At 37.8% G+C, this 117,094-nt stretch overlaps 4 protein-coding genes, 2 long non-coding RNA genes and 4 pseudogenes across 6 annotated transcripts; 3 read left to right on the forward strand and 7 right to left on the reverse strand.

Annotated features, from left to right (window-relative positions):
- Window positions 1-2,608: 2,608 nt before the first annotated feature.
- LOC137712356 (disease resistance protein RPM1-like) lies at window positions 2,609-4,490 on the forward strand. Its single transcript, XM_088683773.1, has one exon. The coding sequence runs from the start codon at window positions 2,751-2,753 to the stop codon at window positions 4,374-4,376; it is 1,626 nt and encodes a 541-aa protein (XP_088539899.1). The 5' UTR covers window positions 2,609-2,750; the 3' UTR covers window positions 4,377-4,490.
- Window positions 4,491-4,896: 406 nt separating this feature from the next.
- Window positions 4,897-5,721, forward strand: LOC137714628 (uncharacterized). The gene has a single exon (XM_068453791.2). The coding sequence runs from the start codon at window positions 4,897-4,899 to the stop codon at window positions 5,719-5,721; it is 825 nt and encodes a 274-aa protein (XP_068309892.2).
- A 13,837-nt stretch (window positions 5,722-19,558) lies between these two features.
- On the reverse strand, window positions 19,559-20,556 carry LOC148691102 (uncharacterized; annotated as a pseudogene).
- An 817-nt stretch (window positions 20,557-21,373) lies between these two features.
- Window positions 21,374-30,272, reverse strand: LOC137712354 (putative pentatricopeptide repeat-containing protein At1g64310; annotated as a pseudogene).
- Window positions 30,273-47,721: 17,449 nt separating this feature from the next.
- LOC148691103 (uncharacterized) lies at window positions 47,722-49,133 on the forward strand. Its single transcript, XM_088683656.1, has 2 exons — window positions 47,722-47,924; window positions 48,379-49,133. Exons 1-2 carry the CDS (start codon window positions 47,742-47,744, stop codon window positions 49,060-49,062), a joined length of 867 nt encoding a protein of 288 aa, XP_088539782.1. The 5' UTR covers window positions 47,722-47,741; the 3' UTR covers window positions 49,063-49,133.
- Window positions 49,134-62,927: 13,794 nt separating this feature from the next.
- On the reverse strand, window positions 62,928-63,359 carry LOC148691104 (uncharacterized). The gene has a single exon (XM_088684616.1). The coding sequence runs from the start codon at window positions 63,357-63,359 to the stop codon at window positions 62,928-62,930; it is 432 nt and encodes a 143-aa protein (XP_088540742.1).
- Window positions 63,360-67,936: 4,577 nt separating this feature from the next.
- LOC148691105 (uncharacterized) lies at window positions 67,937-68,708 on the reverse strand. Its single transcript, XR_015955545.1, has 2 exons — window positions 68,584-68,708; window positions 67,937-68,457 (listed from the first exon to the last, which is right to left on the reverse strand). It is a non-coding gene; the product is annotated as an uncharacterized LOC148691105 (long non-coding RNA).
- A 2,889-nt stretch (window positions 68,709-71,597) lies between these two features.
- LOC148691106 (uncharacterized) lies at window positions 71,598-72,460 on the reverse strand. Its single transcript, XR_015955920.1, has 2 exons — window positions 72,307-72,460; window positions 71,598-72,186 (listed from the first exon to the last, which is right to left on the reverse strand). It is a non-coding gene; the product is annotated as an uncharacterized LOC148691106 (long non-coding RNA).
- Window positions 72,461-95,900: 23,440 nt separating this feature from the next.
- On the reverse strand, window positions 95,901-96,787 carry LOC137712353 (class V chitinase CHIT5a pseudogene; annotated as a pseudogene).
- Window positions 96,788-97,811: 1,024 nt separating this feature from the next.
- LOC148691107 (uncharacterized) lies at window positions 97,812-100,300 on the reverse strand (annotated as a pseudogene).
- Window positions 100,301-117,094: the final 16,794 nt, after the last annotated feature.

Raw genomic sequence — 117,094 nt, forward strand, 5'->3', positions numbered from 1 at the left:
CCAAGTTTTAGTTTACACCGTAATGGGAACAAACATTTGTTTAGTTTTCTAAGAACACCCTTGTATGAATTAGATTGTATGTTAATTACAAAAAATTGTAAATTAGTCAACAGGCAATGCATTAAGTGGTATCCTTTGGAGGGGAATACTAATTTCTCAAAGGGGAGCCAAGGGTATGAAATTCCTTCCTATGTGGGAAGTTCGTACTGATGTAGCAGATTCTTGTGATAGTGTGTGTGCTTGTAGTAGCTAATTAGAGAATTATTATTATTGTTTGTTTGTGCAAATTACCTTTAGATAAAATATTTGGTTACTAGAGATTGGACTCATATAGCAACCCCTGTAACTGTTATGATTTAGTAATGAAAAATTGCTATCGTTTTTTGTTAAAAAAAAACAAAAAATGTAGCATATTTTTAAGAATGTGCTTACCAAACATGCATGGGTATTCAATTTGATTACTATTCTCATACTTCTAAACATTGAACGAACGGGCTCCTTGTTGTCCTACTCCATCCTTGTCCCAAATTAATTAATCATGTTTTAACTTATATTGTATAGAAAATTTTATATTAAATCTAAGTTTACAAAGCTCAACCATCACAAATTTGCATCCGTTACATCATGGCATCTCCGAAAGTTTCATCAAAACAGTTTGGATCGATGTATATGCTCTGTAGTATCCGTCAACTTGTTTGCTCTCCTTGAAGCTTTCTGAGAAATTAGTAAGAAATTAGCACGCTTTGCATCTATCACCTATATATATTGCTATCTTTGTCTTCTGTATATGCAAATACAATTTGCAGAGCTCTATGGCTACTTCAAATACCACTGAATGAGAAACTGAAAAAAAAAAAACTGTAACTGCGAAGAAGTTGAGACACGCGTCTGCTTCTTCCTCTCTTCCATTGCAAACATGTTACGGAGGCTTACCAGATTTCTTCAACACTGCATAATGTATTGCTCCATCCTCTCCGTCCACTATGGGATTCCGAAAGGCAAACTTATTCGATTACTTGTGGCCCAAGGACTGGTACAAGAAAAATTAGGGCGGTTTATGGAGGATGTGGCAGAAGAAAATTTATATGAATTGATCAGCCAGGGAATGCTTCAAATCAAGGAATTCCAAAGTTAGATGCTTCGGCGGGAACTTTTCCTCGGTTAACTTACAAGCAGAATGAAGTCACCATAACGACATAAAATCTAATGATTCTAGTAAAGCAAATGGACAGGAAGAACATTTCGCTTTTGCTTGGTTCTTGATAAAGATTGGTAACCTTGGAACATAAATTTGACAAAAGGGTTCCGATGTTTTTGTCAAAAAAATGGGAGTTCGCCCTGCCTAGCGACTTTCGGGGTCTCCAGCAGATGATTGCTCAGTTGCAATCTTTAGAATATTCTCTTCAAAAATCTGAGGAACAACACAAGGCAAGGTATGAAGCTGTCCCCCCGACGGTCATATCTTTGAGGATAAAGGCAATTTGGCGGAGGCATTATTAGAATAAAATTTAGGATGCTATTTTGTTTTTTTAAACAAACGATATTATTTATACTAAATGAGAAGGAAATGGGCTTAGCCACTATTATTGGAGCTTAAAAAAAACTCATTTTACAGATTTTATAAGAGTATTTTTTATTTCTTTCTAAATATAGAAAGTTTGCTCAGGAAACTTGATACGGACTTTTTAGTTCCATGTGAAAATTGCAGAGGTAAATGGGCTATATAATAGTAGCCTTGTACGACTGCAAAGCCAAATGGAATTGGCACTCAGTTACAGAGTAAATACATATATTTTGCCATTAATATAATGGTCCATGTGACATTACTCAAGGGGAGTAGCAGTATGCTTGAACGGTGGCGGAGGTGGTGATTTGGGAAGGTAATTAACTGTCATGGTTGTGGTCGAGAGGTTTTTCAATTTAGTCGAAACATAGGCACATACGTCATATGTTATTATACAAGTGGAGGGATATTAGAAATTTTTTTTTCTTTCCAATAACATATGGCATATCGCCCTCATGTCATTGCAATGTCATTTTAAAACTACTCCGTCGCCGCTCCCTTGTCTGCTCTAAAAATTCACGACCATATTAATTCATCAAACATGGGTATGCAATTTCATAACCATTCCCAAACTTCTACACATTGAACCGAACGGGCCCTCACTGTTTCCAGTCAAACCAAATGTAATTTATGGATGTGAGTCATCAATTCTAGTTTGAAAATGGTCTAATGTGAAGAAAATGGTGTTCACATTATATTTCCATATGAACCAAGCACAAAGTAACAAGAGTAGTTAATAATACTATAAAAAAACAAGAGTAATTAATAAAAAATAAATAAATAGCAAGAGCATTTTTGGCAGTACATACTATCATTATCCTCTCCATCCTTGTCCCAAATTCATTATAATCATGTTTAATTTTATATTATTCATACACTTTATATTTAAACCTAATTTTACAAAGCTCAACCATCACAAATTTGCATCTGTTACTATCTCAAAGTCACATCAAGTAACATGGCTGAAAGTTTCTTCAAACTAGTTGGTTTGAAACGCTGTCTATGCTTTGTGGTATCCGTCATGCTGCATATGCCTTGTGGTATCCGTATATGCTTTGTCCCTCACCTTGTTTGCTCTCCTCGAAGCTTTCTGAGATATTAGTAAGAAATTAGGATGCTTTGCATCTGTCACCTATATATTGCTATCTTTCTCTTCTGAATATGCAAACACAGTTTGTAGAACTCAATGGCTAGTTCAAACACCACTGAAGGAGAGATGGAGGAAAATAGAAACTCCGAAGAGAGTGAAGAAGTTGCGATATCTTGTTCTTCTTCATCTCTTCCATTGGAAACTTGCTATGGAACCTTACCGGATTATCTTCAGCAGTGCTTAATGTATTGCTCCATCCTCCCTGACTACCATGGGATTCCAAAAGGAAAACTTATTCGGTTACTTGTGGCCCAAGGACTGGTACAAGAAAAAGCAGGGCGGATTATGGAGGATGTGGCAGAAGAAAATTTATATGAATTGATCAGTCTAGGAATGCTTCAACTCAAGGAGCATCACTCTGACTCAAGAGGGACAAGATTTCAGGTCTCCTCCCCTGTACGAGAATTCTGTGTTTGTCAAATGGAGGAAGGTAAATTTAAAGTCTTTCGGGTTTTCATTTGTTCAGACATCACACAACTCATATCCCACTTGAACAATCATCAAGTTTCTTCTTTGTTCCTTCTTGGGCAAAATCTTTCTCAACATGAAGGTAACTGGTTACAGTATAATGGTGCAAACTCTTTAAGAGTGCTGGATCTGGAGCGTACCAAAATCAAAACGTTACCAGATGAAGTGGGAGACATGATAAACCTCCTGTATCTTGGCTTGAACCACACTGATATAGAAGAGCTTCCAGAGGGGCTAGGTAGATTAAAAGCTCTACAAACTTTTGATATCAGATGGTCTAGACATTTAACCGCCTTGCCAAATGATGTACTCAGTCTTGTTAGGCTGAGGCACCTCAAAATGCTCAAGAGCATGTCCCAAGATGTTCATGGGATGAAGCTACCTGCCGGAATAGGAAGCTTGAATGATCTTCTGACCCTTACAGGTATACATGCTGGTGGTGGAATTGCAGAAGAACTAGGTAATCTAATACGGCTCAGAAAACTTGGAGTGATGGATGTTGCTGAAGAGAATATCAGTGAGCTACTTGCCTCTATAACGAAGATGTCAGACCTCCTTTCCTTGTCTCTAGAAGGAAAAGACACCTTCAGCTGGGGAAATCTTATGACCTTCTGCGGGGGAAATCTTATCCTCCCGGATTCATTCTCTCCCCCACCATTTCTCCAAAAGCTTCGCCTGGAAGGCGTTGGAGGAAAGCTACCTACTTGGTTCGGTTCCTTGGAAAGGCTTACAAATCTAAGATTAGGAAACTCTCATATATCTGAGGACTCATTATTGGTGCTTCAACTGCTACCCAACTTGGAAAATCTTAGCCTTTGGAATGCTTATGATGCTAAGAAAATAGGGAAAGAATTCTGTTGCATTGGTGGGTTTCCAAAGCTACAGGTTCTAACCATTGCTTCGCGTGTTCTTGAGGAGTGGATAGAAATTGAAAAGGGAGCACTACTGAGCTTAAAATATCTCCATGTGCGCAATTGTTTGCGTCTGCGGATGCTTCCTGAAGGTCTGCAGTTTCTCACCAACCTTGAGCTGTTGGATTTGTTGCCTTTGCCGGATGATCTTGCAGAACGGCTGAAACCTGATGGCGGAGAGGAAAACTACAAAATTAGGCACATTCAAGAGGTAACAATTATGACTAACTCGATGGTGAAAGAATATGCTCAAGCCAAGACAGAGGGGAGCCAATGTGAGTGAAAGAAATAAAGTTACAAGGATTCGAATAAACTGTGTTTCTGCACACATTTCGCTGTTTATCAAGCTATGAAAGGAGTTTATGTTTTCTATTATATGCAACGACTACTTGATGAATGCCTTGAACCCTTTCTAAGTTTTATGATTGTTAAACCTGTTAAAATGCTTGAAATAAACATGTTGGAATAATGGTAGGCTAGTCAATTTTCTTGTTCAAAGTTAGGCAAGTTAGGTTAGTCAAGCAAGTTAGGTAAGTTAGGCAAAATTAGGCTTATGTTCTTTTTCTTCCCTATATATATGTTTCATCTTGTAATTGTTTACATCAAGCAAATATACATCAAAATTTCAATATGGTATCAGAGCCAAGTCGGTCAGGGATCGTTCTTGGTAAAGCATTGGTTGTAAAGTCTCTTGAAATTTCGAGTATGCTCTGTGGTTGCAGTTTTGACTGATCTTCCACATCAGAAAAGATTTCTTGAGATTATTGCTGGTGCAATCTTCCACGAGGTCAACCATTCTAGGCATGGCCTCTCATTCAAAATGGGAAAGTCCCAACCACCCGCTCTATCTCCACCACTCGGATCAACCTGGTGCAATCCTCGTACCACAACCATTGGTGGAAGACAACTACAACACATGGGTTCAATCAATGAGTATGCCCTTAACGGTCAAGAACAAACTTGGTTTTGTTGATGGGACGATCAACAAACCAAGTGAGGATAATTTTGAGGAGCTGCAGCAATGGAATCGCTGCAACAACTTGGTCAAGACATGGCTACTAGGCTCCATGTTAAAGGAGATTTCAGGGAGTGTCATCAACTACAAGGATGCTCGACAAATGTGGACCGATCTGCAGGAGAGGTTCTCACATGTGAATATAGTTCAGCTGTTCCATGTTGAGAACGAGATTCATGATTGCGTCCAAAGCAATATGAGTGTAAGTTCTTACTTCACTAAACTTAAAAGTTTATGGGATGAACGTGATACTTTGTGTTCCATTCCAGCATGCAGTTGTGGAACAAAGAATGAGATGAACTCATATGTTGAAACTCAGAAAACCATGAAGTTTCTTATGGGACTGAACGAATCGTATACTACGGTTCGAAGCAATACTCTTCTTCTCGAACCACTGCCTACGGTGAACAAGGCATATGCATTGGTCATTCGACATGAACGCCAGGCAGAGGTTTCCAATGGAAAAAGCACACAACTAGAAACTGCTGTCTTTGCAGTGAAGAATCTGTCGCGAGAACCTACACCTGAAGATAAGGAGATGCGATGTGGAAAGTGCAATAAAACCAATCACATCACCAAAAATTGTCGTGCACATCTCAAGTGCACTTTTTGAGGATGGAAAGGCCACACCTTCGATTTCTGTCGAAAACGGAAAGCAGCCACAGAGACCGAATCCAATCGTCTCTTTTCTTCAAAGGGCAATCAAGTTTCACAAAGTAACAAGCAAGAGACAGTGCCTAATTTCCCGTTCTCTCAGGAGGACTGCAAGCAAATCCTTCAGATGTTGAACAAGAACAAATCATCATTTGCCAATCAAGTCAGTAATCCTCCTAGTCATGAAGAACTTTCAGGTAAAGCCTTCTCTTTTCCATGTAAAGGAACCAGAAGTATTTGGATCCTGGACAGTGGTGCCACGGATCACATAGTTTGCAGTCCTAGTCTCCTTACACACTCACGAGCTGTTGAAAATCATACAGTTGAACTGCCAGATGGTTCCGTTGCCAAAGTCACTCACATTGGACAAGTTGTTTTCTCTCATAATCTTATCCTTGAAAATGTCCTATGTGTGCCGTTCTTTAGGTTGAATTTAATATCTATCAGTAAACTAGCCTATGATTCCTTATATGTCACCATTTTCTTCACCCAATTTTGTGTCATTCAGGACCTTCACTCGGGGAAGATGATTGGGACAGGAACTGAAAGGGATGGACTTTACTACCTCGACCCATCAAAGAAAGGAACATGCAACAATATTCAAACCGTCTCACCAAAGCTTTGGCACCAACGCCTAGGACACCCATCTCATAAAGCCACTTCGTTATTACCTTTATTTAACAATAAGGCTTGTGATTTGGAAAAATGTTTAATTTGCCCATTGGCCAAACAAACAAGATCACCCTTTCCTTTGAGCTCTATTTCTACCAAATCATGTTTTGAATTATTGCATATTGATATTTGGGGTGGTTATCAAGTTGCTTCTATTTCAGGTGCCAAGTATTTCCTTACCATCGTAGATGACTACACTAGAAGCACTTGGGTTTATTTGATGAAACATAAATCTGACACAAAAGACATTTTAGTGGGATTCATTCAAATGATTGAGACTCAATTCAATACCAGAGTTCAAATCATACGAAGTGACAATGGCCCTGAGTTTAAGCTTGAGCAATTTTATGCTCTCAAAGGCATCATACATCAATCTAGTTGTGTCAACACACCACAACAAAATGGTGTTGCCGAACGTAAACACCGACATTTGCTCAATGTTGCTCGGGCTTTGCTCTTTCAAGCTTGTTTGCCAAAACGTTTTTGGGGGGATGCAATCTTAACCTCAGCTTACCTCATCAATAGAACACCCACTCCACTTCTCCAAGGTAAAACACCTTACGAAAAACTGTTTCACAAAGCACCTAACTATTCACATTTAAAGGTTTTTGGTAGTTTATGTTTTGCTTCTACACACGCCCAAAGGCCCTCTAAATTCGACCCCCGTGCAATCCAATGCATTTTTCTTGGGTATCCTTATGGTCAAAAGGGTTATAAATTGTTTGATATAAAACACAATAAGACTTTTGTTTCTAGGGATGTTGTTTTTTTTTGAAAATCATTTTCCATTCCAAAATCATACCACTTCCGCTGCCCCGTCTCCATCAAACATTACACCCTCATCCATCACATTTGACTTGACCTCTCCCATTGAGTCGCACTCAAGCCTTGCACCCGAAGACATAAACACCACCTCTCCCACACTTACCGACATCACACCACCCTCATCTCCTTTACCTACTACAACTCCACCACCAGATACCTTATCAACACCTTCACCACTCTTCCCCACCTCCACATACCCTACACATACTCTACATTCTTCACCACCTCCAACCACTCCATCACCAGACCAACCACCTCCACTTCGTCGTAGCACTCGACCAACCAAAACTTCCACATTTTTGCAGGACTTTCATGTTGAGGTGGCCCTCCCTTCCCGTGTTGCTCCCACATCTTCCACAAGCATGGTCCAGTCATCAGGTACATCTCACCCCATATCTCATTATTTATCTTATGACCATGTATCCCCCACTCACAAAACCTTTCTCGCCACCCTCACCATTATCAAAGAACCCACCAGTTTTTCGCAGGCTATTCAGGATCCAAAATGGCGTGACGCCATGCAAAAAGAGATTGTTGCCCTTCATGACAATCGCACTTGGACTCTTGTACCCTTACCACCTCACAAACATCCCATCGGTTGCAAATGGATCTATAAGGTGAAGCTTAAACCTGACGGCAGTGTTGAACGCTACAAAGCTCGTCTCGTTGCTAAAGGCTACAGTCAAATTGAGGGGCTTGATTATCGGGAAACTTTTGCTCCAGTTGCCAAGCTCACCACCGTCCGCGTCCTCCTGAGTATTGCCTCCATACGAGGCTGGCATCTTCATCAACTTGATGTGAACAACGCATTCTTGCATGGTGACTTATACGAGGAGGTTTATATGTCCCTGCCTCCTGGGTTCGGACGAAAGGGGGAGACACGAGTATGCAAATTACACAAATCCATTTATGGTTTAAAACAGGCCTCGAGACAATGGTTTATCAAGCTGTCTATTGCTCTCATGACTGCTGGCTTTCATCAATCATGGTCAGATTACTCATTGTTCGTCCGAAACCGTCAAGGCAGTTTCATGGCATTACTTGTGTATGTTGATGACGTGATACTTGCAGGTAACAATTTGAGAGAAATTGAAGAGACTAAACTCTTCCTTTCCCAACATTTTAAACTAAAGGATTTGGGAAAACTCAAATACTTTTTGGGGATAGAAGTTGCAAGATCTAAACAAGGGATTGCCTTGTGCCAACGCAAATATGCGTTGGAAATACTAGAAGATGCTGGGTTCCTTGGTGCGAAGCCCTCACGATTACCAATGGAACCAAACCTGTCCCTTACACAAACTGATGGGACGCTCCTACATGATCATTCTTCATACAGGCGACTCGTAGTGAGGCTGATTTACTTAACCATCACGCGACCTGACCTGACTTATGTGGTTAATATGTTGAGCCAATTCATGGACAAGCCACGACAACCACACCTTGAAGCGGTGCATAAGGTTCTCAGGTACATCAAACAATCTCCTGGACAGGGAATTCTTTTGCCTTCTACAGGTTCACTACAACTACAAGCCTTTTGTGATGCTGATTGGGCTCGATGTAAAGACACTAGAAGGTCAATAACCGGTTATTGTATCTTCCTTGGACAAACACCGATATCTTGGAAAACGAAGAAACAAAACACAATATCTCGTTCCAGTGCAGAGGCAGAATACCGTTCTATGACTACTACTTGTTATGAAGTTATATGGCTAAGAAACATTTTGAAGGACTTGCAAGTAAATCATGCACAACCAGTCACAATGTTTTGTGATAATCAAGATGCCATGCACATTGCTTCGAACCCAGTGTTTCATGAACGAACGAAGCATATAGAGATAAACTGTCACTTAATACGTGAGAAGATTCAAATGGGAATGGTGCAAACAGCTTACATACGGACCTCGAATCAACCTGCAGACTTGTTCACCAAACCACTAAGCTCGGCACAATTTGAGGTCTTAATTAGCAAGTTGGGTGTCATCGACATTCACACTCCAACTTGAGGGGGAGTGTTAAAATGCTTGAAATAAACATGTTGGAATAATGGTAGGCTAGTCAATTTTCTTGTTCAAAGTTAGGCAAGTTAGGTTAGTCAAGCAAGTTAGGTAAGTTAGGCAAAATTAGGCTTATGTTCTTTTTCTTCCCTATATATATGTTTCATCTTGTAATTGTTTACATCAAGCAAATATACATCAAAATTTCAATAAAACCCTTCTCCACTTCTTCCTAATTGCACAGAGAGTAACAATAGAAATACAACAACTTTTTCATTAACTTTCCATCCTCTACAAATCTGTTATTTATTCTACTAACAAGCAACTAACTACTAACAACCTTATACACATGTAACAATACCTCCCCTTAAAACTATTCTTGCAAAAATTTACAATTGAACAAGATTCCAGTAAAATCAACAAGGGAAACCAGTAAAACCAGTAACCATCACAATCAACACAACTCATCAAAGATTCACAATTTCTGGAAATTTAAGCTCCAATTCATGGTAAGGTTCCCATGTAGCATCATCTTTGGAGTGGTTCTGCCATTGGACTAGGACTTCTGTAGCTGCTGTATTGCCCTTCTTGTTTAGTCTTCCATCCAAGATTGCAACTGGTGCATCTTGCAAAATTCCTGCATCTGTAATGACTGGCAAGGGCACTGGGGTCTGAGTTTGTGGTCCCAAATGCTTTTTCAAGCAAGAAACATGGAACACAGGATGCAGTTTAGTGTTTGGTGGAAGTTGGAGCTTATAAACTACAGCTCCAAGCTTAGAGATGATTTGAAAAGGACCGTAGAACCTGGGTTGTAGTTTATGGAAGGAATGTGAAGCCAAGGATTTGGGTTGGTACGAAATCAACCTCAAATAAACCCAATCACCTACTACAAATTCCCTCTCGGTTCTATGTTTGTCAGCTTGGACCTTCATCCTACATTGAACAGCTTCCAGATTAGATTTCAACAAGGATAAAATTCTATTTCTTTCTCTTAGAGCTTGATCCAAAGAGTCCACCTTAGTAGTACCACTCTCATATGCAATAATGGCTGGTGGGGCTTGACCATATAATATCTCATAAATCTTAGTGGAAGTATGAAAGCTTGTATTATAGCTATACTCAGCCCAAGGAAGCCATAATGCCCATTTCTTAGGTTGTAAGCTACAGAAACACCTGAGGTAGGTCTCGAGACATCAATTAAGGACTTCAGTTTGGCCATCTGTTTGAGGATGATAGCCTGAATTGAAACATAATGCAGAGCCTTGATGTTGAAAAAATTCCTTCCAGAATTTGCTCAGGAAAACTGGATCCCTGTCACTAATTATCGATCGTGGCATACCATGCAGTTTAAAGATGTGATCAATGACGTATTGAGCCACAATTGATGCAAAGTATGGATGTGATAATGCCACAAAATGAGCATATTTTGCAAAACCTGTCAACAACTACCCATATTATTGACTTTCCCTTGTAAGCAGGCAATCCAACAATAAAGTCCATAGAGATGTCCAAGGTTCTAAAAATGCTAGGCACTAGTCGGGCGGCGGCTGACGTCTAGCGCCTAGGCAGCTAGGCAGGATCTAGGCGAGTGCCTAAGCGGCCTAGGCAGATTTAGGTAATTTTCTTGTATATCTTGTAAATAAGTGCATATTAATACTTACAAAAAATTATACTTGTATGAAATCCATAGATAAGATTTAGTCTCTCTAACAAAATTAACATTACCCATATACAACATATTTACTAATGGAGAGGGTAACTATTTTTATTTTATTTTATTATAATTATAAGTTGGTAGTGAGTAATTAATTGGAGACTAAAGGTGGATAATTAATAGTGGAAAGTAGTGGACACCGGTCAAAGAGAGGGGACGGGTTATTGAGGCCTTGGAAAATGTGAAAGCCCTTATCTTTTCCGTTTCCTCTTCCTTGTTTTCGATTGCTCTGCCCATCTTCTTCTTCCTTTGTAAAATTTCCCTGCTCCACCCACCTTCTTTTTCATTTGTAAAATTTCCCAAAACCTCAAGCGCATCGAAGAAAATTGCATGCTTGATCAAAGAAATCCTAACTGTCCAGGTCAATTTCTTGTTTATCCCTGCAATTGCAGATCTGTTATTCTAATTCAACATCGCTCTCTCTTACCTCTTGCTCTCTCACTTTCTTTCTTCAATATTATGTGAACGCCTGCTCTTTTAGGTGATGTTGTGAAACAACGATATGTATATACATTTTTTTAACAAAACCGCCTAGTTGGCCGTCGAGGCCGCCTAACCTGCCCAGTCGGCCGCCTAATACCATTGCCGATTTGTTGAACGCTTTTGGAATAATTGCGGCGGCAGCCCGACGCCTAGCCTATTTTTTAGAACATTGGAGATATCTGCCCATGCCTTAGATGGAATTGGTAAGGGTTGTAATAAACCTGAAGGCGATAATGTCTCATATTTGTTCCTTTGGCAAACTGAGCAAGTTGCAACTCTCTCCTTGATATCCTTCTTCATTCCCTCCCAATAAAATGACCTAGTGATCCTTTTATATGTCTTTAAAAACCCTTCATGGCCTGCAGTTGGGCTTGAGTGATGCACATTGAAGATTATTTCCTTTTAAGAAGCTAATGGGACTTAGCACAATTCTGCCTTTATACTTCAAAAAACCATTATCAAATTGAAATTTATAATTTGCAGTAGGAACTGCATCATTGTCCATTGAACAAATCAATTGCCTTTTAGTAATCACCCAAGGATCCACCTCATTATGCTTGCGAAGATCATTTATCCATGCAGAGTATGGATATAAAATTGCATTCAACTGAACTTCTTCCAACAATTGTAGAGATGAAGAACTAGTGTTGAGAAGAGACCTAAATAGAGCATCAGTAGCTTGGTTGTCCTTTCCCTGTTTGAACTGGATTTCATAATTAAATCCTAATAGCTTAGTTACCTACTTCTGCTGAAACAGTGTATGTGCTCTGCCTTGAAGGAAGTACTTCAAACTATGGTGGTCTGTTTGTATGATAAAATGATTCCCTACTAAATATGATTGCCATTTGTGAATAGCATGGATAATGGCAAGCATTTCTTTTTCATAGGCATACAATGATTGATTTCTTGGGCACAAAGCCTTGCTAGTAAAAGCAACTGGTCTCCCTTCTTTATTGCAGCACTACACCAATACCTGTACTAGATGCATCATTTTCAATAATGAAAGGCTTAGTGAAATTTGGTAATGCAAGCACTTGAGGAGTGAGCATGGCTTGTTTCAAAGTGTGAAAGGCATCAATAGCATCTTGGGTCCAAAAAAAAGTTGTCTTTCTTGGTTAATGCAGTCAAAGGCTCAGTGATCTTACCAAAATCAGGAATAAACTTCATGTAGTAACCAGTTAACCCAAGGAACCATCTCAAAGCTTTAACAGATGTTGGAATAAGCCACTTAGCAATGGCTTCTAATTTGCTAGGATCTGCAGCAACACCTTCCTTGGAAACAATATGTCCCAAATATTCTACCTGAGACTTGCCAAATACACACTTTGATTGTTTGACATATAAGCTTCTTCAATGTATCAAATACTGTTTTCAAATGAGACAAATGGAGAGACTAAGAAGAACTATATAGCAAAATGTCATCAAAGAAAACTAGGATGAACTTCCTGAGATATGGTCTAAAAAGCTCATTCATAAAGCACTGAAATGTGGCCAGGGCATTGGTTAAGCCAAATGGCATCACCAAGAATTCATAGTGCCCGTCCTGTGTTCGAAAAGCTGTTTTTTCAACATCATTAGGGTGCATTCGGATTTGATGATAACCAGCTCTCATATCTAATTTGGAAAAAAAATGTGCACCAAACAATTCATCTAATAATTCATCCATAAGAGGAATTGGAAATTTGTCTTTAATAGTGATGTCATTGAGGCCTCTATAATCCATGCACATGCGCCATGTTCCTTCTTTCTTCCGTAAGAATATAACTAGAAAAGAATAGGGGCTATTGCTTACTCTAATAAACCTAGCTTGTAGCAACTCCTTAACCCATTTCTCTATCTCACTTTTCTACACTGGACCATATCCATAGGGCCTACTATTAAGTGGCTTACTACCTTCAATTAATGGGATCCTGTGATCTTGAATTCTGTGAAGGGGTGAACTACTTAGAGTGGCAAAGATAGCTTCATATTCCTTCAAAATTTGATGTAATTGCTGAAGTTGATCCATGTACAAATTATCCGAGTTAACAGTCACCATTGTAGGATTCATTTGTTGGGTATTGACTTTTTCTGCTGCAATATGAAATAAAACTGCTCTTATAGTGGTTTCTTGCTGCAACAGTTTACTCATTTGCAAGGCTGATATATTTTCCAGTTGCTTGGATGGTGCCTCTGGACTAGCAATGCAATAAGTCTCTTGTCACGCCCTGATCCCGAGAAACGCTTGGAATCGACGCGCGACAGAAGGACTGTAATGGTACACTATAAAATACATAGAGTCGCTAAGACTCATACATATAATATACATCAGAACATCATCAGAATAACTTACAACAAAGGATGGAAATACCTACTCTCAAGTGCACTGCCCTCATAGCTACACCACGTGAAATCTCTTCTCTAATCGCTACACCTATTACTCTGCAAAATAACCCTACGCCGTGGGAATGGCGCACCGGGTAAATCAAAACCCGGATAAGCCACGAAGCTCATGTGAGTGACAATAATACAACATATGTAAATATAAATAAAAACAAATGATTAAATGTCAAAGTAGTGCTATGTCCACACAGGATATTTCTTCTGTATATCGTATCCACTGCCAATATCATCACCGTCAATATCATTCCATCATTCTCTTCGAATTGTGACTCACCACTTGCCTTTCATCATTTTCCGAATATTCACAAGGGTCCAATTGCCGCATATTTCATAATATAACCACTATACGCCTCATTATTACGTATAAGAATGGTTATTCAATTCTCAATCTCACCACACGTCTTCCAATAACATTCTTAATCATCACATAACCCGAAGTTATGTAGGAATGACACAACATCAATAATACAATCACGTGTAGGAATGAGATTGGTATCTTTTCCTCCTTGCATCTCTTCATTACGAGTAGGAATGAGTCACATTTGAATCCGTTATCTTTTAGGCAAAACCATCATGTAAATTATTTCATTCAATCATCACTTTCTAGATTGAGCCACACAAGGGCTATAGAGAGACCTAGTTCGGCCAAAGCCTACATTAGGAAAACAGAGTCACTCCTACGAATACTATAGGTAGTGATCACCCATCATGGATTAACCAAGCATGATCAACCCTAAATATGTATGTATGGCCATACTTAAGTAACAAGGATCACCCATCGCAGATTAACCAAGCATCATCCTAAAGTATGGTCCCCCATTACTGATTAACCAAGCAGGACCATCCATGTACCATTGCTACATGGGGCAGATTCTGATTTTATCCCACATTACCCCATGGACTGGGTTGGTGGTCCTCTATTAGCCCTCACAATCATTTCAAGCATAACATATACATACATTTCCAATAGCACCATCAAGCAAACATAGCATAGTAGCACACAATTCTATATAATCATTTGGAAATCCATGTCATATCCACATAGTATATAATAAGGAATTTCATGGGTAATAACCATATCACATAATATTAGTGTCACTCACCTGGGTTATTTGCACTTCTAGATTCACTAACTTCACCTCAAGGGACCTAATACAACACACAAATCCCACTTAGGAAACTTAACAAAACCGACACGTAAAATGAGGCAAGTGCCACTTGCACGTAAGTTGAGACACACGTCATCAAGATGAGTCAACTAAGCTCCATCAAGCCTCAATAACATTCTAAAAATAAACGACACTCTAGAATAGAGAACGTTGACTAGAGCATTAACCGTTGATAAGGTAGGTCGACTAAAGGTTAACAAACCTAGGTTATTCAATTTGCAAGATCCGCACATAGGATTTCTGATCTGTAGGTTCTCAAAGGTCCAAAAACTAATAACTATGGTGCTCACATAATGGCATGACGATCCAACGGTTAGATTGTCGTCAATTACGAAAATCGTACGGTGGTACAATTATCCGAAAAATTGAATAATCGAACCATTGTATCAAATTTCAATGAACGGACTTTGGATATGGGCTCAGGACATTGAGAACGTCTCGCTGTCCAAAATCCATAAATTTTGATTATTCCCACGTGCCACCGCGAGTGGTGGTTTCTGGCGACCAGAAACCCACTTTTTTGACTAACTCCAAATTCTACCAAAATTTACAGGAAGATAGAACTCAACAAGAGGAACAACTTTTATACCTGCCATGAAGTCCAAAAGTGGACGAAAGAGGGTCAATTTTGCCAATAAAGCTGGAGTGTGCCTAAAGCTTCCCGGCGTTGATTTGTCGCCTACGGTGGTCCAACAGGGTCAAGGATGGTTGGGATTTACTCTTGGGATGATGGGCTACAAGTTTCAAGTGATGGAGTAGGCCATCACTTTGCCGATTTGCCAGAAAAATGAAAAGGCTGGCTGGAGCACTGTTGATTTTCGTAGGTTTTTTTGGCCTTGCACGGCCACATTCGGTGGTTAATCAAGGTGGTTCTTAGTTGGATTTTGTAGAGAGGAGTGAGAATTTCAAGATGGTGATGGTGGCGTCGAAAAATACCACCGGAGTTGGTCGAAATCGGCGTCGAAAAATGGGAGGTCGTGGGGGTCAATTTGGATGGGTTTCTGGGCTTTGGATCAGGGTTCCTGAAATGGAAACCTGCTAATTTGGGCAGATTAGGTTTGGAAACTTACTACTAATAGTAAGTACACATGTCTAAAAGGTCTCACTACTTCCGAGGTTCGTAACTTCTCCGTTCTAACTCGGAATTAAGATCCATTTGCGCCTTCGTGCTCATAGAATTAAACTCTACCTAAACAACTCAAGAGTTGACCGAAAAGGTCGAGAAAATGTAAAATGACTAAAGTAACCCTCACTTTGCTTTTCTCAAAATCGGAGAATTAACGAACTAACTTTAATTAAATCTTCGTAATACATCAAAAATAAAATAAATAATAATTTTGGGGACATGATATCACATCATTGCCCTTTTTTGGAACTTCATATACAGTTTTTCGAAGTCCTAGAGAATTGGACCCAAGGTTCTCAACCACTGTACTCCAAGCACAACATCACAACCTCCCAAGTGAATGGCATACAAGTCTGCGATACAAGTATAGTTTTGAATCTTCATTGAAATCTGAGTCAATGTACCATGAGTCGAAACCTTACCCCAATCAGCTATTTTCACATTAAAAGTATGCCCTGTGTCCCTTCACCCTTTTGAGCAAACCAAAATCTACAAAGTGATGGGAAGTTCCAGAATCAATAAGAATGGTAATAGGACAATTCTTGATAAACCCATTGACCTTCATAGTTTTAATGGTTGGTGGTGCAGGTATTCCAAATAATGCACAAGTTGTGATTTCTAACTCTTCATTATCCAAATCTTCACTAACACAAGAATCAAAATCTTGGATATCAATCAAAAGCAGCTGTTTCTTATCACAAGTATGCCCCTTAAAGTATTTCTCCTTGCAGTGAAAACATAAACCATTTTTCCTATAGAAATCTACCTCTTCAGGAGTTAATCTTCTCACACTAGGAACTCTAGGTTTATTCTCAGGCATAGCATTGGAATTCAACGTTTGTAAAGGTGAAGAAAAGTGGATTGAATTGCAGAATTCTTAGAGAAAGATTTCACCTTTAAGTTTGATCATTTGGCATCCAACTATTGCGCAATGGCTGAAGCTTCCAATACATCTTTAGGCTTCAAGATCTTAACATCGTGTCTGAATTCTGGTTTCAAACCCCCAATAAAGCAAGATTTGAGAAGAGTTGGACTGATTTCTCTCGTTCGATTAGCTAATCGCCTGAATTCGATCACATAGTCGCGTAAAGTTCCAATTTGTCTTAGTTTCACTAAGCTTTCAGCTGTGTCTTCCCATTCCGATGGTCCAAATTATTAACATAAAATTTTCGAGAATTGTTCCCACCAAGGATAATTCTCCAAACACATTGCCCACTAAAAACATTAATGCTATGCCTTCCATGTGGAATGATGCCAGTTTCACTTTCCTCGAATCGTTAGTGTTGAAAAATTCAAAGTAGTGTTCTGCCTTGTAAATCCATCCCAATGGATCATCACCCTCCATGAATCTTGGAAATTCCATCTTCAAGAATGGTTGTCTTGGCTGCTGGTTGTAATTTTTCCCCAAATCTTGGTGATTGACATTCGCATTCATTTTGTCATGAAATTGATTGTCGCCGAGAGTCGCTTCGGAAGATTCTTCTATCGAACAGCCATTGCAGTGCACCATAAGGGATTGAAGCTAATGAAGAATCAATTATTATGTTGACTTAAGTTCCTCTTGTGAAACGCTGAATTTTTCCTGCGTCGCTTGGAATTCATCGATCTTGGATTCGAGATTAGAAACCCTAGACTCCATGGTTCTTCAAAAATTAAAATAAAAAAAATTCTAATTCCCACCACCAAACTTAAATTACACACTGTCCTCAAGGTGTGGAAAATAGAAGAAAAACGAAAAAAATAAACTAACGCAACAAAATAAAAATAAATAATCTCCTTAAATAACTAGAAATAGAAAAACGAAAAAGAAATTAGAAAATAAAACAAAAGACAAGCAAAACAAACAATAAAATGATAGACTTAGCATCTTGGGTTGGAATTTGAAACCATTGTGCAGGACAAGCGTTGGGCAGAGGAAAGATGACACAAGGGCCCATTGAAAAACGTTTGGGTTTGAACCCAATCCTCAAACTCAAAGGTCCAAGAAGAAAACAAAAGAAATGGAGACACACGGAATGCATCCGTACACCTCACACGCGCACGGGCTTGTGAAAAACTTTGGATTCCCTTCCGATGTCTGCACCTGTCACCTCGAGCCCAGAACCGAACGCTCCTCCACCCATTTTCTTTCATTGCTCTTCCTTGCATAAAAACCTTGGTTGCTGCAGTCAAAACCAAAGCTTTCTCTCTAGAACTCCCAGATCCGAGCCACAACGCCCAAACTTAATATCGACTCCTCCCCAGCCCCTGTTCTCTTATCTTCGTTCATCTTCTCAGCAGATTTCCTGTACCATTCCGACGCCATTTCTTCTCAATATCTTCTTGTGACTTAGAATCAGAGTAAAATCGATACTAATCTCTTGCATGTTTGTGTCATGTGGTAGGAACCTCGTTTGGTAAATGAAGAGAACGTGAAAAATGTAGGAATGACGGAAAATCATAGATTCAACGGTCAAAATTGGGAGCGGAGATATGAAAGACCTGCGGATCCGAGATTATAAGGTGTATGTATGCCCCTTTTTTGTTTTACATTCGAGCGCGAACCAGCTTGATCTGTGAATGTGCTATATGCGTATGTTGGTTTCAAATTGCTGAACATAATGAACTGTATGATTTGGGCCTGTCTATCCGTGTATGAATATGATCTCTGCATGCTCGTAATTTTCCTTTGTGTTTGTGCATGTTTCCTGATGATGAATGTTGAGCAAAATTTTGCATGAAATTTGATCTGCGATATGCGGACCCTTCTGCACACTTGGATCGCCGATTGTAGAACCTTGTTCATGGGAGAGACTGTGAAGTAAGTGGATCCAAGTAATGTAGAAGCTTCCAAGCAAACCCCACTGTACGCATTGCTGAATCTCAACTCAATTTTTTATTTTTTCCCGTATCGGCACTGCCTAATCCCATGAATGTAGAAGAATGGATGATGAATGTGCTGGGGTGAATGGATGATGAATGTGCTGGGGTGAATGAATGCAACCTGCAAAGATCACACATTAAAAATCTAATTAGAATAAAACCCAAAATAAAAATACTGATTAACTAAAAACAATTGCTGTTTTTGTGTTTTTCAATTGTCTGATTTTTTTTGTTCTTTTGTTTTTTTTGTTTTGTTTTGTTTTGTTTTTTTTTTTTTGTTTTGATTTTGTTTTGTGATAAAGACTAGAAGGAAGAAAATAAAAAGAAAAGAGTTTAGAAAAATTGGGTTGCCTGCCAATTAGCACTTTCGTTAACGTCTATAGCTAGACGTATTTGAATGAGGTTGGTGATCACGTCGCTTGCTCCTTTATAGTCAACCATGCCTTTACAGCATCATAGAGCAATAGTAGGTGGGGATTGACTTGAACTGTGCATTTGAATTCATTGGTTGAATCTTTCTTGTCCACCCTTTTGTGTGAATTAGTCTTTGAAACCAAATAAAGTCCCCTCTAGCGAGTCTTCTGTCTCCCTTGAACTGACTTCAATCTAGTATTTAACACCCACAACTTTTGCATTGGCCGAATTTCGTGATGAAGAATTGGGCTGCCACTAAGCTTTTTCTTCCTTCCCTTGTAGATCTTAGCTTGCTCGTAGGACTCGCCTAGATTTTCTTTAAATTTGAATGCTTGTACTGCTGGACCGTCCAATTCAGCAACATAAATTGTATCAGTAGTCATCTGCCCTGTATCCAAATCGATCAATGTGTTTGAGAGCTGATCATGCGACATATTGGATGTTAAATTTGTGTGAACCTCCCCTAACATGTTAACACTCATGTCTTCCTGCAGGCTGTGTGGGAAAGGTTTTGGTGGCACATAAACATGGGTAGGACTCGGTTCTGGTGGGATTATAGGATCAACATGTGATGCTCTCTCCCCTGGACGTGAATAACAGGTAGATGGCTCCTCAGTTCCTACACCAACCTCTTGATCATCATAGATTGTCCCACAGTTTAATGCTTGAATCAGAAATCCTTGATTGGTTATTTCAATGTACAATTCAGATAATTCCAACAATTTAGAGAGCTTGTCCTCTACCGGAAGCTCCTGTGACACATTAAACTGCCCAAAATAGTGTTCAAGATGCTTTTGCAAACTTCGGGGTGTAGAACTCTGAATATGGATTGTTCCAATTTCTTTTTGAGTTGTTTCTCATATTGATATGCTCCTGGACCTAATCTGGAAAATATTCCTTCTGAGGACATTGTAAAATATTATGGGTCTTCAAACAGCAAAGTGCTCAAATTGTAGGTTTAAATCCATAAAAACCCCATTCTGCAGAGTTGACCCATAAGGGCAGTCTTCCTGGTTGTATATTGAATCCAGGAGGAGGAACAAATTCCATTGTTGCACAAATTGTAACTTAAAAAAAAAAAAAAAAAAAAGAAGTTTTAACGAAAAACTCACAGTATTATTTATTTTAACGAAAAATCATATTTTTACATTAAAAGGTCAATCCTAGTATTATTCACTTTACCCTTTATTTTGTCTTTATCATTAAAACTTAAAGTTTTCAAATCATTTTTATTAGTTTTTCAAAAAAAAAAAAAAAAAAAAAAATCAAGTAAATGAAAAGATATATACAAAAATAATTAACGAGTTGATAAACACAAATTATTTAAAACAATCCCTGGCGACGACACTAATTTCTTGATAGAGGTTTTACCACTTGCAAAAGTAGGGATAAAAACACTTAAAAATTACTTGCAAGAGAACAAGGTAGTTGTAGTATAAACGGCTCAAGTAAGATCGTTTTTCGCAGGGATTGAATGAATAATTTATGCAAAACCAAATTCTTAGTTAATTATTTAAAAATAAGTATTGTAAAAAGTTGATTAAAAACGAATTTAATTAAAAAGGTTAAAGAAATTAGCAAAGTAAAGAAAACAAAAGAAAACGTTTTGAAAACCAAATTGTAAAAGTTTAGCTAAATTCTTCAGGTACGTTCCCCCAATGTTGCGTAGAGAATCCTAATGGCTAACAAGCCTTATTTATACTACTACAAAATGAAACCCAACTTTGAAAAGGTTTTAGAATAAAACTAGGAAACATAATTAAATGATAAAATAGAAAATAAAATGTTTCCTATTTGAACTAGAATTCAGAGTTCTCAGAAAATCACACTTTTGACCAACCAAATCAACTCCGATTTGGTCCCAAAAGGTCTCTTTTGAAAGTTGAAGACGTCTCCTACAAATCTTCAGAATGAATCTTCCTTAAAATATGCCTTCTTGACCTCCAAAAGACCCAAAACGTCTAGAAACGTCAATCTGGGAAAGTTGCGCGCTGGGCCTTTATTTCATCGTCACGGTCAAATGGCTTGGTAGAAAAATCTGGAATTTTGATACAATCATCTTGAAAGGCACACGAACATCTTTCAATTGGAATCACTCCAAAATTCATCTATTTGAATACTTTTTTCTCCAGAGGAAGTCGAATGTCCTATGTTGAAAATATAAAGCAAAATATCAAAATTCTACCAAAATAACTAATAAATTAATACTAAAATATATGATATAATATGGATTCATCACACAATAGCTTTGTAAATTTTCCTATTGTTTTGGTATTACAACTAATTAAGAAAATAATAATTTGGGTCGTCCCATTCTCGTTGATTGTACAATATAGCTATCTTTTTCTTCTATGCAAAACACATTTGTAGAGCACTATATGGCTAGTTCAAAAACCATCGAAGGAGAGAAGGAAGAAAACAAAACTTCGAAGCGAACGAAGAAGTTGATTGTACAAGCAAAACCGATCCGAGATTTTATAGCGTTCGATTTTTATTTTTGTGATGAATTATAGCGTTCGATTAACACAGAAAGTAATAGCCTTTTGACATTTCCATAATTTTATAAAAAAAAATTAAAAAAAAAAAATCTTCGGTTCATAGTACAGATAGCTTGTTTTGTCACTGATTTTTAAATCCTACTACAAGGATTATTTTGATCAAACAAAAATTCACTACCTTTAATCCAGCTGAGCCCGGGCACTTTCTTCATTTTGCCTTCTGTTATATAAATATAATCCCTCAACTTCTTTGCATCATCCCTAGAGAGAGAATTTAAATTCTTAATGTCCACTTAATTATTTTTTCTCCTTGTGCTCCAAATACATAAAATTCTGGAATCCACTCATTCCGTTGTGTTGTTCACATGTTAAGCTTGAAAATTCGTCATACGAGATGATACGTGTTGAAAATGAGTCATGCATTGATGGAAGGAGGGACATGGTGAACCTCAACTTTCTTTGCAGGGCAGCTTCTGTCCAATCAGCTTTTAAAACCTTTTATGATCCGAGGAATTTTCTTGTTGAATTTGTAATTCCAATCAGAGCTTCCAATTCCATCAATGAAGATTTTTTAGTTCAAAAAAAAAAAAATCAGAGAGAGAGAGAGAGAGAGAGTAGGGTCTTGGTTTTTTGGGTGGGCGTCAAATGTTTGGTTTTTAAATACTAATAGGATTATATTATTTTCTGGATCCGCTAAGATTTGATGAAATGACGATATGCATGCTATTTATGATAAAAAAATTTATTAATATTATTTCCTGGATCTCTCACTGTATCAAATGCTTGATTTTCTTTTTCATTAAACTTGGGCAAGCCGCTTCTGTACTTGGATTTGCTGAGATATTATATCCACTTTATGTAGATTCTTCATCAAGATGAAACTCCTTTAATGTACACCCTAGTCCTTGGGGAAGGAGTGTTGATTGATGCGACATCAGTTGTCTTGTTCAATGCAGTTCAAAAGATTGACGGTAGTAAGCTTAAGGGCACGACTGAACTTCGTGTCGTTGGAGATTTCCTACACTTATTCTTTACAATCACTGCTCTCGGAATTGCAGTAAGTTTACCATGGGACCGATAATGGTGATATAATATCGCTCAAGTATTATTCAGAATACTAAGCTCACTTATCTGTGGCCTCAAATTGGTTTCGTGTTTTATTTTCAGTTTGGACTTGTGGCAGCATATGCCCTTAAAACCTTATGCTTCGGAAGGTTAGTAGCATATTCACAGATCCCTCAGGGCAAAGACATTTGTGATAGATGTCGTAGGAAATGAAATCTCAGATGGTACCTGTACAAATCTTATTTTATTTCAAGCATCCGCGAGATTTCCGTAGTGATTCTAATGGCTTATCTGTCTTACAAGGTGGCTGAGGTGAAAAAGTGTACTTTTAACACTCAAAATTTCATTGAACTTATGTTCCATCATTTATTCCAAGCTCAATAATTCATTTGCACGGGTGGGATTCTTCTCTTATCTGTTCTTGTGTATTTTGGAAAAGATAAACTTGGAAGCTTGTTTGTCATTTCGCCGTGTAGTTGAAAACAAAAATTCACCAGCAGATATATTAGAGAGCATGACTCTGTAAGCACTTTTCCCAGAGCTACTTTCAAAGAGCCTTTGGGCTACAATTTCTGCCAGCTCAGAATTTCCAGAGACATCACAGCACAATAAAAGGGCTCCCCATATGCCACTGTCCACTGGTTCAGATAAGGACAAGATTAGATAGTAAGCCTCTTCCAACGTTCCTTCCATCCCAATAAGTTTCACCATATGAACATAATGCTCCGTTCTAGCTTGAATGCCAAACTCATCTTTCATTCTTCTGAAAACTTTGTGGCCATCTTCGACAAGGCCATCATGGCAGCATGCACAAAGGAGAGCAGAAAATGTAGATACATCAGGTTTCAATTTGTTTCTGAGTATCTCATCAAACATTCTAAATATTGAGGTAATCCAGATAACTGAAAACCAATATCAGTAAACAATTGACATATCCAAGTGATTTCAGCAGCTGTATGAGCTAAAGACCTATATTCAGCTTTTGTGGATGAACGGTCAACAATGTGTTGCTTCTTTACACTCCAGCTAATGAGTGAAGGGCCAAGAAAGATACAGAAACCCCCAGTTAATCGTCTATCCCAAGAGCAATCAGCCTAGTTAGCATCAGAAAAGGCTTTGAGTGTAAGAGAGGATGAAACCTTTGGAAACCATAAACCATGACCAAAAGAACCTTTGAGATATCTCAGTATTCGTTTGATAGCTTGAAGATGTTGATCTCTTGGAGAATGCATGAATTGGCAGACAAGGTTAACAACAAATGAAAGATTAGGCCTTGTCTAAGTGAGATATTGAAGAGCCCCAACAATTTGTCTATATTCTGCAGGATTTTCAAGCAATGCACCAGTGTGGTCAAGTTTGCCAGAACCTAGAGGAGTAACACATGGCTTTGCTCCATCCATTTTTGTCCTTTTAAGCAAGTCTAATACATATTTAGACTGATGAATAAAAATGCTTGCAGAAGGCCTTTGTACTTCTAACCCAAGAAAGTAATGAAGATCTCTTAAGTCTTTGACAGGAAATTGAGCACTTGACTGAGATATCACATCACTACAAGCAATTGAAGAAGGTCTAGTCACAAGGATATCATCCACATAGACAAGTATAAGGACTAGAATTGGTTTGTGAATGAAAAATAAACTGTGATCTGATTGAAATGCCTGAAATCCCATAGAAAGTAATGCAGACTGTAGCTTCTCAAACTAAGCTTTTGGAGCTTGTTTCAATCCATAGAGAGATTTCTTTAAATGACATACATGATTGGGGTGATCTTGATCAATGAAACCAGATGGTTGAGTCATGAACACATTTTCCTTCAAATGGCCATGTAAGAAAGCATTACTAACATCCAGTTGATGCAAAAACCAATTAGACTGAACTGCCAAAGTGAGTAGGATTCTAATGGTAACTGGCTTTGCCACTGGACAAAAAGTATCACTGTAATCGATTCCTTCCTGCTGATTATACCCCTTGGCCACTAATCTGGCCTTGTACCTGTCCACAGAGCCATCAAGCTTTCTTTTAATTCGAAATACCCACTTACACCCAACTAGATTTTGAGATGGGTTAGATGGAACCAATGCCCAAGTTTCAGCACTTTGCAAGGCGTTAAATTCTTCTTGCATTGCTATCCTCCAATGGGGAAATTTAGAGGCTTGCAAATAGGTAGAAGGGACATACTCAAGATTCAGGGCAGATGGCAAGGGATGTTTGGTTGCAGTGTATGCTTTTGGTTTATAAATTCCAGATTTGGATCTAGTTTGCACAGGATGAGTAGAGGTAATGGGAATTGGTGGATGTGATGGTAAGGGTACTGTAGGGGAAATATTAATGGAGGGTGAATGAACATGAGTGACTTGTGGGATGGTATAGGTAAGGATACAGAGTGTGATGGTAATGGGGACAAGACTGAATTGGAAGAGGAGGGAGACTCAGAGGTTGATGAAGGATATAAATTTGGAAAAGTAAGAGAGAAGGAAGATGATGAAGTGGTGGTTGTGGAAGGAATGTAGGTAGTGACATAGAGGTAGATTGATGAAAATGGAATGAGCTTTCATCAAAATAAACATGTCGAGAAATGTAGACTCTATTGGTTAAAGGATCTAGACATCTATATCCTTTGTGGACTAGACTATGACCAAGGTGTTGGATAATGGCCAAATGTTTCCTTGTTTTGTGGCTTGTTTTGTGGCTTAAATTGCTCCATGTTTTGTGGCTTTTTCAAAGCCATGTTTTGTGGTTTTTTCAAAGCCATGTTTTGTGGCTTTTTCAAAGCCATGTTTTGTGGGAGAAGGCTTGGATTAAGAAAAGCATAAAAAGAGAGCATTTGGCAAAACAAGGATACGGAGGAGAGAAGGAAAGCATCCAAAAGAGATGGTGTGAGCATTTGGCTCTACCATGGGCATGGGTGGAGAGAAATCAAGAGAGCTAGAGTGAAAGATCTCTTGTGAAAGAACTCTTGGGGTAGAGTGAGGCTCTTGGGAAAATTCTGTGAGTGGGTGTACAAGGGATATGGGATTGGGTTATGTCGATTTAACTCATGTATACTTGTACTGTTATTCTCATAGTGAAGAGCAATATCTCTCCGAGGACGTAGGCAGGTTTTTGCCGAACCTCGTAAATTTCTCTGTGTCTTTATTTCTTGTATTTTAAACTATTCAACTGTGTGTGATTTTGGTGAGGTTGTAATCTGAATCTCGGTTCCGCACTAACGAACGGGCCAAGGCACAACACAAGGAACACACACACTTTGCTCTTAGCCTCAAGTTTGGAGTTGGTATAAGGTTTTAACCAAGGGTAGCATGTACACCCAAAAACCTTAAGGTGAGTGTAATTAGGTGACTTGTGAAAGAGTTGTTCCCATGGTGAAGGCTTGGACACAAGTGGGAGTCTATTGATCAAAAAGATTGCAGTGAGAAAGGTTTTGACCTAAAATTGATGAGGAACATTTGATGCAACCAATAAGGTTCTAGCTGTCTCTACAACATGTCTGTGTTTCCTTTTAGCACATCCATTTTGCTGAGGGGTGTAGGGACAACTAAGATGTTGTTGAATACCATGTTGAGCAAAATGTGTCTTAAAGGCAGAACTGAAGAATTCACCTCCTAAATTAGAGCGTAAAGTACCAATTTTGGTTTCGCACAAGTTTTCAACAAGAGCCTGAAACTGTACAAATGTATGAAAGACATCTGATTTATGCTTCAAAGGATACATCAAAGTATATTTCGTGAAATCATCAACAAAAATTACATAGAACTAATAGCCACTCACATAGAGTAAGGGTGCTGGTCCCCAAACATCAGCATATACCAATTCTAAAGCTCTAGAAGTAGTAAAAATAGAATCATGAAAAGGTAATCTAGCACATTTTCCCAAGATGCAATTTGAACAACGAAATTGAGTGACATTATTAGTAATAGGCAAAGTAGACTTTGATACAATAGATCGAAAAGTCTTGAACATTAGGTGCCCCAATCGTTGATGCCAGATTTGAGTAGTTGCTTTTATTGCAGGATTGGCAGAGAACCTTTTTGTAGAGGAAGAAGACATAGAGAAGGGATAAAGACCACTACGAATAGGACCTCTAAAAAGCATCCTCTCCGTAGCAAGATCCTTCACATTAAAGTCAAAAGGATTTTGGGTTAAAGAGCACCAATTACCCAAAGGAAACATATTTGTAGAGATGAGATCATGTTGCAGATGAGGAACATGCAAAACATTGTTCAACTTAAAAGTAGCAGATGGTGTTTGAATAAATGAAGAGCCTGAGTGGAGAATTGGCAAACCTTGGCCATCTCTAATGTAGACTATGTCAGGACCAGTGTATGGCTGAGGATTTTGTAGATTGTGAACATTTTTTGTCATGTGAGAGCTTGCACCAGAGTTAAGCAACCATGGTGGGGAAGAAAAGGTGGTGGTGTTTGCACACATTGCAAGTTTGGCAGGTGGCATGCGCCATTGGAAGTTTGGATTCATATAATTAACACAATCGATAGCAAGATGACCAGGATCTTCACAAATTTGACAAGGAACAGGGTGTGAAGAATTGTAATTATTGTTGTAGTAATGTCCACCACGATTTCCTCCGCAATTGTTATTGTTGTAGCAATTGAATTTGGTGTGATTGGAATAATTGCGTTGTGAATTATTCCTCTAAAAATTATTCTTGTTGGCTGAGTTTGAGCATTGTAAGCTTGCACTTGAGGAACATTTGGTGTAGGCAGCAGTGGAGGTTTATTGGATGCCTGGATGGAATTAAAAGCTTGATACGGTTCATTAGAAGAAGAACCTTGATTTTGCTTTTTTCTGGAAAGAGCCATCTCTTTATTGAGAAGAAAGCCATGAAGATCATCAATGGTGGTATTAGCCAAAATGGAATTGAACAGAGTCCACAAATGAGTCATATTCATCAGGAAAGCCATTGAGAATAATGAGGAGAAGATCATTGTCATCAACTGGCGCTCCAGCAGCAGCAAGAGCATCTGTAACTTCCTTGATATGCTGTAAATATTCAGAGATTGAAGACGATCATTTTGTCACAGATTAAAGATTGGAGCGGAGTTGATGAATGTGTGATTAAGAGACTCTACCAAAATGATGTTCAAGATTCTACCGGGCAGATTGGACTCCAACAGTGAACGAAATGAGATCTTCTGAGAGAGTAGAATTTATCCAGATAATAATGTTCTGGTCTTTCTCATACCATTGCTCGAAGGCTGGATTGGGAAGAGAGGTGAGATTATTAGATGGATTAGCAAGAAATTAAGGAGGTGATGGCTCAAATCCATCAATGATGCTGGTAAGCTTGTAGCGACGGAAGATCGGATCGAAAAGAGATTTCCAGACAAGATAATTGTGGTGTTTAAGCTTTGTTTGAACCATACTACCAATATTTTGGATTGTAATCGAGTTAATCGAAGCTTGAAATGAAGAATTAGGGTTTGAGATAAGTGGAGAAGAATTCGGATTTACGATCACATGAGGAGATCGAGGAGGTGCGATCATAGAAGAAGATGAGCCGGAAGAGTATGCTGCCGTTAAAGATTAGAGATACAGAATTCTGAGCAAGAATCGAGAAGAGGAAAGCGGAAGTAGAGCTGTTTGGTAAGTGAGAAAATTACTGTTTGGTAGGTGGGAAAATTTGGGAAAAGGATCAAGGTTGTTAGACTGAGGTGAAAGATACCATACTGAGAAAATGAAAAATTTTCTTATTAACTCAAGATAATAATTTTACGGGGTATATATAACAATACCTAATTAAAGTTACCACAGAAGAAAGGTAAAAGAATTATTACTATAGTAACTCTGACTAACACTAACTAACTTTTGACTCTCTATTAGTCTCTTCACTAAAGGCCTCGGAAGCAAGTCCAGCAAACCAAGACCCAATATTAAAGAATTGTAGGAAACAGTACTCTTCTCTAGCATGATCTAAAAAACACGAGTCCCCATTGCCAAGAAGCCACATTTTGAATACATGGCTATAAGTGCAGAGGAAATCATGACATCGATTGGAGTCCATGTCAAAGAACACAAGCATGTAACCAGGTCCTACATGCGCCATCTGATGAGCAGCAGCAGCCAACACACTAGAAATCAAAACTGAATCCGGCTTCTTACCTTCCATGTTCAAATTCTTGAAGAAGAACAAGGCCTTATCATAATCTCCCATCTGCGAAAACCCAGTTATCAAAGCAGACCATGTAACTAAATCTGGCTCGAACAAACCACTAAAAACTCTACGTGCAGAATTCACACACATACATCTCGAATACATGCTGACAAGCACACAGCTCCCGTGATCGTTAGAATCTAAATGCCATTTCAAACAAAGACCATGTATTCCTGTCCAATACTTATCAAGCTCGAATCCGATAAACCCGAAAGCAACCCAACAATTGTAGGAGACACATAGTTAGAGATGAGACATGTAGGAGATACGTACTTAGGGGACAGGAGACCTTGGTAGGAGGTCACTGCGTTCGTAAAAATATAGCGACTAAGAAGAAGAGGGTTGTGGCCCTACTTTTTCATTTTCAGTGGAACGATGGCGTTTCACTCCTCATTACTTTTTAAGGAATAATGGTTATGGATAAAAAAAGAATGTGAACTTAAAATGGGGCCCAAATTAATGTTCACCTAAGTCCAAAACAAAAAAAACTGTTTACTAAAAATGTCTAAAATGAAATTAAATTTGTAAGTTGCGCCTAGCCTAGAATGCGCGACCACAAATTTATAAATTACACTTGGCGTTCATGTTCGTAAGTTGCTCGTGATTAAAAAAAGTCTCTCATACTTGGGTATTGACAAGTCAGTATCCAATTTTCATTGATCATTTGCACGGTCCAATAAAAATGTTTCATCTGTTCATTTAAGGGAATTTTAACGAAAGGCACATTTTTACAATAAAAATGTTACATTTGTTCACTTTAATGAAAAATCATATTTTTACACTAAAAAGTCAATCCTAGTACTATTCACTTTACCCTTTATTTTGTCCTTATCGTTAAAACTCAAAGTTTTCAAATACTTACTCAAAGTTTTTAAGTTATTTTCATTAGTTTTCCTTTCATTTAATTACCCCAAACTCTTGCTATTTTGATAACCAAACATCTTTCTTGCTCCCATAACCTGATAACCAAACAACACTCTTCTTCCTCCCATAAACCCACGAGCCATGGCTGACCAACCCTCACCTCCTGCAACCTCTACTCTCCTGCAACCCCACCCTAGTCTTCTCTACTAACCTCTTCCCGCCGAACCCACCTCCTCTCCTCCTCCAAGCTTTCCCTCCGGCCACCCACCCCATTTTCTCCCCCAATCTCTCTCCCACGACGACCTCACCCTCAATCCACCCTCTTCTATCCCTAGGCAGCCATGGTAGCAAGGTTTAGAGGAGAAAGGTGGCAGCGATTCTCCAAGTATTCTGTTGGAGCTTCCATGAATTCCTCGGAAAAGAAGATGCTAATTGGGTGTGGGATCGACGACGAAAGGTTAGAGGAGGAGATGGGATGGGAGACCTAAAAGTTCTTGCTGGTTTGGGAAGTAATGCAGTGAGGTTGGACAATAGAATAGTGAATATTTCGTAATCAATTTTAGTTAAGTGATAATGAGTTCAGGAAATACACGTGTTGAAATTCCTTTTTTTTTTTCTTTTTTTTTTTCTCAAAGGATAAAATTTATTATTATAATCAAATAGACAGTTTGACATCGTGTACCAGGATATTAAACTGGAAATCAAGACCAATACAATTCCATACAAAATACCGCGGTTCCTTGAACACATACTTAGCCACCGAATGCGCAGCACGATTGCACTCTCTAGACACAAAGACAAACGTCACAGACCTCAACCTTTGCGCTAGAGTCTCACTGTCGCCAAGGATACATTCAAGACTGTAATCATGCATCAACTCCTTCCTAATCATTTGAATAAGCAACTTTGCATCAGACTCAACAATCACATTGTCAAAACCATTGTCACCACAAACCTCCAAAGCTTGCCGAATTGCTACCGCTTCCGCCGCTAATGCAGAGTGACAGTGCATCTCTCCCGAGCCTCCCGCTGCCTGCAACACGCCTGCGAAATCACGAGCAACCCAACCCACTCCCACACGCAACAAATCCTGGTTTCTGCCACCGATCAGTCTTTCATCCCAAATCCACAGTCGACATCCCGATTTTTGGGCACACACCTTCAGCACCCTGTACGTTCGCGTCTTTGAATTCAGAAATACTCCTCCTCCATGCCTCCAAAACCTCTTAAGGCTGTCGATAAACACCGTTGAAAACCACCTCATTTCTATTTTTCCATAATCTCCATAAACCAAGGATAAACTCTTGTATTATCTCGCCTGCATTTTCGTTTCCCTTAACACGATTCCAGAATTTCTCCCAACTTTCTAAAAAAAAAATATCAAAAAAGTTCAATTGGAGCGAAGAACAAAACCAGAATAGGTGACTGAGTTCGCATCGGAAAAATAGATGGTTTTCCGTCTCATCGATCTGGCTACACACCCCACATACGTTATCAACCCTCATATGTCTCCGCAGCAGATTTCGTCTTACGGCCAACGCATTATTGCAGCACCGCCATATAAAGAATTTCATTTTATTAGGAACCTCCAGACTCCATATCCTATTCCACACTTGGTTGTTCTTCAGTGTCGCACTTGGCACACCCCTCCCTTTCCTCCCCAGCACACCATTTTCCATAAGCCCCAAAGCCACCCCATAGCCAGACTTAACCGTGTAAACCCCACTTGTAGTGTGGTGCCACACCAACCTATCCCGACAACCTGTTTTAATATATGGTGAGAACCTTCGCAAGGACCTTATAGCGTACATTACATAGAGCAATAGGCCGATACTGGGTCATATTCTTCGGACATGTCACCTTTGGAATGAGTACCAGATTTGTATGATTAAGTTTCTGTAAAAGCGAGCCAGAGTGCCAGAAAGCTTTAACAATATTCATCACATCCTTCCCAACCACCTCCCAATGGTCCTGATAAAAACTACCCGAAAACCCGTCAGGTCCCAGAGCTCTCGTAGGAGGAATTTGAAAAATAGGATACCGCGATGGAACCTATGGCAGTCTCGCTCTCTTGCCACACCCCATTCGAATCCTCCAACCCCCAAATTTAGTTAAACCTTCACCGTTTCATCGTTTGCGCGTGAAAAAACTTTGTGTTCTTGTCACCCTCATTAAGTCATTGGACCCTCGACTTCACTCGCCAATAAGTCTCTTCTTCCTTATACGCTTTCCTAAGCTCCCTTTCCTTTAGGTACACCTCATCCGTGGCAAACCGAGTGGATTGATAAGCCATCCTGATCTCTCATTTGAGTTGGTCAATAGCCTATTTTGAGTTCCTTCCCCTCTCTTTATACCAGACCTTGAGACTCCCCCTCAGAGATTTCGATTTCTCGCAAAACCAATAAGCATGTGAGCCCCTAGCCTTATCATGCCATTCATCAGCCACCAAGTCACGGCATTCAGCTAGCTTCTTCCATCGCGCATCATACATAAATCTTCTCCCCCTCATAGCCCTTATCTTTTCCGTAGAGAGAACAAACATTGCATGGTCGGACCCTTCCAACACCACACGTAGGATTTTTGTATCCGGATAAAGACCATGCCACCCCATACTGACCAACCCTCGATCGAGCCTCTGTTGAATTGGTTTGGCCTCCCTATTATTCCTCCAAGTAAACGGATAGCCCAGATCCATAAGTTCATTCTGTCACATCCTGATCTCGACATACGTCTAGGATTGACATGTGACATCACCAAATACCCGTCTCTAACATACCCTGCCTCCGGAAAAAGGTAAAACATAACTTAAGATTCAACTGCGCAATAATTCTTCGTAGACTTTATGGCTGCATCTAACATCCTCGTTAGACTGTCTACATACCCTAAATAAGGATCAAGCCATTCGTAGTTCATTACTTCACTACACTCGAACATTCATCACATAAGTCATTATCTCCCAACAAAATACCACAATGCATATCATGCAATATTTCAAAGAACAAACGACAAAGCACAATCATATTCTCTCGCCATATTTATCAACAACTCTAATCATAACAATAACAATGATATTCAACATAATAATCCCACATGACGAATAACATTTCCACTTCATCCATCACATAAATCAACACATTTCCCACATAAAATCACAATTCATAGCGTGTAACATATTAAAGAATTAACAATGCACAATATTATTCTCTAGAAACATTAATCAACTAAAATAATCATAATAACAACACTCATATCCAACGTCATTCCACAATCCCGTCAATTAATCGATTCGTGAATCAAAGATGCACAATCTTAGCATTTAATTACGTTAATCAAACAATGCGATAACATAACATTTCACTAATTAACCAACGAACTCTATATAATTCCCCACTTGGATTATGAGTAATAAACATGGTAATTCTAATTTATATTCACAATATCTATTGTGGGTAATTCCCATCCACTCGAATTTAGGATTCTAAGATAACCTTACGGAAATGAACAAGAGCAAGGATTCCGGACCACTCAACGGAATCCAACAACATTGGGTTCCAGACCACTTAACAGAAGCAAAATATCAAGCGATTTCTCGTAATCTACCCAAACCTGTCACATGTAAAATCATTGCCTACATTATAGGAATGGTACACTGGCAAATCAGGCACTCATATAAGCTGTGAGGCTCAGGTGAGTGACAATAATACGAGTATGTGATATTCAATAAAAACAAACCAACGATCACAATCTATAAATATCAAGTATAGAATTATACTTTATGGAATCATAATCAAGTCGCTGAAAACTCCATAGAAGTCACTCAGACATCCAACAGTTTTTCCAATTCAAACTACAAGATTCCCAAAAACCATCATTCATATATACATTAAAAACTAGGGCTAGAGGAACGCAGTTCGGCTGAAGACTACATCTCTGGAAAAAGGGGATTTCGGACCACCCAACAAAACCAAGACACCAAAGGGGATTCCGGACCATCATTCAACGAAATCCAAACCAGTATACAATTCCGGACCATCACTCAACGAAATTGCGGAGTATAGTAGAAGGGATTCCGGACCATTAATCAACAGAATTGCGGAGTAGAAGGGATTCCGGACCACCACTCAATGGAATTGCGGAGTAGAATGTATAACACCAATCAATGAAACATGACATGGATCAAGTTAGGTTACTCAAGTTACAAAGACTCACCAAAACAAGAAATGAAATAATGACACAAGGGGTGAAACATGTTTCGAAGCAACAAACCCCATGCCAATGGGTTAACGGTCCACTACTAGCCCTCACATTTCATCACATCAATCCAATTATACAATTCAAACCATATTTCCAATGCACAAGTCAAATCATACTTAATAAAAATAGATCGATGACCAAAAATAAAAATAACACTTCAATAGAAAGCACATTTAATAAACAAGTATAACTCAATATGGTGCCACAATACATATAATGAGACACACGTCAACTGGGAACGACACTTCATCATGATAAGCCAACTACGCTCCATCAAGCTTCAACAACAAACTAGAGATAAACGACACTCTAAAGTAAAGCATGTTGACTAGAACGTCAACCGTCGATAAGGTAGGTCCATTGGGGTTAACAATCTAAGGTTATTCAATCCGGAAGATCCACACATTGGATTTCCGATCCGTAAGTTCTCAAATGTCCAACAACTGATAACTAGGGTGCTCACAAAATTGTACGACGATCCAACGATCGGATTGTCATCAAAACACACAAACAAGTAGTGGTCCATTTTGATCACCACACCAAACAATTGAATTTCGAGAAACCGAGCTAGACATAGGTTCATAAGGTCACTAGAAGGTATTTGGCACTTAGACAACAATCGTGGACGGTCCCATGCACTGCCACACTTGGTGGTAGCCAAGGTGAAGGGTTTAGAAACCTCGAATTTTCGTCATTAACTAGATGAGCTCAATTTTATGTGGTAGCTAGAGCTCAACAAGGGAAACACTTTTCACAACTAGGCCGACGATAAATTCTAATTGGAAACCATCCAAATTCACCGGAGAATACCGGATTTCTAAGGTTCTAAACACCCAACTCTAAAATGAATAGGAAAGCACAAACTAAGCATACCAACTCAAAGATTATGAAGAGTAGATGAAGTTCATACCTCGTTCAAAGGAAATGGTTGCCGGAATCACCAGAAAAATGATAAAACCGCCAGAAAAGTCGTGGGCTTTGTGCCTTCGAACTGCAAAATGGAGGAAAAAAAAAGAAAGGGAAATCTAACACTACAGAGATGTAGGGCTCGTCAAGAGCTTTCCATAGACACCAAGATCACCCAAAACAGAGCTCGGATGAAGGAGATACAAGCGGGTCCAGTTTGTGGGTTAACGAGTCCAATTAGCCCCTAAAACGGGTGAGCAGCAGCCCCTCTTCGTTTTTCAGAAAAACTCCCTCCTTTTCTGGAGGTTTCACTCCAATTATAGCATTTTGGTAAAATTACCAAAACGCCACCAACTTCAAACGACTCTAACTTCTCCGTTCTGACTAGGAATTAAGATCCGTTACGCCTACGTGCTCATGGAATCGAACTCTGCCTAACCAACTCAAGAGTTGACCGAAAAGGTCGAGAAAATTAGAAATAACTAAGGTACCCCTCACTTTGATTTTCTCAAATTTGGAGAATCAACGAACTAGTTTCAATTAAATCTCCGAAATACGTCAAGAATAAAATAAAATACTAATTTTGGGGACGGGATGTCACACATTCAGCATCACAAACTCTCTAAAATCCCTCATTCTAGCCCTCGTTCTGTAGTTGCCACCTTCTTTTTCTTCGTTGCTTAGAATATCATTAAAATCCCCTATTAAAAGGCACGTATCACTTTCCTTCTCTAGCCTTTTACTCAACATCATCCATTGGTTCCGCCGTTTTTTTTTTTTTTTTTTTTTTTTTTTTTTTTTTTTTTCCATCAGTGCTAGCATAAATAACAAACAACCTCAAAAAGCACCGTTGATTATCATCCCATATTCTAACCTCAATCATAAATTCCGCATATTTCACCAATAGTACATGTGAATCATCTCTCCAAAACAAGCACAAACCACCACCAATCCCTCTAGGTTCCACTGCATGCATAAACTCCATTCCTAGCTTCTTTTTTAGTTAACCATAGTGTTTGCTTTTCTTCTTAGTTTCAAACAGGATCACTATGTCGAGGGTATGAAGCCCATTTTGCTCCAACAAATTGTCAACTATCAGGTCACCCCAGATACCCTGACACTTTCATGCTATTAGCTTTATGGGGATTTGGGAGACCCCTCAAGGCTGGTCTCCTCCGCCTCTATAATAGTTTACCAATTGGTGTCGAACACTCCTAGACTTCATTGCCATTACATCTTCGAAACCTTCTACCTCTGTTAATCCCCTATTCTTCGCCTTCTTCTCGAGAGAGATAGCCTCAATAATTGGCCCCAAATTGAAAGGATCAGAATCTTGGGTGCCCATCACCGATACCATCTCTCAAGCCTGTAAAACCCCTCTCCAAATTTAGTTTGTAATTTTACTAAGTTTTGGGTTTTTATTTAAAAAAATTGTTTTTGGATCTTAATTGGTGAGCCCAAGGGGCCCACCCCCTGATTTTTATTACCTGAGCCTCTCATCTCTTTTTTCTCTCAGTCCTCTCTTTCTTTCCTCACTCTCCTATGTCTCTTTCTCGGACCTCCCTTTCACCTCTCATTCAGAGCTTGACGCGCACACACATAGACATACAACAATGATCACATCAGCATCACCATCTGAAAAATCCTCATAAACATAATCTTGATCCCAGGCTAAGACTGTGGAGTCTCGATGCCCCGACAGTGGCTACGCCACTCTACATCCTCTTCCCCGGTGGGCTCTCACCCTCCCAAATGTAAGTAATTGCCTAGAATCCTCTAGGTTGTATTTTAAGGATTGTTTGGGGTAATTTTTAATTCATACTTGCTTGTTGAACACAGAAATGGCTTGGGAAAGAACTTCCCAGTTCCTAGCGAGAAAACTAGGCAAATTTTGTGAGGATTCATGGCCAACTTCGGCTGTGTCACAGCTTTTTTTGGGTATATTTCGAACCTACGTCTTCTTACCTTTATTTTGGTTCTAAAATGGCAATCTTTAGTTGAGTTTCGAGCTTGAACGGAGCTTGAAGGAATCTCCCAGCCGAAATCTAGCCTTCTCCTTTAATTGGTTCTGGCGACCCACATAACAAACGGGCTAAAGAACCGGCCGGAGGTAGCCCAGTCTAAACCAGAGCCGAGCCTAGCCTAAACCAATTCCCTAAGCCCAAGCAAATGAAACCCAAACCCATTAGCCTAGAGCCTAAACCCATTAACCCTAAAACTCTAGACCCAACTCAGCAGGCCAGGCCCAAGCCTAGCTGCCCTCTAACCCAACCTATCAGAAACGCTTGAAACTCAGCCTTGTTAGGCAGCCCAACCCTATAACCTTTTAAACCCAAAACCTTTCTAGGCCTTGAGCCTTAGACCCCCATGACCCAAATCCTTGTAACCCAAGTCCAAAACCCTATACCCTAGCTGGCCCAAACCCTTTATGTGGAATATTCCGTTAGGGAATATTCCATTAGATAATATTCCGTCAGGGAATATTCTCTAGAATATTCTTATGTTGATTTTTACGAAATTTACCCGGAACCCTTCTTAGGGTAATTCGATGTCTTGAATCCATTTTTGTCATCCGTGTTCCCAAATTCAATTGTTTGAGTATAGTTTTATTAATTGGACCCTTTATGTGCTTAGGTGCTTTTATTGTGGCGTTTTCGTCTTCGCTAGTTTGCGTGGCTCTTCGGTAACTAAGTATCTATGAGTGGACCCCTTCTAAAATGCATGTTTTATTAGTAGAAATGCATACATGAAAATCATGATTTACTGAATACGTTTTATGAACGTTTTATGAGAAATTGATTATCATGTTATACTGAGCTTATTTTGGAATACCATATTTTCTATTGAACCCATGTTCTTATAGGGTGTCTGATGGATGCCGATATACTATTTAGAACATGTTTTCACACTTCTTTATAGTATAGATGATGGATAACTTTATACTATGAAGATGCTTTTGAGATATATGTACTTACGTTTGGAAAGATTATTTTCAGTGGTTTTATGCTTATCTAGTGGTCACTTATATTGACCTTTGGATTGGGTGTTGTAGGAGCCTGCAGGCGATGATACTTATATTGACCTTCGGTTGGGTGCTGTAGGAGCCTACGGGCGATGATATTTATATTGACATTTGGGTTGGGTACTGTAGGAGCCTTCGAGTGATTGATACTTATATTGACCTTCAGGTTGGATGTTGTAGGAGCCTATGGGCGATTGATACTTGTGAAGGAAGTTTCTGAAGGAAGAGTCTATATGCCTTTGGGCGATACTGATACCACTAATTAGCACACTATATACAAGATACGTTTTATGAAAGGTTTTATGGCATGCTAAGGTTTTCGTAAGACCTATTACATATTATGTTATTAGTTTTCATTAAACTTTGGGGGTTAATATGTTGATAATTGTTTCAGTAATATATATATATATATATATCAACTTGGTCCACTCATGTTTGTTTTGCACCCCCTCAGGACTTAGATTTGAGGCGTACAATTCTCGCGTCAAGGCACTTTCGTATCGGCATTTTCGAGTCCTCTCGGTGTAGGATCCATTCCTTATTCATTCAATTTTTAATATTATTTCTTTTAGTGTTCTAGATTAGATGTGTGCTCTGAACACGTTCCTCATTCGTATATTAATTATATTTAAATTTATAAGTCTTATTTATTTCTTGTTCTCAACATTTGCATTCAATAAATGGATTACGTCACCCTCGGGTGTTGGCCAGCACGTGCATTTCCTGGTGTTTAGGGAATATCGGAATCGAGGTGTGTCAAAGCCTCAGATCGCTTATCCTTCCATCGTTCAGTTTTCCCACAGGTGCCTGGCAAACCTTCTTTTCCTCACTGATTCGATCTCCCTCCCTCGGCATGAGGTTTAGGTCAATCTCCACCCTAGTTCTCGCAGTCTCCACCACTTCCGGACTTCCCTCCTCCACCTCCTCCAAGCTAAGTAGCACCGCATTCTTGATACCCGGCGCCACCTTTCCTCCTGGCCCAATCAATCCCTCATCAAAGGCTTTCTCCGCAGCCTTTCTCTCTTCTTCCTCCCACTTTTTCCTTGCTCGGATCTTCTCCGCTAGCATCAACCCATTACTATCAATGACATCACTAGATTTCTTCTTTATTGGCGAGCTAGCAGTATCTTCCGTTGCATCATCCCCCTCGACTCCTCGATGAGATTTGCTGCAATGGGCTTCACTCCCCGTTGTAACGCTATCAGTCTCTTTGTGTTTTTGTTTCATCTTAAAGCTCCTGCTACCTTTACTTTCCCCCGACCCCTAGACTTTACGATTAACCGGATGAAGCATATTGCCTTGCAAGTTGGACATCGCATCAAGACCTTTAAAAGCATATATGTGATCCCTATTCATCCCGTTGCCAACCCCTATACCAGCCCTCACCGTGTTATCCTTGCAAGCCCTAGTCGAGTGCCCCAAAATTCCACAGATCAGGCAGTAGTTTGGCAAGCACTCATATTTAAACTCCACCCAGACTTTCCCCTCATCAGGGAATTGTATAAACGTTGCTCGCATTAGTGGTTCCTTAACGTTAAAACAGATTTTTATCCTCATAAAGTCGCTTTTGCCTTTCTCACACCGTGTTGAAATTCTATTATGATACATAGATTGGGCAGTATAAAGAGTTCTCACTGTTCAGGACTCAAGTATTGTCCCTATTTATATATTCAAATAATACAAAGTTGAGGTAACAAAGGGATACGAACTATCAACTATGAAGCTATCCACTACCACATCTTTTAGAATCCTAACTGGATTGGAGACTGACCAACTTTTAAACTAATCACGATTATATTTTGATTAGTTTGAAAATAACCTAGATCTCCTCTTATCTAGAGTTATTTCCTAAAACAAGTAGGATTACAATTGAATTCTTCTGTCCCCGATATATATATTTGTTAGCCAATCCACACAACTATAAAACCCTAGTTTACACTTCTTTTGAATAGAGATACAACTGCTTATTTAACAGTGGCTTTTCGAGTACAGCCATGGCAGTCAAAGGGATTGAAGGGATTGAAGTCCATCACGAAAAGGATTGCTTGGACTTTTACATAGCAGCGCTTGACTACAACAACCTACGTGGCTATAAGCCTTCCCCGCCGTCGGTTCAGTATGTAGTGAAGTTTGACTAGCATGTCAACCACGCATACTTCGATGTTCATTCCTCGGCCGATATCAGAACCCATCGTCGAAACCTAATCAACCAGTATCATGAACAAGAGGAGAAACCAGTTGAATTCGATCGAATGGAATTAAAGAGCTATGACAAGGAGCTTCTTTCCGATGTAGTTTCCTCATTTGGAATCGAAAGATCAGGTGAGCATGGTGAGTTGCACAATGATATAATGGGATATGATTAGGAAGCGGGGTTGCGAAACTGAGCAACATAAGATTTCGATCGCGGATGTAGAGGTATCGGGGTTGTACGTTTATGTTGGAAAATCCCATGACATGTATCGGTGTGGGGAGTGTAAGCTGAAGAGGCGTTTGGAGGATGCAATTGAGGTGGTTAAAGAGAGAATAAAAAAGGGAGATGCAATTATGGCAAGTGAGGATGTGAAGGATGAGGAGGAGACGGGTAGCGATCCGACGAACAAAGAAAAAGAGGAAGGATATCCAACCAAAAAAGAAAAGGAAGGTAGTGCAAGAAAAAGAAGAAAAAGAAATAAGTACTACAAACCTGCTCGCAAGAGAAATATTAGGGTAAAGTGATGACGTGAAGGAGAGCTTGCTCGCATGTGTTTCAATGGCAACTTGTACTGTGCCTATCGATTGAAATCTTTGCTTAATAAATATTTTCTTGATCATAAACTACAACAAGAAGCATGTCTACCAGCAATCTAAACAATAGAGATAGTAAGAAACACCGACAAACATGTCGATTGCATGAATGCAACGTGGACAAAGTTTCGCTCATGCCCTTTTGCTTTTCAATTATATCTCTTGGTCATCTTGCTTGAACATTATGGCTTAATTTCTTGGTTGGTTGGTTTGTTCCAATAATTATGATAATATACAGTTTCTCTTTAATTAGCCCTTAGTTTAACATCATATTATATATCCAGAAACTGTGAAGTACTGTTGACCCTACTAACTACCAAGTTTACGTGGTGCGCAGGCCGAGTAACTAATGAGCTAGGCATGCCAACTTGTCGGCCGAGCTCAGTCGAGGAGTAAAATATGTTGGTGTGCGTTGGGCGTGCTGCTGACTTCTTGATCTCGCGATTGTGGTTGAGGAAGGAACACGTCTCGGCCTTCAGGTTCTAGAGCCTAAAGACAAGGCTGCTAGTTCTGCAAAGTTCAAATATCAAATTCAGCTTTCAATGTGTCGAATGTAGTAACTGTAACACCTTTTTTTGCCGAGAAGGCAAATGAGATGACCTCTACCAACAAGGACTCAAAAATCCTTGTCGACTGAGACTTGGATAAATAACCAGTTGGTCTCGAAGCAGTGATATTTATCCAAATTGAAGGTGCTCCTTGATCGGTCGATTCTACAGTTCCAATGCTGTTTATCCAAATTGAAGATGTCACTGGTTGCCTTCATATTGTTGTTTATCCAAATTGAAGATGTGTTGGTAGAAGAAAGGGGAGAAGGATAGAATCTCAAGGGTTGTTGAGAAGTTTCGCATAGAGCAAAAGTTTGTGCAGGGCAATTTGTGTGCAGGGCAATTTGTGTGTTGAATGTATGCAACCTCCTCTATTTATAGCAGCGAAACCCTTCATAGCCGGGCCACAATCATATCCGATTATAACTTCTCAAGGTCTCGGCCAATCCTATTTCCCCTACGATTTTGAACTGAACCAATTTAAAAACCAGGTTTGTAATACCCTGAAAATTTAAATATATGAATTATATATTCATAATTATGCATATGTGGAGAAAATCGAAAATAAATCGATTTATGGTTGTGGAAAAATTGAATTGGGAACTTTTAAAGTTTTGTTTCCAGGAATTATTATAATTTACGTGTGACATCCCACATCGCCCAGGGGAGTGATCCTTAAATGTATATTCCCATCCCTACTTAGCACGAGGCCTTTTGGGAGCTCACTAGCTTCGGGTTCCGTAGGAACTCCGAAGTTAAGCGAGAATGGGGCTAGAGCAATCCCATGATGGGTGACCCACTGGGAAGTTGCTCGTGAGTTCCCAAAAACAAAACCGTGAGGGAATGGTAAGCCCAAAGCGGACAATATCGTGCTACGGTGGTGGAGCGGGCCCGGGAAGTGATCCGCCCCGGGCCGGGATGTGACAATTTGGTATCAGAGCCTAACCCTGGTCGTGGTGTGCCGACGAGGACGTCGGGCCCCTAAGGGGGGTGGATTGTGACATCCCACATCGCCCATGGGAGTGATCCTTAAATGTATATTCCCATCCCTTCTTAGCACGAGGCCTTTTGGGAGCTCACTGGCTTCGGGTTCCGTAGGAACTCCGAAGTTAAGCGAGAAGGGGGCTAGAGTAATCCCATGATGGGTGACCCACTGGGAAGTTGCTCGTGAGTTCCCAAAAACAAAACCGTGAGGGAATGGTAAGCCCAAAGCGGACAATATCGTGCTACGGTGGTGGAGCAGGCCCGGGAAGTGATCCGCCCCGGGCCGGGATGTGACATTACGTATTTGTGTTATTGAGATTTTACGTTATTTTTCAAGAAATTATTTTAATTTATTTGAGTTTAGTTTTAAATTAAACTAGTTATGAAGTTTGAAGTTTGGAAATTAATTATTTAAAATCCGTAGACCTTTCGAGGTCAGAAATTATATTTTTAAATAGAGCCTGATCTCACGAACGCGTAGGCGCAAATCGTTTGTGAAACGAGAAGAGAATGCTTTCAATTATATTGTATTCTTCTCAATAAGAGGTACTTATAGGTGTACAACCCTAACATAAATGGAAAGAAAACTAATTACAAGTGATTACATGAGAATACACGGAATTACATATCAATCAGGGATCCTACCTAAAACACAAAAGTCAACAAAACAGAGTTATAACGAAGAAGTTATTAACGTTTAAAGTCGGGGATATTTTGGTAATTTTACTTTCATTTAGAAGGCTCCAAAAAATCTAGAGCAATGAGTTGTGCCATGTGTGTAGCTGTGATGAAAAAAAAAAGATGGACGACTGTGATTGATAGAAAAGAATAGAAAGGAGAAAATGAAGGAAGGAATTAAGAGAGGGGGAATAATCAGAGGGAAAAGAAATGAGGGAAATGAGAGAAAGAAAATGGGGGAAATGGATCGGGTCTGTTTCGACCCGTGTACCCCGGAGACCAAATCAGTCATTCCGGGCCCTTTTTCTGGTGAAATTTCATCGAGGGAAATATTGAGGAAACACCCCTGTTCCCTTTTCTTCCCTTTTCACCCATAAATTTAGTGACATTAACCTTGATTTCTCTTAGAGCTTGCCAACGAGTTCGTTTGGGGTGTGGTATCGATCGGTCAATTTTGCAGGTACCACCATCAAGTACCACCATCAATCAACTTGTTTTGGTCCCAGGAACAAACCACAAACATAATTTGGGGCGACGGAACACTGGAAATATCGAATTGACGTAGAACCATTACTAGGATTCTGACGGATTTTAGTGGAATTGAGGCTTTTCAGGCCAAATTGGACTTGGAAGCAGGTATGAAAATTGTTCCCCTCACTGAAATTAATTATTTAAAATCCGTAGACCTTTCGAGGTCAGAAATTATATTTTTAAATAGAGCCTGATCTCACGAACGCGTAGGCGCAAACCGTTCGTGAAACTAGAAGAGAATGCTTTCAATTATATTGTATTCTTCTCAATAAGAGGTACTTATAAGTGTACAACCCTAACATAAATGGAAAGAGAACTAATTACAAGTGATTACATAAGAATACACGAAATTACATATCAATAACGGATCCTACCTAAAACACAAAAGTCAACAAAACGGAGTTATAACAAAGAAGTTATTAACATTTAAAGTCAGGGATATTTTGGTAATTTTACTTTCATTTAGAAGGCTCTAGAAAATCTGGAGCAATGAGTTGTGCCCTGTGTGTGGCTATGATGAAAAAAAAATGATGGACGATCGTGATTGATAGAAAAGAATAGAAAGGAGAAAATGAATGAATGAATTGGGAGAGGGGGAATAATCAGAGGGAAAAGAAAGGAGGGAAACGAGAGAAAGAAAATGAAGGAAATGGATCGGGTCTGTTTTGACCCATGTACCCTGGTAACCAAATCAGTCCCTCCGGCCCTTTTTCTGGTGAAATTTCATTGGGGGAAATATTAAGGAAACACCCTTGATCCCTTTTCTTCCTTTTTCACCCATAAATTTAGTGACATTGGCCTTGATTTCTCTTAGAGCTTACCGACGGGTTCGTTTGGGGTGTGGCATCGATCGGTCAATTTTGCAGGTACTGCCATCGAGTACCACCATCAATCAACTTGTTTTGGTCCCAGGAACAAACCCCAAACATAATTTGGGGCGACGGAACACTGGAAATATTGAATTGAAGTGGAACCATTACTAGGTTTCTGACGGATTTCAGTGGAATTGAGGCTTTTCAGGCCAAATTGGACTTGGCCGCAGGTATGAAAATTGTTCCCCTCATTGAAATCTACTTTCTTGTAAAATTTAGTAATTTTTGGAAATAGTTGAGATTTTTCGGCGATTCGGCACGGCCGACCACCACTCGCAATGGCGTGTGGCCAGTGGGCTGACGTTGCCTTTTTCATGCAAATTTCAATGTTCTGACTCTATATTTAAAATACATTTAATGTGAATCAATTGTTTGGATCGAATTTGTGATTGTTAATAATTTAAATGTCGACGATAATGAGTAGAAAGTGGAATGTGAACTACGAAATGCTTGATCCCGCTCAAAGGTACGTAGGCAATCTAATAGTGTTAGATGCAACCTTAAATAACCGAGATTAATCATACGTTGGAATTTGTCTAAGAAGAGTAATTGGGAGATTAATTTACAATGTATACCTTATGTTCTTGGAAAATGAAATGGGTTATAGACTTTGTGAGTAACTCATAATTTGATAATCAAAAATTAATTTCTGTTCAGAAGTTGAGTTAGTAGAAGAAATTTTAGATTTAAAAGAAAATCTAAGCATATGCCTTGGTAATTAAGACATGTTTATGTTTAATGAGAAGGAATTAAGGAATTTTAAATAAAGAATCGTGATTTAAAATTAACTAAATAAAGCGAAGTTTATTTTGGGCCGTCACCAATATCATTTCCCGAAATTAATATTTCGGGGCGGGGCGTTACAAGGATCATCTCCTAAGTCTCAGCATCTTAAGTCTCCTCATTGCACTAGGTCTCGACTACTCCATCCTTATCTAAATCAATCCATCTTTCAATAGGATTCAGCCAATCCTGATTAGTCGGCCTACGATGACTAGACGGTCCATGATAATTCTAGAAGACTACTGGGCCGAGAACAACTCCTAGCTCAGCCCAAAATAATATTTTGGGCCCAAACAAGGACATAATATGAAAACACTCGATAAGGATATAAAATTTTGCAGGTTTGAATAATTGAGAGATAACATGAAAACACTAGATAAGGATATTCAATTTTTTTTTTTTTCGGTGACAAGGATATTCAATTTTGTTTAACATACTAAACCCAATATTTTTCAACTCGCGTAAGAAAACGAAAAAACTGACTAAACAAATAAAACCGAGCTCTAAGTAGATTGTACAAAGACTCCAAGCCCAATACAACTTAAAACTTGGCAAATAACTTACAATACAACACTAACTTCCTTTAGCGGTTATGTATTGGTGTAGTAGCTTTAGTAGGTGCAGGTGGTCGCCTCAACGGATTGGATCTAAGGCTGCGGCAAACATGCATTACTTTCTTGCTCAAAATATCATTTTGACATTCAAAGCAACCGTCTTCAACCATATGAGAAAATCACAAGCAAGAAATTAGTTACCAAATAATCAAATCAATAAATTAATGAAGGATATATAAATTAATAAAACTAAAATCACTATAAGTGGTCAGTGCTTAGAGATCTCATACTAGGAAGATAATCATTAATTACCATGAGGAAGGAGTCCACAAGTTGCTCGGCATTCCCCCATAAGAAGCAACACTAATATTGCAATGACCACCAGGTTTGCTGAAGAACTATTCATCATCGAAAGCAGAAACAATAACTTCGACAATCCTATCACCATAATATGAATGATGATAAGATCTATAGACTTTTAACTTGCAGGGATTCGGAAAAGAATTACATGCTTTGAACTTTCAAAAGGTTGACCCCTAAGTCTTCCATTCTTTTCGTCCCAGAATTACATGTTTTGAACTTTCAAAAGGTTGACCCCTAAGTCTTCCATTCTTTTCGTCCCATACTTACGTAGCTTTCATTTATTCTCTGCCATACAAGATATTCTTTGGCGGGATGGGGCCTAACGCCTAGACAGTTAGGCTAGGGTCTAGGCAGACTAGACGGATTTAAGTAAATTTATTATATTTTGTATAAATAAGTGTACTTATACTTAAAAAAAACATACATAATTGTATTGAGATACATAAATTGCAAAATAAAATGACATATAGATTATAAAGTATTATACCATATTGAAAACACGGGAAACAAGTATATAATGAGCGTTCATCCAAGTATTTAATAGTCTTTTACATTTTCTTGAAAAATTAAAGTGCAAAATGAAAGTTATCGATTTTCTGTCTAAGTGAGAGTCGCGACCTAAGAGCAAGCCCAGCGTGGCTTTTTGCTCGGGGGAAGGTGGACAGAACAAGGGCTCGAGGGCCAGGGGATCAGCTCCAGCGTGGGCTAGCCCGACCGAAGGTGGAGGCCTGAGCTTCGGGCCCGTGGAGGATTGCCAGCCCGAGAGCCTAAGGGTCATGTGACGTCAGCGCAGACGTCAGGCAATATTAAATTTTTTTTGTGTCAGGCGCGTGCACCCCACTCGCGCGTGGGGGCGCGTCGTCGACACAAAATCAGAAGAAAAAAAAAAGTTTGTCAGTTACCGTTGGGAAGCCATGTGGCTTCCCACGGTCCGTTAGATCTCAACAGTAAAAAAAAAAAAAAAAAGTCAGATTTAATATCCACCGTTCGATCTGAGATCAACGGTGGATATTAAAATGCTTTATAAATAAAAAAAATAAAAGAAAAAATAGTTTTAAAATTAAGAAAAGTTACCGTTGTGACACGTGGCACAATCTGGAGTGTTGGAATTCAAATTTTTTTATATCCAACGGCAGAGATTAATTAATTGAATAAAAATTTAAAAAAAATTGTAAAAAATTCAAAAAAATTAAAAAAAAAATCTGAAAAATCTGAAAAAAATTGTAAAAAAAATTGTTTTTACTTTTCTATAAATACCTTCTCATTATCATCTACCTTACACAACAATTTCATATTTTCTCAACTACTTTCAATCACATTCCTTTTTGTCTCAAAGTTTGAATCCATTTTTTTTCAACAAAATGACCACTGGTGCAGGTACGAATTGATCGCTTATTGAAGATGTTGTGTTGTGTACTACCTGGGTTGAAGTTACTCATAGTTCGCTTACGGGTAATGAGATGCAGTTGCGAGAGATGTGGAGTCTTATTCATACCAATTTTCTTGAGAAAATTGGTGGAAAAAGAACCAAAGAATCGATGTCCAGTCGTTGGAAATTACTTAGCCAATCGTTTAGTACGTGGAGAGACGCCTTGGCACAAGCTAGTAGTAATATTCGAAGTGGGGAAAATTACTCGGATCAGGTAACAATATATTATTTATTTGATACCCAAATTTACATTATAATTATTTGTTTGTATTATTTATTTGTTACCTACATAATTTATTATTTATTGTTTGTATTATTTATTTGTTACGTACAAAATTTATTATTTATTGTTTGTATTATTTATTTGTTACCGTCATAATTTATTATTTATTGTTTGTATTATTTATTTGTTATTTATTATTTATTATTTGTATTATTTATTTGTTACCTACATAATTTATTATTTATTGTTTGTATTATTTATTTGTTACCTACATAATTTATTATTTATTGTTTGTATTATTTATTTGTTACCTACATAATTTATTATTTATTGTTTGTATTATTTATTTGTTACCTACTTACATTATAATTATGTTGTTTGTATTATTTATTTGTTACTTATTTTCATTATAATTATTTATTTGTTACTTATTTTTATTGTGTAGGAACTTCAAGCACAAGCTTGGTACGCTGCCAAAACCAAAAGCAAAAATAAATCATTCAACCGGTGGGAATGTTGGAATATTGTCAAAGATTGTCCTAAATTTAGAGTTGTGTCAGTCGGTCCAGAAGTGCACATGAACAACACCCCTCTACACTCTACACCCGATCATGTTCATGAAGATGATGCAGAAGAAGTGCCCGAAACGCCCCTCCCTGAACAAGCGTCGGGTTCGACCCGTTATCCAATTAGGCCTCAAGGTAAGAAGGCTTCAAAGAGAAAAGGGAGTGCTTCCAAGAATGATTATGCAAAGTTCATGGAAGAACTTACTCGCCAAGGTGAATTGACTTTGGCGAGGGAATTGGCAAAATATGAGGCTGATAAGGCTAGAGAGGAAGCAAAAGCAGCAGCTGTTGAGAGAGAATTTCATGCTAATGAGAGAGAAAGAGAGCTACTTAGGCAAGAAAGGGAACATGTTAGAGAAGAAAGACGGGTTCAACGAGATCGTGAGATTATGAACATGTCTTTAGAAGGGAAGTCTCCAAATTCTAAATTTTTTTGGAAGTCAGAGAAAGCGGACGTGGTGCGAAGGAGGCGTGCAAGAGAAACGATAGCAAGCCAAGGTGGTTCTAGCACCGCAAGAGAAGATCATCCTAGCACCACAAATTGGTTAAGTGATGATGAATAGAGTACTTTTTGTAATCGGAACCCATAATTTTCCAATCACTTTGGGTTGTAATTTATTATTTATTGTTTGTATTATTTATGTTGTTTCAAATTTATTGAATATTTATTCAAATTAATTTGGTAAGTTATTTATACTAAGAGAATATTTATAAGAGAATATTTATTGAAATGACAAAAACACACCAAATAAAATTACATAAGCATACGGAATAATTAAAAACTCACTAAAAAAAATTACATAAACATACCAAATAATAAAACACACCAAATAAAATAACATAAACATACCAAATTCAAAAAAACACACTAAATGAACTTAATTATCTTCAGCTTGTTTCAATGCCCACTGGTGCTCTATCAAGTCAACTTGTCGGGCATTGTGCATGTCTGGCATTTGAAATGCAGTATATCGTTGAATGAGCCTTTCATTGTAACGTCCATCCCTTTGTAATGGCTCATGTTACACGGGCTCATCGGTGGCATCATGAGCACAATATATACGTGTTCTTGAATTGTTCATCGGGTCTGGCTCATATTCATCAACAGCTTCATAATCGTACTCATCTTCCACAATCATGTTGTGAAGAATGATGCACGTCATCATGATGGATCGAAGCGACTCTACATCAAACAATCTGGCAGCACCCCTGACGATCGCCCAACGAGCTTGGAGGATACCGAAACAACGCTCCACATCCTTCCTGCACCCCTCTTGACAGCTTGCAAAGTGTTTTTCCTTTGCACTCCGCGGACGTGGCACTGTTTTGACAAATGTTGACCATCGCGGGTAAATGCTGTCAGCTAGGTAGTATGGCCCGTCGTACATACGTCCGTTGACCTCATACGTAACTTTTGGTGCCTTTCCTTGCAGGACATCGTTGAACACTAGGGATTGGGTAAAGACGTTGATGTCATTTTGAGCTCCCGGGACCCCGAAAAAGGTGTGCCAAATCCATGTATCAAAAGATGCCACCGCCTCCAGAATGATACTTTTTGCTCATTTTCTGTCCCCGTAAGCGCCTTGCCATGCACTTGGACAGTTTTTCCACGTCCAGTGCCATACAATCAATGCTTCCAATCATCCCAGGAAAGCCACGCATCTCCGCCTTCTTCAACAGCCGCTCCAAGTCCATGTGTGTAGGTTTGCGGAGGTACTCAGCGGTGTAGATAGATTCGATTGCTCCGCAAAACCTCATCAGGGACTCAAGAATGGTTGATTTCCCTATCCTCGTTATCTCATCCACTTGGTATGCAGATGCTCCATATGCAAGCATCCGCAAGGCAGCAGTAATTTTTTGCTCAGGCAGTAGACCCATAGCACCAAAAGCATCTTTCTTTTGCACAAAATAAGAATCATGATTGCACACAGCAATCATGATTTTGTTGAACAAATGTCGTTCCATTCTAAAACGACGTCTAAAGTACGTATCAGGGAATGCACTATTAGGAACAAAATAATCATCCAAGAGTTCCATACCTCGTCGTTGCCTGCTTCTATCAAGGTTTCCGGAACGGCTGGGCCTGCAGATCTGAGCCGCAGCTTGGATGACTCGACGGGAATGTGAGGTTCTGCCCATTCTTACTTCGTCATCTCTCCTTCTACGCTCCTTATCCTCTTCCCTCTCATTGTTTGCCCCCTGTTGATTGAACATTGCTTCTGATTGGTTAAACAATTATTCCTCTTCTGGATCGAATTCCCACATCATCCTTGAGGAAGAAGAAGACATTGTAAGAAAGAAGCAGAATCTATGAATAATGATATAGATTTTTGTGAAGAAGGAAGCAGAAACTATGAATAATGATAGAGATCTTGAGAAAATTGGTGTGAGATTTGTGAGGATGGATGATGGATTATATAGAAGATTCAGAAAGGATTAGGTTGTACATAATGCCACGTGGCATGCTGTCATTCGTTAAAAATTTGATGGAAATCTATCCTCAAAGATTGTGAACAGATTATGACACGTGGCATGCCGTCATTCGTTAAAAATCTGATGGAAATCTATCATCAAAGATTATGAACAGATTATGACACGTGGCGCGACGTAATTGGTTAATAATCTTATCAGAAATCCATCACCAATAATTGTATTTTCGGAAAATGACACGTGGCATAACGAGTATGATTAAAAAATTTATCGAAAATCCATCCCCAATAATTGTCTTTTCGGATTTTATGACAAGTGGCGTAACGACAACGATTAAAAATCTTATCCGAAATTACAAATAAAATTATTTTGTATTATTTAATAATACTTCGGATAATGACACGTGGCGCAACGAGAACGATTAAAAATCTTATCCGATATTACAATTAAAATTATTTTGTATTATTTTATAAATAAAAAAATACTAATATTTTATTACCTATTGCCAGGGCTATTGAAGTGTAATGGTGGAGATACAAATGCTATTGCCAGGGCTATTTACTGTTCATTAAGGGCAGTTACTGTTCATTAGGTGGATTGAATAGTGCATTGCCTGGGGAGAGGGCTCCAACGCTGGAGTTGCTCTAAATGGGTACCTAGGTGGGTTTAAGCAAGCTAGGTAGGCGCCTAGGCAGACTCCTAAGCAGGTCTAGGCGCACTTACTTAATTTTCGAATGCCTAGGGACTAATTGGGATGGTGATCAACCCCCTAGGATGGGTCGTAGGCGGTGCTAAGCGGAGATTTTTAGAATAGTGATTTTAACATATTCGGAATGTTAAAAAAAAATGAGAGAAAAATCTTGAGATTAATCCACAATCAAGAATCTGAAAAAATAATAATCCTTATAAAGGCCATATACCATAGTTGACCAGCCAAAAGTTTAAGTGAAGTGATTGATATCAATTTATTCATTGTTGATACTATATTTTCAAATGGAAATTAAGTATTCTCACCAGTGGTAGTCTCTATTTCCACGAAAGACAATGCTAGCAAAAGTACTCGTAGATACAATGGATGTGATAAATTTTTAAGTCTGGCATGATCCGACATTAACATCATCGAGATTGTCTTTAATTTGATTATTTATTATTACGTGTAAAATTAAATTTTTAGTGTATAGTAAGCGTGAACCTCCCACATTGATCATTTTATAGCCTTTCAATGGTTCGGGGGATGAAGAATTTTATGTTCTTGAATAATTGGTTTAGATTATTTAATGGTATATTTTTTTTTGTCTTCCACACATTTTCGGTAGTTTTGTCCATTAATCTTTTTAAAAATATTTTGTATGATCTGACGATCGAAAATTAAGAAGAGCATGTGAGAGACCCTTATTCAAAAGGTTGACGAATTTTGGGCTAAAAGTGGTTAACAAATTTGGCTTCAACTTAGGCATTTTAGTCCCATAACTTTCATTCTGTAACCCTCAATAAGCGTTTGCACACCTAAAAGTTATCCTAAAAGAGAGTCTATTGTGAATTTATTTCATATTATATCTTGGATTGTGTATTTACAATATCAAACATAGATCACTTTAGAATATCCGCCACCCAAATCAAATCACTTAAAAAACACATCAAGAAATAATAGTACTAGTGCATAATAAAATGACATATTGATTATAAAGTATTAGCCATCGACCGAGTTTGAATCCACACCGTCATATAATGGCTTAATTCGTTTCCACTAAGCCACTTGCCAATGAAAAATCCATTAATTTATAAATACATTTAAATACCTTAAAATCTCAATTAAATACAGCCATCAAAATTTATGGAGTTCTTGTGCATTTAGCCACCTATATAAAGGACGAGGATCCTCTATGGATCTTTTTTGTAAGGATCTGAGAATCAATTAATCTTGTTCGTTTATCGTACATTGTGCAGTTAGTTTTTGTTAAGTAATATTTATATTTATTTTAAATAAAAAAATTAAAATGATTTCTAATCACATGATGTACGATGAACGGACTTTATTGATTGATTATTTAGATCTCCACAAAGAGAATTCGATGAATATCCTATTACCTATATAAATTCGAGTAACAGTATCAAGAGGTTGACTTCAACGTACTGGCATTTGCAGAAGAATTACCTACAATCCTGTTTTTGTTTGGACTTTCAAATGGTTGAGTTCAAAGTCTTCCGCCTTTGGAACACGGATTCTTTAGCCCAATGTTCAGTCCATTCATTTTCTACCATATACCCCTCAATTCGGTTCAAAAGTCTTTCACCTTTGGAACACGGATTCTCTTAGCCCAATATTCATTCCATTCATTTTCTACCATATACCCCTCCATTTGGTTCAAAAGTCTTCCACCTTTGGAACACGGTTTTTGTTTGGACTTTCAAATGGTTGAGTTCAAAGTCTTCCACCTTTGGAACACGGATTCTTTAGCCCAATGTTTATTCCATTCATTTTCTACCATATACCCTTCAATTTGGTTCAAAAGTGTTCCAACTTTGGAACACGGATTCTCTTAGCCCAATATTCATTCCATTCATTTTCTACCATATACCCCTCAATTTGGTTCACGGATTCTCTTAGCCCAATATTCATTCCATTCATTTTCTACCATATACCCCTCAATTTGGTTCAATCACCAGTGCGCCGGCCGATGTTCGAATTCACTTGTCACAAGTCTCATAAAATAGGAGAGACATCTTAATTTGGACGAATAAGTAACCATCACTTCATTAGGTGACTCATTTTAAATTTCTTCAGACTAGGGGTCGATTTGGAATTGTTGTGCTTTTTTGAAAAATTGTTTTTTACTGTGCTTTTTTGAATAATCAGCCGTGAAATAAAGCAGATGAGTGTTTGGTTAACTGTATTTTAAAAAAGCTTTTCTGACTTCCACTATTTTAGCGAGTCGGCGCGTTCCTTTAATTATATAAAACGAATTTGAATTACATTATTACTAGCCCATTGTGAGACTAAGCTCATCTTCATCTCCCTTAGTGTAAATAATATTGTTTGTTTAAAAAAAAAAAAAAACTAATTTAGCTTCAATTTAGACTTTTATTTTGTTTATTTTTTAGGGGACTTGTGAGTCTGTGACAAGTTAGTTGCCACAACGCATATTGGTGATTGCACTAAATTGAAGGAGCATAATAAGTGAGATTCTTTTTATGAAATCAAGTTTTAGTCTGAGTGACATTAAATTTTTAAAGAATTAAAATGTACACTACCGTCAATGAACGTATGAAAGAATATGGTATTAGAATAAATGAAAGCTAAATCTGGGACGAAAAGAATGGAAAACTTAGAGGTCAACCTTTTGAAAGCTAACAGCAAGTAATTCTCTTCCGAACCCCCGCAAGTTAAAGTCTATAAATATCATCGTTATTAACGTTGCAGTGACAGAATTTTCGAAGTTATTGTTTCTGCTTCCAATGATGAATGGTTCTTCAGCAAACCTGGTGGTCATTGCAACATTAGTGTTGCTTTTTATGGGGGAAAGCCTAGCAACTTGTGGACTTCTTCCTCACGGTAATTAATAATTACCTTCCTTATTTTTGAGATCTCTAAGTACTGTAAACTTTAATTGACTTTAGTTTAATTAAATTTAAATATCCTTCACCAAATTATTGCCTTGATTTTATTTGGTACCTAATTTCTTGCTTGTGATTTGCTCATATGGTTGAAGACGGTTGCTTTGAATGTCAAAGTGATATTTTGAGCAACATAGTAAAACCCGTTCGCCGCAGCCTTAGGCCAGTGAATGGGTTGACGCCATCTCCACCTGATAGAAATCCAAGACCAAGAAATGGGCCATTAGTGTAGTGTTGTAAGTTATTGGCCTAGTTTTACATTGTATTGGACTTGGGAGTCTTTGTACAAGCTACTTAGAGCTGGGTTTTATTTTTTAATTTAGTCAGTTTTTTCGTTTTCCTACGGGAGCTGAAAAAAATTGGGTTTCTTATGTTAAACAAAATTGAATATCCTTATTCAATGTTTTCGTGTTATCTCTCAATTATTCAAACCTGCAAAATTGGATATCCATATCAAGTGTTTTCATATTATGTACTTCACAGTTTTTGAACGTTTTGAATAAATAATATCAAGTTAAACTAAGAGCTAAAAGAAAAACTGTATATTATCAGAATTAATGGAACAAACCAACCAACCAACCAAGAAATTAAGAACACAAAATTAAGCCATAATATTCAAGCAAAATGACCAATATATATAATTGAAAAGCAAAAGGGCATGAAAATACAAGACTCAATAGACATGTTTATCAGTCTCTTACTTTCTCTGTTGTTTAGATTTGTCTAGATTTGTCGTAGACACACTTCTTCTTGTAGTTTATGACAAAAAAGAAAAAAATTGTATTAAGCAGAGATTTCAATCGATAGGCACACTAAACACTTAACATTGAAACACGTGCGCAAGCTCTCCTTCACATCATCACTTTACCCTAATATTTCTCTTGCGAGCAGGTTTGTAGTAATTATTTCTTCTTCTTTTTCTCGCTCTACCTTCCTTTTCTTTTTTGGTCGGATCTCCTCCGTCTTTTTCTTTGTTCGTCGGATTGATACCCTCCTCCTCCTCCTTCACATCATCACACGCCCTAATTACATCTCTCTTCCTTATTCTCTCTTTAACCACCTCTATTGCTTCCTCCAAACGCCTCTTCAGCTTACACTCCCCACACCGATACATGTCATGGGATTTTCCTACATAAACGTACAACCCCGATACCTCTACATCCTTGATCCAAATCTTATGTTGCTCAGTTTCGCAACCCCGCTTCATAATCATATCCATTATATCATTGTGAAACTCACCATGCTCACCTGATCTTTCGATTCCAAATGACAAAACCGCATCCGAAAGAAGCTCCTCGTCAGAGCTCTTTAATTCCGTTCGGTCAAATTTGACTGCTTTCTCCTCTTGTTCATGATACTGGTCGATTAGGGTTCGACGACGGGTTCCAATATCGGCCGAGGAATGAACGTCGAAGTATGCGTGGTTGACATGGTAGTCAAACTTCACTACATACTGAACCGACGGCGAGGAAGGCTCCTAGCCACCTACGTTGTTGTAGTCAAGCGGTGTAATGTAAAAGTCCAAGCGATACTTTTCGTGATGGACTTCAATCCCTTCAATCCCTTTGACTGCCATGGCTGTAATGTTAAATGAGCAATTGTATCTCTATTCAGAAGAATTGTGTAAACTAGGGTTTTATAGTTGTGTGGATCGGCTAACAAATATATATCGGGGACGGAAGAATTCAATTGTAATCCTACTTGTTTTAGGAAATAACTCCAGATAAGAGGGGATCTAGGTTATTTTCAAACTAATCAAAATACCATCCTAATTAGTTTAAAAGTTGTTCAGTCTCCAATCTAGTTTAGGATTCTAAAAGATGTGGTAGTGGACAGCTTCATAGTTGATAGTTCATATCCCTTTGTTACTTCAATTTTGTATTATAAGAATATATAAATGGTGAACTCTTAGCTTTAATTAATTAATTAGCTTTTCGTCATGCGTGTGAAAGATTTTTTTTTAATCACGAGCGACTTACAAACACGAATGCTAACTGCAATTTATAAATTTAAAATTACGCACACTAGGTTTGACGTAACTTACAAATTTTATTTCATTTTAGACATTTTTAGTAAACAATTTTTTTGTTGGACTTAGGTGCACATTAATTTGGGCCCAATAGAGGGGAGAAGATGAATTACGTACGGTCGTGAAAATTTTCAGATAGCTGACATCGCAGCTGCGATGTAGTAGTTTTAAAATGACATTGCAATGATTTGGTCAATCCTCAGTTTCAAACAATTCGTAGCGGGCTTTAAAGCACATTTTATTGGAAGCAAGAATTAAAAATCCCATAAAAGTTCCAAGTCATTTGCTGTAAATTTCCCTACTAATCTTCATTTTTTGAACAATTTCAACGTTTCTAAAAAGCACTTAACTTAATTGAAGGGGTAGAAGCAGAAACATAGAAAATCCGTGGATTAATTTCAACTTACTTAAGGTTGAAATCAACCCTTGAACAGTTGCGAGTTGTTAATAACGTGGAAATGGAGTTCAAATGAATATTTTATGGGATGGAACAACTTGACAACTCTGAATTTCCTTTTGCTATTGTGGCTGTTGTGGAGAAATTTGAAAGGTCATTCAAAAGATTGTGAAAAATGAAAAAAAAAAAAAAAAAACCATGTGTTTTTATTTTTTATTTTTTATTTTCTTTTTGAGAAGAGGAGAATGATGCAATGCATTGGGAATAAATATATTTGAAGCTTTCATGACTTCTCGTTTTTGCCATCTTCTCTTATTAATGGGGTTGCCTGGTAACTATAATATTTCTTCTCTTTATAATTAGATATATTCTATCTATATAGCTCATGTCCCTATTTAAAGGGCTCTAAACCAAAAAGAGAGTGAGTTTTCTCCTCCTTAAGTCAAATGTTAGGCTTAATCGTGTTAAGCAAATTCACGAATAGGGACGTGAGTAATTTCGTTGCCCGTCCTTTGTTTTTTATTGCGTCACCGAACTTCCATATGATGATCCTAATTCTCCAGATTATGAGTAATGTTACATGGACCATATCTCAATCAAATGGAAAAGTTATACTTATATGTGATATTGATGAGAAATTCAGGTACGCGTAGAAGTTTAGTTATTGTTTGCTTTTATGTAGTTTACCAAAATCAAAGGGTGGTTATGCACCTCCACTACCAATTATATGACGATGGATGGCTCTACCTATGTTGATTTATATATAGTCCATGGATGTTGATGACTTCTAGGGAAGTTATAGTACATGTTTCAACTAGCTTGTTTCCACATTTGCAGGTCCGTTTGGCTTTGAGTTCTTTCTACAAGCTACTAACTACTCAAAAGTAACTGTGTTCAAGAATATTTTCAGTATATAGTAAATTAATCGGTGCAATTTTCACACACGTACGTAACTCGTATCGAATTTCCTGAGCAACAGGGGAGGGAAGACCAGGACATCATGGTTTACTGTGGCAAAATATGTAACCATCTATACTCATATCCGTTGTAAACTACGAGTATATGTTTTTATTATGCTAGCATTGTTTTGTTGGAAATAAAGGCTAAGACAAATCAGATGTGGTACCTGTACGACATATTAACAATATATTAGGATCACAGATGAATAAACTAAGAATATAAAATAAAAAATAAAAAAAAACTTATCTCTTGAATTCTAAGACATTGTTGGTATTGATCTCAGGATTGTCCTCTACTCTCTACAATTAAATGCTCTTACTAGTTAATATGGTTTAGCATTGGAATTAGGGATTGTTGTAAATTGAGAGTTTCGATATTCACTCAAATTGTAATGGTACAAGTGACCTAGACAGAATATATGTACAAGAGTAAAAAGGAACCGAAACCTATGGCTCCTTAATTTACTCCTAGACCTAAACAGCTAGATACAATCCCTTGAAATAAGGGCAACAGATAACAAGAAGAATCCCTACAAGCTAAAAAGGAGGACGCCATGCCCTGAACACTGATGCCATGCTGCACAGTGCACAGTGGGTGGATACAAGCCTTAACTTTAGGTGACGTTTTTCTTCCGATACTCCCCCTCAAACTGAATCAAAGGGATTGATTGATCCAAGCTTGAACAATATGTGTTGAAATGCAGTGAAAGACAGCCCTTTGGTAAAAATATCCGCAAGCTGATCATGGCTTCATGTGTAGTATGTGTGGATGACTTTGGACTGAACTTGTGTGCGAACATAATGACAGTCAACCTCTTTATGTTTCATGCGTTCGTGAAAAACTAGATTTGATGCAATGTGCATCGCGGCCTAATTATCACAGTACATAGGCATTGGTTGACAATGGGAGAAGCCTAAATCCAGGAGAAGACCCTTGAGCCAAATAAGTTCGCAGGCTGTAGAGGCCATGGCGCGATACTCAGCCTCGGCGCTGGACCTTGCAACAACGCTTTGCTTCTTGCTTATCCAGGTTACCAAATTACCTCCCACAAAGGTGCGGAAACCAGTGGTGGATTTACGATCAGTGGAGTTGCCTGCCCAATCAGCATCGGTATATCTAGAAATATGTGTATATCCATGATTTCTCATAAATATTCCGCGTCCAACAGAGCCCTTTAAATAATGAAGGATGCGATGAACAATTTTGAGATGAACCATGGTTGGAGAATGCATGAATTGGCTAACAATACTCATGACATGAGAGATGTCAGGACGTGTAATGGTCAGGTAGATGAGTTTGCCAACCATTCTCTGATAGTAGCTCAGATTAGTAACTTGATCACCATAAGGTTCTAGCTTGAGATTGGTATCCAAAGGTGTTCGAGCTAGCTTACAATCTGTCATTTCACCTTCTTGAAGAAGATCAAGAACATATTTGTGCTGATTGAGGAAGAAACCTTTACGAGAGTGTGCCATTTCAATTCCCAAAAAATATTTGAGATTGCCAAGATCTTTAATGGCAAATTTGTTGCTGAGATATTTTTTGAGGGAGGTGATCTCTGACATGTTATCACCTGTCACAATGAGATCATCCACATATATAAACACCACAAATTTTCCCACTAAGCTAGTTCGAACAAACATTGAGGAATCAACATGACTCCTACGAAACCCAACTTGTTGAAGAACAAAACTAAGCTTAACGTACCAAGCTCGAGGAGACTGTTTTAGGCCATAGATTGCTTTGTGAAGTTTGCACACCAAATTTGTGTCATTGGATTGAGAATAACCTGGAAGGAGTTTCATATAAACCTCTTCTTCAAGATCACCATGCAAGAAGGCATTCTTGACGTCCATTTGAAAAAGAGGCCATGCATGATTAATGGCAACTGACAACAACACCCTAACTGTGTTCATTTTTGCAACCGGAGCAAATGTCTCCTTATAATCTACACCATAAGTTTGAGTGAACCCACGAGCCACCAAGCGTGCTTTGTGTCTCTCAATGGTGCCATCTAAATTAAACTTGGTCTTGTAGACCCAAAGGCTTCCCACTGCTTTCTTATCCTTGGGAAGCTTGACAACCGTCCACGTGCTATTCTCATGGAGAGCTTGAAGTTCGTCGGCCATGGCTTTTCTCCACTTAATATGGAGATTAGCCTCTAGAAAAGTTTGTGGCTCACGGGCCCCAGTGATAGTACTTAAAAATGCAGCATAAGTAGGTGAGAATTGATTATAATCAATGACATTTGTCAAGGGATACTTGGTTGTATAGGTTACATAATCAAGTAACCTAGGTGGCGGGTGCCTTTCTCGAGCAAGATTGCGACGGACAACCTGGGGTTGATCTAAGGAATGAACTATTGAAGAAGCCTTAGGATTTGAACTGGTAGTACTAATAGGAGTGGCGGGAACCTCAAGTGTTTCTTGTGCATTGGTGACATCTTGCATTTGTTGGGATATTGGCAATGCATGAGCACTAGGAAAAAAAGTTGGCTCATAACAACCAGAGTATGACATACGAAAAAGGTCACGTAGGTGTTCCCCCTGCCAAGAATAGTTTATAGGTCGTGAGAAATAGGGAGTGCCTTCATCAAACTTGACATCCCTTGAAACCACCAATTTTTGAGTTGTGAGGTTGTAGCATCGATAACAACCAAAGTATGACATACGAAAAAGGTCACGTAGGTGTTCCCCCTGCCAAGAATAGTTTATAGGTCGTGAGAAATAGGGAGTGCCTTCATCAAACTTGACATCCCTTGAAACCACCAATTTTTGAGTTGTGAGGTTGTAGTTTATAGGTCGTGAGAAATAGGGAGTGCCTTCATCAAACTTGACATCCCTTGAAACCACCAATTTTTGAGTTGTGAGGTTGTAGCATCGATAACAACCAAAGTATGACATACGAAAAAGGTCACGTAGGTGTTCCCCCTGCCAAGAATAGTTTATAGGTCGTGAGAAATAGGGAGTGCCTTCATCAAACTTGACATCCCTTGAAACCACCAATTTTTTAGTTGTGAGGTTGTAGCATCGATACCCCTTCTGAGTGGATGAATAGCCTAGAAACACACATTTTGCAGCTCTGGGATCTAATTTGTCACGGATGAGAGCTTGAATATGAACAAAGCATGTACACCCAAAAACCCTCAAATGCTCCAAATTGATTTTTCTTCCTTTCAAGACTTCGTAGGGTGATTTGAAGTCCAAAACTTTACTAAGTAATCTATTAATAAGATAAGTGGCTGTGAGCACTCCTTGGGACCAAAACTTCTTTGGGATATTCATATTGAACATAAGTGCTCTAGTTTTCTCAAGAAGATCCCTATTCTTCCTTTCAGCTATCCCATTTTGTTGGGGTGTTCCAACACAACTTGTTTGGTGTAGAATGCCATGCTTGCTGAAGTATTGTGACATGTTATGGGACATATACTCGGTGCCGTTGTCTGATGTTAAAACATGAATGTGTGAAGAAAATTAAGTGGTGACAAATTTATGAAAGTCTTTAAAAACATTCACAACTGCACTTTTAAGTTTCAAAAGATACAACCAAGTGATCCTTGTGAAATCATCCACAAAGGTTACAAAATATTTGTATCCATCAAAGGATTCCAAAATGGGTCCTCAAATATCAGAATGCAGGATTTCAAAAGGATTACTAGCTCTTGACATAGAGGAAGAAAATGGTAACCTAGCAAACTTAGACAAGTGACAAACATCACAAAGGTTTGTAATTTTACATAGGTTTGGGAACAAAGTGGACAAAACTCTTCCAGAGGGATGCGCTAGTCGCTGGTGCCAAAGTTGTTGTTCTTGTGCTATACTTGAATTAACTTGAAAAACTTTGGGAACTTGGGTGTCTTTGGGTAAATAGTAGAGACCATTTAAAAAGAAACCCTTACCAATCGTCTTCTTGGTGGCTAGATCCTGAAAAATAACATTGTGATGAGAGAAGATAGCAAGACACTTTAGTGAATTTTGTGATTTTTCCAACAGATAAAAGTTGAAAGGGAAAGGAAGGGACGTAAAGAGCATCAGACTCTAGGTTGTTAGAGATCAAATTCACTTTTCCCTTTCCTAGAACTGAAGCACCCTTGCTATTGGCAACAGATACATGAGAAGGACTTGGCAGTTTTTGAAAATCATGCAAGGTTGTAAATTTATTTGTCATATGATCAGTGGCACCTAAATCTATAATCCAATAATCATGCATACTACCAACTTTGAGAGCAGTTGAAAATGAGTTCAAGATACCTGAGATGTCTCTTGATGGTATGCGTTCATTTTCAGCCAAAAAACCTGCAAATTGTCCGAGTAGTGCGGTCTGATTGTTGTCACCATGGTTGATTGTCCCTTCATAGTCACTACTTCATTGTTTCTTGTGAAGAAAGGCTGAAAATTCATTGATTAATGCAGTTAGATTGGAAGTGAAGCTTGATATCCCATCTGTAGATGAGGAGACTGCATGATCTTCATGGTTTGCATGATCTGCATGGCTTGCATGGTTGGCTTTAAAAGGAGAATGATTGGATTTGAAAAGAGAATTGTGAGAGAATTTTGAGGGGCCTTTCTGATCTCTTGGCAACTTTGGTCTTAATTCCAGATGTAGAATCCAACACCAGCCCTTTGAATGTCTACCCATATTACAATAGCTGCACTTTAAGTCTTTTTTCCCTTGTAGCTCTTTTCCTCGACACCCTTATGATTAGAAGCATAGGCCCTCACTTCTAGCATATTAGGCTTGGCTTCTATGTTCATGACCTTTTTGCGCACCTCCTCTCGTTGAATAATAGCACAAACACTGGAGAATAAGGGCAGATCAGGATTCATTAAAATATGGCTTCGAAGAGCTTCGAACTCAGAACTTAGACTTGTCAAAAGCTGGAAAATTTTGTCTTCCTTAGCCCTCTTCATTAACACCGCAGCATCAATGGTGTGAGGATGATAAACATTCGATTCATTCCACATGGTTGTTAGCTTCCCAAGATGTTGCACGAAGGATTATCCTTCCTGCTGCAAGCCAGAAATATCTTTCTTCAGTTGGAAAACACAAGCTGAGTTGTTCTGGTTTCCATACATTTCTTTGAGATTCTTCCAAAGATGCATGGATGACTCAGCATAACTAAAAATCTCAGCAATTTTTCGCTCCATTAAGTTAAGCAGCCACGACATAACAAGTTGGTCCTTGCACAACCAAGCATCATAGCTTGAAGGAGAGATTTCAGGCATTGGAACGGTACCATTGACATAGCCGAGTTTAGACCTTCCCCCTAGAGCTAATGTAACAGCACATTCCCAAGGAAGATAATTAAACTCGTTTAAAAGCATTGAACTAAGACGTTGGTTTGGATTAACCTCAACATCAGAAAAAACTAAAGGTGGAGAAACATGGGAACTGTCTCCTTCAGTGTTTATAGAACTTTCTTCAGCCATGGTTGTGGAATGAAGAACAATTTAGAGAACTATCAGAAAGATATATAGAGACAGGCCTATTAGGGTCATTGCTCTGATACCATGTTGTAAATTGAGAGTTTCGATATTCACTCAAATCGTAATGGTACAAGTGACCTAGACAGAATATATGTACAAGAGTAAAAAGAACTGAAACCTGTGGCTCCTTAATTTACTCCTAGACCTAAACATCTAGATACAATCCCTTGAAATAAGGGCAACAGATAACAAGAAGAATCCCTACAAGCTAAAAAGAAGGACGCCATGCCCTGAACACTGATGTCATGCTGCACAGTGCACAGTAGGTGGATACAAGCCTTAACTTTAGGTGACCTTTTTCTTCCAATATGGATGAATTGTGAGACTAGCGACAATCCTTATATAATTAAAGGAACGCTCAATTAAACGAACCTGCCGAATCTTTAATATTGTGAAAGTCAGAAACACTCTTTTAAAATACAATTAACCAAACGTTCATTTAAAACTAATTATTCTTAAAGTACAGTAGAAAACAATTATTTTTTTAAATACAACAATTTCAAACTGGCCCTTAGTCTAAAAGAAATTTAAAATGAGGCACCTGATGCAAGTGATGGTTACTTCTTCGTCCAAATTAAGATGTCTCTCCTATGTTACGAGACTTGTGACAAGTGACTTCGAACACCGGCCAGCGCACTGGTGATAAAAACCAAATTGAGGGGTATACGGTAGAAAATGAATATGTAAATTACACTTTCATACCTCAGGTTTGAGGTCTATTTCAATTCCTTACAACATCTTCAAAACATTTCACTTTCATACCTTAAGTATTATTTTATTTCAAAATAATACATCCGTTACATTTTCCATCCATTGATCCGTTAAGCGCTGATGTGGCCATCACATGGCTGCCAAATGTGTGCCCCGTGGCAAAAAAAAAACACTATTTTTTAATTTTTTTTTAAAAAAACCCTAAATCTTCTAAATATATTAATTAAAAAAAAAAAAAAACTGAAGTTAACCTTCCTGTCATCCCCCCCCCCCCCAAACACCCAAAATCTACGTCGTCCTCTCAAAACCAAAAGCCCAGAATAATCCCCCCTAACCCCAAAACCAGAAACCCAGAAACAATTAACACCTCCCCCCACCCGCGACCCTCCCTGTGCACCCCACCCCCAACCCGCGACCCTCCCTCCCTTCGCACCAATCCTTTTCCCTTCTCTACACACCCCCCCCCCAACTCCTTAAATCCACATCTATTCCACAAACCCAGCAATGGCGAAACGGGATTGAAGTTAACCTTCCCGTCATCCCCCCTAATCCCTGTTGTCCTCTCAAAACCAAAAACCCAGAATAATCACCCCTCCACCCCACCCACATCTCCCCTTCCCCCCCCCCCCGGGCCGCCCATATCTCCCTCACCCTAAAACCAGAAACCTAGAAACAATTAACACCCCCCATCCGCGACCCTCCCTGCGCACCCCACCCCCAACTCGCGACCCTCCCTGCGCACCCCACCCCCAACCCGCGACCCTCCCTCCCTCCGCACCCATCCTCTTCCCTTCTCTACACACCCCTCATTCCTTAAATCCACATCCATTCCACGAACCCGGCGATTGCGAGACAGGATTTGGATTTTTTTTTTCTGGGTTGCAGGTAGGGGGATCGGAAGAAGAAGATGAAGATGGGGAAAAAAAGAGGGGGAAGACGGGTTTTTTTTTTTTTTTTCTTCTTCTTTTTCTTCTTTCTGGGTTATAGGGAAGAAGATAAAGATGGGGGAGATCGGTTTGGGGGTTGCGGGGAGAATACGAGTTTCAGTTTTTTTTTTTTTTTTTTTTTTTCGTTGATAAAATTCATGTTTAAAAAAATAATAAAAAATTATTTTTTTTGCCACGTGGTAGACATTTGGCAGTCACGTGGCATATATGTGGCAGCCACATCAGCACTTAACGAATCAATTGACGGAAAATGTAATAGAGGTATTATTTTGAAATAAAATAGTACTTAAGGTATGAAAGTGAAATGTTTTGAAGATGTTGTAAGGAATTGCAATAGACCCCAAACTTGAGATATGAAAGTGTAATTTACCCTTAAAAAATAACCAAAATTAAAAATACACAAACCCATCTTCCTTCCCCGAGCCCTTTCTCCTCTTCACCCCCCAACCTTTTTCTCCTTTTCACACCCGCCGCAAGCTCGACTCCCTCCACGGCGGCGGCCTCTCGAATATCTCGTCTTTCGGCGACCTGGGTTTGCCATCTGTGGCCCAATCGGCTGGTTCTTAGTCGACGTCATAATCATCCTTGCCCAGACCTGGGTTTCGAAATCCATGAAATTTCTGGAGCATTGTTGTCAACAAGGGCGTCCACGAGAACCCTAGCGAGGAATTTGGAATTTTGGGTTAGAGAAGGAGGTGCAGAATTAATGGGAGATGGAAGAAGGGGGTGGGCTCGGGTCGGGAGGATGAAGATTGGGAATTTAGGTTTTTTTTTTTTTTTTTTTTTTTTTTTTTTTTTCAGCCACCTTCATCCCTTCCTTTCATCGAACACCTTCTCTTTATCTCTTCGTCTTCCTTCTTCTTCTGATAATTTCCGTTTCAGTATATTTTTTATTTATTTAGATGTGCTTGTTTCTTTTCGGTATTTTGCAGATGCTATCAAGCAGATTAAAGTCGGCTATTTCTACCAAACCGACCAGTCTAAGCTCCATGGAAGAACTCAGGGCCGTACGGATAGTCATGGTACTATTTCATATTTTCATAACCATAAAACCCCCCGATCATTTTCGCCGTTGTTCTTGATCTGGGTTGTATTTTTCAAATTTTTTGGTTAGGTTTCAATCAAATGGGGTTTTTGATTTGGGGTTGTTTGATTTGTATACAAGTGAGTGCGAAGGGGGTTTTTTATTTGGTTTCAATCAAATGAGGGTTTTTATTTGGTTCAATCAATTGGGTTTTTTATTTGGTTTCAAGCAAAGGGGTTTTCCGAGCCTTCAGTCTATCCATGCTCATATCACCGAAATGGGGTATCCAAAACCAGACGCCAAGCAGATTTTGACGCTCAACAAGAAGTAAGTGATGTTGCCGAAAATGGCATTAGAGGTGATTTATCGGAGAATTCTACGTCATGAGGTAGTAGATCAGAGCAACCTTTGGAGCTTCTGGGCCGTTCGACCTTCGTTGAAGAACGGAGCCTTTGGGCCGTCAGGAGGGGTGGTGCGCTGGTGGTTATGGAGATTGGAGGAGACGAAGGCCCTGTGGTCGGGTGGAAGAAGAGGGGGTGGGCCCCTTTTTATTTTGTTTTAATTTAATTTTGTATTTAAGTTTTTTTTATGACGTGGCAGATGACGTGTTCAATTTTTGGAGGGAGTGGGCTGATGTGTAATGAGGTCTACTACTGCCACGTCAACTTTTAACGGACTATAAAAAATGTAACGACTGTATTATATTAAAATAAAATAATACGTGAGATATGAAAGTAAAAATTTTTGCAGATGTTGTATAAGGTTGTAATAAATTTCAAACCTGAAACAATAGAGTGCAATTTACCCTAAAAAAATGAGAGAAAAATCTTGAGATTAATCCACAATCAAGAATCTGTAAAATTGATAATCCCTATAAAGGCTTCTTTGTCGATACCATATTTTCAATGGAAATTAAGTATTCTCACGACTGGTAGCCGTGGTGCCACCATTTCCAAGAAAGAGAATGCTAGCAAAAATACTCGTACATACAATGTATACCGAGTCAAATTAAATATGGTAAATATCAAAAATATATATGACAATATTTGCTAATTTCTTGTATATTCATTAATCTTTAAAATGGAATATATAAGAGTCACAATTAATATTATATATGCACTTCATCAATGTGAGACAACAAACTACTATTTACACTTTTAACTAATATATAACTCGCAATATGTATGTGATAAATTTTTAAGTTTAGCATTGATATTGTTTTCAATTTAATTATCTATTGTATGTGTGAGATTTTATCACAAATGATCTCAGTGCTCATTAGGTGTGACCTCTCACGTTGATCATTTTATGGACCCTGCATGGTTCGGGAATGAAGAAGAATTTTACATGATTGAATAATTAATTTAGATTTTTCAAGATTAGTGTTAGTTACACTCTCTTTTTTATCTCTCACACCATTATTAATTTTGTCTATTGATCTTTTTCAAATCATTGGATATAACAACAGAAAATTGAGAGGGTATGTAAGAGGCCCTTGCTCAAAAAGTTGATGGTTTTTTTTGAGGGGCTAAAATGGTTAACGAATTGCCAATTAATACAACGGTCTACTGGTATTCTTTTGCACTTGTAAATGAGAGGTTTTAGGTTTGATTCTCGTCAAAGACGAATTTGAACTACATTATTGCTAGTCCATTATAAATCTAAACTCATCTTCCTCTCCCTTGACATAAATAAGATCGTTTGTTAAAAAAAATAAAAAAATAAAAAAAAAATAATGCATTTGGCTTCAACCTAGACTTTTTAGTCCAATAAACTTTCATTCGTTGTACCACCTCAATAAGCTTTTCCACAATTAAAAGCTATCCTAAAAGAGAGACTTAGGTGAATTTATTCCATATTGTATATCTTGGATTGAGTTTTTACAACATCAAATATTGTTCGCCTTGGAATATCCACCATCCAAATCAAATCACTGAAACACATCAAGAAGCAATGCCGAACCAAAGATTGTTCACTTTGATACCATTACACTTTAGATTAAAAACCTTCAAATTCAAATCACTTAACCTATTGACTTATTAATGGAAGAAGAGCATCTCAAATTCAAATCACTTAACCTACTGACTTATTAATGGAAGAAGAGCATCATATGATTTCTCAACTAAACATCAACGGACAGCATCTGGCGGTGCTGGAACAAACTGGCTGTGTAATCCACTTCTGGTGGGTGAAGGTGGCTTTGGCAGGTTGATTGGTCTCAGGCTGCGTCGGATGGGCAATATTATAGTAGTTGTCTTGCTAAACCTATTTTGACATCCAAAGCAACCATCTTTTGTGACCTTTCTCGTGCCATCTTTATTGTCAACATGCGATATCAAACTATAATGGGGATCACCACCTTCAACCACACAACAAAATCACACCAAGCGAGCAAGAAACTAATTGTTACCAGATGATCCAGTCGAGAAAATAGCGAAGCATAAAAAGAAATAACCATGAGGAAGTGGAAGATAATATTATTTACCATGAGGAACTAATGCACAAGTTGCTCGGAGATCCGCCAAAAGAAGAAGCATTAGTGCTGCAATTACCACCAACTTTCCTGGGAAACCATTCTTCATCACTGGAAGCCAAAACGATAACTTAGAAAAAGTCCATTGCGTAACGCAGGGAGAAGCAAAGATTTTAATAGACTTTGGATGGTTGGTTGGGATGAAGAAGAATTTCATGCTTTAATATTTTCAATAGTTGACGAATTTGTCTTTCACACTTGCAAGGATATCCTAAAAGAGGACTGATCATGTGGAACCTTATTAGTCTTGGATTTGACTATTTACAAGTAGGATTTTTTTTTTATCTGTCATACGAACTTATACATTTTTTTAGTTTGTCATATGACCTAAACATTAAGTGATTTGTCATATCAACTTGCGAAATTATTATTTGTCATCTTACCTTAACTCTATTAAGTTTCCAACCAAAATAATTCATGTGCAGCGTACATGACTTGTGTTCAAGGTTATTTCAGACATTTCAACATATTACTCTCCTTGTAATAAATTGCCTTTGAGGAAAATAATTCTAGGATCTGAGGGTTTGCCATTCAGAAAAGGGAACGACCTGGAGTCACTTCTCTTGTGTTTCAAAGTGAAGATGACTAAAAAAAATAGTCATTACAAAGCCTCCAATCTATGGTGAGGTTAGATGATATTTTAATGTTGAAATGTTAGAAATAACCCTGAACACAAGTCATGTGCAAAGCATGTGACTTATTTTAGATGGAAAACTTGAAGGAGTTCGGATGAGATGACAAATTAATGATTTTAGAAAGTTGATATGACAATTCGCTTAAAAAATTTTTATATGACAAATTTAAATTGAAAAAAAATGTATAAGTTCATGTGACATTTTAAAAATGTTCCCTTACAAATATTAAATTTTAATTTTTTAGGAGCGGAATTAATCATGATATTAAATGACTCTCTGAAATTCTAAAAGTATCCAATCTTGATTTTAACAGAGTACATGAAAATCTCACATAAATATGAATGTATTCAATTAGAACTTAAAAGAATTTATAAAGTATATGTGTATTCAATTAGGAATTAGGCTCTGTTTGGAAACAAGTGCATAAAATGAGAAAAATATCTCTCAATGACTCCGTCGCTCTACATCTCAAAAAACATGTACCTAATGTAGCAGGTGGCAGCTCTTCCCCTTCTCCTCCTAGCTCTTCATCTCTTCCCCATCTCGCCCAGCCTTCCCTCCCCTTTGCGAGATGAAAGGATCCGGAGGGGATCCCTTTCCCTCATCGAAGTCTTTGGAGTCCTTGTGCAATGCATTTAGCCACCTATATAAATGCGAATAACAGTATCAAAAACTTGACTTAGAAGTAGTGGGGTTTGCAGAAGAAGAATTACCTGCAATTCTGTTTCTGTTTGGACTTTGAAAAGGTTGACTTTAGTCTTCCACCTTTGGATCATGGATTCTTTTCCCCCAATTAGGGGTTGGCCCAAAGCCTATAATTTTTAGTCCATAAAATTTAGGCTTTAACCTGTAAACAGCTTTTCTGCTCTAATCTTTCTAGTCTAAAATTTTAGCCCCAGATTATTAAAGAATGAATTTAGACTAATTTTTTTTCTTAAAGTAACTTTTTAAAAATAAAAAATTATGTAGACTATCCTAATTTAATTTTATGAACATTTTAACCTAAAAATATTTAGATTCTGACAAATAATGAAAAAATCATTAACCGACACCATGAAACTCGTTAAACACTATGAAAAAATATGAAACAAATGAAAAAAAAAAATTAATTACTTTAGCCGTTAGATTGGGTAAAATGCTTTATCAATTTACGTTAGAGGGAATTTGTGTATTATGGTCTGTGAGTTTTATTGCTCATCGTTTGTTCTTTTTTCTTTGTTTGCCGGTTTCTTTTGCAGGGGATCACTATAAAATTGCTTGAGGGTAAGATTTAGATAATAAAATTCGAAACGAGGCGTTACTTTTCTTTTTGAAAACTAATTTAAAAGTTCTGCATAGATAATTTACTGTGTTAAAATGTCTTGATAAAACCTGAACCTTTTGTTATATGTGAATGTTCATTCCTTACTACAAATATAATAGGCATAGTGGTCTAAAAAATTAAAAGGAAAACTAATGAAAATGACTTGAAAACTTTGAGTTTTAATGATAAGGACAAAATAAAGGATAAAGTGAATAGTACTATGATTGATTTTTTATTGTAAAAATGTGGTTTCTCGTTAAAGTGAACAGTACCGTAGGTTTTTCGTTAAAACTCCCAAAATTAAAACCCACTGAAACATGACATCAAAAATTCAAACCAATTTCTACTGTTACCATTACCTTCTTTCATTCAGATCATCAGCATGTAGTTCAAATCTAGATCAAACCCTAGATGAAATTCAGGTGACATTATTTATTGTCATTGTTTCAATAACTTACATTGTTTTAGTACCCAGGTTTACAACATGAGCTGAAGATCCAAGATCATTTTGGCAGAGACTTAGATATTGAAGACACTAATTTTGCTCCTCATTTTGTAGTTTAATGTCCAACTTTTTACATGTTTTATACACTTATAACACCTGCAGCAACGCGCGGGCACTATTACTAGTGTTGGTCTAAAGGCTTATGATCAATAGAGCTGCCGATTTTGAAAATTTTGCTTTTGTCACCTTTTTCAATAAGGAGTCTCGTTGTCTCTCTATCTTGAACCTTTACAAGGGAAAAGTAAGATGAATGAAGATAATTAGATATTGCAGATTTGAATTATGTCAGTTGGTCAAGATAATGTGCATCATTGTTTTATTCAAAAAAAGTATACGCAATATGAAGATGGATAAATCCAAAATTCATCGTCAAAATTGGGCATAAAACCATTGAAGAATACAAGTTATATATTTTGAGATGGATTCTTCCACTTGAATTACCTAGCTAATAATCAAATAAAAATGAGGACACAGGCCAACAATACATTTCAAACCTACTACTGCAACCACTAAAATAAACATCTCATTGCAATGAATTTATATTGTAATAATCCGATATACATCAATGTTTATTCAATTAGGCAAAAATTCAAATAGGAAAAAAGATGAAAAACAAGGATTAGCACCAATAAACTTCCTAATGTAAGCACAGGGCAGCATGATCTTCTTCCGAGCTTCGAGATTTGGAGGAATATCACCCGAGCCGTACGTGTAAGAGCAACGGAGCTATCTTCTATTGACTCCCAAGGCTCAACACGAAGAGCTTGTTGGTGACAAACGACGTCAAAGCCAAATATTGGAATTGCAATGAGGCAACAAGTTGAAACAATAAATTTCAAAGGAATGATCAACAAACATATACAAAATTATAAGCGTAGATAGCCATCATCATGCAATAAGTGGAGGAGGTGCATAGCCACGGTGTGATTTATGTGGATTTTTAAGGGGTGACGGTGGGGAGGATGTAACGATTTTTCTCAGGCTACGCTGGGTGGGCACAGTTTTCTTGCTAACAATCTTGCTTAGACATCCAAAGCTACCTTCTTTTCTCCAAATTATCTTTCTCAAGCCACCTCTGCAGTCAACACTCAATAAAGTACCCTTCTCAGCACCTTCACCCACATGAAATCACATCAAGAAAGTTCGATCCCTGAAAACTTTGATATATTCAAGCCAAGATAGTAAGTAAATATGTAAATACGTATCTGATCACAGAAGGAAGATAACATTACCATGAAGAAGTACTACTGATGAAGAAGTTGCAGGAAAAACACCAAGAAGAAGATATACCGTTACAACAGCTGAAACCAACTTTGCCAGAAAACTGCTCATCTTGGAAAGCAAGAACTTATAAAAGCAAGACTTATAGATCTGAGCTAAGTAGTCTTTAAAATATATATATAGGTGTGTGTGTGTGTGTGTGTGTGTACTCGTCTATGTTTCTACTTTTACCCCCTCAATTAAGTCAAGTGCTTTTTAGAAACGTTGAAATTGTTCAAAAAATGAAGATTAGTAGGGAAATTTACAGCAAATGACTTGGAACTTATATGGGATTTTTAATTCTTACTTCCAACAAAATGTGCTTTAAAGCCCGCTACGAATTGTTTGAAACTGAGGATTGACCAAATCATTGAAATGTCATTTTAAAACTACAACATCGCGGCTGCGATGTCAGCTCTCTGAAAAATTTCACGACCGTACGTAATTCATGTTCTCCCCTCTATTGGGCCCAAATTAATGTGCACCTAAGTCCAACAAAAAAATTGTTTACTAAAAATGTCTAAAATGAAATAAAATTTGTAAGTTACGCCTAACCTAGTGTGTGCGATTTTAAATTTATAAATTGCGTTTAGCATTCGTGTTTGTAAGTCGTGCGTGAATAAAAAAAGCCTCTCACACGCATGACGAAAAGCTAATTAATTAATTAAAGCTAAGAGTTCACCCTTTATATATTCTTATAATACAAAGTTGACGTAACAAAGGGATATGAACTATGAACTATCAACTATGAAGCTGTCCACTACCACATTTTTAGAATCCTAAACTAGATTGGAGACTGAACAACTTTTAAACTAATTAGGATGGTATTTTGATTAGTTTGAAAATAACCTAGATCCCCTCTTATCTGGAGTTATTTCCTAAAACAAGTAGGATTACAATTGAATTCTTCCGTCCCCGATATATATTTGTTAGCCGATCCACACAACTATAAAACCCTAGTTTACACAATTCTTCTGAATAGAGATACAATTGCTCATTTAACAGCTGCTTGTCGAGTACAGCCATGGCAGTCAAAGGGATTGAAGGGATTGAAGTCCATCACGAAAAGTATCGCTTGGACTTTTACATTACACCGCTTGACTACAACAACGTAGGTGGCTACGAGCCTTCCTCGCCGTCGGTTCAGTATGTGGTGAAGTTTGACTACCATGTCAACCACGCATACTTCGACGTTCATTCCTCGGCCGATATTGGAACCCGTCGTCGAACCCTAATCGACCAGTATCATGAACAAGAGGAGAAAGCAGTCAAATTTGACCGAACGGAATTAAAGAGCTCTGACGAGGAGCTTCTTTCGGATGCGGTTTTGTCATTTGGAATCGAAAGATCAGGTGAGCATGGTGAGTTGCACAATGATATAATGGATATGATTATGAAGCGGGGTTGCGAAACTGAGCAACATAAGATTTGGATCAAGGATGTAGAGGTATCGGGGTTGTACGTTTATGTAGGAAAATCCCATGACATGTATCGGTGTGGGGAGTGTAAGCTGAAGAGGAGTTTGGAGGAAGCAATAGAGGTGGTTAAAGAGAGAATAAGGAAGAGAGATGTAATTAGGGCGTGTGATGATGTGAAGGAGGAGGAGGAGGGTATCAATCCGACGAACAAAGAAAAAGATGGAGGAGATCCGGCCAAAAAAGACAAGGAAGGTAGAGCGAGAAAAAGAAGAAGAAGAAATAATTACTACAAACCTTCTCGCAAGAGAAATATTAGGGTAAAGTGATACGATGTGAAGGACAGCTTGCGCACATGTGTTTTAATGTTAAGTGTTTAGTGTGCCTATCGATTGAAATCTCTGCTTAATACAATTTTTTTCTTTTTAGTCATAAACTACAAGAAGAAGCGTGTCTACGACAAATCTAAACAACAGAGAAAGTAAGAAACTGATAAACATGTCGATTGAGTCTTGTATTTTCATGCCCTTTTGCTTTTCAATTATATATATTGGTCATTTTGCTTGAATATTATGGCTTAATTTTGTGTTCTTAATTTCTTGGTTGGTTGGTTGGTTTGTTCCATTAATTCTGATAATATACAGTTTTTCTTTTAGCTCTTAGTTTAACTTGATATTATTTATTCAAAACGTTCAAAAACTGTGAAGTACATAATATGAAAACACTCGATATGGATATCCAATTTTGCAGGTTTGAATAATTGAGAGATAACATGAAAACACTGAATAAGGATATTCAATTTTGTTTAACATAAGAAACCCAATTTTTTTCAGCTCCCGTAGGAAAACGAAAAAACTGACTAAATTAACAAATAAAACCCAGCTCTAAGTAGCTTGTACAAAGACTCCCAAGTCCAATACAATGTAAAACTAGGCCGATAACTTACAACACAACACTAAATTCTAATGGCCCATTCCTGGTCTTGGATTTCTATCAGGTGAAGATGGCTTCGACCCAGTCATTGGCCTAAGGCTGCGGCGAACGGGTATTACTTTATTGCCCAAAATATCACTTTGATATTCAAAGCAACCGTCTTCAACCATATGAGCAAATCACAAGCAAGAAATTAGTTACCAAATAAAATCAAGGCATTAATTTGGTGAAGGATATTTAAATTTAATTAAACTAAAGTCAATTAAAGTTTCCAATACTTAGAGATCTCAAAAACAAGGAAGATAATTATTAATTACCGTGAGGAAGAAGTCCACAAGTTGCTAGGCGATCCCCCATAAGAAGCAACACTAATGTTGCAATGACCACCAGGTTTGCTGAAGAACCATTCATCATTGGAAGCAGAAACAATAACTTCGGAAATCCTGTCACCGCAACGTTAATAACGATGATATTTATAGACTTTAACTTGCAGGGATTCGGAAGAGAATTACATGCTGTTAACTTTCAAAAGGTTGACCTTTAAGTCTTCCATTCTTTTCTTCCCATATTTAGCTTTCATTTATTCTAAGTCTTCCATTCTTTTCATACGTTCATTGAAGGTAGTGTACATTTTAATTCTTTAAAAATTTAATGTCACTCAAACTAAAACTTGATTACATAAAAGAATCTCACTTATCATGCTCCTCAATTTAGTGCAACCAATATGCGTTGTAACAACTAACTTTTCACAGACTCACAAATCCACTATTAGAGCAACTTCACCCCTATCCACTTTGCGCCATCACCCAGCCCATTTATCCACTTAATTGAACAGTAATAGACTCAATGAACAGTAATAGGCCAAAGCATCTCCACCCAAAAAAAAATGTGCTGGCACCTAGTCTAAAAATGCGCTGGCACAAACGATCTCCACACCCTACAAAATGCGCTGGCACCCAGTCCATTTAAAATATTAAATAATTTTTTTATAAAATAATAAAAAAAAATAGTTTTAATTTCGGATAGGATTTTTAACCAATCTCGTCACGCCACGTGTCATTATCTGAACGTACTATTTTTTGAATAGATTTCCGCTAAGATTTTCAACCAATCCCGACAACCCATGTGTCATTTCCTGTTTACAATAATTTAGGCAAGATTTCAATAAGATTTTTAACCAATCTCGTCACGCCACGTGTCATTATCCGAACGTACTATTTTTTGAATAGATTTCCGCTAAGATTTTCAACCAATCACGTAGTGCCACGTGGCATTGTCCAGAACCTCATCTTCTTTTTTTTTGTCCATATAAACCCTACATCCCTACATCCATCCTCACACTAAACTCAATCCTTTTTTTTAGCTCAGAATTCTTCTTTATCGTTTTCAAATCTTGAGTTACAATGTCTTCTTCAAGGAGAGCGTATAAATAGTTGCAAGAGCAGCAGAAAAGGTTGTTGGCACAACAGGAAGAATTGGTCAATCTTGACCAGGGTGGAGGTGGAGATGAGGCCTTCGCAATGGAGGAGGATGAGGATGATCACCATAGAAGGCGGAGGGCCTCACATTCCCGCCGTATCATGGAAGCTATGGGTCAGATAGCCAAACCCGGACGTGCGGCAAACATCGATAGAAGAAGGGAAAGACGAGGTAAAGATCTCTTGGAAGATTATTTTATTCCCAACAGCGTTTACCCTGATCATGTTTTTAGACGTCGGTTTAGAATGCAACGAAGTTTGTTCGCTAAAATCATGAGTGATGGTTGCAACCATGATCCATATTTTGTGCAAAAAGAGGATGCTTTTCATGTTCTAGGTCTTATTCCTGAGCAAAAAATTACGGCTGCCTTGCGAATGCTTGCATATGGAGCATCTGCAGATCAAGTGGATGAGATCGCAAGGATGGGAAAAACAACAGTTCTGGAGTCCCTGATGCGGTTTTGCTCTGCAATTGAAGCCCTCTACACCAATGAGTACCTTCGGCAACCCACGACAAGGGACATGCGAAGGCTTCTGAGGAAGGGTGAGATGCGAGGCTTCCCTGGCATGATTGGAAGCATCGACTGCATGCACTGGACATGGAAAAACTGTCCAAGTGCATGGCAAGGAGCTTATGGCGACAGAAAATGAGCCAAAAGCATCATTCTGGAAGCGGTGGCTTCTTTTGATATATGGATTTGGCATGCTTTTTTTGGTGTTCCAGGAGCTCAGAATGACCTAAACGTCCTTGCCCAATCTCCAGTGTTTGACGAACTGCTACAAGGGCGTGGGCCGAGATGCACATATTGGGTTAATGGTAATAAATACGAGGGACCATACTACCTTGCAGATGGTATTTACCCAAGGTGGTCAACATTTGTCAAAACAGTGCCACACCCGCAGAGTGAAAAAGAGAAACACTTCGCAAAGTGTCAAGAAGGGTGTAGGAAGGATGTCGAGCGTTGTTTTGGTATCTTGCAAGCTCGTTGGGCCATTGTGAGGGCTGCAGCTAGAATGTTTGATGTCGAGGCTCTTCGATCCATCATGATGACGTGTATTATTCTCCACAACATGATTGTTGAAGACGAGTATGATTATGATGCCGTCGATGAATACGAGCCGGATCCGATGAACAACTCAAGAACACAAATCTACTATGCTCATGACCGGACCGAAGATCCCGTGCAACACGAGCCGTTGGAACAGGATGGACGTTACAATGAATTGATCGTTCAACGATACACTTCATTGCAAGAGCCATATTGGCACATAGCCCGCCAGAATGACTTGATTGACCATCAGTGGAGATTGCACGAAGGCGAAGATAATTAAAATAAGGCTTGTGGTTGAAGAATAAAGTGTATTGTTTTTTAAGTAATCTTATTTAGTGTGTTTGCTTTTTTTTTTTTTTAAGTTTAAATGGTGAGGTTATGTAATTTTATTTGGTGTTTTAAGTTTAAATGGTGAGGTTTCGGCATCTCTTGCACGCCTCCTTCGCACGACATCTCTTTTTTCTGAAGTCCAAAAATATTTTGAATTCGGAGACAGTCCTACTAGAGACTTGTTCATAGTGTCACGATCTGTTTGAGCCATCCTTTCTTCTCTAAGCATCTCATTCTCCCGATGAAGTGCTTCTCTAATCATCTCGTTCTCTCGATTAACTATTTCTCTTTGTCTCTCAACCGCCGCATCACGAGCCTCAGTAGCTGCAATAATTGCTGCCATAGCAGCAGCTTTTTCCTCATCTCTAGTTTTTTCCCATGCCATGTTCAGTTCACCTTGACGAGTAAGTTCCTCCATATATTTAGTGTAGTCATTTTTGGAAGAACTACATTTTTTCTTTGATGCCTTTTTACCTTGAGGCCTGAGGGACTGACGAGTCGGTTGGGTCTCTGGCACTTGTTCAAGCATCCCTTCCGTGTCTTCAAATGTGTTGGCTTCTTGTTCGACTGTGTCTGCTTCTGGCGAACTGTGTAGACCCATACCGTGCATGACAACTTCTGGACCGGTTGCCACAATTTTGTATTTAGGGCAATCTTTGACAATTTGCCAACATTCCCATTTGTTGAATGATTTGTTATGGTTATTTGCATTGTAGAATGCTTGTGCTTGTAGTGTCTATAAAAATTACATAAAAATTACATAAGAATTGTGGAATGCATAAAAATTATATAAAAATTACATAAGTATTGTGGAATGCATATTACATAAAAATTACATAAGAAATTAAATAAATTAAAATATTGATGTGGGTGGAATGCATATAAATAAATAAAAATATTGTTACCTCATCCGCTAAACTTGTCCCACTACGCAAATTACCAGAAGCATGAGAGAGGGCGTTTTTCCAACAAGTAAAGGATGCGTTGAGTTTTTTCCAACGACCTTGAAGACCTTGACTAGATCTGGCATCTTTTCCATGTACATCTTTTCCATGTACATCGTTGAACGATTTCGTAATTTTACTCCACATTTCTCGCTTATCCATCTCATTACCCGTAATCGGGTCATGAGTAGTGCGAACCCAACATTCACACAACGTAACATCTTCACTGAGCTTCCACGAAGTCATTTTTTTCTCTCAAAGTGTACAAAATATTCAAATGTAGAAAGTGTAGAAAGTGTAGAAAATATTGAAATGTGGTGTAAGGTGTAGGGGTGGGCACGGTGCGGTTCGGTGCGGTTCCACCCCTAAATTGGAACCGGAACCGAAATATATTAACGGTTCGATTCGGTGCGGTTCCACTTAAATTTATGACTAGAACATTACGGTTCGGTCTACACCGGTTCCGATTCGGTTCTTGCCGGTTTACGGTTCCTAATAATAAATTATTTGAACACCAAATCATTATGCATTCAAATACATCTTCTAAAACTGATTACATAAAGTTGCATACAACACATCTTTTTTAATGCAAATGTCTTTGGTAGTGGCACCAAGTCAACAAAAAGAGACAACTAAAATACATATGCACTGGTCAATCAGTCAACAAACAAAAAAATGATGAAACAAATTGCAAGTTTTCAGACTTCAGAGAGCAAGCAAGAAGCAGCAGCTCCTGTACACAATTTTTCAACCTATTTTTCAACCTATTATACCATGACATGTGTGTGTATATATAATTTATTTATTTATTATTAATAAAACGGTTCGGTTCGGTTCAGCCGGTTCTTGGTCATTCGAAACCGGAACCGGAACTGGTTTGAACGGTTCGGTTCGGTTTTTCACTCAAAGTTGACTTTTCCGGTCAACACGGTTTTTTTCGGTTTTTTTTCTTACGGTTCGATGCGGTTTTGCGGTTTGGCGGTTTTTATGCCCACCCCTAGTAAGGTGGAAGATGAGGGTTAGATATTTATAGAAAAAAAAAATTAATTTTTTAAAATTTTTCTGTATTTTTTTAAAAAAAATTGACATTTTTAAATTAATTTTTAATAAATTTTAATGTTATAATTAATCTGGACCGTTGGATTTGAAAAATAATCAAATCCAACAGCCAACACGATGCCACGTGGCCAACGGTCAAATTTCTGACCGTTGGGCCTTTTTTTTTTTTTTTAATTTTAATTTTTGGTGAAATAAACGTGGACCGTTGATCTGTGATCGGACGGTCCAATTTAAATTTTTTTACCGTTGGAAATCCAACGTCCTACAAAAACTAGCCGTTGGAAATCCAACGGCTCTGAGGAGGGCCACGTAGCCCTCACCCGGATGACTGCAAGTTGACCTGCACGCGGGCCCCATCGCCTGCAAAGCCTGTCAGCTACTCGCCTGGGCACCCGCGTGTGTTGCACGTGCCAAGAAACAGACCGGCTCCTGGGTCTGTCCATTTTGGGCTGGGCTGTTGACTGGCACGGGCTGGGTGCCAGTCAATTGTGCGGGCTAGAGCTCATTCCTTGCATGCCGGGCTATTTTCTTCACTCGGTGCCAGTCAATTGTGCTGGGCTGGACTTGCTCTAAGGGGTGTTTGGTGGGATGGCTGGCAAGGACAGCTTGTAAACATTTAAAATGGGTTCTTACCACACCTCTTAACTTTTGGTCATTAGACTAAATAAATCAAATAAAGACAACGGACAGAACTAAATAAGTGTGTGAAAGGCTATAAAAGGAGTGTATGTTTATTATTTATTTTCCTTAATTATCATGAGGAAGTAATATACATGTTGTTCAAAAATCTTGCACAAGAAGTAATAGTACTAGTGCTGCAATTACCACCGACAACTTAGCCGGAAAACCACCCACTTCCGGTAGCTAGCAGAAAAAGTAACTTTGAAAATCCTATCACCAGTGCACTGGTGTGAGAAGTCACTTGTCACAAGTCTACTAAAATATGAGAGACATCTCTGGACGAATAAATCATCACTTGCATTAGGTGCTTCATTGTATTTTATTTTATTTTCCTCGACTAAAAATTTCACGTTTCATGTACCAGCTTATATAAAATAAAAATAAAAACCATTTTGGAAATGAATCAGATTGTTTTGCCATATTTCAATTTAATTAACGTAATCCGAATGTTGAAAAGTGGGGTAAATTACATTTTAACCCCTCAGGTTTGGAGTGGATTTCAATTACTTACAACATTTTTAAAACATTTCAATTTCATACATTTACTTATCATTTTATTTCAATTTCATACATCCGTTAGACAATCCGTTAACCGTTAAGTGATGACGTGGTAAATATGAGATCCACATTTGTACTGACGTGGCTGTCAAATTTGTATCATGTGGCAAAAAAATAATTTTTTATGCATTTAAAATATAATAATAATAATTTACCCTATTAAAAAAATAACAAAAATTAAAAATACACAAAACTCATCTTCCTTCCCCGAGCCCTTTCTCCTCTGCACCCCACCCCTTTTCTCCTCTTCACACCCGCCGCAAGCTCGACTCCCTCCACGGCGACGGCCTCTCAAATATCTTGTCTTTCGGCAACCTAGGTTTGCCGTTTGTGGCCCAATCGGGCGGTTCTTAGTCGACGTCATGATCGTCCTCGCCCAGACCTGGGTTTCAAAATCCATGAAATTTCTGGAGCATTGTTGTCGACAAAGGCGTCCACGAGAACCCTAGCGAGGAATTTGGAATTTTGGGTTAGAGAAGGAGGTGCAGAATTAATGGGGGAAGGAGTGGGTGATGGGAGATGGAAGAAGGGGGTGGGCTCGGGTGGGGAGGATGAAGATTGGGAATTTTGGTTTTTTTTTTTCAGCCACCTTCATCCCTTCCTTTCATCGAACACCTTCTCTTCATCTCTTCGTCTTCCTTCTTCTTCTGATAATTTCCGTTTCAGTATATTTTTTATTTATTTAGATGTGCTTGTTTCTTTTCGGTACTGTGCAAATGCTATCGAGCATATTAAAGTCGGCTGTTTCTACCAAACTGACCAGTCTAAGCTCCATGGAAGAACTCAGGGCCGTACGGATGGTCATGGTACTATTTCATATTTTCATAACCATAAAACCCACTGATCATTTTCACCGTTGTTCTTGATATGGGTTGTATTTTTCAATTTTTTTGGTTAGGTTTCAATCAAATGGGGTTTTTGATTTGGGGTTGTTTGATTTGTATACAAGTGAGTGCGAAGGGGGTTTTTTATTTGGTTTCAATCAAATGAGGGGTTTTATTTGATTCAATCAATTGGGTTTTTTATTTGGTTTCAATCAAAGGGGTTTTCCGAGCCTTCAGTCTATCCCCGCTCATATCACCGAAATGGGGTATCCAAAACCAGACACCAAGCAGATTTTGACACTCAACGAGAAGTAAGTGATGTCGCCGGAAATGGCATTAGAGGTGATTTATCGGAGAATTCTACGTCATGAGGTAGTAGATCGGAGCAACATTTGGAGCTTCTGGGCCGTTCGACCTTCGTTGAAGAACGGAGCTTTTGGGCTTTCAGGAGGGGCGGTGCGCTGGTTGTTATGGAGATTGAAGGAGACGAAGGCCCTGTGGTCGGGTGGAAGAAGAGGGGGTGGGCCCCTTTTTATTTTGTTTTAATTTAATTTTGTATTTAAGTTTTTTATGATGTGGCAGATGACGTGTCTAATTTTTGGAGGGAGTGGGCTGATGTGTAATGAGGTATACTACTGCCACGTCAGCTCTTAACGGACTATAAAAAATGTAACGGATGTATTATATTAAAATAAAATAATACGTGAGGTATGAAAGTGAAATTTTTTAAAGATGTTATATGAAGTTGTAATAAATTTCAAACTTGAGATAATAGAGTGTAATTTACCCCAAAAAAATGAGAGAAACATCTTGAGATTAATCCACAGTCAAGAATCTGTAAAATTGATAATCCCTATAAAGGCTTCTTTGTCGATACCATATTTTCAATGGAAATTAAGTATTCTCACCACTGGTAGCCGTGGTACCACTATTTCCAAGAAAGAGAATGCTAGCAAAAATACTCGTACATACAATGTATACCAAGTCAAATTAAATATGGTAAATATCAAAAATATATATGATAATATTTGCTAATTTCTTGTATATTTATTAATCTTTAAAATGGAATATATAAGAGTCACAATTAATATTATATATGCAATGTGAGACAACAAACTATTATTTACATTTTTAACTAATATATAACTCGCAACATGTATGTGATAAATTTTTAAGTTTAGCATTGATGTTGTTTTCAATTTAATTATATATTGTACGTGTGAGATTTTATCACAAATGATCTCAATGTACATTAGGTGTGACCTCTCACGTTGATCATTTTATAGACTCTGCATGGTTCGGGAATGAAGAAGAATTTTACATGATTACATAATTAATTTAGATTTTTCAAGATTAGTGTTAGTCACACTCTCTTTTTTACCTCTCACACACCATTGTTAACTTTGTCTATTGATCTTTTTTCAAATCATTGGATCTAACAGCCGAAAATTGAGAGGGTATGTAAGAGGCCCTTGCTCAAAAAGTTGATGGTTTCTTTTGAGGGGCTAAAATGGTTAACGAATTGCCAATTGATACAATGGTCTAGTGGTATTCATTTTCACTTGTAAGTGAGAGGTCTTAGGTTTGATTCTCGCCAAAGACGAATTTGAACTACATTATTGCTAGTCCATTATGAATCTAAACTCATCTTCCTTTCCCTTGACATAAATAAGATCGTTTATTTAAAAAAATAAAAAAAATAAAATAAAATAACGCATTTGGCTTCAACTTAGACTTTTTAGTCCAATAAACTTTCATTCTCTGTACCACCTCAATAAGCTTTTCCACACTTAAAAGCTATCCTAAAAGAGAGAATTAGGTGAATTTATTCCATATTGTATATCTTGGATTGAGTTTTTACAACATCAAATATTGTTCGCTTTGGAGTATCCACCATCCAAATCAAATCACTGAAACACATCAAGAAGCAATGCCTAACCAAAGATTGTTCACTTTGATACCATTACACTTTGGATTAAAAACCTTCATATTCAAATCACTTAACCTATTGACTTATTAATGGAAGAAAAGCATCTCAAATTCAAATCACTTAACCTACTGACTTATTAATGGAAGAAGAGCATCACATGATTTCTCAACTAAACATCAGCGGACAGCATCTGGCGGTGCTGGAACAAACTGGCTGTGTAATCCACTTCTGGTGGGTGAAGGTGGCTTTGGCAGGTTGTTTGGTCTCAGGCTGCGTCGGATGGGCAATATTATAGTAGTTGTCTTGCTAAACGTATTTTGACATCCAAAGCAACCTCCTTTTGTGACCTTTCTCGTGCCATCTTTATTGTCAACATGCGATATCAAACTATAATGGGGATCACCACCTTCAACCACACAACAAAATCACACCAAGCAAGCAAGAAACTAATTGTTACCAGATGATCCAGTCGAGAAAATAGCGAAGCATAAAAAGAAATAACCATGAGGAAGTGGAAGATAATATTATTTACCATGAGGAACTAATGCACAAGTTGCTCGGAGATCCGCCAAAAGAAGAAGCATTAGTGCTGCAATTACCATCAACTTTCCTGGGAAACCATTCTTCATCACTGGAAGCCAAAACGATAACCGAGAAAAGTCCATTGCGTAACGCAGGGAGAAGCAAAGATTTTAATAGACTTTGGATGGTTGGTTGGGATGAAGAAGAATTCCATGCTTTAATATTTTCAATAGTTGACGAATTTGTCTTTCACACTTGCAAGGATATCCTAAAAGAGAACTGATCATGTGGAACCTTATTAGTCTTGGATTTGACTATTTACAAGTAGGATTTTTTTTTTTTTTTGATCTGTCATATGAACTTATACACTTTTTCAGCTTGTCATATGACCTAAGCATTAAGTGATTTGTCATATCAACTTGCGAAATTATTATTTGTCATCTCACCTTAACTCTGTTAAGTGTCCAACCAAAACAATTCATGTGCAAGGTACATGACTTGTGTTCAAGGTTATTTCAGACATTTCAACATCTTACTCTCCTTGTAATAAATTGCCTTTGAGGAAAATAATTCTAGGATTTGAGGGTTTGCCATTCAAAAAGGGGAACAATCTGGAGTCACTTCTCTTGTGTTTCGAAGTGAAGATGACTAAAAAAATATAGTCATTACAAGGCCTCCAATCTATGGTGAGGTTAGATGATATTTTAATGTTGAAATGTTAGAAATAACCTTGAATACAAGTCATGTGCAAAGCATGTGACTTATTTTAGATGGAAAATTTGATGGAGTTCGGGTGAGATGACAAATTAATGATTTAAAAAAGTTGATATGACAAATCGCTTAAAATTTTTTTATATGACAAATTGAAATTGAAAAAAAATGTATAAGTTCATATGACATTTTTAAAATGTTCCCTTACAAATATTAAATTTTAATTTTTTTTAGGGGCAGAATTAATCATGATATTAAATGACTCTCTGAAACTGTAAAAGTATCCAATCTTGATTTTAACAGAGTATATGAAAATCACACAGAAATCTGAATGTATTCAATTAAAACTTAGAATTTATAAAGTATATGTGTATTCAATTAGGAATTAGGCTCTGTTTGGAAACAAGTCCATAAAATGAGAAAAATATCTCTCAATGACTCCGTCGCTCTACATCTCAAAAAACATGTACCTCATATAGCAGGTGGCAGCTCTTCCCCTTCTCCTACTAGCTCTTCATCTCTTCCCCATCTCGCCCAGCCTTCCCTCCCCTTTGTCTCTCTTGGCTTGCTCTGATTTTTTTAGCACCTTCTCTCCTCTTCTGGTTCCTCCTCCACCATTTTGTGATCAGCCGTGTCCAGATCAAGGTCGTACCTATCTTAAGGTCTCTTCTTTGTTTTGGGTCTTGATTCGAGCTTAGGGGTGGATTTGTGGTTGTTCGTGGGCAAAGCCACCATTGTCAGCTTGATTTCATGGTGGTAATCCTGTCCTCGAGCCAATTTTGTTGCTACGCCACATTGTACTTTCAGAACTGGTAGTTTTGCCACCCTGTTCAACCAGATATGGCAGCAATGCCACCCGGGGCGACAATATTTGGCGGCTCAGCTGTCCTGTATGTTTGGTCACTGCAAATCTCTCCAAAAGTGATGACGATGCTGTTTTACATTCATTATAAAATGGAGCTGATGGTTGATTCGTTGTTTCTCGGTTTAGATTGGTTTCAGTTTAGTTTGGTGTAGTTGTTTATGCCGCTTAGCGAGTGAAGTGCTCTCACTTTTTGGTGATAACTTTTGTGTTTCTCAGTATTAGTTTATCTTGTCTGCCGCTATTGTGGTAGGTTTATACCGGTGGTTCCCAGTTGTTCTTATTCATGTGGTGGCCATGTAGAGACTTTACCCTCTTTGTATCTTTTTTCAAATTATTTCCACATCATTTTATTGATCACTTGATTAAAAAATAAAAAAAATAAAATAAAAACTTTAAAAGTGAATGATTTTGAGAGATTTGAGAAATTTTCGTAGTGTATTTTTAGTACATATTGGAGTGTATTTTTGCTCACCCCCACTAAAGCACTGTGATCTCAACCCCCACCCCCTCGTTGATTGTTATTAAAAGGTAATGTTAGGGAAACCAAATTTCTAAATCAAATTTTGTAAACTATATAATGTGGATGTTGATGATTGAATTATTACTTAAGTGTTGATTAACGTTCTTATTTTTTATTGATGACACAATATTTAGTTAGCAAATTTGATTCAAAAATTTGATCTCGCTAGCATTATCTATTATTAAATTAGTTTGGTTTAATTACACTCATCGAAGACTAAAGTCAACCTTTTCAAAGTCCAAACAGAAACAGAATTGCAGGTAATTCTTCTTCTGCAAACCCCACTACTTCTAAGTCAAGTTTTTGATACTGCTATTCGCATTTATATGGGTGGCTAAATGCATTGCACAAGGACTTCATAGACTTCGACGAGGGAAAGGGATCCTCTCCGGATCTCTTTCACCGAGCCTTATGACCCACAAATTCAGATTTTTGAAATTTGATCCAACTGCTACAAACAGGAGATCCTAATAAAATTATAATAACTTTAGCCGTTGAATTAAATTTCAAAGATCCGAATTTATGGATCATGAGGCTCAGATGAAAGGATCCGGAGATGATCCCTTTCCCTCATCGAAGTCTATGGAGTCCTTGTGCAATGCATTTAGCCACCTATATAAATGCGAATAACAGTATCAAACACCTGACTTAGAAGTAGTGGGGTTTGCAGAAGAAGAATTACCTGCAATTCTGTTTCTGTTTGGACTTTGAAAAGGTTGACTTTAGTCTTCCACCTTTGGATCATGGATTCTTTTCCCCCAATTAGGGGTTGGCCTAAATCCTATAATTTTTAGTCAATAAAATTTAGGTTTTAACCTATAAACAGCTTTTTTGCTCTAACCTTTCTGGTCTAAAATTTTAGTTCCAGATTATTAAAGAATGAATTTAGACTTATTTTTTTTCTTAAAGTAACTTTTTAAAAATAAAAAATTATGTAAACGATCCTAATTTAATTTTATGAACATTTTAACCTAAAAATATTTACATTCTGACAAATAATGAAAAAATCACTAACCGACATCACGAAACTTGTTAAACACTATGAAAAAAATATGAAACAAATGAAAAAAAACAAATTAATTACTTTAGCTGTTAGATTTAAATTTGGACCGTTAAATTTTTATTTTTTTTTTACTGTTGAATTTCATCAAATTAGATCTTAACTGTTGGATTCAATGAATTTATAAATATAAAACTAAATAAAATATACATATATAGTGGGCCAGCCCCACTAATCCTGGGCTAAATTTGGCTTCCATTTGAGTTTTAGGTTTTACGCCACATTTTAGCATTGGGTTAGGTTGAGTTTTGGGGGGGGGGGGGAATGGAAGTGGAAATTTGAGCTTTAGCCCAGGGTTGGAGAAGGTCTTAGGGCTGGGCAAAATACATGCGGTTACCCATCCATTTAAACTTCACATTTACGGTTATGGGTAACCGTTTAGATAAATACACGGTTATGGGTATAACCGTTTACCTTTGAAATTTAAATGGGTAGTTATGGGTATTAACCGCTGTTATAAACGGGTAACCGCTTACCCATTTATTTTATATATGTAAAATTAACATTTAGGTTTATTATAATATAATGTAGCTAATTATATATATATTATGTTAATATTTTACATTATGGGTTAAATAACCCAAGAATAATGTCTTCTAAACAGTTTTCGTAACCCAAGAATAATTAGCAAATATTATATTACCTTCATTGGTAACAGTTAAAAATATCTTCCGTAAACTATTATTTCAATTATTAGAATGGTAGAAGGATTTAAAAAATTAAAATAAGGAAATGTATGATGAATATACCTATAACGGTGTTTAATTGTAATAAAAAATATATATATATATGACAATTATTTTTTTTTTTTTAAATTTTCAAGTTTTTAAAAAACATGTAGACGGGTGAAAAAGGTGTAATGGTAAAAAAAAATGATAAAAGGGTTAAAAAGGGTAAATGGGTAAACGGGTATTAAACGGTTACGATTAAATGAGCATACAGTTATGGGTATGGTTAACCGTTTATAAATAGTTATGGGTATGGGTATAACCGTTTAGGCAATTACCCAACGAGTAAACAGTTATGCAAGTATGAGCATAAACGGTTATGGATAAATAACCGCAGTTACCCGCCCGCCATAACCGTTGCCCATCCCTACCCCCAATATTTGTTGTTCTCTATCATACCCCTCAGTTCGGTTCAATCACCAGAGCGCCGGCCGGTGTTCGAAGTCATGTACCAGCTTTTAAAAAAAAAATACCAATTTGGAAATAACATTGTTTTGCTAAGTTTCAATTTAAATGCATACGGAAAATAGAATGTGTTGGTACATTTCAGTTTAAACGTATCCGGAATGTGAGAAAAATGTGAGAAAACTCTTGAGATTAAACAACAGTGAAAAATCTAAAAAGTAATAATCCCTTATTTAGAGAAAGAAAAAAGCTATTGACATGAGAGAAGGCACACTAATTTAGGATTTCTCTCATCTTAACTTGTTTGGCATGTCGCTAATTTTATAGAGATTCTTCATTTTATGCATTAAGATTTCGTGAGCATGCCGGCCTACAGGTTTGTCTCTCCTTCTTGATGTGCGATTTTCTTTTTTGACTTAATCTTTTGGATTTTCCTTTTTTGTTTTGTAGTTTGTCTTGTAGGTTTTTACCTTTTAGGTTTTATCTTAGAGGGGTTTGTTTCTATGTCCACCCCTCTTTTTCTTGTATTTTTTTTTTTCAAAGAGAGATAAGATGTATGTCCCCCCAACCCCCCCCCCCCCCCCCCAAAAAAAAATCCCCTCCTTTTTATTTCAAGAGGGATAAGGTCTTTGTCCCCCCCCCCGCGCGGGGCACCCCCCTCTTTTCTTGTGTTTTTTTTAATTTTCTTGCTTTATAAGGGGTAAGGTTTATGTTTCCCGACTAGGTGTAACTTAGTTTTTCCATATCAAGTATTTTTTTTGTTTTTCTTACTTCATAAGGGGTAAGGTTTATGACTCCCCGGCTAGATGTAACTTTTTTTTTTTCATATTAATAAATTTCTCTTGTACCGTCGAGGTTTTAAAAAAAAAAAAAAAAAAAAAAAAGAGGGGAAAAAAGAGAGAAGAGGCGGCACACAAAGTATATACCGAAAAATTAGTCGAACACATTGACACGCTTTGAAGTTTAAATCGAATAAATTGACATGCCTTGAAGCTTAAGTCGAAAGTGGCTTGCGAATGGTCTGAGAGCCAAACGGACTTGCAAATGAGGCAACAAGTTGAAACACTAACTACCCTTGCATAACGACGTGTGTTCAAATTTCGTCGTTAGCTAATCTAACATATAATATAATAAAATCTATCGTTTGACAAAAAAATAAGAAAATAAAACCTCCATAGGTTCTAATAGATGCTAGTCGGACTGCGAACATGAGGTAGCGTCTAGGCAGTTTTATTAATTTTAACTAAGTTTATTATATAACATATAGATAAATGTCTACTTATACATAAAAAAAATACATAATTGTATTAAAATACATAAATTGCAAAATGAAATAACATATAAATTATAAAGTACTAGAACAATTATTCAATAAGTCTCTTATAATTTATTAAACAAATAAAAATTTTATGTTCCTTGGCGAATGTTTAGACAGATCTAGACACTCTTTTTTATTTTTTAATGCCTATAGAATACGTGGCAGTGCCTTACTGCCTAACGCTTAGAACACTGAATATAAACATACATAGCCATCATCATATAAGAGGTGGAGGAAAAGCAGAGCGGTCCTGTGACTTTGGTGCGTTTTTAATGGGTGAAGGCGGCGACGACGTAACGATTAATCTTAGGCTGCGCCGGACGGGCACAATTTTCTTGCTAACAATCTCACTTTGATATCCACTCTTTACTTCTTTTCTTCCAATTATCTTCGTCAAGCCATCTCCACAGCCAACGTGTGATAAAGTATTCTTCTCGTTGCCTTCTGCCACAAGAAAATCGCAACAAGAAAGAAAATTGTCAGTCGCAAGAAAGTTATCCTTTAAAACTTACAATAAAGCCGAAAAATACCAACAAAAAATCATCAGTACCATGAGGAAGTGATGAAGAGGTTGCAGGAAAAACACAGAGAAGAAGATACAATGCTGCAACAACTAAAACCAACTTTTCTAGAAAACTGCTCATCTTTGTAAATTGCAGGAACAAGAACTTGTTGAAGCCTTCAGTATGAAATTATTTGCGAATCCAGTGTTCCTACTTAAAGAGATTGAAAATCCTGAAAGCAAGCAGACTTTTTGCGAAATGACATTGCAACATACTACAATTATTATTTTAATTTTTTTGCCTAATTTAATGATCAATTTGGTACAAATTGCATTGTTTAAGGTTTATGTTTAGAGAATATGGAGTTGACATCTACTTTCACACACGTTTACCTGCTCCCGTTGGTTTCAAGGAAGGCAATATCAGTCACCATATAGTGACACAATTTGACTTTGGATTTTTTAATTAAATTTAAAATACAACTGGCACAACTGAAACGATAAAAACCAGCACATATGTGTGACAATTCTGATAACTTTAGCTTTTGTCGAAGAAGTTGCAAGTGGTTATATATATTCTTCTTGGAAAGCTTTATATCAATCAACATAGATAGAGCCATTGACCGGGTGTGATTTTTTTTTTTTTTTTTTTTTTTTTTTAATAAAATTACTCTCATACTACCGAAGTTTTATGAAGGAAAAAAAACATAGATAGAGCCATCGATCATCACATGATAAGTAGTACAGGTATATAACCACCCTTTGATTTTGGTAAGCTATATAAAAGCAAACAATAATTAAACTTTTGCGTTTATATAAATGTCTCATCTAATATCACATAAAAGCACTGTTCTAAAAATCTCTGTCTAGGCGCTAAGTAGCTGGCCACCGCCCTGATTAATACCTAGGCGTTTGAAGATTAAGAAAGGGTGCCTAGACCTGCTAAGGCGCCCGCCTAGCTTGCCCAAACCCGACTAACTTGCGACTCACTTAAACAAAAAATAGATAACTTTCATTTTGCATTTTATTTTTTTTAATAATTTGTAAGAGACTTGTTGCATACTTATATAGACACACATTATAAATTTTTCCCTCATGTTTCATTATATTCCAATACTTCATAATATATATGTCATTCTATTTTGCAGTTTATGATGAAATTATATATATTTTAAGTATAAGTAGACACTTATATACATGAAATATAATATATTTACTTAAATCCGCCTAGTCCGCCTAGGCACCTGCCTAGGTCCCGCCTAACTGTCTAGGCACTAGGCCCCAGCCCACCGCCCGACTAGCGCCTAGCGTCTTTTAAAACCTTGCATAAAAGTATAAATTTCTCCTTTGATTGAGATACGGTCAATGTAACATTACTTGTGATCAAGAGAGTTAGGATCATTGTATAAAGGCTCGGTGATGCAGTAAAAAACCAAAGAGTCTCAGGAAGACGAGAGATAGATGACTTGGGAATCACTCAACCAGGACTAACGGAATTATTCACGTCATTAATCGTGGATTCGCTCAATACGACCGAGCCTAAAACTTGATTTAAGGAGAAAGCTCACTCTCTTCTTGGATTAATTTCAATTACTAAGTTGGCTATCTTGCACTTACACTTGGAGCTCTTTTAAATAGGGACATTAGCTACATTGATTTAATTATAAAAAGAAGAAATATAATACTTACTAGGCAACTCCATTAATAGGAGAAGATGACAATAGCTTTGAGAGATGAAAAGTCAAGAAAGCCTCAACTATATTTATTCTCCATGCATTGCATCATTCTCATCTTCTCGAAAAAAACTCGTTCTCGAGTCTTGCTTTTTAATTTTCCACAATATTTCGGATAACCTTTCAAATTTCTCAATAACAGCCACAATAGAAAAAGCAAATTCAGAGTTGTCAAGTTGTTCCATCCCACAGAATATTCATTTGAACTTCACTTCCACGTATGTTATTAGCAAGTATAACTCAGCTCCTTGTTAATAGAAATTGACTTCAAATCAAGCACATAGGATTTCCAAATTATTGTTTGTTGTGATTAGGGTTGGAGGGATATTGAGGAACCACAATCAAATTCACCGATTCTTTTCTTCAAAAATTTCCTCTCTAGATCGTCAGTAATGAAATCTTCCCAAACGCAATCACTTTGCACATGCAATGTTTTTACCTTTTATGAAGCTGTACGTAAAACGCTCCACCAATGTACTCATATTAGGTGGATAACCCCAATCCACAAAGCCTTATCTCCTAGCAGCAGATAAACCTCTTGATGAGCCACATCAACAGTACACTCGTCATCATCAACATACTTGTCATAGACTGGCGAAGAATTCAAATCGACTAAGCTAATCTCTTCAACCATTTTATATTCAAACCAATTGAAAATATCATCCATGATCTTCTAACCCAACGGAAAACCTACTCTGATGCTACTTGACACAGTAAGAACCCAAGGAGTCTCGGGGAGAGGAATGATCACCTGGGAATCACTCAATCAGGACCAATGGAATCACTCATGTCGCTAATCATGGATTCGCTCAACACAACCAAGCCTAACACTTGATTTAAGAAGGAGGAAACTCACTCTCTTCTTGGATTAATCATAATTCACTAAATTGACTGTCTTGCACTTGCATTTGGAGCCCTTTAAATAAGGACATTAGCTACATTGATAGAATAAATTTAATTACAAAGAGAAGAAATAGTATAGTTACCAGGCAACCCTATTAATATCGAGAGATGAGAAATCACGAAAGCCTTAAATATAAGGGCGCTTTACTAGATTTCTGGTGGGCGAGGTGGATACGGTTGGGTAACTGGTCTTAGGCTGCGCCCGATGGTGACTATTGTATTACAATGGCTAAGAATCTCACTTTTGAATCTACATTCAACATGCGCTACGAAGATTTTTGCACCATCACCACCTTCAGCTATACAAGAAAATCATAGCAATCGAGAAACTAATTCGTACCAGATGATTGAGTCAAGAAAGTGAAAAAGCATCAAATGAAATGTAGTGTAACTAACACGTTACATACATACATATCTCAAAGAAAGATAATATATAGTTAAGTACCATGAGGAAGTAATGCACAAGTTGTTCGGAAATGGGCCAAAAGAAGCAACATTGCTAATGCTGCAATTGGCACCGACTTCGCTGGGAAACAATTCTTCATCATCGGGAGCAGGAACAGTTACCTTTGAAAAATCCCTCAACATATTGAGATGAAGTGAACGAGAAGTAAGATTTATAGACTACTTCAGCCTAATTTTTTCAAAAATAAAACTTCTACCTTGGACTTTTTTAGTCCCCCATAGCTTTCACTTTCTACCCCTTGGTGAGTGCTTTCACGTTGAAATTTGAAACTTAAAACTACCTCTAAAAGATAATTAGTGGAAGTTTCTTTTCATCTTCTCTCGGATAAAATATTTAGACTATTAAATGAGAGTTTTGATCCTCAGAAACACGAATGTATATACATTATTCATCATCTTCATCCTTGTCTTGTGGATCAGTGGACGGTTCGTTAGTTTTTTTTTATTCTGCCTTTTATTTTGGTGATTTCAATACTCTTTTTAATTTTGTGCATTCTCTGTTAATCTAGAGCATTAATCTTACTTTAATTTTTCAATTTAAAGGCTACAAAACAATAGGGTTGTGTAAAAGTCATTTCTCTTTTTATTGTTTGATACCAGTGATATTGGGGAAAGGCAACTCGAACTCAGGGCCTCACATGCATGAAAGAATGCTATCAACCAACTAAGCTACACACTCCTTACCTTATTGTGCTTTTCGTATATGTCATGTGACAACTGGGGAAAACTACTTGAAGTTCAATATATACTTTAGGGAAAGAAAAACGCTACTGACATGTAAAGGCACGCAAAGTGTTTAGCACTCCTATAGAATCAATTAGAACATAAAAATTGGTTAATTAAGGGGTTTTTTTTCCTATTAGAACTCTATATGTGTTTTTGTACAAATACATACACACACGATCGGGTCTTTTGAGTTCCTTGTGTAGAAATTGCAGAGATAAGTGGATTGTATACCAAAATATTAGTCAAACACATTGACATGCTTTGAAGTGTAAGTCGAGTGTAAGTGGCTTCCCGAATGGTTTAAAAGACAAATGGACTTGCAAACGAGGCAACAAGTTCAACCACTAACTACCCATCATAAAACTTCCATAGGTATATATATATATATATATATATATATATATATATATAGCCTTCATCAAGACCTTTTCTGTGACTTTTGAGCGTTTTTAATGGGTGAGGGCCGCGACGATTTGAGGATTAATCTTAGGCTGTGCCGAACGAGCACAATTTTGTTGCTAACAATCTCACTTTGACATCCAAATTTCCCTTCTTTTCTTCCAATTATCTTCGTCAAGTCATCTCCACATTTGACACCCGGTAAAGTATTCTTCTCATTGCCTTGAGCCACAAGAAATCGCAGCAAAAAAGAAAATTGGTAGTTGTAAGAAAGTTATCCTTGAAAACTTATATTACAGCCAAAAAACACAAAGAAGAAAAATATCATTACCATGAGGAAGTGATGAAGAAGTTGCAGGAAAAACACCGAGAAGAAGATACAATGCTGCAACAACTAAAACCAACATTGCTAGAAAACTGCTCATCTTTGTAAATTGCAGGAACAAGAACTTGTGGAAGCCTTCGGTATGAAATTATTTGTGGCGAATCTAGTGATCCTAATTAAGGAGATTGACCCTGAAAGCAAGCAGACTTATTGCGAAATGTCCATGAAATATTTTATAATTAATGGTTTTTTGCCTACTTTAATGAGAATTTGGTACAAATTGCATTGTTTAAGGTTTACGTTTAGAGATTATGGACTTGACATCTACTTCACAACGTTCACTACTCCCCTTGACTTTGGATTTTTGAATTAAATTTAAAACACATCTGGCACAACTGAAACGACAAAACCAGCCTATTTGTGCGATAATTCTGATAACTTTAGTTTCTGACGAAGCTGCTGCAAGTGGTTTTATATATTCTTCTTGGAAGCTTTATTGTCTAAATCCAGTTCATATGCTGCTCTCTTGTATTTTAAGAGAAAGACTTTGTGCAAGATGTGTAATTTCATTTTTAAAGACTTACCGGAAAATCTTTTTTGTATTTAACTTTCTCATAATTTGATCTCATTTGTCAGTGTGATTGATTATTTAGGGTATAGGATGGTCATTTAGATGTTCCTTTCTAGGTTTTGAGTATCAATTTTTAGGACATCTAGACCTAAAATTTAAGGTATTAACTAATTCGAGACTAAAAACCTAAAGTCCAAGCTCGAAATGATCTACACCAGTACCGAGATCAATTAATCATGTCAATAAATGAGATCAAAGTTCAAGCAAGGTTTTAAAAGACGTTATTAGGCACTAGTCAGGCGGCGGACTGAGGCCTAGCGCCTAGACGGCTAGCTAAGGCCTAGGCGGATTTAAGTAAAATTATTATATATCATATAAATAAGTGTCTGCTTATACTTAAAAAATACATAATTTCATTGGATACAGAAGCTGCAAAATAGAATGACATATACATTATTAATCAAATATTTCTACTTTACAATAAGTAGATTACAGTGAAATTATACACATAAATGTCTTTAACTACTTGTAGAGTTGACGACATGATGAGATAGATACAAATAGGAGATATAACCACGAAGCTCGAGATTTGGCGCATTCATATTCCCATCAAAATAAACCCTCAGTATTTCCAAGCATTACAAGCTGCCAAACAAAAAACACAACAATAAACTCAAACCTACACAAATTTTGAAATTAAAAAAAATATTGAATTCAAACTTATAAACTCAAACCTACATAAATTTTGAAATTAGTTGGAACCTCACCTTGTTTGATATTGCCCATTCATTGTCCTGGCCCAGAGCCCAAACGAAGTATCCACCCAAGCCCAAGAACTTCGCAAACCAGACCTTCACGTCCACGGATCGGACACCATCATACCCGACCCAAGATCTACCCGAATAAGAATAGTAAGACGCTGATTCGGCATCAAACACAACTGTTGCATTGGTTCTCTTGTTAAAATGAACTATTTGGTGATAAACCAAAAACACCATCCCTAAGGCCCACACCTAAAGCCGGTGCCCCGATCCCGTTCACTTTTGCAGACCCACGACGAGATTTTTGGGTGGGACACCGGTTTCGAATTTGGATCCTCTTTGAGGAAACTGGTCGGAATCTTCCTGACCAGTGTTAGTGAACCATTAGATTTTTATCCAATAGCTACAATTATTTTAACTTTTAGAGAGCTTCTCTGTTTATAGCCGTTGAATAAAAATCCAACGATCCACTAACACTGGTCAGAGGATCCCGACCAGTTACCTCAGAGAGGATCCAAATCCACCGGCTTCAATCCACAACCCGATTCCGTAACGAGTACTAATATTACTGTTGGAATCGTCCAACGCGGCTTTCATCCCGGTGAAATTTTCCCATGACCCATGATAATCATAGCACATTGGGCTGCCCCAATCCAAATATTTACTTATTGCCCCGGCCGGATACGATCTCGGACCGCCGTAAAAAGTAAATTTCGAGCCATCTGAATTGTGCATTGTTATCACCGCCTCCTATGGACAGGAGTGTGGTGACAGGCGGGTTTTTGGTCCGGAGCGCTTTGATGAATTCGGGTATTCTCGCTTGGTCGAATTGGGTGACGTAGAGTTTGTAAGTGGAGGGTTCGGGTTGGAGGAAAGCATAGTAGATGTGGGTGAAGCATTGGGTGTCTATAGAGGATGGTGAGAACGAACTAGGTGATGGGAAATAGGCTGCTCTGATTCCTTTTCCAGATGGATAAAAATGATCCGAACTCGAACCCGAGCCGGAAGAAAGCACTGTGTGGAAGATTACAAGGATGAAAAAGGGCATCAGTTTTGGGGTACCCATTGCCCTACTTCTGAGGTACAGTATTCGGAAATGGTCGGCTTAATTGGGGGTTGTTAAGTTTTGAATAGCGTTTTTTTATTTTTTTTTATAGAGGCGGGAGGAAGCCAGAAATGCGAATGCTAAGGAAATATTATCGACCAAGTTTTCAACATTTGGTTTTGTGTTTGGAAATTTGTGGTTGAAGTTTCCTCCTGGATACATGTCAAACTAAAAGTAGCAGCTAGGGTTTGAAATTTGGAGGAGGAAATACAGCCAATTAATCTACAGAAATCGTGGCAAGAAAAAAATAGAAGTTTCTGCAGACAAATTGCTCATGTCTCTATCTATAGCTGGTCTTAAGTTTCATTCAACTTCATGAGAGGAGAACTTGTATACAAGCTGCTGTACGCCTTCTCATCTACGATGCATGGATACGGACACGAATACGAAAATACGACACAATATGGGGATACATCAAATTTTTAAAAACGAAAACACGATACGGCAAGGATACAACAATTAAAAATATATATATAAATAAATAAATATATGCAACACATTATGAAATAAGCATTCAAAATTATTACACAAGTTCAAATTTATTTCAATAAACTCCAAAAAGTTAATAAAAAGATGATCCATCCAACAACCAACTAGTCCTCCAACTTGAAAAAGTAGACAGAACATCCAAACAAAAATTGAAAATAGAAAGTCTCATTCAACTTCCACATTCATGACGTCTCCTCCACTAACCAAAGTAGTCTTCAATGATGGTTCATCAGGTGAAAGGTTAATTAGCAATTTCAAGCATCCTGACAGTTTCTTCACCCAAGTTATCAAGGTCATCTCCTCCAACATCCCACAATCGAGTAATACTTTCTTTGTAAGTTGAGCTATTCCTTGATAAAGACAAAGATTATTATGCACAAATACCAAATCCTCGGCTCTTTGTCGTGTAATCTTGTTTTTTGTCAAAGAACGAATAAAACTTTATGTACTCCAATTTCTTTCACAACAAGAGGAGGAACAAAGTTGTCAAGTAGCTCCAACGCTATGGATTGGAGACTAGGTGTAGAAGCTCCATGGACAATCCACCACATCACTGGTTCCTAATGAAACCCATCATTCATAGAATCAATAGCTCCAAATCATTCAAGCACATAGAGAAAGAGGCATACTCCACTTTGATATTTCTTCTAATTTCCTCATTGAAAAAGTATCTCTCAAAGCACTTTTTCCTTTCAGTTGTAAGCTCAACATCTCGGCGTGGAGCAACACGACTAGGGTCTTCTTGAAGCCATTCTCAACTATAATACCTAAAATAAAAGAAATAGCACTTTGAAAATATAATCATAAAGCTAAAGATAAATTTAAAAGAATTTACAAGGAAATTAGCAAAATCATTACCTTGGATTTAATGAATGTCCCAAACAGTGAAGTGGCGTGTTACTTTTAGTCAATCGCTCCAATAAAATGCAATGCACTGCATAAAGAAAACTGTTATTTTCATGTAATGCCTTGCACTTATTCTTGTAGATAGTAGCTTTCACCTTTTCATCATAGCATCCCACCACTCATACACCAAGTGAAGACAAGGTTTATTTGTTATAGCCATTTTAGAATCTCATATAATGGAGTTGTAAAGAAAATAATATAATCAATCTTCACCCAAAATACTCTTCCAATATCTTTTGCTTCACCATCATTGTTTTAACCAAATCATTTTCTTTGTACAAAGCCCAATATGGACTGATCACCATTTGCTGTAAACCTTCCTTTACTTCCTTAAACTTCTAAGCATCACAAGTGTGGAACAAATCTGAAAAATTTAAAAATTAGGACAGCTCATAATTGAACAAGAAAAATTAGGACAACTCATAATTGAACAAGAAAATTAGGACAACTCAGCAATGGAAAGCAATTTTAGTTTGCAATGTTCATTAAACATAGGCAATCTCATGTTATGGTTCATAATAAAAAAATTTATGGACTAAGCATCACTAGCAATAGTTGAAATCCACTTGCATTTATCATACCAAACATTTTGTTTCGGCGAGCATATACTCTTCAAAGTAAGATTAAGAGTGTGAACAACACAAGATGTCCAAAAGATTTTGGGATTGTGGGCTTCAATAAGTAACCCAGCAGCTTTCCAACATTTTCATAACCAATTTATTTAATAGCAAGTTGGCAATGCAATGCTTGTCTTATTCACCTTCGCAGTTAATTGCCCTTAAGAACATAGCCCACTTTCACAAGTTGTCATAATATTAATAAGTGGTCTCCCTTGTGCATCTGTCAACCCATCATTGCACAGACTTAAACTTTTAGTGCTCCATGTGAGCTTGATTGGTTGGAGGCACCGCTCAATGTGACTCTTCTTTTGTTGCAAAAGAGTAGTTCTGAGTGCATTGTAACCTAGTGGAACATACACTGAAAGTGTAGAAGCACGCAAATATAAGTTACGATAGTGCGAATTTCTTGCAAGGTTAAATGATAAGCCACTTGTGTAAAACATCCTTGCAACTTCAACATCACATTGATCTCAAGCCTCCTTGTTAAAAGCTTTACTGAGAGGCCCACTTGTTCCCTTTCTCTTCTTTGGATCAAGATTTACTTCAGGTAGATCATAACCAAAAGAACCAGTATTGGGCAAAGAAACATGCCTAAGTGCAGAACCCTTCAACTTGCATTGGCACTTTTGAACTAACTTTTCATTTCTACAAGAGTTTCATTAGTAACCTTGTTGCAATACGCGATCTCATTTCCAAACATTTTTAACAAATGAAACTTGACCCTAGAGTATAATATATAAAAATATTATAAGAGATAAAAAAACGCATCATGAAAGCATATATAAGAATATTATAATCTAAATTACTCCGGTCTACTAGACAATAATATTATTATAATATGCAAAAGCAGAAAAGAAAAAGAGGGCTTTTCGTTCAAAGATGGGTTTTGGCCTCAGAAAAGCAAAATGGGAATCAGATTATGCATCGAATGGAGAATCACTGAATCAGTAAAGCAAAGGAATCAGATCAGGAAAACATCGAAATTATTATCAAAATGAAAACGAAAGCTTAAGGAAAGCATGGAATTCGAAACCCAACTCTTACCAGCAGTTGTAAAAGATAGGATGCAGTAGTTGCAGACGGAGACGACAGATCAGTTGCAGGTGACAGTTAATGATGAAAGTCTCTCCCAAGAAGTGATTTTTGAGATTCAAGTTAGGAAAAATAGGTAGATCCAAATTTTATACACAAAATCGTTTTGATTTCTTTTTGTTAAAGAATCGTTTCAATTTAGGAACCTCCAATCAATCACGATTTTGTGTGGATTAGTGTAATTATTTTTTACTTATTTTTTCTGATTATCCTTTGATTTTAGTTTGAAATGTATCTGAAAAGTAGGATACTAATATCTCGACACTAGAATACGCGTATCCCATTAATCAACAACGTATCCGCATACTCCGCTACGTATCGGGCACTTTTCCTCCACGTATCCATATTCCCGCTTGTCAGATATGAAATACGTTGGCTTTTCTCCGTGTCCATGTATCATAGCTTCTCATAAAGGGGTGAGACTTATGTATATACATAACGCTCACGGGCGGAAGTCTACTCCACCCCTTTGTGAGGAAGCTGCCACACTCCACTTCTTGTGAAAGGATTGCCATATACTAAAACGTCTTTGTAATAGGTGAAACTTAAAAATAAATAGAAAAGTTGAACTTTGCTCTCAATCCAATTCAGATAATTCTTCGAAGGGTCATGTTCCATGTTCTTAATTATGGGGTAGCCACTAATTTTTCTCATCATTTAAAGCACACTCGTGATCTCGTGCACCCATGAAATTGTTGACGTCCTCGTAAGACCACATCCATATGAAATTGATCAAGTCAAGTTTCATATATTGTATAAGTATACGTCCATAGGGTCATTGTAGATACATTTAGTGGTGAATGGCGAAGAAAGCAACCAACGAAGACTTTGGAAGCACATAATTACTTTTTAATGCTTTTAAATTTTAATCTAGACTGTTTATTTTAGGGTTCAATGGATTAGGGCTGAGTTCAATATCATTCGGTTTGGTTTTTGGCAAAACCGAAAACTGAACCTAAGTTATTGATCAGTTTGGTTCAGTTCGGTTTTCTGTTAGTTTTCTTCAATTCAGTTTTTGGTCGGTTCTATTTTTTTCAGTTCAGTTCAAATTTTTTTTTTTTCAAAGTAAGAAAAATTCTCAAGATCAATATAAAAACAAGCATTCCAACTTGAATCAAAGACATTAAAATCAAAGTTCAAACATTCAAAGTTCAACCATAATCATGTCTTTCAAAGGGTTTAAATTGAGCTTTGATCGGAAGCAGAAACATTTAACTTAGAAAATCTGCAACATATTGAGATGAAGTGAAGGAGAAAGTTTTCAAAAATTAGTACTTCTGTCTAATGGTATTCCACTTCTCTTGTAAGTGAGAGGTATTACGTTCAATTCTTGCCAAAGATGAATTTGAACCACATTATTGTTAGTCCATTGTGAGGCTCAGCCCATCCTCTTGCCTACATTTAAAAAAAATAAATAAATAAAAAATTAGACTTCAATAACCTTGGGACTTTTTAAGTCCCCTATAGCTTACAATTTCTACCCCTTTGGTAAGTGCCTTCACATTGAAATTTGCATATTAAAACTACCTCTAAAAGATAATTAGTGGAAGTTTCATTTCATCTTCTCTCGGATAAAATATTTAGACTATTAAATGAGAGTTTTGATCATCAGAAGCACGAATGAATATACATTACTCATCATCTTCATCCTTATCTTGTGGATGGTTGGTAGGTTTGTCTTATTCGGTTTTATGTTTTTTGTTGATTTCAATACTCTTTTTAACTTTGTGCATTCTCTGTTAGTCTTGACCGTTAATTTTAATTTAATTGTTTAATTTAACAGCTACAAACAAAAAGAATGTGTAAAAATTATTTCCTTTTTTTTGTTTAATACAAGTGATAACGAGAAAAGGCAACTTCCACTCAGGACCTCACATACATGAAAGAATGCTATCAACCACTAAGCAACACACACACACAATCCGGTCTTTTAAGTTCCTTGTACAGAAATTCCAGAGATACGTGGATTGTATACTTGAAAATTAGTCGAACATGCACATTGACATGCTTGGAAGTTTAAATCGAGTAAGTGGCTTGCAGAATGGTCTCAAAGCCAAATGGACTTGCAAATGAGGCAACAAGTTGAAACACTAACTACCCAAGAATGATAAAACTTCCACAGGTACAAAATTATAAACAAAGTTATATTCGGCACTAATTGGGCAGCGGGTAGAGTCTAGTGCCTAAGCGTCTAGGTGAGACCTAATTTTAACAAAAATTATTAAAACATATGAATAAATGTCTACTAGATTAAAAAATAATAATAATAACATAATTGTATTGTAATATATAAATTGAAAAATATAATGTAAATTTTAAATACCAGAACATATTGAAAATGTGGAAAGAAGCATATAGTGAGTGTTAATCCAACTAGCTATCATAAAAGTCTCTTACAATTTATTAGAAAATAAAATACAAAATAAAAGATAAAATTTATGTCTAAGTAAGAATCATGACCTAAGCTCTAGACGGATGCCTAAAGTAGGTCTAGATGTCATTTCTTATTTTTTAAATGCTTATACATTACCGTGACGTTGCCCAACTGCCTAACCGGTGCTTTTAAGAACACTGACTATAAAACATATATAGCCATCATCATATAAGAAGTGGAGGAGGTGCAGAGCCTGCCTGTGACTTGGTTGGGTTTTTAATGGGTGAAGGCGGCGACGACTTAAGGATTAATCTTAGGCTGCGCCGGACGGGCACAGTTTTCTTGCTAACAATCTCACTTTGGCAACCAAACTTCCCTTCTTTTCTTCTAATCATCGTCGTCGAGCCATCTCCACAGTCAACCTGCGATAAAGTATTCTTCTCGTTGCCTTCAGCCACAAGAAAATCGCAGCAAGAAAGAAAATTGTCAGTTGCAAGAAATTATCCTTGAAAACTTATATTAAAGCTGAAAAACGCCAACAAGAAAAACATCATTACCATGAGGAAGTGATGAAGAAGTTGCAGGAAAAACACCGAGAAGAAGATACAATGCTGCAACAACTAAAACCAACTTTGCTAGAAAACTGCTCATCTTTGTAAATTGCAGGAACAAGAACTTGATGAAGCCTTCAGTATGAACTTATTTGTAGCGAATCTAGCGATCCTATTTAAGGAGATTGATGACCCTGAAAGCAAGCAGACTCGTTGCGAAATGACACTGAAATATATTATAATTAATGTTTTTTTGCTTAATTTAATGAGAATTTGGTACAAATTGCATTGTTTAAGGTTTATTTTTAAGATTATGGAGTTGACATCTACTTTCACAAACGTTTACTACTCCCGTTGCTTTCTAGGAAGGCAATATCAGTCACCATAGCGACACAATTTGACTTTGGATTTATGACTTAAATTTAAATACAACTGGCACAACTGAAACGACAAAAACCAGCCCATTTGTGTGAAAATTCTGAAAACCTTGGCTTTTGACGAAGAAGCTGCAGGTGGTTAATTATATATATTGTTCTCGGAAGCCTTAATGTCTAGAACCAATTCATATGCAGCTTGTGAAGCTAAAAATAATCAAGAAAAATATAGATGGGACACATAGATTTTTGAGTAAAAAAGATAAGATTACCTTCGAGGCACACCGGGATTTCTATGCATAAGCAGTAGGCAATCATCCCTCAATCAAGTCAAAAGTGCCCAAAATAAGTATTTATTCAAAACATATTTCGTCCATCCTCATCAAATCTTCTCCACAAGGTAACCCCCAAATCATTCATTTCTAATTATATTAATTAGCTAATTAATTGATTTATTACCTAATTAATTTATTAATTAGCTAACAAATCATGAATCTCATCCAAAAAACCATCTAAGTAGCCAATCCTCTTCCTCCCAAAGGGGCCGGCCAGCCACACCCCTATATAAACACCCTCATTTTCTCCAAAACCTAAGTTCTACACTCGCAAAATTCTCCAAATTCTTTAAACATTTTTTCCTCAAAATTCTAACTTTGGCATCGGAGGTTCTTCAGTCAAAGCCACCCCCACCCCCCCCCCCCCCCCCCCCCCCCCCAAAATTCATTGTGGGCGCTTGAGACTCTTGGCCTTAACCTAAGGTGTTATTTGTTTTGTAGGTGCAATTTTGTTCAAAATCAAGGAGGAAGAAATTTGTATCCACAAATTGGTGCTTTCATTGAGAGTTTGATTCACACGTTCGAAGAAGACTCTCACATTCAAAGTTTCTTGTTTCTCGTTCGTTCGTAAATTTTTCATACCTTCTTATCCCTACAATTTTTTAATTCTCTGAATAGAGGTGAGGAAAAAAAATACAATGATGGGAAATTTGGAAACCATGACGAATGGAACTTCCTACATTCAAAGATCCGGATCAAATGATGGAGGACAAGACGTAGCCCTACCACGACGATCCATGAGGTTCAAAGCGATGGCAATAGGATCAACTTTGCCACTACAGAGCACCACCACCATGGCAACCATGGGGACCACTGTGGCAGAGGGGAGTGGGCCAGCTCCATGGCAGCAAGCCCACGGTAAGCAGCGAGCAGCGAGGCAGCCACAAGCCTAGGCCCACACCACTTTGAAATAGCCCAAGCCGCAACCCTAGCAGCGCAGGCCCAAGCCTCGTCCACTTGGCGCACGACCCAATCTGCAACCCACGCTGCAAGGTAGCTGAGCCAGACCCAATGTGAGCTGGCCTGAGCCACTACCTCAGAAGCGTAAGCCGAAGCAGTTGCGGCAGGAAAAACAGCCTAACATGCTCCCAAGCCAAGCCCAAGCCCAACATGCACGCACGCCGCAACCCACTCTAGTGGTGTCCTAAGCAGCCCAAGCCGATCTAAGACCAGTTCAACCATCCCAGCTCTAAATTTCTATGTCAACGATTGAACCGGGGGCATTTTCACCCAATTTTTCCAGTGATTTGACATTTCCCAACTCAAATCTCACACCCAGAGTCTACCATACTTCCACTACTCAAGGAGACGTATTCCGTCCAAACTCTTTTAACCCGAATGAAGAACAAAACTTGTCTCAACAAGTCATAAAGTTGATAAGCGCCCTCGCACAGCAGACGACCTCGGTAAATCAGCTCTTGCAGCATACCGAAATGCAACATGCCCCTGACGAGGTGTCCCAAAGTAAGACAAAGGCCGACAAAAAACTCTCTAGTAGCGTTCCGACAAGAAGTTACTCGACCAGCCACAAATCGATCGTTCCAAGAGTGTACACTCCCGATTAGGTCCCCGAGATAGCGTATATTCTTGTCTTAGCCCGCAAAGGAGTGTGCACTCTCAGTTAGGCCCACGAACAAACATACACTCACGGTTAAGGCCACACTCCGATAATCAACATAACCAACCTTTCAGGCAAAATGTTCATTCGCGGCAAAGCCCGCAAGGACCATCATCCACCTCACATCGAAGTAGGCAACACAGTGGACGAAGAGAAACAGTCACTCAATCTAGCTCAAGTTCAACCAGCAGCCTGTGAATTACCCGCTCGTCTGCTAGGAACATAACATATGCACCGCAGCCGCGGTATAGATGAGCCGAACACATGGAAAAACAGCCTAGACTAACAGGTCACGACTGGGAGCAGCCGAGAGCTTCACTACCCCAACAAAGGCATATTCAAGAAAAAGTAAAGAGGCTCATGACCAAGCGATTGCGCGATTTCCAACGCAACAAAGCTACTGACGAGGCGCTCCGACAAGACATGACCAACATAATCGGGTCACCTTTCATTGACAAGATCAAGCAGACAAAACTATCCCACATAGGTTGTCGGATACAAAGATTACTTCTGTTCCAACAAACGCAACAGCTCAGCCTAATGGCTTGTCGAGGGTAAACGAGTACCGGAATGACACATCAGCCCAACTACCAAAAACCAAGGGCAGGCCTTGTTCTCAACACTCTAGACGATTTAATACTTAAGCAACACATCACCAGTAACTGAGCATCATGGACTTAGTGGTTCAATTTCTCCTACTGCCCACAACCTAACCCAAGACAACCTCAACTTTGCTTTCACAGCTATACCCACCTGTTCTACGGCTCCCAACATCCATTGATCTATCATCATGGCTTATAACTGTGATAATCTTGTACCACGGCTCCTAGCCGTGCCGATCTTGCCCTATGGCTCGAGCTAACCAAGGCTCAAAATGGCACACGACAAAACACCTAATGATGACGCAATAATTTTGGGAACAACTCATTGCGCTTACACCCTTACGTGGGTTCCATAAGCAGTTCGCCAAACAAGACCTCGCAGGCTGAGGATTATTTCAGTTGTCCAGCAGTCCAACTTTCCTCAGCTGCATTCACGACAATGACTTCCATGTTCTCCAGTGCGAGAGGGTAAATCAATCCCTTGACACTCATTTGGATATGCTCTCTAGTGCGAGAAGATAAACTAATTGATTTCCAATGCGAGAGGGTAAACCAATTCTCCAACAATCATATAGGTCTGCTCTCCAGTGCGAGAGGATAAACTAATTGCTTTCCAGTGCGATAGGGTAAACCAATTCCCCGACACCCATATAGGTCTGCTCTCCAATACAAGAAGATAAACTAATTGTTCTCCAGTGCAAAAGGGTAAAATGATTCCCCGACACCCAAAAGGGTTTGCTCTATAGTGCAAGAGGATAAAGTAATTACTCTCCAGTGTGAAAGGGTAAACTAATTCCCCGACACCCATATGGGTTTGCTCTCCAGTGCAAGAGGATAAACTAATTGATCTTCAGTGCGAGAGGGTAAACCAATTCCCCAACACCCATATGAGTCAACTCTCTAATGCGAAAGGTTAAATTAATCACTCTCTAATGCGAGAGGGTAAACCAATTCCCTGACACCCATATGGGTAAGCTTTCCAGTGCGAGGGGGTAAACCAATTGCTCTCCAATACGAGAGGGTAAAGAACACAACGACGAGTCATAAACTAGTACCTGAAAATAAAGAACACAACCAAATCAGCAATCTATTTAAAAGGCACGGCACACTTAAAGAAAAAACACAAAGACACTAAAAAGACACTACACAAACAAAAGGGATTAGCAAATTTGCTAATCCCCGGCAACGGCGCCAAAATTTGATGTGAAAATTTACTTGACACACAAATTAAACCCTATTTGTGACAATTGTAGTAGATATGTAAGTAGGGATCGTTCTAGACCGGGGATTAACTAGGGATGCTAATCTATGTAAATAAGACTCAAAAACACTAAACTAGACTCTATGGACTCAAAACTAACTTTAGACACTTAAAACAGCAACCAATACTCAAAAAGACTCAATTTTAGACTCAATAAAGGTTTTGGACGAAAATAGGACTTGACTTGACTCAAAAGACTCAAGGAAAACAAGTTTTGACTCAAATATGAAGACTAAATAACATGGGGATTGTTTTTGACGAATTTTGGACTCAAAACAAAAACTTTGTAGGAAATACTTTTGAAAAACGAATTTAAGTAAAATAAATGGGTGGAAGGCTAGTTAGAGGGTCCTTCTCCACACATGATATATGCATACGAACCAATGTCCAGTTATTACTCCTTTAGACTATGAATGACAACGCCCCAAATTAGTTGCATCGCACAACTAACCCTCAAGTTTTCCTTATTTCATTGAATTGAATGAAAACGCATTACAACCAAATTATCTTTTTCAAGTTCTTTATATGAGATGCATAACAAAGATACATATCAAAAGTCATTAAGTTTTGTGAAAACTATAAGCGTTGACAAGGCATTCATCACTATGAAACTCATAAGACTCATACCAAGGATTTACTTAACGCGATTGTGACTAGCAACCTCCACTACTTTTGAATATAAGTGAATAACAATTACGTGAAACCCCCCTATACTCTAGCATCAAGTTTATGCATGCAAATTAAGTGTTAACCCCCAACCCACATACATAAACCAGTTTTAATAACTTAGATAAGCAAATCACATTCATGCCTTAAGAAATAATAACCGGACGTAATCAATTCATATAAAACATATAATCATGGCTTCAAATTCTCCTCTAACTAAAAAGAAGTTAGTTCCTCATGCTCGCAAAACAAAGATAATTAAATTTAAACATTGAACTAAGACTAAGGATAGAATACACCTAGAAACTCTCCACACTCCAATGGCAGATTTCGAACCCTCCTTGGATGGCAGATTGCACAAGTCCTCATCTCCTTGCTTCCTTGCTTGCGGCACTAGGGTGGTGTAGAATGGATTGTGGTGTTTTATGGATGAAAATATGAATGAATGAATGAGTGAGTGAATGGATTAAATGGTGAGGCATTGGTTGTTTATATAGGCTAATTATGCACACTTAGTGAAGGACAAGGATTGCACAATCCCATGGAAAAAGGGTTAAGTCTTTGTAGAAACCAAAAGGGAAAGGGATAGGGAATTTTCGCCAGAAATTAAGGGCTTCTAGAAACTAGGTATTTTTTGGCAGAATTTAGACTTCTAGAAGGGGTAAAGGGTAGATTTCTAGACCTAAATGGATAAGGACTCAAGATATAGGTGTAGAGGAAGGATTGCAACTCCTAAACCTACAAGGAATGGTCCACATGCGGCAAACAAATGGATAAGGTTTCTAGAAACTGAAATATGTGTTTAAATGTGTAATTAATTCCCTCTAAGTAGCTAAGTTTAAGTCCTAACCTGATTTGGATAGGATAGAATAGGATAATGTTAGAGTTAGGATAGGATAAGGTTTCTAGGATAGGATAAGATAAGGTTGGATAAGGTTCCTTGTTTCTTGCTTCTTCCTTATCTTCATTGCATTAGGACTTCTTCCACCAGATTTGTAGCCTTTCCTAGCCCTTCTTGACTTCAATTTCGTCCATCCTCTTTGCTCCATGGTTAAGCTATCCAATCCATGCCCAAAAATGCTCCAAATAGCCTAAAAATGCACTTTCTTGCTCCTTTTGCCATTAGGACCTAAAAACATACGAAAATAACTTAAAAGACTAAAATAAATAGTAATTAACTTCATAAATGCAAGGAAACAACATAACTAAGTAGCATAAATATGCTCCTATCAAATCCCATACTTAAGGTAGGCTTAAATAGGCTTTGGAGACGATTTATTTCCCTTTCATAGAAGAATCTAATTCCAAGTCCAAGTGAGAATCTGCATTAAAGCTGGAGATTTCTACACCTGCTGCCCTTTCCTTCGAGCAACCCAGTAGGTGTGAGGGCATTTGTGGAGCCAAAAATAATAAAGAAAAATATGGAGGCAACACATGGATTTTTGGGTTAAAAAGACAAGATTGCCCTCGAGACATACCGAGATTTCTACGCGGAAACAATGGGCAATCATCCCTCAATCAAGTCAAAAGTGCCCAAAATAGATATTTATTCAAAACCTATTTCATCCATCCTCATCAAATCTTCTCCACAAGGTAACCCCCAAATCATTCCTTTCTAATTATATTAATTAGCTAATTAATTGATTTATTACCTAATTAGTTTATTAATTAGCTAACAAATCATGAATCTCACCCAAAAAACCATCCAAACGGCCGGTCTTCCTCCTCCCAAAAGGGCCGGCCACACCCCTATATAAACACTCTCATTTTCTCCAAAACCTAAGTTCTACACTCTTGCAAAATTCTCCAAATTCTCTAAACACTTTTCCCTCAAAATTCTAACTTTGGCATGGAGGTTCTTTGGCCAAAGCGCCCCCCCCCCCCAAAAAAAAAATGATCGTGGGCGCGTGAGGCTCTTGACCTTGACCTAAGGTGTTATTTGTTTTGTAGGTGCAATTTTGCCCAAAATCAAGGAGGAAGAAATTTGCATCCACACAACTCTCTTGTATTTTAAGAGAAATACTTTGTGCAAGATGTATAAATTCTTTTTCAAAGACCGACATGTCGGGAAAATTAGCCTCTGCTGTGTTTAATTTTGATCCCATTTGTTAATATGATTGATTATTTTAGGATATAGAATAGTGCTTTTAGAGGTTCATTTTTAGGTTTTGAGTATCAATTGTTAGGACATCAAACCTAAAGTCAGTGGCGGACACACTAAGGGACCCTAACCCATCCTACCTTTTTGTTTTCTTGCTACTATTACAATGCTTCAGATACATATCAGTTTAATACTCTTAAAATTCAAGTGTGTTCTTAATCTAAACTCTTTTCCATTCCAGGCCAGCCTCATTTCTATCCATTCCTCTTATTGCGGTGCAGTTTCACTTCCCCTCCTTATTCTATCAACTTTTCTTTAATTTGCTTTAACTTATATTTTAAAAAATTTCTTGCTTACTCTTTACCTCATATTTGCAATGTTAGGTCGCTCTTTTAAAGTTAGGGTCTTCTAATTTTTATGCAAATTACTTTAATTTCCTCATATTCTGAGTTCAAATTACCTATGTATGTGAGAGGCCCTCCTCCACATGAAATCCTGACTCCGTCACTGCCTAAAGTCAAAGGTATTAACTAGTATGAGACTAAAAACCTAAAGCCCAAGCTCAAAATGATCTACACCGGTACAAAGATAGAATAATCATGTCAATAAATTGAAATCCAAGTTCAAGAGTACAAGTGAAGTTTTTCAACTCATATGTTAAGTACCATGAGCAAGTAATGCACAAGTTGTTCGGAAATGGGCCAAAAGAAACAACAAAATTAAGGCAGCAATTACCACCAACTTTGCCGGGTAACAATTCATCACCGGAAGCAGAAACAATTAACTTAGAAAATCCACAACATATTGATATGAAGTGAACGAGAAGTAAGATTTATAGACTACTTCTTCCTATTCAAAAATTAGACTTCAACCTTGGACTTTTTTAGTCCCCCATAGCTCACAATTTCTACCCCTTGGTAAGTGCTTTCACATTGAAATTTGCAACTTAAAACTAGCTACCTTTAAAAGATAATTAGTGGAAGTTTCTTTTCATCTTCTCTCTGATAAAATATTTAGACTATTAAATGAGAGTTTTGATCATCAGAAACGCGAATGAATATACATTACTCATCATCTTTATCCTTATATTGTGAATGGTTGGTAAGGAAAACACTGAGAAGAAGATACAATGCTGCAACAACTAAAACCAACTGCTGGAAAACCGCTCATCTTTGTAAATTGCAGGAACAAGAACTTTTTGAAGCCTTCAGTATGAAATTATTCGTACCGAATCTGGTGACCTTACTTAAGGAGATTGAAAACCCTGAAAGCAAGCAGACTTATTGCGAAATGACATTGCAATGTATTATAATTAATGTTTTTCTGCCTAATTTAATGAGAATTTGGTACAAATTGCATTGTTTAAGGTTTATGTTTAGAGATTATGGAGTTGACATCTACTTTCACACACATTTACTACTCCCGTTGCTTTCTAGGAAGGCAATATCAGTCACCATATAGTGACACAATTTGACTTTGGATTTTTTACTTAAAATTTAAAATACAACTTGCACAACTGAACCGACAAAAATCATACCATTTGTGTGACAATTCTGATAACTTTAGCTTTTGATGAAGAAGCTGCAAGTAGTTATATATAAATATAAATATAAATATATATATATATATGTGTGTGTGTGTGTGTGTGTGTGTGTGTGTGTGTGTGTGTGTGTGTGTTCGTGTTCTTGGAAGCTTCATTGTCTAGATTCAGTTCATATGCTGCTCTTGTATTTTAAGAGAAATACTTTATGCAAGACATGTGATTTCTGTTTTATAGAAGGAAACGTCGGAAAAACCTATTTTGTATTTAATTTTCTCCAACTTTGATCTCATTTGTTGATAACTCGATATGATTGATTATTTTAGGGTATAGAATGGTGGTTTTAGAGGTATCAATTTTTAGGTTTTGGAGAGTATCAATTTTTAGGACATCAAACCTAAAATCAAAGGTATTAACTAATTTGTGATTAAAAACCAGCTTTATAGCCAAAATGGTCTCTGAGATTGAAAATCAATAAAAATGGTCCCTGAGATTGTCCATCATCCATTATTTTGGTCCTTCCGTTAAAAACTCCATTAAGTGTCCCGGAGCTCTTGGCCAGAAATTTGGGCAATTTTCAAAGTTTCGTAAACCAAATTCGACCCATGATATATCAAAATGAAGATAGGAAAATGTAGAACAAGATTATACCTATTTAGAAGCCCAATGGTTGCCGGAGATGGCCGGAAAATAGCCTGAAAGATGACATGTTCACGGGAAAATTGGAAAACTCGCCGAAAACTGGATAAACTTTAAACGTTCATAACTTCTTCAATACTCAACAAAATCGAGTGATTCAAAAATGAAAATCATACTTCTCGATGAAACGAAGAGAATGGTACCTTCCTTGATGGCTAACTCGCCGTGTTTTGGCCAAAAAATGGCTCGAAAGTGGAAACAACCACTTTCAGGCTATTTCGTTGAGTATTGAAGAAGTTATGAATGTTTATGGGGCGTTTGTTACACCTCCTTAGGAGGGATTGGCTTGGACTAGCTTAAATAAGACTATAATCATGTGTTTGGTAGGTTCTTGGACTAAAATAAATGGGACTTGCCCCAACTAAGAATCATTCCGCGCTTCGCTAACCTTCGCTATGTAATCCCAAGATTTCCCTTGGTGTTAAGGCGGACTTGAAAGGAAACGAGGCCAACATCCCCAATCCCCAACTTTCACTCCAATCTCTTAGCGCTCCACTTCTTCTTCTGAGGCGCTGTCACCGTGGCCAAGTCGTGGGTCGCTGCACCACCCAAGTACCCAACCCAACCTTCAAAGAAACCCAGCAATAACATTCAACCATCCAGAAGGCAAGCAAACAATTTCCATGGAATTTTATAGAATATTTGTGAAAGAAGAACAAAAATTGAGGAAAGAAAAAGGCGCAGTACTCTGCCTTCTTCTTCTATGCGCTACCAGTGGACGCAAGAAGCGGATCAAGAGGTTACTGTCTTGTTGTCAGTAGACGATACGACCAAAATTGGTGTGTCGGTGGCGACCTACTATCATTGAACAGTACACCTGAGAAACAAGTCAAGAGGTTAGCGATGAAAGTTGGGGGTTTTTAGGGATCGAGAAGCTAGCGATGAAGGTTTGAGATGGGTTTTTGAAGTCTTAATTAATTTGAGAATCTGGGTTGTCTTGGATAATAGTGTGATCTGGGTTTGTGAAATAAGCATTGATTGTTAGCTTGGAATTTCACAAATTCAATCGGAGGTTTGCATAATTTTCTTTTATTTTAATAGAAAATAAATTAAAATATAATAATAATTTATTGTTAGTCCATCTTTTTAGTCCGACACTACACCAAACGCTTCACTAAGCTAGTCCAGCTTAGTCTAGTCTAAGCCAGTCTAGCTTAATCCTTGAAGCTAGTCCAGTCCGATGCAACAAACGCACCCTTAAAGTTTTCCAGTTTCCAGCGAGTTTTTCAATTTTCTCGCGGACCTGTCACCTTTCAGGCTATTTTTCGACCATCTCCGGCAACCATTGGGCTTCCAAATAGGTATAATATTGTTCTACACTTTCCTATATTCATTTTGATATATTATGGGTCGAATTTGGTTAAGAAACGATTGAGTGATGAAGCTTTGAAAATTGCCCAAACTTTCGGCCAAGAGCTTTGGGATACTTAACGGAGTTTTTAACGGAATGACCAAAATAATGGATGGTGGACAATCTCAAGAACCATTTCTATTGATTTTCAATCACAGGGACCAAAGTGATGTGTTATGCAAATCTCAAGGACCATTTTGGCTATAAAGCCTTAAAAACCTAAAAGTCAGCTTGAAATGATCTACACTGGTAACGATATCAATTAATCATGTCAATAAATGAGATCAAAGTTCATGAATACAAGTGAGTTTTTCAACTTATACGTTACGTGTCTTATACAAAAAAAAAAAAAAAAAAAAAATTCCTCACATCTATAAAAATTTCTTTTAGGCTTTTTTTTAGTTTCACCCCATGGAACTTGATTTAATCTCACTTTGATCCTTGTAACGCAAAAGTCACCACTTTACTCCTCAAAACTCAAAGTTCGCTTTATTTTGCCCCTGAAACTTAAAAGTCGTTTTTATAAAACTCAAAATTCGTTCCACATTGCTTAGATCTGTTAATTTCATATGTAAATTTGATTTGAGTGCGAAAGGCTAATCAATTTCATTTTTATTTTTTCATCCCTTCAATTTTCATTAAACTTAATATTCTCTGATTGTTGAATGTTAGTGCATAATGAAGATTTATAATCAAATTTATTGTACATGTGGCATAGTCTTATTGAGTGTTGGGTTCCACATATATTTTAGGAGGCAACCTATAAGTTTTGGAGAGAAAATAGAGTCTACAAGTTAAAATGAAACGAATTTTTAGTGTCAAAGAATAAAGTTGTAACTTTTGAATACAGATGACAAAATAAGATCAAAATGGAGTTCCGGAAGCCGTAAATATAAGCCTAGCTCTCTTTTACATTCAATTTAAGCTTCACGTTTTCCTGACCAAATTTTCCTTTTTCCCAAACTTACTCTTTACTCTACTCCTATGATGTCATCCAGGCCACACCATGGTCACTATTCCTCCTTTATGCAAGGACATATTTACGATGAGAATTTACCGCGTTATGCATCTAATTCGTTTGCAATGTATAGGGAAATGGTTCAGATTTTAGTTTTTTTTTTTTTTTTAGTTGAAACGGAAATGGTTCAGATATTTAGATCAGAGCAACTGGATAAAAAAATTAAAAAAAAAAAATCAGAGCAACAACAGATTTTCTGTAGGATTGAAAAAAGACCCCCATGGCCAAGTGTACTTGTAAATGAGGCAGCACAGTTGAAACACTATCACTTCTCTAGGGAATGGCCTACATCCATATAACAAGTAAAAGAAGAGAGCAAACATTTAGCAATAGGAGGAGGTGTAGAATGACCCATCGATGATCGTTGACCTTTAGCCGGTGCAGGCGGCGAGAAAACCATTGTTCGTAGACTGCGGCCAGGATTTCTTCCAATTATCTTCCTCAAGCCATCTCTGCACCCAGCATGTAACAAACTCTCCTTTCTACCTTCAGCCACAAGAAATTGCACCTAGCAAGGAATGTTGTTAGGTTAATACCGAGAAAGTGTGATCCTCGAAAATTTGATAAACTACAGTGATCGAGTAAAAATCCAACTATATCTCTACAACGCATGTAATGCAATATGCAATATCAGTAAATGGTAAATCGTAAAACTGAATGACGTCATGCTTTGAGTTTTTATATTTACCGTGAGGAAGTAATGTAGAAGTTGCAGGGAGAACACACACAAGAGGATCTATTGCTACTAGGTCTAAGACCAACTTTGCAAGAAAACTGCCCATCATGGAATAACAAGAACTTGCAGAAGCTAGTCTTCAGTGTGAATATACTAGTGAGAACCCTGAAAGCCAGATTTATAGTCTATGTTTAATTTCTTGAGTTATATTATCTAATATAATATATAATATTGTTGACCCTAAAAACTATCAAGCCTACGTAGCGCGCATGTTGAGTAATTAATAAGCTAATTACGTCTTTCGGTTGTGTGCGGTTGGGGAGTAAAATATGTTGATGTGGCGTTGGGCGTGCTACTGACTTCTTGATCTTGCGATTACGATCGAGGAAGGAACACGTCTCGGCCTTCGGATTCTAGAGCCTGAAAACAAGGCTGATAGTTCTGTGAAGTTCAATTTCAAATTCGTCTTTCAAGGTGTGAAATGTAGTAACTTGGTAACACCTCACTTCGCCAAAAAGCTGATGAGATGACCTCTACCAACAAGGACTCAGAAATCCTTGTTGACTGAGACTTGGATAAATAACCAGTCGGTCTCGAAGCAGTGTTGTCTATTCAAACTGAAGGTGCTTCTTAGTCGACTAATTCTACGGCTCCAGTGATGTTTATCCAAACTGAAGATGTCACCAGTTGCCTTCATAATGTTGTTTATCCAAACTGAATATGTGTTAGCAGGAAGAAAAGGGAAGAAGAATAAATCTCAAGGTTGTTGAGAAATTTTGCGTAGGATAATTTGTGTGTTGAATTGAAGGGACCCTATTTGTTGCAGCGCACCTTGTATTTATAGCATTCATATCTTCTGCTTGGCACGGCCAGATAATTTTGTAGAGTCCAACTGCAACTCTAACTCGCGGAACTGAAATTGATCCATGTCAGAGTGCCATGGCATATCCTTCAGATTGCTATCCATGACTTTTCAAACAAAATAAAAGATATAGGCTCATCACATCACATCAGAAGCCTAGCCCACCTAGGCTTCTTATCTCCTCATCAAAACTCCATCAGTAGCCTTGCTTTATCTCATTAAGCCGTCACTCATTGTCAAGACTCCCAATGCAAATTGTGAAGCTTTCTTTTCCCACGACGTCTATCTAGGTGCAACCATGCATGCAAAAGTGAATAGCAATTTAATTGCAATTCAGCTAATCACTTGAGATGCCATCTTCCATCAAATACCACTTTACATAGGAGTCCTAATGATGCATGACTTACGTGGCCAAAGCAATACCACAAATGCAAAACAAATCCCCAATATCTTTGCATGTTGTTATCTGATGCCGTGCTTTAATGCACATCCCCATATTCCATCATCATTCAAATCAATTGGAACTTAGACAAATATTAAGTTTAAATAATTTAATATATTACTAAGAGACAATATCATGATTAAAATCACAATATTATTTCTCAATAATAATTGAAAATCATTTCAATCACTTTGTCATTCAACGGCCCAAAATTTTACTCATTCAACAATTTTAATTATTTGAATCGATAATGTAATTTTGGATCCAAACAAATATATAAACCAAATTGGCACAAAGAGAAAACCCAAGTTGACAATGTGGTAGGAGGTGGGCAGAAATGTTGGTCTAAAGGCTTATGAT

The sequence above is a fragment of the Pyrus communis genome, chromosome 14 (genome assembly GCF_041283825.1).
Source record: "Pyrus communis isolate YQ-2024b chromosome 14, ASM4128382v1, whole genome shotgun sequence".
Taxonomy (NCBI): domain Eukaryota; kingdom Viridiplantae; phylum Streptophyta; class Magnoliopsida; order Rosales; family Rosaceae; genus Pyrus; species Pyrus communis.

Bases quoted from the DNA above. Each gene is read 5' to 3' on its own strand.
- LOC148691104 (XM_088684616.1), bottom strand. From the start codon at position 63,359: ATGGCTGAAGAAAGTTCTATAAACACTGAAGGAGACAGTTCCCATGTT.
- LOC137712356 (XM_088683773.1), top strand. From the start codon at position 2,751: ATGGCTAGTTCAAACACCACTGAAGGAGAGATGGAGGAAAATAGAAAC.
- LOC148691103 (XM_088683656.1), top strand. From the start codon at position 47,742: ATGCAGTTGCGAGAGATGTGGAGTCTTATTCATACCAATTTTCTTGAG. The intron at 47,925-48,378 runs GTAACAATATAT...TTTATTGTGTAG, and splicing joins GGGAAAATTACTCGGATCAG to GAACTTCAAGCACAAGCTTG.
- LOC137714628 (XM_068453791.2), top strand. From the start codon at position 4,897: ATGGCCTCTCATTCAAAATGGGAAAGTCCCAACCACCCGCTCTATCTC.